The sequence below is a fragment of the Drosophila erecta genome, unplaced genomic scaffold, assembly GCF_003286155.1.
Source record: "Drosophila erecta strain 14021-0224.00,06,07 unplaced genomic scaffold, DereRS2 tig00000055-arrow-pilon, whole genome shotgun sequence".
Lineage (NCBI taxonomy): Eukaryota > Metazoa > Arthropoda > Insecta > Diptera > Drosophilidae > Drosophila > Drosophila erecta.
Genome location: NW_020825200.1, coordinates 9032255 through 9152617, shown reverse-complemented (window position 1 = coordinate 9152617; position 120363 = coordinate 9032255). Strand labels below are relative to the sequence as shown.

Below are 120363 nucleotides of genomic sequence, written 5' to 3'. Positions count from 1 at the left end.
AAGAGGCATACCTCTAAATGTTTCTGGCGCAATTCTCTACAAATCTGCATTCAAATTTACAAACATTTTTTTTTAAATATTTTTGTAATTTTTTTGATGTTGTGATGTTTTAGAAACTCAAAAAAACTAAGAAATGCCCAAAGGCTGAAGATCTAAATTCCATAACTCAACTTATCTTAATCGGATTTTGAAGTGGCATACCTCTAAATGTTTCTATTATTGCATTACATTGCAATACTACAAGCGTATATAAACTTCGCCTTGTCGAAACTAGCTTCCCTTCTTTTTATGTATCAAATGTATCTCACAAATACCCACGTCTACAGATCTGACTTACGAGCTTGACTGCTGTCTTCAGCTGCTCAAGTTCTGAGTTAGCAATCAAACATATGAAATGATTCAACGGATTAAGGGGACATTTTTAATTAAAAGGGCTGGCTCATTACCATAATAACACGTTTTGGACGTCAGGGATCGTCGCCCACTCAATTAGGTCCTGCAAGTAATCCCGTCATTAAACACGGCCAGGTGTCGTTTGTTCTGGCTGCAAAACAATTATTAAACCATTAGGAGGTATTCGTGGGGGTGCTATATAAGGAAACGGTTCTGTAAGCGGGTGCAATCATGTATCCGCGATTTCTGGACCCTAACTATCCGCTGGCAAAGCATTTGTTCTTCGTCACCAGATACTCTTTTGGCCTGCTGGGCCTGAGATTTGGCAAAGAGCTATCGTGGCTTCATCTCTCGTGGCTGGTGTTCAATTTCGTGAACCTGGCGCACTGCTGCCAGGCGGAGTTCGTCTTCGGCTGGCTTCACTTGCGCACCAGTCCCGTGGACGCCATGGATGCCTTCTGTCCGCTGGCCTGCAGTTTCACCACGCTCTTCAAGCTGGGCTGGATGTGGTGGCGTCGCCATGAAGTAGCTGACCTGATGGAGCGCATCCGCTTGCTCATCGGGAAGCAGGAGAAGAGGGAGGATTCCCGGAGAAATGTGGCTCAGCGGAGTTACTATCTTATGGTCACCAGGTGTGGTATGCTGGTCTTCACCCTGGGCAGCATTACCACTGGAGCCTTCGTCCTGCGATCCCTTTGGGAAATGTGGGTGCGTCGGCATCAGGAGTTCAAATTCGATATGCCTTTTCGCATGCTGTGTGTGATGCTGTGAGTATGTCAGTGAGGAGCCATATCTGATTAGATGATCCGCAGGTTCCACGACTTTGCGCATCGCATGCCTTGGTTTCCAGTTTTCTACCTCTACTCCACTTGGAGTGGTCAGGTCACCGTATATGCCTTTGTTGGAACCGATGGGTTTTTCTTTGGCTTCACCCTCTACATTGCCTTCTTGCTCCAGGCCTTAAGATACGATATTCAGGATGCCCTTAAGCCTGTAAAAGGTGGGTGCTACGCTATGTACATACGAGTATATGGTAAACAATAAATTTACTTTTTAGATCCCTCGGTTAGGGAATCGAATATCTGCTGTCAGCGATTGGAGGACATCGTGGATCGCCATAATGAAATTGAGCAGATTGTCAAGGAATTTTCAGGAATCATGGCTGCTCCCACCTTTGTTCACTTTGTATCAGCCAGCTTAGTGATAGCCACCAGCGTCATTGATATACTATTGGTAATAGCCGTCCTTTCAGTGTTACCAATCAGTGCTACAAATCATTCTTTTAGTATTCCGGCTATAACATCATCCGCTACGTGGTGTACACCTTCACGGTTTCCTCGGCCATATTCCTCTATTGCTATGGAGGCACAGAAATGTCAACCGAGGTGCGTTCGCCGAATCCCTTGAGTGACCTTTGATTTTCCCCTCCCACTTCTAGAGTCTATCCTTGGGAGAAACCGCCTACAGCTGTGCCTGGTATACTTGGGATCGGGAGGTCCGCAGGCGGGTCTTCCTCATCATCCTGCGAGCTCAGCGACCCATGACAGTAAGGGTGCCTTTTTTTGCACCTTCGTTACCAGTCTTCACATCGGTGGGCTGCAATCTGCTTTGCTGAGTGCACTTCATTAACGAAAACCCTATTTTAGGTCATCAAGTTTACAGGTTCCATTGTGGCACTGGCTAAGACTATATTGTGAAAGGAATGCTCAATTAAAAAAACATCATGCACTTAAGTTCAATGGCTACTCTTTAAATAAGTTTGTGGTTGCAGCCTAGCCCGAAAGTATGCAATTCACACAATACAAGTCATTTGCTAGCCGGGGTCAAGGGTTCAAGTGTGGCATTAAAGCGCTTGTGGTGAAGTTCGGACCATAAAGTTGCCCAGTAGCAATGAAGCCATTTATTCTTCATCGTTGAACAAAGCTACTGGCTAGTTAACAATGGTTAGTTAACAATGTTCAAAGATTGAGGGAAACAGGATTGTCCGGCTTCAGATTGATTACGTATCTAGGTCGTATACGCAATCGGTTACTCACAGCCATATAGAGCTTGGAACTTAGGCACGTGAGTGTGATTTGGCATCGGTTTTGGCCTGGCCTACGACTTCTGTCAACTTATTCGTGGCCAGCCATAAACGATGATTTGATTGAACCGTCTAGATTAGTTTCCTTTGATTAGATTTATTCTGATACTGAGCGATAGCTCCGAGGCAGTGTCCAATTCCTTGGTCGCCAATCGGTTCAGTCTTTAACAAAGGTCTGACCTCCACACAAGTTACCAAGTTAACTTGGATTAGCCGAAAATGGCCAGGAGATACATTCTTTTGCTCGTCGTAGCTGTCTGCCTGAGCGGAATCGCCAGCGGACAAAGAGGTAAGTGCTCTGATCCTGGATTTTGGAATTTTAGGAATATTTGGAAAACGTTGGGGTATTTTATTTATTTAGTTTGGCACACCAGTTCAGGAAATTGCTTCTTGAAGGAGTGCAACTAGTTCTCGTAATTAAAACTAATTGCTATACAGATGACTATAATTAATTAACCAAAGTGATTGAAACCATAGGACCAAGTCCCAAAGGATTTTGTCGTTATTTTAGCAACTAACTTATATTAGCGATAGTAAGTTTCAGCGTGTAGGACCAGGTACTTTAAGATTAAGTTCTATAAAAAAATTCCTATCGCCCATGTTTACTGGTAAAACATGTGTGGAGATAAGACTCAATTAATCCCAAAATCAAAATTATTTATGATCTTTCCATTTCTTACCAATGGCTTACCATTTTTTTTTAGTAATAATATCGCTTATTAATTAGAATTCAAAAAGTATTTTAACCATTTTACGTACTCAATATGAAGAACTGGGTTGGTATGTAATGCTCAGCACTTCCTTTTTAACTGTCTTTTGTTATCGGTGTAGACCACCCTCGAGGGCGTTCCTTTGATGCCGAATCGCATCCCATCAAGCATGCGGAGGAGCAGCAGACCCAGTATTGGGTGGATAAGGCCCAGGCGAAGCTGCTATCGAAACTGGCCGAGGAGCAGTCGGCGACCACCAACAAGGCAAAGAATGTGATTATGTTCCTGGGCGATGGGATGTCCGTTCACACGGTCACGGCCACCCGGAATCTGCTGGGCGACAGTGCGGAGCAGGTGTACTTCGAGGGATTTCCGTACACTGGCTTGTCCAAGACGTACTGCGTGAACCGCCAGGTGGCCGATTCCGCCTGCACGGCCACTGCCTACTTGGGTGGTGTGAAGGCGAACTATGGAACCATTGGCGTGAACGCCAATGTGTCCAGGTACAGCTGTGATGGCGCCGCAAACGAGGAGGATAGGGTGCTCAGCATCGCGCAGTGGGCACAGGCGGCTGGCAAGGACGCGGGACTGGTCACCACAGCCAGGGTGACACACGCATCGCCGGCTGGCGTTTATGCCCACATCGCAGATCGCAATTGGGAGAACGACTGGGAGGTGGCCAACGGGAATTGCGATCCCGAGCAGACCATAGATATTGCCCGCCAGCTCGTGGAGCAGCCTGTGGGTCAGCAGCTGAAGGTAATCCTTGGCGGTGGCCGCAAGAACTTCATCAGCACTACGGTGAACGATGAGGAGGGATATCCCGGCAAGCGTACCGACGGTCGCCACTTAATCCGCAGCTGGTTGGATCAGAAGAAGGAGGCCAATGTGTCAGCCAAATATGTCTGGAGTCGCAAGGGACTCAGTCAGGTGGATCTCGAGAATACGGACTACCTCCTGGGTCTCTTTGCCAACGACCACCTGCCGTACAATGGTGATCGGGACAGGAAACGTAGTCAGTTGGCGGATCCCTCGCTGAGTGAGCTCACGGAGGCTGCCATCAAGGTTTTGAGCCGCAATGACAAGGGATTCTTCCTCTTCGTCGAGGGTGCTCGTATCGACATGGCCCACCACGACACCTTCGCCAGGAGATCCCTCGAGGACACCGCCGAGTTTGCGAGGGCGGTCCAAATGGCACGCGAACTTACCTCCGAGGATGACACACTGATCGTAGTGACTGCCGATCATGCTCATGTTATGTCCATCAATGGTTATCCTGTGAGTAGCTGGAGGTTTCCCTTTTCAAAACAACATAGGTATTTGACTTGTGAATTGTTTATTCCGGCAGTATCGTGACCAGGAGATCACCGGATTGGCTCAGCTGGCGGATGATAATCTGCCCTATACGATTTTGTCCTATGCCAACGGACCTGGCTACTACTCTGGATACAATCGTGCCGAGGGACGCGCCCTTCTAAAGGAGAAGTTGGTAGCGGACTCGGACTATCGGTATCCCACGCTGGCGCCCCTGGATGCCGAAACCCACGGCGGAGACGATGTGGCGGTGTACGCCTCGGGACCCTATGCCCAGTACTTCAGTGGCAACTACGAGCAGAGCAATATTCCGGCTATGATGGCGAGAGCAGCGGGTATCGGTCCCTTTGCCTAGGATCAGACTGCTTTTCTTGGCATATGTAAAAGTCGTCTCGGTGAAATGGAATAATTAAAATGCATCATTGCCAAACGAATCTTGCATGGAAAACTGTTTCGGGTATGGGCAAATCGAATTCCGTCTAATTGAACTGACAAGCTGTGCAATTTCCTGTGGAGCAGGGGAGCTGCCCCCCAATAAATGCCACCTGACGGCAAATTCAATTAACTGGCAATGGCAACTGGCATCTGACAACCTGCAGGCAGCCCCAATCAGTCAGCTGCAATCACTTTGGGGCTGAGCCAATTGACCAGGTGGTTTCTGGCCAAATGAAGAGAAAATCGCGGCCCAAATGAACGGCCGCCATCAGCCGTTTCATGTTTCATCATAAATCCGAGAAAATGTGACATTCAAATGGAATTCATCGAGAATCCGTGCATTTCCTGAGTGAAGGGTGGCTATGAATATCTAAGGGGATATAATTGTCATGGGCTTTGATAACACCACCCAAGCGATATTTAAAAGTTGATAGTACCAGGAGAGCACAAAAAACCTACGCAAATACATTTTTGTACATTATTGCAATGGAAGGAGCTCAGAACATGTTCTTCTAGACCATTTGAATATATATCAACAATATTTCATGTATCAACTTAGAATTTAATTCATTTTATATTCATGTAAGATAATCAGGGACCCTAGAGTATCTAAAGACATAAAGTCCATTTTATATCATTTTGATGCTTTAAGCCTATTTCCAAATAATTTCCCATGGCAACCCCGTTCGAATGATTGAATTAGGATTCCCATTTGGTGTTAACATGCGGGAAGAATTGGAAATGGTATGTGTTCCATTTCCGATTTAACTTGATCTGTGACAGAATTTTATTTTCTGGCAATTTCCGCTACAATTTCAGCTGAAGAGGAGCCTCTATGCTCACTGAGTCTCGATTTGTGCGGTCAAGAAGAGCCCAGTTGCAACTGGAATGGGCCTAAACACAGGGTTTTGGTCAAAGCGGCGGTGCAACGGGCCTAGAGAAACAGAAACTGGGTCATCAAGAGTGCTGGCAAATAGGGGGCAAATAGCTCCAAAGAAATGCAGCTGCGGTCTGGTTCTTGGATTTTCAACCGCAAAGCGAGGGGGAAGGAAGGTGGGGGGTTCTACCAATTATGTATATCTGTATCTGCAGGGACAGAAGAAGAGAAGAGAAAAAACTAATGGCAGCATACACAAAAGTTGCTCACAACTAATGGTGCTGCTTTTTAGCTGACTCAGCCAAGAAGCTTGCCGCAAAGATACAAAGATACGCCGTCACAGATACAAAAAACACGTGACTGTGTTGGAGCAACTGGACTGAACTGGCGAGCTTTTTAACGAAACTCCATATCCGGCTCTCTCGCACGGCGCGCGCACACTTCTAAGCCGATTTAAATGGCCATGTAGAGCCACAAAGCTGCAGCGCCTCTCTTTCGCTTTTTGTATCTTTCGGATACATGCGACGCGGATTGGGGGCCACATAATGTACGGCCAGGGCAGTAGGGGAATTTTTTGCTTTTGCGCAGCGACGTCGGCAGAGCGCTAAGTGTGCCACATTCTGTTTCCAAGCGCTCTCACAGATACGCCACACACACACGCTTAGGCAGCTCGGTGGGCATTTTTTTGTACTCTACACTATACACTCGACAAAAATTCGCCTCGTCATGTGAATCTTGGCTGCCAAAGAAAAATGCCATTTACTTTAAGCCTAGCTGAAAGTAATATTAATTAGGTGTATTTTTAGTTGCGAAATACAGAAGAAACGAAAAGTAACAGGGCTGGAAAGGGAACATTTTGTTTCTGGGCTACTTTTTTGAAGAGTGCACTCTACACCAGTGTCGTTTATCAGCCTTATGACAAATTCATGTGAATTGGCAACGAAAGCAAGCGGCGGCGGGAACACTGCGATGACTGCAGCATTTCAATTAATGCTGAATTCGTGTCGCACAATAGATACATAGATACAGCCGCACATTTGGGCTTTCCAAGCTGCGGCCGCTCCCTCCGCATTTATCGACGTTTGTGTTTTTGTGTTTACTTAACCCAAATGCGCCCCAACAACCCAACGAGCCAGAGAGGGGGGGGGGGGGGTTATGTAAGCCAGGGTGCGGAAGTGGGCTACATATGTACTAAGTATGTACGAGTATGTGGGGGCCGCCTTTGCTCCAATGAAACGAGCTTTTTTAAGTGTTTGCCCCCCCACACACACACATTCCGTATGGAACACAAGGGAACAAAGTAGTAGCTCAAATGCAGGGCTTTTTTAAAATTTTGCCATTTATACATTTAATATTTGTTTTGTATACATATTAATTTTTATATATATATATTGTTTTCTTAATGCATACCGTTACTTATATCGATTTTAATGGATTATTATTTATCAATGTAGATTTGTTGTGGGTTTCTTGTGTCGCAGCTTTCGTTAATGAATGTGTCGGTCGATCGGTGAACGAATGTCTGTACATCCATCATATACATACTTCTAGCCATTGCAAAACGGAATTAGTCTATAAATGAGTTGGGCCTTTGGCTAAAAAGCTAGCCCCTTCCTCCTTCCACCATCGTCTACTCTCTACTCTCTTCTACACCCATCGCTTTCTACATGTGCACTTTGCTTCACTCAGCTTCAGGCTTCAATTCAGTTTAATTCAAAATAGATTTGACTTGCGTTAATACATACGTTAATGAATGTTCATTTGCGGTAGTGACTACTAACTAATAGATTTGCTTTGCTGCAGGCTGCCGAGTGTCGAGTGGGAGAGGGACTGAATAACACGTACATACATAACTCGCAAATTGCCTAACGTAGGATAATGAATTTAGAATTGATCTCGCTTCGCTGCCCTTCACCCTTCCACCTACCACCTACCACCTGACACCCACTGCGCATCAATCGAATTCGATTTACGTTACGTATTTATATTAAGAAATACATATTTTATATATTTATATAAAGATCTGATCTATATAGATAATGGCTTCGACTCAGCGCCGCGCTCTCTCTACATCTTTCTGATTCTAACAGCGTTTATCTTTACATGGATGATCGATTATACGTTTAACAAGCTAGAGGTGTTCAATGTATTTCCATTTCAGTTAATAATCAGTTCATAAAATTATGTAGGTTAAAACAAAACGTATCGCTTACATTGCGTATAAGAAGATCAAACATTGGTTGGTTCTGGTTAATGTTGCAGTGGCTGCTCTTGTTGTGCGGAAACATTTTAAAAAGTTAACGTATACGAGTAGACTAACTGAGGGACTCTTAGAGGTTACGAATTTGCAAATGATACATCATTGAGTTGGGCTGGGAGGTAAGCTACTTTGACAACTCGAATTATTATTGACTTGAGGATCTTTTTTTTAACTTTCTGCTTCTGCTCTTCCATTCACGTCTATAAATATCGCTCTCAGCGGCGTTGAGAGTAGGTTTACTCGGTCTCTGTTTCCTGGTTCCATCGCTTTTCAATATGTGTACACAAATTTCATATGTGACCGTTCGCATTTGTTAGTTTTTTCGCATTTTCATCGTACATTTTGCCATTTTTTTTGTAGAAAATATTTTTCCTTTTTCGATTTTCATTTTTTTTTTCTTTTGTTTTTCGCTTTTCTGTTTTAATCTGATTTGATTGATTTCTTTACACAGTATCTGTCATCAACACTTTAACGCCTTCATCTACCATTTATAATACAACTCAATTAAAAATTTGTAACATTCCCCGGCAAAGGGGGAGGCATTTAAAATATCGCTTCCGTTCGTTTAAATACATGTCGATTTTCGGTTTCCAGCACAGCAGTTGGCCTGGCCTGCTGTTTCCCTATTCTTATTGTTGCGGTTGTTTTGTAAATGTTTGTGTGTGCTGTTTGTTTGCTGATTTCACTGTCTCCTTAAAACGATTTGCTACGAACTAAACACAGTAATGGTTAGTAGAATTCAATGAATGCTGTACTGTGTGGTGTGGTGTTGTGGTGGTGTGCTGCCCAGGCAGCTACTGCCTGCGTCTGGGTCTCGCGCAGACCTCCAGGCAGAAGCGTCGGACGGTGGCGTTTTCTCAGTTGATGTTGGCTACCTCCTGGGCCTCGCCATCGACGACTGGCATGTTCAACTGCTGGGTGACGTTCGACTTGGCCAGACAGGACCGGGCCACCGATTCAAAGAGCCTACGGAATATGAAAAACACGTTGCGGTTTAATATGAAGTCGTTTCGCTTAGTGGAACGTAGAGATTTGCTTACTAAAAAGTTATATTTTCATTGATTAATGCTAAATTGTATAAAATAGGAGTTTACAAACAAATACAAAGAAAGGTAACATGCAAAATGAGTGGAATGGGGCTGGTTGATTCGCTTTAAGATCGAACTTGATTTCTTGCTACGATGCACACTGAATGCCAATTGAATTCTCAAGTCGCTTAACTACAATCAAACATTCACCGAAATATCTGAAAACAGAAGGGGTGATAGAATGTAAGTTAGGTAAGAATTTGGGTTAGAAATGGTAAAAGCCGTGTTCGTTATTTGCGTGCAATGCAAATCTACTACAAACTACATATAATGGGCCTAGCGGGTATTCGGTGTGGATCAATTTGATTAACATTAAAGATAAAAAAAAACCATCTATCAGGCGAACTCACTTGGTAATCTCTGGCGCACAGTGCACAAAGTCATGGTCCCAGAACTTGTAGATGGGATTTTTGATCAGCTCAATAAAAGTGATCAGCAGTCCCCAAGGATGCGGGCGATTAACGATCAAACGTTCCAGAAGCACGCGAGTGATCTGCTCCTGAATTGCCTCCGAGTTGGCCTCGGCAAACAGATGCAACACGGCACAGCTGAAGTAGTGTGTGTGGCTGTTGGGATAGCGCAACTGGTTCGCAATAGCATTCAAGAACAAATAGCGACCCTCCGTATCCAAATCAACAGCCAGATTCTGAAAGATATCCATGTGAGCGCTGTGTGCTATGTTGGAGGTGTTGGGCACAAAGTTTTTGTTTCTGAAAGTTTTCATCTCGATTAGCAAACAATTTCGCTGAGTAGCTTAACATTTAGAACTCACCTGATTAAAGCAATCGCTTGGGTTCCCACATACATGACCAGAGCATTCATCAGAGCCATATTGTAACGAGTTCCTGGCTCGCTGGTCACCTGCAAGTGACCACGTAACTCCGAGAGGAAAGTAACCGGCGCCCGAGCCTTGAGGTACGAGTCCAAATCCTTCTTGAAGTTTGCCGGCTGGATGTTCATAATGTAGCTGCTGAGCACCTTAGGTGCATTACTACTGTCCGACAGCATATCCACCTTTAGGTTGGGCGTGAAGGGATCGGGCAAGCGCATGTTGCGCGGAAACGCCGACAGGATGATGTTACGCATCTGGACGCAGTTGGGCGGGATGGTGTCACAGAAGCCAAAATGATAGTCGCACAAGAACTCAGGGAAGTCGTGAAGTAGAACGAGTAAAACACGTAGCGTCCCCTTGTATAAAAGTTGGACTGGTTTGCCGAGCTCAGTGTTCCGTAAGAAGGGCGCAAGATATTTAAAGAGGTCTTGCAACAATTGAGCGTAAAGTGGCCAGCCCTTTTGCCCGGGAATTTGGACGAGGATGCGACCCAGAAAGACGCGATGCGAAATGAGCTCCAACCAAGCAAAGCAGAAGCCCGGAGCCACGCTGGGATTCAACAAGTGATATGTGTAGGCGAAGGCCGACACAATGCTGTGCATCAGAGACTCGAGTATCGCATCGGCCGAGCACAGCTCCATGAACAGCATCATGAAGAAGCGATGGTAGCCAACCTGCTGGAAGCTCACGCCGCGCATCTCATGGTCCTTAAGCAGCGTTCCCAGCACAATGCCCAACACTTTGTTTAACAGGTTGATCTTGGTAGTTGGATTACCTGCTTCACCTGAGTGTCGCACGAGCATTGCGATCAGATGGACGAACGCATCAATCCACTGGAATATCTTGTTCTTGGCCTGGTTGATTGGTAAACTTGGCTCGGCGAACATTCTGTACACAACATCCGTGCAAATGTGTGTGGCCTGGCGGAAAAAACGGGTAATCAAGTCGTCCGTCTTCAGAATGCCATATGTGTTCATTTTTTGGACAAATGCCCCGAAGTTGCGTGCATCGCGTGTAGACTGCTGGTTTTGTTGTGTATACAGTGCAACCCAATCCTTAAGCAGAAACTCTGTCTTCTCTTGCAAGCCCGGCGGATCATCTGTATCGCATGACTAATAAAAGCGTTTCGTTAGCAATTTGCTATGAAATTTTTTAAAACAAAATTATATTTTCGTCCTTACCCTGACGTGATGCATGCCGGAGTGGATGTAGTGTGAGGCTCCAGACAAGTAACGCTCACTGCCGTTGAACGGGCTGTAGTCGCTGCTTGAGTTGAAGTTTCCGCTCCACAGCGTATCAATAGCATTCACAATGCATTCTGGATACCGATGGCGATGCTGAGTGAGCCTACCTAACAGCTCAACAGTGGCCATGAATTCGTTGTCCGAAACAATGTTAATCACTCGATCGTCCATGATAAGACGCTCCAGCAGTGCGATACCAAACGATATGGCCACATAATTGTTGCCGTTGTCCATGCAGTCGCGTAGCATTACGTCAAACTGATTGAGATTGACAAAGTGCGACGTTATCAGTGCGCGAGCTGCCTCTACGTTATATCGCACCTCCTCTCGGATGTCGAAGAAACACTTTGTCACCGCTCGCTCTGTGTTCGGAGCACCAAAACTGTTGTGCAGCAAGCCAATGATACGGAGATGGATGTTTTGATACAGCTTCATTTGTTCCATGTTTTCATGCATGTTAACTAATCCTTCGGTCAAACCCTCGACCGCACGAGTCACCAGATTGAAGGCGGACTCCTGGTCACGCAGTCGACGCGTCGCCATCAGTGCGTTGAGTAGCATGTGCATCTTGCTAGCCTGGATCTGGAGTGATGGCACACCCATTACCGTGTTCATGAAGGTCTCCATTTTGCTTGCTAGTTCCGCGTATACCATGCTGCTCTCATCATTAGCAAACACATTTGGCTGAGACAAATCCGTCGGCTTGGGCACAAATAGGGCAATATCCCGATCGCTCATCTGCTGGAAGCCAGGTATGCTCCTGGCGAATTCCGAGTACACAGCATAAAGTGTAGCTGGAGCCGGGCCAACCTTGATGCGCACTGCTTCTGGAAGACGCTCCTGTTGATAGCTGAGAATTTGGGCGTCCACAAAACGGTTGCCTTCTTCACGAGCAATTTTTCTGGTCTCGAAATCGGTGCTTAGACGCCTATCAATCTCAGCCGCTGCCTTTTCAGCCGATGTTTTCTGAATGAAGGCGCAAACCAGCTCAACATTTTCGCTGGCCAGCTGCATAGCAGCAGCTTGAATCTCCGCCATGCTGGGCATCCCATTTAGAGCCGACAGCAAGGCCTTGTGCAGATTTTGGCTAATAGCACGCGCTATCTCATCCTTACCGGTAATCATAGCCATGCCGGCGGCCAGGTTTCGTACCATCTGATGAGCGGCAGTGCGCATTCGGTTCTCGTCAGCATCTAAGGCGAAGTCCTTGCGGATGATCTGCTCGGTGGTGGCACAGGCAATGCGGATGCTTCGGTCCACAATAGGCTGCAACCAGTCGGTTATCGTGCGCTCCACGGCGTTGACCACAATATGTTTGATTCCGGGATTGGCGTGCAGGAACGGTGTATTGGGTGGCAGTACCAACTGCTGACCAATAAGCTGGAAGTTGCTCACATTTACATCCACGTACGAATAGCGCGGCTCTGGTGGCGGTAGTACCACTTGGCTGGGATCGGTTGGTAAATTGGGCGAAGATACTGATCCAGGAGTACTATTAGCTCCCCCTGCTACCATCATCATAGCGGCAGCATTTTGAGCGTCCACGTCCGCAGAGGATGGCGGTGGAGGTGCCTGCTGCGGCGGCGGCTGCGGTTGTTGTTGCTGTTGTGGTGGCGGCGGCGGTTGTGCCGGGGATGGCTGTTCACGCGGTAGAGTGGGTGCAGGAGCCACTGCCTCAAGTTGTTTCGGTTTCGGTTGCGACATCTGCTGTTCAATAAGAAGAGCTCGACTGGGATCCTTCAGGTAGATCACTGGTCGCAACTTCGCCAACTCCAGATTAAGCGTTTTGCACAGTACTTCGATTTCAAACTTGAGGTTCAGTTTGAGGTCTGGCTCCTGGTGAAGCTCACCAAGCACGTACATGATACCCATTGTCCATGGATTGGGCGATCGGAAGATGCGAGACTTGGCGGATGACTCAAGGATCTTGGCTACGAAAGGAACCACAAATAGCAGTTCCTGCTGGCCCTTATGGTAAGCTTCAGCCAAGAGGGATTTAAGATCTAGGTCCAACTGCAGGATGGGGCGATTGCGACCTAAGGTCATCATGCCCAACCAGTGTCCGAGGTTCTTCAACAGACTCCGATCGGAAAAATTAATAACTCCCTTATCGGAGCGCAAGAGTACCTTGATGTTGCGTAGGGTCTCTTTGGTAACGAATCGGTTGATCTCGCCGTTCTTAAGGGCATCCAAAAAGTTGTAATAGAGTGTGTGGAAGTTAAACTCCATTGATGCGCGTTTGAGGACCAAATATTGCGCTAGCCACGGCCAATACTCCTTGGTCATAATCTCCTTTATCTCATCGCACTTCTGCGGTATGTTCAGCTGGCTCAGGTTGTTGAAAATAAAGGCAGTTTTGTCCTGTACAGGTTCGGGAGGCACAGTCACTTTCTCTTCCTGATTGGCCACTAAAAGTGTGTCGATATTGGTGGCATTGGCGATGGACTTCATTCTCGTGGCATGCGACATAGCAGAGCTTGATTTCGGCCCTGATCCCGGTGTGCTGGCGGGCATATTACCTAAAAAAGAATAATTGGAATAATGTCGTATATCGATTTAGTTATATAGATTAAGATTTAGTTTAACATCAATGTTTTGTATAATACTACGAAAACCTAATTTATGCAAATTACTCATAATTACCTAACATGGAGCTGTTCCTGTAAATTGGTTCCGTTACTGGACCGGTGGATATCGCAGAAGGAATCGTATTGCTGAGGCCAATCAACTTCTGCGGCGGCGGCTCCTGGCCATGCATTCCGTATTCCACATACTGAATAAGGTGCGGCGGGAAGTCTGAGAAGTGAGGAATGGAGCGGATATGCTCGCAGTATTTGTTGTAGGTGTGCAATCGAGTTCTGAACCTGTCTAGTGCGGTCACACCGAAATAGTAAAGCTTGGATCCATCGGGCTTCCGGAGAGCGTCCAAAACACAGCGCAGAGAAAGGCCCAGAGCTACAAAAGTGGGCACCAGGTTTCGGTCAATAATGCCACCAAATAGCTGCGCAGTAATCTGCAGCTCTTTCTCTGGATATTGACAGAAAAAGCGATATTCCTCGAAAAGATTGCGCAGCATACACAAAAAGACTTCCTGCTCTCGCCGGTTACTTGACTCTTTAAATCGTTGCAAAATGTCCAGCACTTCATCGATGGACAGCGTTGGATTCGGCTGGTGGTTGTAGATGCGTTGAAAGTAAGAGTTGACCTCGTCTTCAACTTCCTTCGACACAGGTATCTGGAGATCGGCCATCACAGGGTTGTTTGGATTGGGGGCCGTTGGAGTTGGCGTTGGAGTCTGCTGTTGTGGACCCCCTGGCAGCATGCGGCCAAGGTTTCCTACATTGGGTGGTGGTGGAGCTTGCGGCATCTGCATGAGGTTTAGCGGATAGGGATTGGCTCCCGGAGTCATCAGACGCGATGGAGAGGCTAAAATTGCAACGAAGAATTTATGATTAAATAACATCTGGAATAGATTATGCATTCTTTGAATATGAATTTCAAATGAATGCCACTTACTCAGCATGTTGCCAAAATTAAATGCTCCGTTCGGGCCGCTCAAGTTCAGGCCGGCTATGTTGTTGGACATATTTGTCAGCGGATCCATTCCAGGTCCGAACATCTGCGCGTTGAGGTTTCCGGAGAACGGTTGCTGCGGTGGCGGGGGGACAATTCCTCCAGGCAGATCCATACCACGATGGCCGCGCAGAATTGTTGGTGGTGGCGGCGGAACCAATCCTGGCTGCTGCTGTTGGGCACGCGCCTTGTTAGCCATAATGGCCACGTTCGCGGTCATTTGCATGATGACTTCGACCATCTCCGGCTGCATGCAGTTATTGATGCACGTTTGCAGACAGTTGATCATGGTGGTAACTGTCTCGGGCAAGAGCTGTGTCTGCTTGGGAGGCAGCTGGTCTTCTGGCACTTTGGCGTTGATAACCTGCGGGCAGCGGCGGTGCAGAACCTTGATTATAGCCTGCATAAAAGGCTCCCCGTGTTCGCGAATTTTATCGGTAAGCCACTTTTCCAGCTTCAGGTACTCGCGCCGAGAGGCAAGGCAAGCCAGGTCGATAATGAATAAAAAGGAGCGGGCGTTGAGCAGCGCGGATAGCGCTTTTAAATCCTGGGCAAGATCCAAGATGCGCGACAGTTTCACCTGATCGAACTCATTGCCTCGCAGATACCACTCGGACATAGCATTCATGATATTGGAACGAAGTTGGAAGTTATTCGAGCTCCAGGCGCTGGCCAAGATCACGTTCGAGTTGGGGTGGTTGCCAAGGAACGTTGGTATCAGTTGGTTAAATAGATCCTGACGCAGTGGCGTCATCGGCGGATTTGTGTTCAATAAGGCCAAAAACAGAACATCTGGACAGTTCTGCGCTGGGAACTTGAATAGCTCATGGACCTGCGTATAGTATCCCTTGTCCGCAATGGAGAGTAACACCTCCAAAAGGTGAAGCGACTTCCAGGCCGAGATCTCCTTATTGTCCGCATCCGGAGCCGTCTTAAGCACATCCAACGCTGGTTGGCTAAATACAAAGTCAGCGAAGGAGAAGAGATCCGGGTTCTTCAGCATTGTCGCGATAAGCGAAAGCTGACCTTCCGTGTTTGCCCAGTGACGGTAAATGCATTCTGGATGTGGAAATATGTTAGAGCCAGTGGCTAGCCGAAGGATGGTGAGCAATAGCTCCAAACCGATGCGATCCTTCAGCACGAACTCGGGATGATCAAGTTCTATAAATTATGAATGATATTCATTTAGATTGGTCATTGCGAAGCAATTATCTATCTATTACCCATGCACACGTCCTTCCAGTTGAGCTGAGGCACCACCTCCTTGAGCGCCTGCACAAAGACATCTGGTTTCCAAGTTTGCGTGGCCTCCGTCGTCTCCTTCTTGTCCTTCTTATCACTGGACGAATTGCCATCGCTGCCATCGTTGTTGTTACTGCTGCCCGGGGTCTGTTGCTGCGGAGTGATTTGTGTCTGCGAAGAGCCACTGCTGTTGCTGCCAGCGCCCTGCCCCTGACCAGGCCAGAAGTTTGCCGGCGTCGGTAGATTCACATTACAATCGAGGAGGGACGAGTGCCTGCGGCACATAAGACCCACGATCTTGGCAACATCTTTGGACTGGAGCTCAGCGCGTTCTCGCTCACGGGAACACAAATGATTTTTACACTCTTCAACGCTCGATGTAAATTCATAACCGATTTCAAGGATTAGATTAATCCAAGATGTGTCCATAATATTATTTTTGCCCTGTAACATAAGATTTAATAAACAAATTTTCTTTTAAATATAATATAAGTTGCTTACGCACCTGGTTGGTGAATATTATCTCGCTTAAATGGTCATAAATATCCTCGATTCCCACCTCGTTCAGAGCATCTGCCTCGGAACTGGAGCTGTTGCTGCTAGTCGTCGCTTCGGCCTCCGCATCCGTTTCGCTGGCACCTGCTCCCGCAATCGTCGCCGTCGTCGAGCTGTACAGAAACGGCGCTAGAACCAGCGGTACCGCCTGGCGAGGAAACTCCTCCCGAAGCTTTTCCAAAAACTGTGCTTCCAGCTGCGGTTTTACGTACTCGCTAAGGCAGCACAATAAATACTGCAGTAGATCGAAGGAGATCTCCTGAAGACCGCTGCTAGCAGGACTGCTACTGTTTTTACCCAAATAAGAGTCGATCAGTTCGCTGAGGCTACCTGTTAGATTGTTCCTGGCCGAATGTCTGAGTTCTGTGTACGAGGAGTGGGTCACGGCCAAGGCGAAGACGCACTCACAAACCTTGTTGATGCCGGTCAGTCGGGCGACTTGGCCAACGATATCCGCTACCGTAGCGGGCTTTAAGGACTGCTCAGGAATGAGAATCCATAAGTAATTAAATCAGTTTTGACGTTATACAGAACTCACCTTCTGGTTGCTGGCGAAGTACTGGTCAAAAGCGTAGCAGATGTTGGATACAAACGAAGAACTCTGCAGCTGCCGCTGCAACTGGGCGCCCAGAAGCTTCGCCTGCAGCTGAACGGTAAATGATGGCGCAGGATCGCTGAAGCTAATCACGGAGAACAGGTGGCGCAGGCTGCTGCGATCCGCTTCCAGGCCGTGCTCTTTAACGAACTGCAAGATGTCGGAGAAGCTATCAGTATCGGCTGGTTTAGTATCGAAGAAAGGCATTGCACAGGGTTTTGAAATCAGTAGAAGTGCCTTGACAGCGACTGCCCGCAATCTGGGACACATATCACTGTATAACGGACAGTGAATGTATCAAATGATTCCTCAGATTCTGCAGTGACCGGGATTTTTTTATGTGATTTTCATCGCAAACTTGGAAATTTTGACAGTTTCTATTATGTTCTGTGAGTGTCTCAATTTTTCTCTGTTCGGCTGGAAATGTGTACTCGGTTACAAGGCGAGATCTAAAGTAACATTTTGGATGGGGTATTTTTAATTCAAGGCAACTGCTTTCAAAAATAAAATCATTTTGCCATTATTTCCTTGCCCGCCAAAAAATAATATCACTCTTTAGATAATTGGCTTTTAAAACGCGGAATCTAAAGTTAAACGAATGAATTTTATTACTGGAAATTCAACTTTAGGTTCCTGAGAATATCTTGAATGTTATAACTCTATGGAAACACAAATTGGGATATCGTTAGGATGTGTTAATTTATTTTCTAACTGGTAATTGCTAAGTACTTGATTTTTTTAGACTAATTGTCGTCTTCATATAATGCAACAAACTCCACTGTTCTTAATAAAAATCCAGTGTACCACTGTATTATTCTAGTACTTCACCACACGCAGATTTCCAATAGTAAATAACAGTGGAAAAATAAGGTAATCCCTGTTTGCGTTCGCATAACTTTGCAACTCATCAGGCTGTTTAAAATGAAAACATTGATTATGTGAGTCTCGTTTTGTTATAATCATCTATTAAATTGAATTATTGAGGTCTGACAGATACTATGCATATACAAATAACAATTACTTGTAGGAGATTGTTGGGTAAATGGGGCCATTCTAAATCGAGTATTTGTTATGATACTAATTTGAATGCGAAAACTTTGCGAGGTTGCCAGATATCCCCTGTCCCTCATCCGGGACCCAAAACTGTTGAAATATGTGATCCGGAGTTCGGAGTCCGGACTCAAGGCCTCTTCGAGCGGGGGAGCGAGACAACAGCTGTGGTTCCGCCGTCGCAGCTGCTCCACAACAAATTACCCTCGCGCCCTCTCGCTCGTACGCGCTGGCAAAACGTTACATGGATGAGGAGAGGAGAGAACATGACGGTGCGAGAAAGGAAGGGGGTCACAGGAAAAAGTGCGACATATTGCAACTCTAGCGAAAAGAAAGCGGCCGCAATTGATATTCCCACGAAATTTATACCACGAACTTACTATTTAAGTTGGTCTCTCGATTGGCAATGGAAAAATTGAAGTTTCGGGGCCGAAAAGCCCTTCGCTTGGCTTGGTCTTCCCAATTCGATTTTTGCAACTCGATTTCGCACTACTCCGCTGCGAATTTCACACTGCCGACCACTCACGAAACACGTGCGTGGCTAAGCGCACACAATTAGCCTGGTTTTACACATTCTAGAAGACTTTTAGCTTAAACAAAACGCTCACAAAACGCGCAACGCCGTGCAGTTAAATTTTTTCAGCTGCCTTTACCAAAAACTGTAATGGCGTCGGCAAAAATGCACGAGCGAGTGAAATGGCAATAGTGCTCTCGGCAATGCTCTAGCCAACTCGTGAGTGCGAACAATTGGCAACTCTGGTTGGCCAGGTGCGATATGTTTTCGATTTGGCAACACTACCCCCCACCACCTTGTTGTTGTTATTGTTGACAAAATAAATTGAAAATGGTTCATGGAAACGTTAGTAGAATAACTTGGGGCACCCACCTGCTTTATTTGTTCGCTGCTCTCATTAAAATTTCGCTTGTTCACGTGCTTGACCAGATTTCGTATGTGCGTTAGCGGTGTCTTCAGTTGGCTCTCTACGTTCATAATTCTACGTATCAGTTGTCAATTCCTCAGCGGATGTTTCTTGTTGCTGTTGTTTTTGTTTGGGGGCCACTAGAATTTTTTGTTGAGCACACACGTTTAGTGTGCACTGGTATTGGAGATTAGAGATATTTGACGTATTCGCTGTTGCGTCTTCTGCTTCTTGGCGCTTTTCTTTTCACCTACGGCGTAATTTGTTTTTGTCTCTGCCTTCCTCGTTTTTTTTTTTTTTTTTTTTGTTCTTTTTTTGGGCTGTAGATTCATTGGCCGCGGCCCCCGTATAAAAGGGGCCATCAGCAGCTCTACATCGGACGCGGCATCTATTTACGCATAAATCGAATAAACAATAAGCTCGTGTTCATGGTCCGGGAGAAATCCGATTGGCTTTGTCCTCGTCCCAATATGTACAATATTGCAATAGCTCACGTAATGAAACAATATGAATCAATCCGCACGTACAGCGAAAACAGAAATGAAAAAAATACTACTACTACCGCACACACGCACGCATACACGGGCAAGGGGACAGAATATATGGTTGCTCTTCGTCGGCCTCCTCTTCCACTTCCTTCCGGTCCTTTTGTGGTTCCGGGTCGTGTTTTGGTCTCGTTTGTATTTGTTTGCTGGGAAAATAACTTCAGATTTGTTTGCACTCGTGGATTTCTTAATTATTGCCGAAAATGAAAATTATGCATTCGCTTGGAAGCGTGTTCAAAACCCGATAGTTCAGTCACGACTGCTTGGCACTCACAACGAATATTAACAAATCTCGATTTCGTGATTGAAATCCCTAACGCCTTAAATAAATTATACCAGAAAAGCAGTAGTATTTTTTTGTAACTACCATAGCTGCAAGTTTGCCGATTAGTATCGGATAAATATTCGATATATTTCCGTTACTATTTAAACTCATAAATAACCCATAAGCCCATTAAAATAAATCAGCATAACAAAATTGTTTCATATTGTAGATTTAACCCTTTTTTATTTTAATGTTTTTGGTAATTCCTGACTGAAAAGTTTTGAATTTTAAAACGTTTAGTTAATGAATTTGTATACTCATATGACCACAGTAAATCAAACCGCAAGTCAGTATTTTTGGGGGGCCTCTGTGCGGTCACATCCCACCCCATCCACATGCAACCCACTCCGCCCCCACAGTGTACATAACAAACGGGCTTAATTGGCAATTTAGTAACCAGTTAAATGTGCGCGGCAGGCAGTCCCATCGTCAGCGCGCTCCTCCGGCACAATGTGCTCCTGCGAGCTGGTGGGGTCCTCCGGAGCTGGTACTCCATCTCCAGCCTGTGCGCCTCGCCGTGCAATCTGAACTATAGATCGGAGGCGCGCACTTTCGCGACGGACGGGGGAGCCTCCGCTCCAGCTGCGTCCACCCAGATCTCGCACCCAAAAACAGTGAGTGATTTCCAAAAGCTTCACGAAGCCACCAAAAAGAAGTTCCAATGTAAGCCTCAACCATTCGAAGGCATATGCATATATGCGTAGTATGTGCACGATCTATAAATACCCAGCCGCCAAGTGGTCCCATTAGTGACACCCCCCGTTTCGCACCACTTGACATTTTCAGCCAAGAAGCTGCCCTCTGATGTGCATCCAGATGCGGTATTCGCCTGCAACGAGCTCGATCTTAGCGAGGTGCAGGTGTATGGATTCGATTACGACTACACCCTGGCCTGCTATAAGCCCATCCTGGAGGACCTGCTGTACAATCTGGCCCGCGAGATGCTGGTGAAGAGGTTTCGCTACCCGGAGGACATCCTCCAGCTGGAATACGAGCCGAACTTTGCGGTGCGCGGCCTGCACTACGACGTGGAGAAGGGGCTGCTGGTGAAACTGGACAGCTTTCTGCAGCTGCAGTTGGGCTCGGTATACAGGGGTCGAACCAAAGTGGAGGCGGATGAGGTGCTGAAGCTCTACCACAACCGCCTGCTGCCCATTGCCTACGTGGAAGGGCCCAATAATAGCTACAGGGTACGTACATATCTATATCTTATCACCTAGCTTGCGATTGGGCTTTGTGTTTATCAATCAGTGATTGGGATCAGTGATTTACAATCTTCTTCCGAACAGCATAACACCAACTCCAAAATGGTGCAACTGGCCGACCTTTTTTCTGTACCTGAAATGTGCCTGCTGTGCAATGTAATCGAATATTTTGAGCGCAATCGCATCGACTATAATCCGGAGATTGTTTTCCATGACACCAGGACCGCCATGGGTTCCTGCCATCCCATAATGCACGGAAAGGTTATGCGGAACACCGAGAAGTACATAGAACGAAACCCGAAGCTGGTCAAGTTCTTCGAGAAGCTGCAGCAGGCGGGCAAGAATCTCTTTCTGGTCACCAACAGCCCGTACTCGTTTGTGTAAGGCAATTGTAGATCTTTAATTTTACCAATATCACAATTTCTCATATCATAATGTCTGCATCTGTAGAAACTGTGGCATGTCCTTTCTAGTGGGCTCCAACTGGCGTGATTTCTTTGATGTGGTCATCGTGCAGGCTCGCAAACCAAAGTTCTTCACAGATGAATCTCGACCTATAAGGCTGTTCGACGAGCGAACGCAGTCGCACTTGTGGGATCGGGTATTCAAGCTGGAGAAGGGAAAAATCTACTACGAGGTAAGACTGTCCCATTCCAAATTTGTGTAACCAAGACTGCAGTCTAATTTTCTACCCAGGGTTCGGTGAGACAGCTGCAAGAGCTCAAGGGCTGGCGTGGTCACTCTGTCCTCTATTTCGGAGATCATCCGTACAGCGATCTAGCAGATGTTACTCTAAAGCACAGCTGGAGGACGGGAGCCATCATCAGTGAACTTGCTGTGGGTGTTTTATATAAAACAATTAACGCATTGCCTCTAAGGGTGTTTCCATATTGCAGCACGAAATTAAAACCCTCAATCGTGAGGACTTTAAAATGAGCGCTAACTGGCTGCAAATGCTGACGCAGCTCATCGAGGAGACCCAGGATGATGATAGCGAGGCAGCCCAGATTTGCCTGAAGGAGTGGATGGAAGAGCGGGATCAATTGCGGTATGCAAATATACATTTGTCCAAAAGCGTACGATAATACCTCATTTACTTCCAACCTTTAACAGCAACAAAACGAAGAACGTGTTCAACGAGCAGTTTGGCAGCGTTTTCCGCACCTATCATAACCCCACGTACTTCTCAAGACGCCTCTTCCGCTTTGCCGACATTTACACCAGCGATATAACCAACCTGCTCAAGTTCTCCACCACCCACACCTTCTATCCCCGACGGGGAGTAATGCCTCACGAATATGCCTCCCACTTCATCTAGAGAAAGTGGAAACGAATGCCCGTTAGGATGCTCAGATTAGTTGTAGGTGAAAAGAAGTGCCAGTGCTCACTGCTTGTAGCTCGAAACTAGTGAATTTAATGCGTGTATATCGTTAGTTACATTGTTGCTCAATAAAATCGTTGTAATAGTTCAAGAAAACCTCGCGATGCTCGCTAGCCAGATATTCCACCTTACCTTTCATCTCTAAAAGTTCCTTTTTGCTGGTGCGGCATTTCTTCTGGGCTATGATATCCCACAAATAGGTCATGCGGGCAATGTATTCCATGGAGGTATCGCCACACTGCGCAGCAGTGCCTTCCAGCTGTTTTCGTATAATCCTCGCAAGATCTTCATATGCCAACTCATCCAGGGAAGTACCCTCTGTTTGATGATGATAGTTCATGAATTACGTAATTACAAAAGCCAGCTATAGCGTACCATCTATCTCCACAAAACAGGCGTTCACCAGTTCCTCGGCCAGTAATCTTTTTAAACTGTGGTAATCCACAAGCCATTGGTCTAGATCATCGAATGCCTTGAAGAGCGCCTGCCTTTTTGACGAATCGGCACAGCTCCAGATGAGTTCAAGGAACTCCTTGTACCAGGCGAAATGTTGACGCTCCTGGCAGACCGTGCAAATAATCGGGTTCTCTATATTGGATGCCAGCCACCAGATGAGATTATTCCGTTGAACTTTGGCGTCTGGGAGGAACTCTTGTCGGCAGTTGGGGTTTTCGCAGCGATAACGATGGAAAGAAAGCTAAAAGTTTAAGAAGCACATTTACAAATGGCTGTGCATGAATTAAAAAACATACATAGTTTTGGTCGGGATCAGTTTGTGTGCACTTAGTGCATGCGCACTCAAATTTGTAGACGTCCTTTAGGGGTTCGCATCGCTGAAGCTTTAAGCTGTTCATGTAATCCCTTGTATAGCAATTGAAGATCTCCTCGCCGTGTAAAATGTCCTTTGCAGCGTAGTTCACCACAGAACACCCATCGAACTTGGTGCGAATCGAGGGTTCGCATGCGTGGTTGCACAAGCTCAAGTTAGGCAGATTGATGGCTGTAATAAGCTCCGAGTGGGATAGATTGTGCAGCTGCCCGCGTTTCAGGTGTCGAGGCTTTTGCCACAAATCCGGCTGCAGCGCGACAAACTCATTTGGCTCCATGCCAACTACGAGCAACGCATCGCCCACATGCCCATTCGCCAGCAGCTGACCGGCGAATCGAAGAATCAGTGCTGATATAATCAGTTGCCAATCTTCAGTGCTGGCCGACATTGAGCGGAACTGATCGAAGAAATCGGTGTGCCCTTTCAGATAAAGTTGAAGAAAGTTGGCACAGAGGATGTGGTAAGTTAACTCCGCCTTGGAAGCCTGATCTAATAGACTGACCATGCGCAGACTTCGCAAATACTCTGGAGCGTGCTCACATACTTCCGGTTTCCGGGCGAGATTCATAATTTCATCCCAAATACTCTGTGCACTGGTCCTCTCCTGCAAATGAGGCATTATGTGGGGAATGTAAGCCAGGACCAATCGCAAGGCCAAATGCGAAACACCCAACAGTTTGAGCAGATCCTTTCTGTAGGCGGCGCACTCGTACTTATGGATGGCCGAGTGTGCTTCCCGACATTTCCTAGAACAGTAGACCACCCGTTGATGGCACTTGGGGCAGGGTATGGGGGCGCTCATTAAGCTAGCGGCGCATTGCTGGCAAATAAGCAGTTGTTGCAGTGGAACAAAACAGGAAGCTCGCTCGGAAAAGATTACATTGCCTTTGCTAATGTTTTCCTTAGCCACCATATATCGTCCACGCTGACCAGGATCTGTAAGGCTGAATAGTAAAGGTCAAGAAACCAAGAATTCTCCAGTGTATCAAATTGGAAACTTACATTTCCCCTAAAGCTTTATCCTCCACTTTCTCTTGTGTTTCCTGCTCGTTGGCTTGGTTCTTGAGTAGCTCCAGTTTCTGCTTCAGGTTGTCCAGCTGCTGTTGGAAGCTCTCGTTAAGCTTCAGCTTCTCCAGACAATCCAAGTGCTCCTCCAGCAAAGCAATCTTTTCCAGCTTCCAGGCGCAGTAGGCCTGCCGCATGATCACCTTGTGCCGCACCTTTTCCGGATATCCACACTCCAGCGCATTGGCGCAGTCGTCGTAGGCTTCTCTGTAGTATCCGTACTCCTGCAAAGCCATTCCTCGGTTGGCGAACGCCAGCGACAGCTCATCCACGGCATCCTCAGCCTCGAATACGGCTGCCGTATAAAGCCTGCAGGCATTCAGAACCGCATCCTCGGAGGAACCTCTGAACACAAGGTTGCCTTCCTCGCGCAGATTTCGCGATCGTTCTGCGCACTTTTTCGTGTCGTGTGGTTGCTCGAAATCCTGTAGCAATTTGATCGCCAGCTGCTGAAATCTCTGCCGCTTGTCCACTGGCAGTGCGGCCAGTGACTTGAAGGTTTCGAACTCATCCTTGTAGTCCTCATCCAGAGTTATCAGTTCGTCCTGCTTGGAGAAAACTCTGGCCAAACGTTCCATGTTCGCCAGCTAAATAATCTGTTTACAAAAATTAAATCAGGCGCTTGGTAATTTTTAGGATATTTTTGGGTAGCCGCTATTGAATGAATCGATTATTTTTCAAATAGCACTTCAGTTCTAGTCTATAATTATTTAAAATTTTTTTAAAATTGAAAATGTGGTACATACATGTTAAATTATAAAGACTGTTGAAACCCTTTTAACTGGTTGAAATTAAATTTTTTACGAACGCGGGGTATATCAGAATCTGTAGTATCTTCACCAGAACTCGAAACAGCATATCCTTTCAAAGAAAACGAATTAACTTTTCATTAGTCGGAACAATGATTTCTGAATAATTAAGCCCTAATGAAAACCTGTCAAAATTTCCTAATTATCGATCTGCCGGCGGCTATCGGATTTCTCCCACCACCAAGGGGAAACGTAAACAAAGTCCGGCAGAACGCACACTCATGCAGGATTGCAGAATTCCGTCACGGATTTCAGCAAATTTACGGGTTTCATCAGTGGAAATAACTTCGGTAGCTCTCTACAAACCTTTTGACTGCCAATAGTCACTATGAAAGACGCAAAGGTGAGTTTCCCAGCAGATCGAAATGGCCCCCACAGTTACATCATGTCGGTTGGACTTCGCTTGTTGGGTCTCTGTATTTTCCTGTTGAAAAACGTGAAAACTGACCAAATTGGATTTGAGTTTCAGCCTTTTCCCGTGCTCAAGAATGATAACCTGCTGCGGGCCGCACGTGGCGAAGTGGTGGACCGTGTGCCCGTGTGGGTGATGCGCCAGGCGGGGCGCTACCTCCCGGAGTTCCAGGAGCTGCGAAAGCTGCACGACTTTTTCACCGTCTGCCGCACCCCAGAACTGGCTTGCGAAGTGACCATGCAGCCATTACGCCGCTTCGATCTAGACGCCTCCATCATCTTTTCGGACATCCTTGTCATTCCGCAAGCGCTCGGCCTCACCGTGGAGATGCACGCGGGCGTGGGTCCTGTCCTGCCTCAACCCATTGTGGTGCCGGAGGATCTCAAGCGCCTTACGCCGGACGGAGCCTTGTCCCGGCTTAGCTACGTGGGCGACGCAATCACCATGATGCGCCACAAGCTGGAAGGTCGAGTGCCGCTCATTGGCTTTACAGGAGCGCCGTGGACACTGATGGGATATATGATCGAGGGTGGCGGCAGCAAGACCATGTCAAAAGCTAAAGCTTGGCTCAACGAACATCCTGAGGACTCCAAGCTTTTCCTTAACCTGCTGACCGACGCTATTGTGGACTATCTGGAGATGCAGGTGAAAGCTGGCGCCCAAATGCTGCAGGTATTCGAATCCTCCGCCGAGCATCTCTCAAAGGAGCAGTTCCTAGAGTGGGGAGTGCCCTACCTGAAAAGAATACGTGACGAGCTGGTGGACCGTCTTACAAAGAAGGCCATCCCCGTGGTTCCAATGGTAAATCTAAATTCAAAGATCTTATCGTGCTTACTAAATGGAATTTCTTTGCAGACGCTTTTCGCTAAGGGCGCTGGGCACTCGCTGAAGGAGCAGAGCGAACTAGGCTACGACGTCATTGGCTTAGATTGGACTGTGGATCCTCTGGAGGCACGCAACTTGGTTGGACCGAACATTACGTTGCAGGGCAACTTGGATCCCCAGGACATGTACCGCGATCCTGAGGAACTGCGCAACCTGACCACCGAAATGGTGCACAAGTTCGGCAAGTCGCGTTACATCGCCAATCTGGGACATGGAATCACTCCCCAGACTCCGATTACGAGCATGGAAGTGCTGGTGGAGGCGGTGCATAAGGCTCTGTAAGGTGCGCCTTACTCTAACCTTTAATTTTATGATGCTTTTATCGAATGCAATAAAGACAATTGGCCTTGGGTTTAGGGTAACCTTATTGGAATGTTATATTTAGCTGGTGTTGAGCCTGTTCTTGCTGAATCTTATCGTAAATCATCAGGATACTGCCACAACAGACGAGCAGGGTGCCCAGGATGACTTCTGCGGAAGCATATAGTATACAATGTGCAATAAGTTATACATAAACATTTAGCTTACTCCTTCCGGGCAGCTTTTCACCCAGCGCATATCCAGCTATTGCCGTAAATGCGAAGCTCAGGGAATTGGCCACTGGCACCGCCACTGTAATGCTGGTTCGCTGGAGCGTCCATACGTACAGAGCACTGCCGCACTGGTTGAGTCCAAAGGGTATCCAATAGCGCCACCGGGAGCCGATTGTGCGTGCTTCCTGGACAAAGTTGCGCCACTTGGAGCCGGTATCTCTCACCGACTCGATTCCCTGGCTGCCGAGCCGAATGAACGGATTGGTAACGCCCCACAGGAGGCCCACGGCAACAAGTTGTGCTAGAAGCAGATTTTGAGAGTTGAGCACGATTATATTTTGGATTATTTACCTGCAATCTCCAGCATACTAATTTGTTTACATCTGATCAGCTGTTTCGTGGTACCTCATCGGTTTAGAATCTAAATTTCAGAGCAACAATTTGGGGCATTCCATTTATAGCTATTTTATATTTATCATTTAATTTATTTATAATTTAATTAAACAAAATACACATGAATTAAAATATACATTAATAAAATATACACTTTGAGATTCTTATTTAGAAAACATAAATGTTAATGGATTTGAATTTTGCAAATTTAAAAGTATTACAGATGCTAAATAAATTTGTTTTTTTTGAAGTTTGCATTTTGGTATGTCCTAACTTTTGGAAAACTAATTTGATTTCTTTCCAACAGGTACATTACTCTATTTGCATAAAAATCATTTGAAAAAAAAAGTCATTTCAATTGACAACTAGTGAAACCAGAAGCATAAACGATTTGAAAATGAAAATTGTTAAGTAAGCTTTTGGGGTCAATGGGTCAATCAATTCTAAAATTCAAGAAGTTATTTCCGTAATATTACTCTTTATGGAATACCCTCTTTGCGGAATACCGTCAAGCTAGTTTATCTGGCAACACGATAGTCACGATAGCGCAGCCACACTATTTTCTGCTCACCTCTAGCATCTCTTCTTCTATCCTTTTCTTTTCGCTGCGTTTCCGGAAGAGGTTCGTAATTTGCGATTTTATATTTAAATCGAAAAACATCGCATGTTTCCACGAAGTAAATGCAATGAAACTGAGTGCACAATGTACCGAATCGAAAAACCGATCACGGCGTATGTTCATTTTCCCTGTGCATCAATTTCACAGTCATTACTTGGCGGATGGAATATTCCTTTGAAGTTTTGTTTATGTTGTGGCAATGACTAAATTTGATTGTTACACACTTGCAGGATATTGAGTAGCACCGTTTCGGGCTAAACAGCACAATGACCAAGACCAAGGGCGAGAAAATCAACAAATCCGCGATCAATGAAGTCGTGACCCGCGAGTGCACCATTCACTTGGCCAAGCGTGTCCACAACATCGGCTTCAAGAAGCGCGCGCCCCGCGCCATCAAGGAGATCCGCAAGTTCGCCGAGCGGGAGATGGGCACCACCGATGTGAGGATTGACACCCGTCTGAACAAGCACATCTGGTCCAAGGGTATCAGGTGCGTAGTCCCTACACAGCTTGGAACTAGCATCCTCTCTAATACGCCGTTAATTCCTTCCAGGTCCACGCCATTCCGCATTCGCGTGCGCCTGGCGCGTCGTCGCAACGACGATGAGGACTCCCCCAACAAGCTATACACCTACGTGACCTATGTGCCGGTGTCCACGTTCAAGAACTTGCAGACCGAGAACGTCGAGTCCAGCGACGACTAAGCAACGTAACTGACGGCCAACAAAACACGGTTAATAAAAAGTAATTTTTATTTAGAAAAAACAAACAAAACAAGTGAATTAAAGTGTGGTAAACTGCGGCTGCACCAAGTAGACTGCCTCCTGCGTGGCCATGGACAGCAGTCGAAGCTTGGGGCTGGGCAGCTGGAGCACTTCCAAGGCATGAACCCTGGGCAAGGCACTGTCGCCCAGGATCTGCTGGAATCCCGCTGCTCCGCGGTGCTGGTAGATGCTAAGCTGCTGCTGCGGCAGTACGTTGGATACGCAGAGCAGTAGATCATCGGACTCTGGCAGATGCATAAAGCGCATTATCCGTGACTGCTGAGCGTCCTGGAGTTCGAGAACTTGGTCCAGTTGGAAACCGCTTGTGTCTAGGCTACCGAAGCTGCGAAGCGATTAAAGCCTTTGTAAATGCCAAATTAGTAAAGTGCTCATGTATCTACCTGTAAATTCGAATCTCTGCTGCTGGCGATGAAGCCATTAGTGCCACATATCCGCTTTCCATGCCAGCACATCGTTGACTAAGCGCCATTTGCTCCACCTGCCCATCCATCAGTCTGCTCGATAGGGAGTAATTGCCATTACTCCATTTCCATAGCTCCACCGCTCTGGCGGAACTAACTAGAATGGGCATCTCATCTGTATCAGCGACCGCCAGCAACTGTTTTACAGCCCGCCTGGGCAAGATTGCTTCCCTGCTGTTGTTCTCCATATCTAGGCATCGGATTACTATCTGCTTTTCTTCCTGTAGTGCCCGGCACTCAAATCCATGTGATCTGAACTGCAGTTTGTTTGGGGTTTCTGCATTCTCAGTGATTTGATCCAAGATTCGCTTCTTTAGCTGTGCCAGTGCGAATAAGCCTACAAAAATAAAGCATTCAGTTAGATTCATGTGGACTTTGGAATACCCTTTCTATATATGTAATTTGCGCTGTTGATATTAATTGGCGTTAGGCTTTTTTTTTAAATGATAACTTGGGTTTATATCTTAATCTACGTTGAAAGATTTTAATTTTTTTAGAATTTGTTTGGACCCAATTGAAAATGCTTAGGACTCTTTTAAAGGGTATATCAAAACAACAGATATGCGAGCAAGCCAGTGAGGTTAGACTGCTAGCATTTAAAAGCAGAAATCGACCACTTTTCCGGCAGAACCAGAGCAGATTGCGATAGACCAACGACACCTCGTAAAGACCATTACAATTTACCATGAAAAGGCACTTGGGGACATGTCTTTGGGTCCTGTGCTTGGCCTCCACGGCGTTTTCCAGCCTTGCGGTGACTACTTCGCCCAAACCAACGCTAGCTTCGGCGTTTAGGTGAGCAACGCGTACAGTGCATTCTTTGTTTGCTTAGATCCGCCCCTTTGCAGTGGAAAATCCAAAACAACCGCTGGTACCACTGCCGTGAAAGCGAATAAGACGACGGTTGAGCTGCTGCCCATGGTCATCAACACTTGGAAATTCACGGCTGCCAATGTGCTGGCCTGGCGGATTCTCAAGCAGAGCAAGGGTGGACTCCGGCAGACGCGGAACGCGGTAGTAGAGGGCTGTTCGAAGTGTGAGAAACTGCAGTGTGACCGAACGGTGGGCTATGGCGGATCTCCGGACGAGTTGGGCGAAACCACGCTGGATGCAATGGTTATGGACGGAGCCACCATGGATGTGGGGGCAGTTGCCGGGCTGCGACGCATTAAGGATGCCATCAAGGTGGCCCGGCACGTTCTGGAACACACGCAGCACACCATGCTGGTGGGTGATGCGGCGTCCGCTTTCGCCAATGCTATGGGATTTGAGTCAGAATCGCTAATTACGCCAGAGTCGAAGGACATGTGGTTGCAGTGGACGGCGGAGAACTGTCAGCCAAACTTCTGGAAGAACGTTCACCCGGATCCCAAGGTCTCCTGCGGTCCGTACAAACCGCGGCCGACTCCCCTGACCCGCTGGAAGGAGGACCGTGCCCGGAATGAGTACGAGATCGGACGCAAGAACCACGACACCATTGGCATGATCGCTATCGATGTGGAAAGCAATATACACGCCGGCACCTCCACCAACGGGGCGCGTCACAAGATTCCCGGACGGGTTGGAGACTCCCCCATTCCGGGTGCCGGTGCTTATGCAGACAACGAGGTGGGTGCTGCCGTAGCCACCGGTGACGGAGATGTGATGATGCGCTTCCTGCCCTCACTGCTCGCTGTAGAGGCCATGCGGGCAGGAAAACCGCCTGCTGAGGCAGCTCAAGAGGGCCTTCGCCGCATTCTCAAGTACCACAAGGACTTTATGGGTGCCCTCATCGCCGTGGATCGGCTGGGAAATTATGCCGCCGCATGCTACGGACTGGACGAATTCCCCTTTATGGTGAGCAGTCCAGCCGGAACAGATGGGCCCACGCGCTTGGAAACGGTCAAATGTATAGCTGGTCAAGACAAAGTAAATGTCGTGTCGTTGTGAGGTGGCGGAAACTATAAATTATTTCAATAAAATGTATAATTCGTTGGGTATCCTTGTCATTAAACATTGTGGTATTCAAAAGGCGGTATTTGTTTGGGCCTATCGGCAGAGCGATAGGCGAGTGCTTATACCGTAAAGTAGTAGTAAACAAATTATCGATATGTAGGGATTCTAACATTATGGTCACTCTTAAGTACAGTGGTAAGTGTAGTTGGTATCCGTATTAACACATCACGAGCTGTGATAAACATATTAACAATAAAGTATTAGAATAGATTGGAAAACGAGATTTTAAATATTTGATAATATCTGGTTATAATAAAAGTACGGAGCACAACGGAAATACTTGATTCAGTTGTAAATACTTTTAAAACTTAGCACTAAGTCCGAAATGTTTAATATTGGAAATCAATATTTTTTTGCCGGGTATTAATTTATAATTGAAAATACTGGAAGTATGAATATTTATTTGTATATAAATAATATATATTAAAATTAAAATATTTGTGTTGAAACATTGCATCGTGAGAGTACTGTGCCACTTATATGTTGCAAAATTTGGCTCATCCCTAAGTTACTGTACCAAAAAGCGGCATTTCTGGTATTTGCATGACGCACGGTCACATTTTCCGCCAATTTACCGACGCCAAATACAGAAGAGGAAAAGAGAAGCGAACGGTGCGAAAGCGGAGAGAAAAAGAAGCGAATCTAAGTTATATATATTAATTAGTGTGTCGCGTGTAAACAAAACAGCCTCCAAAATTATCAGGAACGCGCAACCAGCGGGCCGCAAGTCGCTGACTAAGATGGCAATCCAACTGGACAAGATTCTGCAGGACATCGCTAAAGAAAAGGTACTGCATCCAAACAATGGCGGCGCCAGCAAGCAGGAGCAGGAGGAGGCGTGGGCCAGGATCGGGCGTCTCAACAAGCTTTCCGTGCACGAATCGCGCTCCATCTTCATAGTGCTGCAGAAGAAGTACGAGCAGGAGAAGCAAAAGGGCAATTCGGCGTGGAAGCTCTTCAGCTTGATGCATCAGATTCACCAGGAGCCCAAGATCTCAATCAAGGAGGAAAAGTAAGTGGCGTATATAGCCATCTGGGAATGAAAAACTAACAATAATTCGAACTTCCTGCAGTGATCAAGTTCCCATGGACGAGGTGGAGGAGTACGAAATGCTGGAGGTGCAGGAGCCTGAGGACGAGGATGACGCCCATCAGTACGGACAGCACGCCAACTCTACCGGCTCGGCGTCCTCCGACGGTGAAAGTCCCACAAAGTCCCACAGCACCGGCTCGCCGGAAAAGGACGAGCGGGTGTACGCCAAACCCAACGTAGACACTCCTCGTCCAGCCATCGAGGAGAAAAAGCTGCTCAACACACTGGCTAATAACACACCGCGAAGTAGCTCGCTGTCCGCCGCCGCAGCAGTACTCCAGAAAAAGGGAATCACTGTGAAGAAGACGCCCAGCTCAGTATCTGGGCTTGTATCCAAACCGACAATTGGGCAACAGGCGCCAGTCAGTGGGCAGAGATCAAGCTCCTCGCGCACCACCATTCAGCTGCCAGATTCTTTAAAGCGCAAACTCTCGGAGGAGTACACCTCGTCATCGGCGCCAAAAAAGCCGTCCAAGGCAACGAGCCCGAAACAAGCAGCTTCGTCTGCAGCCGCCACTTTAGCGCCCACCATCGTTCCAGATCAACTGCCGGCGGGAAGTAATGTGGTGCATACAACAACTGCACAGCTGATGCAAGTAAAGAAGGAGCGTGAAGACAACCAGACACCGCCGCCGGGCATCAACATCATCACCATTCCAGCGGCGCAACAGATTAATGGTGGCGGTGGAGGACCGAACTCGTCGACAGCCGCCACCATTGCTTCCACCTCAGTGGCTTCCACAAACGGTTTTTCGCCACACATTGAGGAGCTGGACTTCAAGAATGACATTATCTTCGACCCGAAGATCAACGCTGCCTCCTCCAATACACCTGAGATTATCAACCTTGGCAACTTTGACAACTCGCTGCCGCCGACCTTTTTCAAGAATCTGTGCAACTCGTCGCGACACGAGTCTCTCGGGCTGTACGTGGCCAATGTGATGAACAGACTCTCTTCGCGTGCCTCCGCCAAGCTTGAGCTGGCAATCTTGCGCGCCATCCTTGATGTGCAGAGCGACGAACTGGAGCAGTAGCCCGACTGATACTCGCAAATTAAATGATTACTCAGCTTACTTATTAGACAAACTCGAAGGTAGTTATGTAGGCCTGCCTGAACCCTTTCTCGTATTTATCGTATAATTTTATTCGTGTTTAAACGTCTGCGTTGTGTGCTGCCCAATTGTATGATGTATTTACCCACAGTTCTGGTATGTGTATTCGTACCAGTTGAGAAAAGATTTTAAAGCTAAATTTAAAATGTACTTCTAATATTTGAGATTTTGAATTTGTCCCTATTTAAGGTTCAATATGCTACTTGATTTTAAAATACGTTTATATGCAAATAAATCTACATAACTTACTTGAATTTTGGCCAAACAGATGCTTATCCGGTTGCCAGGTATACGGGACTACTTCGTTAGACATATGCTCCCAGATGGCCAGTACATCATCGTTGTCCAAGGAGATGATCTTCAAATGCGAGGCTTTATGAGGAAATTGCTGCAGCACAGCAAATCCTTCCAGCACTTTAGGTGGCTCTGTTGGTTGAGTTAAAGATACATAACTAAAGGGGAATTTGTATTAATATGTTTATAACATACTGGCCAATCTGTTCTTAATAGCTGCAACATTTTCCTGAAGCTGCTGCCAATCCTGAATGTTATTCGCTTGGACACCCCTTTTATTTTTGTAATAATTATCCAGGTACCCATTTTCGTTGCCCGAATCATAGTGTCCCACAATTAGTGGCTTGGTGAAGATCAGTTGGTTCTCCACGTGAAGATTGGGACGGTTTTCTGCCTTGCTGACCAGCAACTCGTTTACTGGCAGACCATTGACGTAATCCACCCAGAGATTCTTCACATTATTGCTCATAACTCGCTGCTGCTCGGGAAGACTGTTCGCCACCAGCAAGGAGCCCGGCACATCCTGCTCCTTGTCCATCAAAAGAAGCTTGTCCTCGTGCCAGGGGACACCATTCACAGTCCCCTTCACGGTAAGATCATTGTAGAGATTAACATTATTCAGCTGGGTAGTGCCAGCAATGCTGTGGTTCCCGTATAGGTAGGCTGCATCATTGATCCACTTGGCCAAAGGCACCTCCGCCACTTGGCTTTCAGGGGTAGTATGGAGGCGATTTATAATGCAGCTAGGGACGGTTTTCAGTGCGTCGACTGACGAGGGAGAATTGCTACTGTCATTATTATGAGGTATTCTCACGATATCATTAGTTAGGTTTAAGTGATTTATCATGACGTGGTTCAAATTTCCCGAAATAAGAGCCTCTGGCAGTTCCCATTTTCCACTTATAGAGTGAGATCCGGCTGTTTTCAACGAGTGAGCTACAAAATCATCAAAATCTAGAGAGAAGTTGCTAGGAAAAGATAAAGATAGATTTTAATATAGTATACAACATTTAGAAGCACCGAAATCTTTACACATTCCAGAAAAAAATAATTGGTAAAGTATAAAATTTAAAAATGGTTAATATAGTTTAGAGTAGGACTTATATATATGAGCCGAAAATTAATTGTATTTAAAATACATAAATTCCTCTAATATTTAAATTCAACGATAGCTGGTTGGATCGATAATAGTTTTGAAACCATCGATAGACCGATGCTTTTGCCATCTCTAGCTGTCAGGCGCTTGGGATTCTAGCGAAGACGTTTTTGTTGTTTCAAATCACAAACCTCTGCTCTGCCGAAACTGCCCGACCGTAAAAAGTGCATTTAACCAAACCCAATCAGCGACCAATTGACGAGGTAATTAAGCACACCTACCACTATTCGAAACAAGTGCAACCCCCGCACCGCGCTTTTTGTAAACGTGTACAGAAATTTCACCTGCCAAGCGGAATGCACAGCTGACTTCTGCTGATGCAGTGCCTCTAAAACTGTTAGCGCGTAAACAATTGCGAAAGTGAAACGTGATACCAACAATACACCTGTCAACTGCCCCTTGCCCCATGATCATTTGGTCAATTTCACTTACCTACTGGAGCCCTCCATTAAAACGTCGCTGCTGCCACGTCGTAGTTTTACGTATTTGGCGACAGGAGGCTGTGCGAACGTGACGTCATGCTGGAAGCTCAGGGGATTTTTCAGCAGATTGCTACGCGTCCGGCTGAAGTAGTTGCGCCTGATGTGTTCCACTTGGTGCCCGTTGATGGGTCCCTACGGCAAAAGGCATTCTTGTACACACCATAGGTTTCTGATGTAGAAAATACACACACCTGGAATTCCAGCAGGCCTTCAAATTGTCCAGATTCCAGTTTTAATTCCCTCAACGCAATCTGCTCGTTGTCCAGCCACACTTGATCTAGGAGGTTTCCAAGATTGTGTCCATTCAGGAGGTGATAAGAGGGTTCTCCACCAAACCTTACATTCTCCGCCACAAAGGTGTCCACATTTTTTCCAGTTAAATACAGCTCCAATGCCTCCAGAGGATAACCATTCAGGCTGGCTATGTTAGACAATTCTGCGGCCTCTAGGTTACCCTCTATGCTAACTGGAGAAGAGATGTAACCTCCACCGTTATGGTAAATAATGTCCTCTGGGACGCGGAGTAAATTCAAGTGATCCAACTGTAGCTCCGATTGCAACACAATGGGATTCGCTGAGAGGTAATGTTCTTATAGTTGATGACGTTGTAGTAGTCCGTATGCTACTCACCAAATCGCACCATTTGCAGGTGCTCCGATGCGTTGAGTCTATAGCTGCGGTTCTCCAGATCTTCAATGGTGTGGTTGTTGAGTTGCCCTCTCAGCCAGAGGCCTTGCTGGCTGTCCAGGGAAGACAGCTGCTGGGGGGCTGTGAAATTCTGGTCCCCGTCGGTCTCCAACCAGCAGCTACCAAATGTATTAGCTTCGATTCCATTTAGAGAGTTTACAAAGCTGAGGGAACTGATGTTTACATCATGCTCAAAAGTAAAGTCGCCAACGTATTTGATGTTGCCCGCTAGTTGCTGCAACTGCTGCTCCAATCGGACCACCTTCACTTTATTGATACTGTCACTAAGCCACAGATTCTGGGCGTGAAGGGTGCCATTAAAATCGGTTGGCATATGCCAGCTGTCCAGGGCCTTGCTTCCATGCTCGTAGATTGAGGACAGTGTTTGGCCAAAGAGATGGCCATTTAGGTGCAGATCATCCACGGTCATTTTCCCCACATCCAGGTTGTCAATATACAGTGTTCCATTTGACTTTTGATCCTGACCTGTTTGAAGGTAATCCTCAACTCCCAACCCATTCAATAACACCTGTGATGAAGTGACCTGGTCCATTTCCACGCCTTGTAATTGAATTGTAGTCGAAATAGTTTGGTTGCCACTCTTGCTGAGCAGCATTTCCGTGAGTCTTTCCGTATCTATGCCATTTAGCCATTTGATCTCACCGAACCCATCGATAATCTCTACATTCTGGGGAAATATCTTACTTGCCTGCACCAACTGCACTTCAGCAACGTTCAGTTTAACCAGATGTTGCAGATCTCTTGTATTGAGGAAGCTCAGCTCGGTTGTGTTGGCAATAAGGGGCTCCGCAAAGTTCAGACTCACATCCTCCAAAGGTTGATCCAGTCGCAGGCTCCGACTCAATGCTTCTGCTGCAGATTTCTGCGTAGACTCGTCCACAAAATCTTTCATTTGTAACAGCCGTCCAATGGTCACATCGCCGTCAACAACGAAATCACCATTAAGTGGCAACGATTTGTGGGTAACTTTTGCCGGTGACATCGCTCTCAATTCAGCACCCATCATTTGACCCTGGAGAAATATAGGTTTATAATCTACAATTTTCCAAGAATAAAATATCTGTGGTTACTTACCGCTATGGTTATGGGTTCCATTACTCGAACATTCTCGAATCGCACGGAACCCTCGATGATCTGAGTGTGATTTGCCTGCTTGGTCAGGACATCAAAGCGCTGACGATCGACGTGGATGTGATTAAGCCGCTGGTTGATAAGCAGCCGATTCACCTGAATTGGTTGAGAAAACTGAACATCGTTTTGGACAATGAAGTCCCCACCATCCACTGGAATCAGCTGACCCAACGGGCGATCGTTAATCTCGTTGTTATTGACTTGGACAGCGTCGGATTCAAGATGATCCAAGTCTACAGCTGCCTTGATAAACTGCACATCCATGTTGCTGCGTTTTAGAGTCAGATCAAAGAGTTCTGCCCATTTGAAGCCATTTAGTCGCCCGTCAATTTGCAGATCCTTCACTGTTAGCTCCTCCAGCAGAGGTTTTCTTTCTTTTCCGGCGGATTCGGTGTATTTCGCGCTTACATAAACCTTATTGGCAGACACGGAATCGTAAACAGGGTTCCTCATATCAACTCCATTGATATGGTCTGCTCTAACTGTGCCGTGCACCACCAGAGTGTCCACGGTGACTTCATCGAAGTTGAGTTCCTCATTTGTTTGATCAATGGATCTCTTATTGGGATGTCTGGAAGCTGCTGAAGTCGCTTTCTGTTCGATCTTATCCAGGGCGTGCTTGGTTAGCTTTAAAGCCTTCCAGTAATTAGGTGTGAGCTTCATGTGCTTATCCTCGAACTGAAAATACATGTTTTTTTAATCAAAATAATTTGATATTCGTGCTACTTACCGATTTGGCGTTGACTTTTTTGATAACCGACCATTTTAGTTTCTCCTCACGGTGCTTTAACTTGTCCTATATGTATATACATGAATTGCTTAATTATTGAATCTGATAAAACACAATACTCACTTCCAGTCTTTTTAATAGATGCTCCAAATTTACTTGCTCCAAACGCTTTCTTTGCTCCCGTGCCCAGTCAATGATTTGCTGGCGAAGAATGTTGGCATGCTCATCTTGTTTGTAGAGTGGCTGAAAGATGTTTGTCTCGTTGGCCGCCATATTCTCATTCGCAATCACTGTGTATTGGACAATCTTAGTTTAGGTTGTAAAGAAGCCCACAGATTCCTACCCAAATAGCTATGACCACCCTCCTCATAACTTCTCATACGTGCCACTCCACGACTCAGAGCTCCCTCAGTGAACTGCACCTTAGACTCCTCAAATCGCCAGTCGTTGAGGTTGTAGATCTTGACATCCTGTTTACTACAAGCAACCAGGAGTAGAAACTTCTCCGATATTGAGTGCTAAAGGATACAACATTTTATGTTGGCCATTGAAAGTTTGATCCGAAATTACCTGAACTGGCAAAACCCTCTCCAATGCATAGAAACTCAATCGCTGGTAGGGCACAAACTGCCCCTTTTCAAAGACATAAATCACGGTGTCCGCTTCGCCCACCTCGGCGCCAGTTCCTCCAAATGTGTTGCCCAGAATGAGAAAGTGCCTGCGGCTGACCTCGTTTACTGGGAGGCTGAAGTACTTTACGTCCACGGCTCCATTGCTGCGCAGTCGCTGGAAGAGCTGAAATCTCTGGGACTTGGCATCCCATCTAAAGATCGCTGAGTGGGTGGCAGTTCGTCCCTCCGCATCTGCGTAGTTGGCTACGGCCACATAGTCGGTGTAATCGATGCCGAAGGCTTCCATTCTACGAGCATTGCTGCAGTGAATCGCGCCCATTCTCTGGAAACTCTTGCCCATCCACTTGAAATAGGGACACTGCGCTTCCGATTCGAAGGCATGCAGTAGAGTAAGTTCTTGGCTGCTGATCCGAAGGTACATTCCCCGCAGATGCGTTCCCGAAAAATATTGCACTGTCCGTATCCCCGTTTCCGGGGAAATCTCATAGATGGGTGATCCTTCGCGGGCCTGACTTACGGGTTCTGTAAGATTGTAACTTACTGCAACGTAGCCACGTCCAGCGAAGGCCAGGCAATCCAGAGCCACCGCTTTGGGTGTTTCCAACTCCATGAGCAGCTGGTAGTCCTGCTCAGCTGGACGCCAGCTGTAGACGGCAAAGTGACGCAGTCCTGCGGCATTTTTATGCAAAGCCGTTGCGTACTTGACCGTGGGCAGTTGGAGGATGCATATGTCGAGGGGAAAGGACACTGGCACGGAGGCCACTCGCGTTAGTCCATCGAAACTGAAGCTAGCTGGGAGAGGAGGCACAAGATATTTAGACAATAAGCTTTATAAAAACTAATCACATACGATTCTTCTTCAGCTCTTTGTACTTTAAGTCGCCTACATCCCTAGGTTAGGGTCGTACGTAATGCGTCGCCGCTGACTAAACCAAACAATTCTTTCTAACTCTTCGTTAGCCATGGCCGAGGAGGAGCTGCAAACCTACCGCCGCTGCATTGGCCAGCAGCTGGAGGAGCTGGAGCTGTTGAGCTCCATATATTGCGCGCCCGGAGAGCTGCATATGCTCGATGCCGGCGTAGTGGCTGATTTCAATGAGTTTCTCGAGGAAGATAAGACCAAACCGGCAACTAGTCTACTCTCCCATTTGGAGTATGTGGTGAAGCTAACACTGCCGGGCAAACAGTGCGTGGAAGTCCGAGTGGAGCTGCCGCATTTATATCCGCTTTTGGAACAGGCACGCGTCAGTGTATACACTGCGCTACTGGGAAAATCCAAGGAGCAGTGTTTGAAGAATGATTTAGAGAAGTATCAGAGTGAAAGGCGCGCGGAGGACGCAGAGCCGTACATCTTCCAGCTGTTGAGCTGGCTGCAGGAGCACCTCGAGGATCTGTTCAAACGACCAGCTTCCGAGTTTGAGGTGCAGCTAGTAGCATCACCAGATCCACAACAGCCACCAGTCAGTCAGCTTGAGAGAATTTGGATTTATTCCCATCACATAAAATCCACCGCCAAGCGGCAGGAGCTGATTCGACAGGCCCGTCAGTTGGAACTCACGGGATTCAGTCGACCCGGAAAACCGGGCATCATATGCGTGGAAGGTGAGGCCGCGAATGTTCAGCAATTTTGGCGCACAATCAAGGCCCTTCGGTGGCAAAAGATCTCTGTGGTGCGGAATGAGCCTCGGCAGCGCAAGCGGGGATTCGAGGATTTCAGCGAGCAGCTTTTCAATGCCGAAGAGGGCGTCATGAACATGGGCCAGTTCATTCGGTTCCTCGAGGCCCACGGATTTGGCTACATGAAGTCTGAATTGTTTGGTTTAGCCTGAGCGGAACGCCCAGCCAAATTTAAAGTGTAAATAAAGTTTGTTATATCATTGCAAACCTTGGTCGAAGAACTGAGGCACCTCAGTCGCCCTTTTGTGGAGCAGCGATGTGTGATCCGAGTTCAGGAAGTGTGTGGGATAGGTTTCCTGGAAGTTTACTGCGAAACTGATCGCGCGGGCGATCGCAGCCGCAAAGATCAATATAAACAAATTGCGACACATTTGATACATATATTTATTTTTTTGTAAACTATACAAAACGTAACATTCAAACTGTACCACGTGCACTGGTTGCAAAGTAACTTTTACTACCAGTCATCATAGTTTACGGTTCTTAAAGCTTCATTTAGAGATATAGTCAGATGTTTGGATACCCTGTTTCGTAGTGGGCGTATCAGAACTGAGAGAAGTTTATATGTTGGTATTTTTCCATTGGGCCTTTACAATGTATCAGAATATGAAAGACATAGTACTTGCTTCTCTTCAAGTTCTTTTATATAAACCCGTCTGCCTCGATTTCTGATACAAGCAAACCAGTCGGGTCATTTTCCATTATCTTGGTTGACTTGGCCGATTCCTTCTCCGAGGATATATCCTTGCTTACGTCCCCCTTTACAGTTCCCGCCTGTTGTGCTGCTTCTGGGCTCCGTTTGCCCTTCCTCATGAAGGCGCAGTAGCAGCAGTGATTTGATGTTTTAGAAACCTTCTTCATTTTCGCAGCCTCTCGCCAACGGCGAACCCAAGAGATTTGGTAGTAGGCCCTTCTGAAGTTCTCGTTGTTGAAGCCATAGATCAGCGGATTGACGGCGGCGTTCAGAAACATCAAGTACTGTGAGATGTACCAGAACAGCTGCATTCCACTGCTGACAGAGACATCCTCGCCGAAGTATTTTTCCCGCAGCACAACTAGAATGGTAAATGGCAGCCGTAGGGCTGCAAACACAACGACCACAATGAACAGTGTCTTGGCCACGCTGCGTTTGTAGCTCACTGTAAGCGGATTCTCGCGACTGAGGACCCGCTTTTCATACCGATCGAGCTGTGCTTGAGATGGCTTATTAGTTGTAAACCCAGATCCATGAGACCAATCGTTGCTTACCTTATAAAAGATGGCTATGTAGCAGATGAGCATGATGCCCAATGGCAGCCACACCAGAATGGTGATTAGAACATACCAGTACTTGGGCAAGATGGAGGTGTTCTCCTTGCAGTATCGCTCCGTAAAGTTCTTCCAGACGCGCACCTTGTAAGAGCGATAGAAAGCCAATGGTGATGCCAATAGGATGCCCGAGAGCCAGGTGCAGACGACCACTATCTGGACGCCCCTTGTGGTGAGGCGCGTCTCCATTGGGAGCACGATGGCCGTGAGACGATCGTAGCTGACTACCGAGAGATTGAGCACGGCTGTGATGAGGAAGAGCACCACCAAAAAGCCCTCCAGCTTGCAGCCCACGCATCCCAACTGGTAGTTCTGATAGAAGTCGTTCACCATAAACATGGCTGGGCAGATGGCCAGGGTCAGTAGATCGGCAACGGCCATATTTGCAATAATCAGATTGGTGGGCGATCGCAAGGAACGATTGGTGGCTATCAGATACAGCATGGTGAAGTTTCCATACAGACCAAAGGCAATCAGTGGCAGAAACGTGCAGATCTTCCAGATGATCTCCCCGCTGGACTTGTGCAGCCAGATGCGCTCGGCTGGGAAGTCCCACTTGCCGAAGTCGAACTAGGGGAAAAGGTTTAACTACTGTGCAATTGGAACCCTGCTCATACTAACTTCGTCGTTGCTTGAAAGCAAAGCCATTCCGTTGGATTCCTGCCTCGTCGCCAACCGCAGAGGAACTGGCTTAGCGTTCGCCCAATAAACATGACCAAAACTTGATCCCTCTGAATTTTGTTAGCTGATTGACAAAGCTGTTAGCAAGTGCCACAGATAGTGCTAGCTAAAAGCTAATGGCCCTGCGATTTGGCCATATGTCGCGTCACTCTCGGCGATTCTCATAAACTCCAGTTAGCCTTTTGGAGGATTGTTTTTGATTTTTATTGAGGTATTTTCCGTTTTCATATTTCTTCAAATACTAAGTGAAACATGTTACGGGTTTAATCGATGTCGAGTTTTCGGAAGGATCCCTCAGCACCGAAAATGGAATCCGCACTAACACGCTTTCCAGGTCGCAGATGCTCATCCACTCCGTACTGGGCATCCTCTGCAAAGTAGCTCCTATAGGACAGCAATTGCTTCTCCGCCTCCGCCTGAATGTCGGCTATACGTCCATTGGTGCCGCCATATTCTTCCGGCAGGTATTCGCGTGGTATCACCTCATTTAATTGCTCCAGATTTTTGTACACGTGAAACTGCAAGAGTAGAGCGCCATGTGTGTTGGATGAGTCAGGCAAATAGATTACTCTCTGCCAAACGTTTCAATGATAAGACGCCCCAGTGAGTGGTCAACTGACCTTAGGCAACGCTGTTCCACACACTGTGCATCACAGTAGGCGGGCACAGCTCCAAAGCTAGTTGCTTTGATTCGAGAATTATTAATTAATAGTTCAAGGGTGAGAGTCAGAGTGTCAGAGCTCTTCAACGCACATATCAGCTGCCTGCTAGACCAGCTGATAATCTCGGTGAAGTGTCCGATAAGGGAGCGAAAATAAATTAGCAAAAGTGGCAACGACTATTCAATTATTCTAGCCCACTTACCCGCTGCTGGAGCTTGCTGGGCATGAGGCTCTTGGCCAGATTCAGTAACGCCACTCCCTCCTTGGGGCAATTGATCAGGTGGACTCCCTTCAGGCGAGTGGGCTGTGCCTTCTCTGCGAATATGCCCATCCTTTTGATGAGCGTGAAATCCAGTTGGGCCAGAAAACTGAGGCTCAATTTGGCCATGTCAATGATCTCGACGTAGCCGCTGATGTTGCTGTGGTCATCCTCACGGATTGACTGTTCCGATAACATGGTTTGGTAGCGGAAGAGATCCAATAACTTGAACTGCTTCGGATCGAATTTCTCATAGTTCGTAAGCTGCAGGCGGGGTCCATCGACTCCCCAGGGTTTGGGCAATCGAACATAGGTTCTAAATCGAAATGTGAGTTTTTTAAGTATCCTTGATGAGCACGGCTAAACTCACCCAGATCGACACAAGATTAGGCTCTTTTCGTCCACCAATATTTTGCCAAAGAGCTCAGGCATCAGCGTCTTGATAGTGTAAAAGTGATCCAGCTTGGACTTGGTCTTCTCCAGGCTGAACTTGCAGCCACGCAAGAAGCCGACCAGGAACTGGTCATCCTGGCGGACCTTCAGATGGGGTTGCTTGGCCAACCAATCCCGCAGAGCTTTCAGATCCGCTGGCAATCGCTCCTCCACCTCGTTGAGTTCCGTTTCGGCAATGCGTCGAAGCTCGACGCTCAGGGGACGCAGATCGGCCATTTCTGGGTAGTCGCTTGCTTCGTGGCAGCTGGATGGCTACTAAACGCGCTTCCTAATCGCACGGCGGCCAAAATCCCAGGCCGAAACGGAACCGTTAAAAGCTAATCTGGTGCTTTTATGGCCACTCATTCTGCTGATAGCGCACACAACCATCAAATCCAGCCCATTTCTGTTGTGTGGGCGGTCGAAGTCTCTCGTCGGCGCAGATAAGATTACGGCTCGACTGCATCTGTGGCGGGTATGCGTGCAGCTGGTGAAGAAGCCGCTGAGTCTGCGGATAGAAACACGCCACGGTTCAAACGGCTGTGAGCATGCAGACGGTATCTTATCGCCGGGTCGGAAAAGCACAGTTGGCTGGAATTACCCAATTGGGCTTTAAAAGTTAATGCTATTTCAAGTGGATGTGTTTTCTAAAAATAGCTAAGTAAAATGAAAAAAAATTGTATTTTATCGAACAAGTGAGAATTCGTTTATGTATGCTTAAAACAACCAGAAACCACCATATTAGGGAGGGATTGCTTATGGAGTAAACTTAAAATATCCCAATAAATATCATAAGCTGAAAGACAAACAAACGGATCAAGATCAAGAATATATATACTATATATGGACGGAAGCACTTCCTTCTTCCTGTCAATGAAGCATCAATACATACGTCTACTTCGAATTCATTACCTTAACCGAAACTTAGGCTTAAATATATTTTCAAGTGTACTTATCATATCCACGAAACATTGCTATTTGTGCTTGCTCTATCGCCCACTGATATCGCATAATCTGAAGCTCAAATGGCTTGTGTTTTTGGGGTGCTTCTGCACCAGTGTGCTCGCTGTCCAATCCGGAGTATTCCCGATCCTATCAGAATCGGAACACAGTCCAAGCAGGCGGCCGCAAACTTTTCTGTTAGTCGTGCTCGCACCTGGCCGCAGAACACACACCCCTTAGCACACGCCAAAACTTCGGTATCGTATCTCAAAATTTAAGGCAAGTATCCATCGATTTGCAGATCCCCTGTGACCATGGCCAAGATACGATCGCTGGTGCCGGAGCTGGCCGAGGTGGCTCGAACGCAGCTCTGCGAGGATCCGTCCTCAATGGTGGCGAAGATCGAGGCCCTGCGGACCTGGATCTCCGAACAGAATTACCTGGAGGCGCGGACCGACGATCAGTTCTTGGTGGCCTTTCTGCGCTTCTGCCACTGGGACGTGGAGGAGGCCAAGAAGAGAGTACTCTTCTACTACACCTACAAATCCAAGGAGAGAGAATTGCTCAAGAGTCGCCTGGTTGACGATAAGCTGCTAGAACTGGCTCGTTCAGGGTAAGTCGGGGACTCCCCATTTTCTGCAGATGCCTGTTCTAGAAAAACGTTTCCATTTGCAGAATCTTCGCCACATTGCCCAAACCTATTGGCCCTGGGGGCCCCCGTATCCACTACACACGTATGGGCCACATTGAGCCTTCCAAGCACAGTGTCAGCGACATTTTCCGCTTTCACGCATTTCGCGCTGAGGTCGAGATCAACACGGACGACAATTGGAACATATCCGGCGTGGTGGAGATTATCGATTTTACCAAGATCCCCTACTCCCTGCTGCTGCAGTTCGATCCTGGTATGTTCAAGCGCATGAATGCATTCCTAGAGCATGGTATCCCAGCGAATTTGGTGGCCACCCACATTGTTAATGCCTCGAGGGAGACGCAGTTTGTCCTGGGACTGGTTCGGAATGTCATGAAGCAAAAGGAGCTGGTGAGTCTAACAGGGAACATACGCGATCTCGAACTACTAACCCTTTGCTACGCATCCTGCAGTTACACATCCACTCTAACGTCGAGTCTCTGCAAAAGGCCATTGGCAAGGAGTATTTGCCCGTGGAGATGGGCGGCGAGAATGGCTCTTTGGCGGATGCGATGACGCGGTACGAGACCCAGTTGACCAGTTTTTCCACGTACTTCAAGGAAGACGAGCGATATGGCGTGGATGAGAAATTGCGGGCGGCCAGTGAGAGGGAGCAGGATAGGGCCGCTCCGTTAGTGACCGTCGTTCCGAACGACGGAACCTTCCGGAAGCTAAACTTCGATTGAGGCAATGATCGGGCAGGAAGTTTTACATTCTGATGCACATCCTATAAGTACGCCCTCTTAACACACAGCCCGATATATGCACACTGAAATGTATAGACACAACAGCGATCTTTGGTCATAGCAGAACCTGATATTTTATAAATGAAACCATAGAGGAGGAACATCGAAACTAAAAGCAAATTGAACAATTTGATAGACAAGTTCACACTAAATCGAAATAAGAAGCAAATGGATCGCCATCAAATGGCACAAAAACCTCACAAGTTTGTCGATTTTAATTTATTGTTGTCCTTATCAACGCACACACTTATACACATTCTAACGTCCGGTCGGTGGGAGTTTTAACTATCCCCGAGCGATTGATTCATTCTACCATGATCCCACAATGCATTTTCATGACGAAATCCTCAACGTCTTCTACTTGCGTGCTAAGTTGTTGTTGGCTTTTATTTTATCGCATACTTTTATAAATACGGTACATGAGTATATATATTTTCGATATTTTTTCAGTTGTCGTTTTAAGTGTCGTTTCTACTAATTTTTGATACTAGTTTACACATATACATGCATCTCTATATTTATGGATAATACATACATAGTTAAATGACTATATTTAAAAGTGACAATGTACTGTAGACCCCATGTTGAGTGCGTTAATAAATTAAAGCGAATTTGTTTAAATGTCGGTAAAACTAACACGCAAATTCTATCATTTGGGGGGTTCTATTTTTTGTATATGGGGGTAATGTGTTTTATCTGGTCGAGATAAACGCGATGGTGGTTGATGTCTGCTTGACATATCGCTGTTTGAACTAAGGTTCTGATAAGTAATATCAATAAGCTTCGGGTTATGTGAAAAAGCATTTCATTTTTTGGTTTATTACCCACATACATACTTTTTACCTGACCATTTTGAACTTTTATTTTTGCCCGCCCTTTCGGGATTTCACATAGAAAGGGACGGCTATATCATTTAAAGTCCAGTGTTGAAGAGCGACCAATTTGAACTTTGGACCGGTATAATGCTTGTTGCTTCGAGCTTTTTGACATTTCATTAGAAACTACAAATGTACATACATATGTATATTGTTTTCGTGTTTACCGGCTTTGCTTAAGTTAGCTGAAAATATTTGGCCAAGATGTCGAAGGCAATTAAGTACTATTACGATTTCCTATCGCAGCCATCCCGCGCCCTTTGGATTGCCATGAAACTGGGCAAGACCCCTTTTGAAGACTGCCCAGTTGCCCTGCGAAAGCGTAAGAATAAATAGAAAGTTACTAACATATAGAACATATCTGCTAACTTTGGGATGGTTATGTTCCAGAGGAGCAATTGACCGACGAGTACCGCAGCATCAATCGATTCCAAAAGGTGCCGGCCATCGTGGATGGTAAATTTCAGTTGGGCGAGAGTGTCTCCATAGTGCGGTAAGTTCAAGTTTGCAGACACCTCGGATAATAAGGGTACCACCACTATATATGTACATGGCATATTTCAGATATCTCGCGGACAAAGGAGCCTTCAGTGAACAGCTGTACCCCAAGGCCTTGGAGGATCGGGCCCGAGTGGACGAGTTCCTCGAGTGGCAGCACTTAAATGTCCGCCTGGTCTGCACCCTGTTTTTCCGGCAGGTGTGGTTTCTTCCGGCAAAGGGACTGGCGCCGGCTCCAAAGCCTGAGGTTGTCAAGAAGCTTATCAAGGATGTGGAGGGCAATTTGGGTCTACTGGAACGCCTCTGGCTGGAAAAGGACTTTTTGGTCGGAGACAAACTAACCGTGGCAGACATCTTCGGCGCTTCAGAAATCAACCAGATGAGTAAGGCTGAGGTTACTGCAGCATCTTAAGTGCATGCAATTGATTATTATTTATCATTTAGAGCTCTGCCAGTACAACGTCAATGAGAAGCAATTCCCCAAGGTGGCCAAGTGGATGGAGCGCGTTCGAGACGCTACCAATCCCTACTATGATGAGGCCCACAGCTTCATCTACAAGACCTCTCAGCAGGCAGCCAAGGCCAAGAACTGATTTTCCTACGATTTTGGCTGCTTTCTTGTTTATTTTATTTGTTTGCATTTATTAGGATTATAAGACCCTTTTGTGCCTTATACGATGTTCATTGTGTTCAGTTCTGCGCTGTCAAACCACTAAATGTTAAAATTAGACACTTTTACATGCTAGTAACTACTGTGTTATCAAATGACAGATAAATAATTTGGTTATTTGGGCCTTTTAATTGGTATTTGAAGTATTTGAAGTTAGGAGCCACATTTGAATTTGCCCCCAAGAGCGAGACAACCATAATAGCCCAACCAGTGCTGCAAGGTGTCACTAATGATCTTTGGACTGGAGCTTTGTTTAATTTCTATTTTTCCAGCTGGTGAGATTCGTGTTTACCGGCTGTTCCTCAGTTGGGATTGAGTAACGAGGGGCAATTGAGCACCATGTCCAAGTCAATTAAATTCTATTACGATTTGCTGTCCCCGATCTCCCGTGGTCTATGGTTAGGTTTAAAATTGGGCAACTCGCCCATTGAGTATTGCCCCATTGCCCTGCGAAAATGTGAGTGAAAGTAATCATCTACACCGCCCCAACTCATTTATGATTTACGAGTATTAGTTGAGCAATTGACCGACGAGTACAAGAAGATCAATCGATTCCAGAAGCTGCCGGCCATCGTGGATGGTGACTTCCACTTGTCCGAGACCATAACGATTATAAGGTAGGTCATTGGGATTACTTCTCTCTTTTGGCTCGTACACTGCCCCTTGCAGATATCTCTCAGACAAGGGTAAGTTCGATGAGAAGCTCTATCCGAAGTCGGTGGAGGCTCGTGCTCGAGTGGATGAGTTCCTTGAGTGGCAGCACCTGACCATTCGACTGGCCTGTTCCCTGTACTTCCGAGACGGCTGGCTGTTTCCCATTAATGGAATAGCACCGAAGCCCAAGCCAGAGAAGATTCAAGCACTGATTGAGGAAGTGGAAACCAATCTGGGTCTCATGGAGCTCCTGTGGCTGGAAGATGACTTTTTGGTGGGGAAAAACCTGACAATCGCTGACATCCTTGGCTCTTCCCAAATCAACCAGCTGAGTGCGTTAAGCTAGAGTGGAGATAAGTTAACGAAACTAATTTGCATTTTTATTGCATTTAAGGGCTCTGCCAATACAGAGTGGACGAGGTGAAGTTTCCAAAGGTGGCCAAATGGTTGGAACGCGTTAGGGATACCACAAATCCCTACCATGACGAGGCACTGACTTTCATTAACAGAAAGTCTAAACAGGCGGCAGCGGCAAAGTTGTAAGGACTGAAGTACTTACCAGTTTCCAGACAATCAAATTTACTTAATTAGCTTTTAGTTGTTTAGTTTTGATTTGTCTGCGTTTGTACATAGATTAAAATTACTGTGTTTGATATGTTATGCTCTAGACTAGTCGATGTCTAGTTTTCTGAAGGATCCTTCGATTCCAAAAAGTGATTCGGCATTGACGGGCTGTCCCCGTCTTAGTTTTTCGTTCGTGCCATAAGAAGCCTCCTCCTCGAAGAACGGCTTGTAGGCCAGGAGCTTGGTCCTCCATGTACTGACGACGTCCTGGACGGTTCCATTGCTGCCCCCATACTCAGCTGGCAAGCATTCCCTGGGCACATACTTGTAGAGGCTGTCCAGCTTGGAGTGGATGTGAAACTGGTTGGGTAGACAATGTTCATTAGTTGCTACACGTTCACGATATGCATGATAAACTCACCCGCTTCCGAATCTTTTCGCTCATCAGACTCTTGGCAATGGACATGAACCGCTCGGCACTGGAGGGCGCATTTACGAAGTGGAAGCCCTTGGGCCTATAGGGATACGCTTTATCGCCCAAGACGGCCAGTTTCTTGACCAGCACCGCATCGAACTGGAAGAGGTGGCCTGCCCCAACGCCCTTCATGTCGATGATCTCCACAAAGCCGGATATCATAGCATTATCGTCCTCCCTTATCTGAATCTCACCGAGCATCGTGTTTACCTGGACAACCTCGGCAATGGAGTACTTCTTGGAGTCGTATTGGCCGTATCGTGAGATGTGGATGCGTGGACCATCAGCCTGCAATGGCTGTGGCAGTCGGAGAAGGCAACTGCAATTGGACAAAATGATTAGTGGACATCTTAGTTAATATCTCTAGTTGATCTCACCCTGTGTCCAGAATGCTTAGCTGCTTCTCACCCACAATGCGATTCTTGTAGAGCTCTGGCACGGCTCCCCTCATCGCATAGAAGTTGTCCAGCTTGAGTTTGGTTTTCTCCAAGCTGTATTTGCAGCCCCGCAGGAAGGCCACCAGAAACTGGGCATCCTGGCGAGCCTTGAGATGAGGTTGCTTGGAGATCCAAGTGCGCAGCGTTTCGATGTCCTCATCGATTCTCTCGGGAACCTCTCCCAGCTCGTCGTTCGCCTTTTTCGCCAGCTCTGGACTCAGGCTGCGTATGGAATTCGAATAGGCCTCCGACATGGCTACTTTTGGGTACTACTGGGTTTCCCTTATCACCACCTGTTCGATGCAAAGCATTGGTTTGATTTATTGAAATTTTTCCAGGTGCGATTAGTCAAACGGTCGCTTTTGGCCCTGATTTCAGCCTAGTTATGACAGTAACTGGTGTCTCTTGGGGGACGATTAGATAGTACCCATGCCATATGGCCACCATTTCTTCGTCACTGAAGTTCGACATGGTCCGATTCGATTAATATAGCTGCTACTTAGGTAGAGATATAAATCTCTGTGGAATTTTCGGTGTGTCGCAGTGTTAAAACGATTAGTAAATGCGTTGACCAATAAGAGCAGTATTAAGTAGAAGTCAGGAACACGAGGACAATCAACTTGCTTGCCCTGTCTAATCAATGTCTAATCAACTGCCTAAGCAGAATCAAAATATTTGTGTAATAACCGGTAAATTGAGGTCATAAATGTTAAGGGGCAAACTAGGATAAGGAAACAATAGGTGCATACAATAGCAATTTCTGGAGCTTGTAAGCTCTCGATTAGCATGTAATTTAAACTTTCCGGATTGTTAACAGCCGTATGTATATAACCGGGTAATTAGTATGGGCGCTCAGGCGCTATCCGAAATCAAGAACACGCCGCTCCCGGGGGCAACAAAAGATACCGCTTATCGGCAGGGATCACCAATCAGTTTTCAAGTGCTCGTAAACCCACATATCAGGTTGTCTTTGCACCGGGATCAAAAGCAACCGGTCGGTTGTAGCTTTGTGCTGTCGCGACCTCTACTCACAATTGTCTTTAATTTAATACGAGCTGGCCTATATGCATATATGCATATATATGAATGTATATAATAGATATCGTATACTTGATAAGTGCCGCCTCCTCGCCAAAATCGAGTGTTGTACCGCTGGGCTTGACTGTGGGCGCGCGACTGTCACCGAGTCGCCGTGGAATCGCCTACTTTGGGTATGGTTCTGGGGACGGGACTACATGGAGAACGCTGGAACTGTGGAACTGTGTGGACGTCACGGCTGCGAGGTGGGGTGACGCATAGCCTAATGACAGTCGAGCGATATATGTACGCCGGTAGAATCGAGCGAAAGATCTCGCATGTTGTTGCCATTAGCCGACCCAAACAGCTGGTGACTGTTACACTAAATTAACACCTTGTGTCAAACGGCAGCTAATTCCCGGCGATAAGATAAGGTCATCGGAGGCCATTAACAGCGGAGTTATCATTACAATGCAATGCCATTACGATCGCCAGGGATCTACAGTGCTCCAGATAGCGGTGTCACAAAGATGAGCCGACCGGAAGTCTCCATTGCAGCGGATGTGCTTTTTAAATTTTCCAAAAATTGCATATTCTGCATATCCTGCAGAGCGCCAAACATTTTCTGGTTGCTTTGCCCGGTCATTGTTATAGGCACACTAACTTTACAGGAGATAACGATATTATCGCTTATGATATATTCGTTATTTTCAGTTTGATACGATGATACGTATATGATAGATAATATTGTATCGAGGTGAGCTTCCATTTCGGTTTTTTAGCTCCGTCATCATGGCTATATCAAATTTTTGTGCCCACCAGGGCCGTTTTTTTACAAGCCCTACAATCTATTACTGGTTTATGTCTCTTATATGACAAGCTGGTAACACACTAACTAAAAACTTACCTTTTAAAACCTTCAATGGAGTAGTGATAAATCACAATCACTCACTTCGTGACGAAATTTTGCATTATACATATATTTCTTTATTTATATAGTTTTGTTTGGGTAAAAAACGTGTAGAAAATTATAGTTCGCAGCTTAAGTATCTTATGTAAATATAACTAAAAACTAACCAAAAGGTAAGGTTATTGTTTTGTTCAGTTTACATTTTGTTAACAATCGTTCAGAATTTATGATAATATCACATTTATATATAAATAATTAGAAAGGTTCGTCGAAACAAGAAAAGCGGAATATACCGTCCAACTTTCTTCAATAAAAGTCATTGCTATTACTTATTCATAAGGCAGTAGTGGTCTCGAATTTCGATGCTTTCTGTATACAAATAGAAACATTTATTTTTACGTTTAAGTAGACTATAGTCTTGTGCATTTTCTTATATGTATGTACGGGTGTATAGATCTGGTAAAACAGCCCTGCTATTTGTCCAATAGATGGCGCCACTGTGCCCAATTGGCAAGTGTCCATAAATAAATCGAATAAGTTGGCGCAGATTAGTCATCTATGTGCGACTATGTGGTCTACTGATTTATTTGCCTTAAATCTAAGAAAAGGCCGCTCGGTGTCGTCTTTATATTTGAGTTTCACTTTTTTTTAGCTTAAGTATTTTGCAGCAGCTGTTTAATCGAGACGTTGAATACTAGCTTTACCTGCTTTTATTTCGAAAACCATAATTTTTTGTGAAAAATTTGAGGCGAACCATTGTTCTTAATTCTAGGCATTTTTTAAGCTACCATCCATATTTAATCTTAACTCCGCCAAGTCGCGATGGCTAGCAAAAGGATCGAAATAAGGATGAGGTTGATCCTTAGCTCCCTGGAGCCGCTTCTCCCCGTTTCCCCATCTTCGTTCTCCGCGGATACCAAGGGAGCCGTCCAGCGCAGCTCGTCGTCCACCTCGTTAGAGCCCCGAGCGCACTGCATCCACTTTGGCGCCGACAGCTTAGGCCTGGCATGGGCCACCTTCATGCGATCGTCGTCGAACTCCCAGTAGCCCAGATTCTTAAAGAAGTACGTCTTGCCATCCTTGTACTGGAATGCCGCATCGATTTTGTAGCCCACTCCCGACCAGAGGCTCATGTCCCGCGGATAACTAGGCTCCACCTCCCCCGTATTGTCGTCGATGCGCCAGTACAGTGTGTCGCTGGTCAAGAAGGTGTGGTTGTTGTGGCCCCAAACGAAGGCGGCATCGATGTGGGTCAAAGTGGGCGGCAGACCCATACTGACAAGTGGTTTTGGGTAGCCAGGTTCCAGGTTTACCGAGTTGAATACATAATACTGGCGACCTGGGGCACAAAAAAGCAGAGTAATGGTTATTTATTTCAAGAAGCTTTTATCATTTATATTGTTTTTTTCTTTTTAAATCATTGAATTTCCAGATCTAACTCACCTATGAAGAACACAATATGTCCTTGTTGGTTCTCGTAAACAGCATCCACCTGGGTGAGATTCACGGGCAGAGCGGACCACTGTCTCCTGATCTCCGTGGGATAGCCAGGATACAGACCCGATTTTCCAATGCGCCACAGGTACTGTCAAACGAGATTTCATAGGTAATCGTTGGTAATATACTCGTACAAGTACACCCATGTACATAGGGTTTTGAATTGCAAACTTACCGGTCCCCGGAAGATGAACAGTTCGCTGCGGATCATCGAGATGGCATCGTAGCTAGTCATACAGGTGTCCGGCTTGAGTTTCCGCTGCTTTTTATGGTGGTGGTTCTGCTGGTGAACAATGGTGTAATATGGCTTGCGGGTGGGTCTCATGGTGGTCGTGCTTGGAGGAGTAACTGGTGCCCGGACTCCATACCGCTCCCTATTCTTACGTTCCCGGTTCAACCGCTCCTGTCGCTCGTGCCGCTCTCTTTGCTCTTTCTCATATTGGCGGTCACGTTCTCTTTCGCGTCGGCGATTATCCTGCTCTTCTCGGTCCTGTTCCTGACGCCTCCGCTCCTGTCGCACCTTCTCTTCTCGCTCCTGTTTCTGACGCTCCTGCTTCTTTCGCTCCTTCTCTTCTCGCTCCTCCTCTTCTCGCTCCTGCTCTTCTCGCTCCTTCTTTTCTCGCTCCTGTTCTTCTCGCTCCCGCTCTTCTCGCTCCTGTTCCTGACGCCTCCACTCCTGTTCCTTACGCCTCCGCTCCTCCTCCTGGCGCTCCCTGGCCCAATTACGTTCCTTGTTGGGATTCTTGCTGGGATCGTACCAGGGGCGGTAGGGCGGATTATCTGCCCGGTAAACCATCGTGCGCATGGTCGTCGTGGTTGTTGTGGTTGGTGTGGTTTGTGGTCTGTAGGGTCCCCAGGTCTTCTCCCTGGAGCCGTACAACTCCTGGATGCCGTTGCGATCGTCGTCGGGCAGTTTTCCCTCCACGTCAATGTCCTGGTACCACGCAAACATGACCGCCTTCGGGTCCGAGGAGTGGCCCAGTCCCAGAGAATGACCCAGTTCGTGCAGGGCCACGTTCAGAAAATTGGTTCCTGCAACGACACGACACGGAATGCAACATAAATACGCTGACTGGTTAATGGCGGGCGAGAAAAAAGGGCCAAGTACGGGCGGAACGGGGTGGGGCAAGACGGGCTCGTCGCCTTGACGACTTTGTAAGTGGCATAAAAATGGCGACGCTTGCAACATTTTAAAATGGCTGCCAACGTCACGCGTCATGCTGACAATTTTTTATTGGCATTAAAAACCATTAAAAATGCCGAAGCGCAATTCGGAGTCCTCGGTGTTTCAGGGGTCTTTGGGGTCTGTCCTGACGATTTATTGTGCTAAATTACAAAACGCAAGCGGCAGGCGGCAGGCTGCAGGCAACGCGTCGCCAGTCATGGTCTTCTCATCCACCGCCTCCTGCCCTCCGGTGTGGGCCATCTTCCCGACCTATTCCTTATTCGCTGCCGCAGCAGCGTATGCAGCTTTTATTGATTTTGCCCGCGTGTGGTTACTGCACTTGCCAAAAAACATAGCTCAATTATGCCAAAAAATGCATGCTACAACTCAATTAGTTAGTCGTGCTTGACTACTATTTTATACTATTTATACTATTATATTTATGACTACTATATTATAGTAGTAACAATCAATTTTCAAATTAATTATAATGAATTGTAGTGCACAATGATATTTAGGAGTCGATTTGGCAAACGTTGTTGTACAACTAAGGATATCAATTCAAGCATTTTTTCCAGTGTAAACCCAAAAAAACCACAGACCAGACAGCACAGCCCAAACACTATTGCTCTCTAATGCAATTAGTTAACGTCACAAGGAGCACATTATTATGTGGCATGGCCAGAACGCAAATGGACTTGATGGACTGCACTCACCGCGCCTATTATGGGTTCCGCTGTCAAAGTTCCAGGTCTCGTCGGCATCGAAGTGGGCATCTCCGCCACGCCCCTCGGAGGGATAGAAGGCGTGGGCCAGCACCTGACCAGGTCCATCGAATTGATAGCCATCGCCGTGCTGGCGCCTGCAAAGCGTTAGGAAAAGGTCCAACAAGGATGTACAGGATTAGTTCGGTGGAATTCAAGGGAATTACGAGCACGGCCAGGGGGAAATCATATTCACAGCTTATCTAAGAACAAGCAGCTGCCACATAAACTCTTTGATTCAGACACGGCAGAGCTGCCCTGGCTCCTCGCTCCTCGCAACTCGCATCTCGGCCATCGACTTTGTCATCGGTGGCATTTCATCATCGACGTCGTTCCATGGATTTAATACTTGGCTTATTTATCGTTCGCCTGCTTTTAAGTGCAATTTTATGTGCGTTTGTTTATGGCACTAAAGACTCGCATTTTTTATGATCTCCCCCACCTACCAGTGCTCGTATCCATGCCATCCCCAATCCGCAAACTCGCAATCCCCGTAGATTTTGCGAGTACTCACCGTGCAAAGAGTATCTGGATGTCGGCCTGGTCGCTGTAGACCTCGCGGAATGTCAGCTTCGAGTGGTATTCCCAAACGCTCAGGGCACGAGTCACCAACATCCGGGCTTTGTAGGCGTCGGGCATCGACTGGTTGACCATGCTGCAAGTGAGGAGGGGGAAACATGATATCAGCATGCTAAGATATTCCACTTTGTAAGGGTTCCTCCTTTGCATAATGCGAAACTCCAGGGAAAGTTTTGCACACACAGAGAATAAATGCGTAAGGCAAACGAGTATATTTCATGAGCTTATACATATTTCAACGTGCCCCTATTATATCAATTGTATATTTATGTATATACTTTGTATATACTTGTGGAAGCATTGAGTGCCTGGATATTGATAAGCAAACAAAATACTATAAACCTTTAAATATAGATATAGTTAGCATTTCTTTCGCAGTGCATGCCTTGTAGGCAGCTAGCCTCTGTCTTATCTTGGAATATTCTGCAAACCGCTAATATGGTGGCCAGTGCCAACTTTCGCCGCCCACACACTCCACTTTCACTTTGTCATGCAAAAGTTTCCGCTCACCTAAAGACTTGGGCGTTGCGGAGTTTGCTGGCCCGCACTTAGTTTTGTATTTTGTGAATTCTGGCTAAAAGAGTCTGGCAAACACACACATACGAAGGCGAAGGTGTGTACCTGAGAAGGCGAAACCTGGCTCAAAACCGCTGGCTCGCAGCTGGTTTGCCTTTTGGCGTCAACTCTCCACTGGCCATTTTGCCCCATTTCCGTCAACAAAGTTTCCGTATTTCCACTCCCTCCGCGCCGGACAAACTGAGATATCTGTGTGCTGCTGCCGTGTTTCCGCATTTTATGCAAATTAGTTATGTTTCTTTTATGCCGGCCCCAGTCTGCCGCTGGTGCTCACTAACGTTGAAAAAATAGGGCCAAAAGTTGATCCTTTTTGCGGTTCACCCAGTACCTTGTTTGTATCTCTGCCGTATGCTTGCTCCCTGCCAATTTGCCGTACTTTTTTCTCCTTTACCTAGTTTGACTTTCTGCCATTGTCTTTTGGCCAGGATTCTCTAGGTGCGTGCTGTGCCCCAATATGCATTGTGGCATTCAGCCACTTGCAGCCCGAGTGATCGCCCACTTAGTGGGACAGCCCTGCTGAACTGCCTCGTTTCCAATTACGATTTTTCGATCCATTAAGCCAGGTCATGCAGATGGACTGGCCTCAAACATAGCTTCTTCATACTGGTTAGGTAACAGGAACTTTGAAAAAGCCCACCCTTTTTTTCGACTTGCACTTGGAAGCCATTTGGTTTTGAATTAGCATTGAAGTGTGTTTTATTTACAACCTATATGAATTTCTGTATGTTCAGAGTGCCACAAGTGCAGTCTTCCTATATTATTTGATTTTCCATAAGGAATGCGCACAAGAACCCAGCGCGGAGCAGTACAGTGTGCTTAGTCGGAGGCACTCATGTCCTGCGAAAACATCATGGGGCGCACGTCCTGTCAGCTGCCGCATGCCACTTGACCTGCCACATGAACTGGGCAGCATGGACGGGCTAAAACTTAGGCCCGAACTTTGACTGCGACTTCCATTTGCAGCTCTTGGCGCTGGCCAAACTGAATCACCGTGTCGCAGTTCATTTCCATTGCTCGACAAAAACGTGCTCAATTGCAACGCCATTTGTTTGCTCGGCAGTTGATCTGAAGGGCCCAAGCCTTTCGGACTCGGACTCGGACTCGGATCCAGATGCTGGCTGGGAATGGGACTTGGACTCAGGGGTGGTCATGGGTGGTCATGGTGGCAGAACTGTAGACCGTTTGTCGTTTGGTGTTTGCGCAGAGCTTGTTGCTTGCCAGGGTAAATTAACTCAAGCCGGTTCCGCTCACTCCGGAATGCCAAATCCCCCGGTTGTTAGGACACTGCGACTGGCAACCCTTTGTCGTGCTAATTCTGGTGCTGCCGCTTTTGGATTTAAATGCATGCCGCTGCAGTGCATCCGGTCACGTAGCCATTTGCAGTTGCTTCTGCTGCAACGGTCCCACTGACGCAGCTTGACCTCTGTTTGTCTTTGCCATGTCACTCTGTGTGCCCAGCATTTAAATTATTATGAACCCGACAGGCGGCAGGCGGCAGGCGGCAGGACCTTTTGGCTCCTTTTTCGGCGGGTGGGGGTGGCACGGGAAAGCGGAACGTGCACTCGGTGTTTTCACTACGGGCACCACGGATACTACGCCACTGACTAGCTGTCTGGGGAAACGTGTGCTTCGGCCAATTTGTAGCCTTACACGTAAAACAAACTGAACAATTAGCCAAATGGATGGAGCCCACTCTCTATGGCCTGTGAATAACAAAAGGAGATTGCTGGGCTGACAAATAGTCCAAGGACTGCACTCGTGATGTTGTTCCACCGAGTTTCCAAAGTGCTTTCCCAAGAAAAGAAATAGTTAGGCTTAAACTATATCCCAATTCCATTTAAATTTGTTCTTAGGAACTCATTGCCTTTGCAATTCAATAAATCGAGGCGTTGTAGCTTCAAGAACCTTACATTTCTGCAAGACTATGTAGACCAAGGAGATCTTAGGTTGCGTTGCAGAGGAAATTTGAATGTTTTGGATTGATGGCAGGTTGCTTTCGTCGAGTTAAGAATGGTCTTAATGCGCAACGTGGCCAAATATCAAGTGGGCTAACAAAGGCTTGAGCCGCAAGCAAATCCCCGATATCCGTGTTCATCCTGTGCGATGTCGCCATTACGCCAACCTGCGACAACTAAAGGCAGCCGCCTTCGCACACATGCGAATTTTGATTAAAATTGCACCGGGGCTGGCGGTCGACAGGATGTGAGGTATCCTTGCAGACTGCCGTCTGTCGATGGCAATTGATTGAATTGAGCACACCGAGCCATGAAATGTTTGTCCGCAGGCTAACAACTAAATCACCGTCGGCGGGGGGAGAGCTTTGCATGAAGTCGACACTAAGTCATGGCCAAAATGCGCAGGCGGTCAGGTGGCGGGGGGCGTGGCATGTGCCGTAGCCGGAATGAAGATGCCGTAATGGAAAAAGCCGGAGGCTCAGACTACGGCGGGCATTGAATTTTGCAATTTCTCCTCAATCGCATAGATTTTTCTTCCGCGCAGAGACAATTTCGTGCACATTTTACTCGAGTTTTCCTGCCATCAACTTCCGCTGAAAGTTTTTCCAGCTTTTTACTTCGTTTTTTTTCTTTCTTTTTTTTTTAGATTTTTCGCTTTGTTGTCAGACAGCTATCGAAAAAGTTTCGCCATGTTTGTGATGCTGCTGCTGCTGCAGCTGGCAAAATGAGTTTATTTTTTGCTTAATTTCGCACAAATTAAAACGCTCGGAAAATGAGAAATCTTCATTTTTTCGCCAATTTTTCCTTGTCGTCACGCGAAACTTTGCTGCTGTTTAAATTTCCAAATGCTCCGAGGGCATTTCGAGTCAATTACATAACTCTTGTTGCTCAGCTGGACGCACTTCGACACGAGCGGCAAAAGTGCTGGCGGCCAAAATTTTCGCTAAAGTGCAAAGTGGCAGGAACATGTCTCATAAGTGTCGAGCTCAAGTTGGTTTACTCTGGATATTACGGCCCAAGAGCCACCGAAACGGGGTTAATTTAAAGCCAGCGGATAAACTTTGCCGAGCTCTTAAAGCCAGCTTAAAATGCCGGAGCTGTATTATTTTACCTTTGTGCACCTGTTCGGGGTCGAAAATCTGAACTCCGCCCCATCGACAAACATAATTATGCTTAACCGTCTGCTCGGCATTAAAAATGAAAGCCTTTGTTGTGCGATGTGTGTGGGTGGGTGGCCCAAAAAGGGTTTGAAAAGGGACGGATGTGCGTGGAAAACTCAATAAAATAGCTTAAGAGCAGGACAGCCAACCGGCTGAGTCTTATAATATAGCCCGGACTGTCCGCTTGTATTTTACGTGGTTTTCTCGGGCTTTCTGGCCCGAAAGCCACAGAAACCCACAGAAACCCACACGCAGCGAGGCAAACAAATGACTTTGCATCTTGTGTTGTCATAACAAATTTAATTAATAAATAATCGCAATTTAGCCACAAGAGTAATAACGAAAAAGTACTGGAAATTTGCCATTAGCCAGAGATGCGGGGTATTGATATGGGTATATCCGTGCTGATATATGCATATACAGATATCCAGCCACCTCACCCAGTGACTCATGTCTCAAGTGCTTTAAATTGCAAATGTTATTTTCTCATAGAGAGCACACAGCCATGCGGGATGCCAAAGGCCCCAAAAGGTAAATATTTGCCACAAGAAGCTGCCCGGAGTATGCCATCCATATGACATCCATATCATGGCCCCATCCGCTTGTCCCCGGGGGCACGGCATCCAGGAGTGGGGGGCAGCAGTTCCGGAAGCTGGCGGTATCAGATGACATTCCTTTCCTGCGAGTGCCACATGCACTTATACATTTATTGCCCGAAATGATTCGTGCCATTAGGCGTTATTAAATTGACATGCTTTTGAATTTCGCCCGCGGCCTCTAAATTCCAGATGCTTTAAGTCATTTGTTTTCGTTTCAAATCTTACATATGATTTGATTACTTTAATGAAATATAGTCAGGAAAGAAAATGTAAAAAACAAACGAGGCTTTTAGGTAATCATTTTATTATCTTACTGGCATTTCATTCAAAGTTTACTCACTTAGGTTAAATGGCAATCAAAAGATATAGAAATGCATCCGTACATGTAAATGAAGTTGCTGCTTCTAATTGCCATTCCTACAGTGTGATTGTGTACGTATCTCTTCACTTTTTGTGATATTTTGTAGTTAGTTTCGTGGATACTCTGTCCTGCTATCGCTCACTCAAGGAGGTTGTGATGGATACCATATCGAAATAACATCACACCCAGGTTGAGTGAGTCAAAGCAAGACAAAATGCTGCTAACTTTGCATCGGCTTCACTTTTTTGTCTAGACAAGCAACTTTTGGCACTTCATTTGCCAACTTTATGCCGGGGCTTAGGTAACAAAAACACAACACCAACACCAACATCAACACTAACAGCAACAGCAACAGATTCATTTTGAAGTGAAAGGACCAAGTCCGCATCCTGGGGACCCAAGAAGGGACCACATTACGCACGACTTTTGGCAAACAAATTGCATGTTTTATACATTTTTTGATTTGTTGGTCCTGGCTGGGCATTCGGACCAGGGTCTGAATCCCAATCCGAATCCGAATCCGAATCCGAAACGGACCGGACTTACGCCCTAATTGAGTGGCAGCCCGAATATTTTATTTATGAAGGGTGTAGTAGGTAGGGTGAAAGAACAGGGACTTGACGTGGAATGGCTGCTTAAATTAAGAATCCCCACTAATTTGACACTTGATTGAATGACAATTTTTAAATGCTTCTGCTGCGGAACAGGAATTGCTGCACAGCCTGACCGATTTGCAAGTGCTAACAATGGGTAGCAGATAAATGTGAATCCTCGGACAGCATACACAATAAGTATACGCAATAAATCATAAAATAAATCGCTTACATTCATCGCCGCCAGGACACAATGCTCCATTCAGTTCGAGCCATTGCTGTTCCGGTTCTTCTTGCAACTGCCAGGATACGTCTAACAAGCTGTCACAAAAACCCATGCCACATAGACGTGTCGGTGGAAAATGGCAAAAAAAAAAAAATGGAAATAGTGGGTGGTGGTTGGCTGTTCCGTGGAAATGGGAAACTATGGGGGGAAATCTATACAAAACCATTTGACAAGCACCGGCGCACCACATCTCGTGGCAAAGTAAGCAGTCGAGCCGGGGTGCCAAATGATGCGCTACGTTATCTAAACTTCGACAAATGTGGGTGTGGTCGGGATTTGGCGGGTAAGAAGGTGGGTCCCATTGCCTCCATCCCCCATCAGGTAAAAGGATCGAAGCGCTGTCACACGCTTTTCAATCAAATTCAAATTTACTCAGCGCGCACACACAGACGCAAATTCAACTGTGAAAATTTAACACATTACCGAGCGGAGAAAAGTGTAGCGCACAAATTGGGGCCGCATGGGCAGGGCGTATCCTGGTATCCTTGTATCCTGCGGATATGCGGTGGTTAGCAAGAAGCAGGGAAAGGCACAAAGTGAACTGCGGTTAATGCATATTTAATATGCAATCTGTGCGCCAGGCAGTGGCAAATGTTTAAATGAATTTGCATAACTTCGGGCCATCCATACATGCAATTAAAATGTCTCGAGTCGCAGGCATCTCAATAAACTTGAGAATGAAACTTTAATCAATCTGGAAAATATCTTGAAGCGTCATAATAACCGTGTGCGTTCTTATATTCCACTCAGTGGCTTGTCTGCTTGAATTGCATTTTAATAAAATATATTATATTGTATACTCTAATATGACAAAAGGCAATTAAATGGGAATTCGCAAGGAACACCAAACTTATTTGGTGAAATGCAATTAATAAAATATTATACTTTTTAAATCCGCATTAACTTGTTCACATCATAATACATACATACAGAATACTCATATATGTAACAATTTTAATAGTAATCTATTTCACGTGCTTATAAAAGTTTCTGCTGTTTACTGCAAATATTTGCGACAACTCATTAAAAAGTTTGTGATATTGCATTATTACTGCAACTGGCTGACTTTCGCTTCGCTTTCGATGTGGTAACCAAAAAATTAAACCCATTCACTGCCAACTTCCAACAAGTGAGCCACTTAATTACGTTATTACGGCTCGTCCCAAAAGGGCCGAAATATCAGGCATATATCATGTGTTCCATAACTTTTTTCCTTCCCCCTCCCCCTTAAAAAAACTTCAGACTGCAAACTGTTGCTAAATATTTAAGCCCAGAGAGCCGCAGGGATTGGGCCAAAAAGAGATTCCATCAGCTGGACAGCTGGACAGCTGGACAGCCGGACGAGCTGGTCTCGCTTTTGGACATTTTCAAGCGAGCTTTTGTCGGCTTTTCATTTGGCTTGCCTTTCCCTGCTTTGCTTTTGGCCCCAAAAAGCTGCTTTTTGCCGGTATTTACACTAGCCACTGTCCAATGTCCACTGTCCACTCAGTGGACGCTTACTGCTTTTGCGGTGTTTAATCTACTTTGCTTATGCTGCAGCTTCCCCCTTCGTTTGCCATTCGCTTTTCCGCGGCATTTCCCTCGGCAGAGCCTGCGAGCCCTGAATACTCGACCCTTGACCCCCAATCCCAATCCCAAAGCCAAACCCACTTCGAACCTGCAACCCATCATCATCCGCCGGCATCTGTGTTGTACATGTGTGTTTATCCCGATTTTGTGCGCCCCTCTTTGTGTGTTTTGTTGGCTGTGTAAAAAACAGCTTAAGCTGCGTTTCACTGACTTTGAATTTTTTATGCGCTAAGTCGACCCGGCAAGCGGTCTCCTCCGGTTCAGAGGCAGGCTAAGCTGCTTTCTGCGCTGCTTTTCTGGTTAACAACATGCCGAATCCGTGCCCTCGGTTTGCCCCCCAAAAAGCACAGCAAGAAAATGATCTCGATTTGGAAATGAGCTCCAGAAGTTGGAATAGCTCTAGGAGAAGTTCAATCCGTAGCGGCATATACCTAGTTCACTTACAGCAGATGGAGTTCGGTTATAAGATACAAGATAGTATCTAATCTGTGCCTAAGCATCTATGAAGTTGTTGTGGCATAAGGCATAGAATTGGATTCTTTGGCTGGAGATATTTCTTGCAGTGCACTGCTCTGGCTGTACTGCCTTGTTTGTTTGGATGGAGTTTCCCAAATTGAATTGCACATTTGAGCGCATTCACCTAAATGCAAATCGGATAACGCAGGATACCTTTTCCTGCCGGGGCGTCGAAACTGCACTAAATTGTTTGGCATTAGGAGTGCGTTTCCTTGAAGGGAGTTCACACCCAGGGCTATCATAACAACTGCATATGCAGATGCAGATGCAGATGCAGTTGGCCATAACGCTTGGCATTATCGAAGCGCTTTGCATGGCATTCGCTGCAGGAGCATCCAGTTCCGCAGTCCTTGTGGCCCAAGGTAAAGTCAAAGTCATGGCTTTGGTGAAACGCTTAGCGTTTCATGGTGAATGCTGGGTGGCAGTGGGAAGATAAAGACATATTGTAAACATTAAACAGCTATCAGCCGGATACGTTCGACTTTATTGATTTCAGGCACCGGCTTCGCCACTTTTCCACTTTTTCATTGTGCTCTTTGGGGTGGGAGTGTGGGAGGTGTCAGCCGAAGTACGTACTTTGATTTTACAACCCGCCGGGCAATGGCAAAGGAAAAGCCAATGGCAAAGGCGAAGGCGATGGAAAATTGTCTCAGAAAGCAAAGCAACTCACCTGCAACGAAACCAGAGAAAGAAATTGAAATTTTAGTCAATTGTATATGGCTCCCTGCTCTTATAAATATGTGTATATAAGTTTTACACCCCTCCATATACATATTTATGTTTGTTTTGCTGACAACGTAAGCTCGCGAAAACTGGTTGCTGGGGACAACTGAGAAGTGGGGTCCTGTATCCTTTTCCTCGCTCACATATCGATTACCAAGTGACGTAGACGGGGCCAAAAAACAAAACAATTTGTCAAACAAATGTGCCAAAAGTTGATGCCAGCCAATGGGTAACTTATGGCGAGCAAACAAACAAACAAACAGGGCAAGGCAAACAGAAACAGAAACAGAAACAACAGCAACGAGGGCAAACAGGGTACAGTTGAGAATCCTTAATGCAATGACGCAAGGACTTACGTCAGCCAGTCGAAGGAAGCTTATACTTTCACCTCAAAGGCTGCGTACTAATTGGAAGACCTGGCGGGCCATTAAATGTTATGAAACCGATGGTAAAATGTCAAAAGAACTGTCCACTGAAAGAAACTCTCTCTCTCAATGGGTTTCTTCGTGCCAAAACGTAACACTTCCGAATGTTCTCCGTTCTAAACGCGATACAAAACCCATCAAAATATTAGTCCATTGTACATAGTGGGGTCATAAAACTATGGGCACACCAAATGCACCACCAAAAACATTGTTCGATGAGTAATATGTGGTTAATAGCAATGCGGAGCAGTTGGCCAAGGCACTGAACGGACCGCCATCCATATGCTACATCCATAAAATCGAAGTGTCTCGATGCTGGGGAGCCCATCAACTTAATGATGCATAATGATATGGGACGCGGGACGCGTCCCATTACCCACACGCAGGGAACTGGGCTCAGGACAACTAGAGCTCGAGAGCTAAGTCCTGGCCATTATACATAATATATATGTATATGTATATGTATATGTATATGTATATGTATATGTATATGTATATGTATATGTATATGTATATGTATATGTATATGTATATGTATATGTATATGTATATGTATATGTATATGTATATGTATATGTATATGTATATGTATATGTATAAGCCGCCCAACAGTAAAGACCACCCACTGCTAACCACTTTGACGTTTCTGCTTAGCCAAATGGCCAGTGTCATCGCCGCACAGTTTGCCGACTTGTCAATTATTTATTTTTATTGGCATCATTATGATTTCTGGCTGCGATAATGATGATGGAAATATAGCTGGCTGAAGCCCTGCTCAAGGGCACTTTGTTTATTTTAATTTCATTCAATCCAAATATTTAAGCAGCTGCAGGAAGCGCTGAAAATGGATAAGACCACTGACCAGCTAAATGATGCTTGCACTTAAAATCCACACCATCAACACCATTTTCTTTGAACGCATTGTAATAATGTAGCTTTCTAACTATTCATATAAAACCAGATACTCAAGAGCACAGCTTCAGTTTGGGGTTTTCTGGTCCTTCGGCGAGCGTATCTTTGTTTAAACTATCCAATATCACCTAAATGTTTTTGTGAGCTTGTTTATCTGTTCGAATGGTTGCTTGATGAGTTGAGTGGCTTCTGAAGTGCATTTCCCGGGACTTGGCCAAATGTAATGCTGTGTGTAGCCCAGCATGGGTGTGTGTGGGTGTGAGGGTGTGCTTGTCATGTACACACTTAATGCTGAAAGAGTGTCACTAACAATATCATACTCTGTTTGGCCACCGCCCCCCGAGGGCCGCCCCTTTGGCGTATTTGTTTAGTGCAGGTGACATTTAAATTAAGCTGCTGCCGTTGCCATTCCGTCCTTGTTGTTGGTGGGGTGGTGGAGTTGGTGTTGCCCCATCATCGCTAAAAGTCCTTTCGTGTAAACACTGATACTGTCACACAGACAGCGGGCCACGCACACAGATGCATTCAAGAGCGACTGAGTGCAGACGGCGCTCGTTAAACTCAATAAACGTTTGCACTTTTTATTTTTGTACCCCTGCAATTGTTCGTCGCTTGATTAAATTTCTTTGTTGTCTTTATTGGGTAGTGTGTGTGTGTGTGTGTACTTGCCAGTCCCTCTGACAATTAAACTAGCCAATTAAACTTTAGCCCCTGAAACCCCAGGAACATCAGTCCAATGGCCAACTGGCCACTGTCTGTTTGTGTTAACCCGACTCCCGATCCTGCTCCACCGGATCCCGAGTCCTGCGTCCAGAGCCCTGGAGCCTGGAGCCTGGATCCTTCGACTCCCTCGCAAAGTGTTAATACACAAATACCCAAATGTGTAGTTAACACGAGTTTGCGCTGCCTGCCTCATTCTGCTCGGCTTTATCCTTTGGCTGTTTGGGTTTTCGGTTCGTTTGCCTTGCAGTTGGTTGAGGTGAAAAGAAACGAGAGAAAACTAAACCAAAGCCGGGGGGAATAAATAACTGGTGGGCAAAAGCCAATGCCAAAGAAAGCGGATAGCATTTGTCCTGCCACAGGATACTGAAATTGGTATAAGGCACGATAAGACGTATTTAAGAAAAAAAAAACTGGGTAAAAACGAAGTTCGATTGAACTGGCATTTAAATTTAATAGTTATTGCTCAAAATATAAATGTGAAGATTTCCAATTACTCGATGAGTAAAAGGGTATACTAGATTCGTGAAAAGTTTTTTTTTTTAATTTTTTGATGTGATGTTGTAGAAATTCAAGAAAACTAAGAAATGGTCCAAGGCTGAAGTTCTTAACTCCATAACTCAATTTATATTAATCGGATTTTGAAGTGGCATACCTCTAAATGTTTCTGGCGCAATTCTCTAAAAATCTGCATTCAAATTTAGAAATTTAATTTTTTTCTATTTTTTTGTCATTTTTCTGATGTTATGATGTAGAAATTGAGCAAAGTTAAGAAATGTCCTAAGGCTGAAGTTCAAAACTCCATAACTCAACTTATATTAATCGGATTTTGAAGTGGCATACCTCTAAATGTTTCTGGCGCAATTCTCTAAAAATCTGCATTCAAATTTAGAAATTTTTTTTTTTTTAATTTTTTTGTAATTTTTCTGATGTTGAAATTGAACAAAGTTAAGAAATGTAATATGGCTGAAGTTCAAAACTCCATAACTCAATTTATATAAATCGGATTTTGAAGTGGCATACCTCTAAATGTTTCTGGCGCAATTCTCTAAAAATCTGCATTCAAATTTAGAAATTTATTTTTTTTCAATTTTTTTGTAATTTTTTGATGTTATGATTTTGTAGAAACTCAAAAAAACTGAGAAATGCCCCAAGGCTGAAGTTCTAAGTTCCATAACTCAACTTATATTAATCGGATTTTGAAGTGGCATACCTCTAAATGTTTCTGGCGCAATTCTCTAAAAATCTGCATTCAAATTTAGAAATTTTTTTTTTTTTAATTTTTTTGTAATTTTTCTGATGTTGAAATTGAACAAAGTTAAGAAATGTCCTAAGGCTGAAGTTCTAAGTTCCATAACTCAACTTATATCAATCGGATTTTGAAGTGGCATACCTCTAAATGTTTCTGGCGCAATTCTCTAAAAATCTGCATTCAAATTTAGAAATTTATTTTTTTTTCAATTTTTTTGTAATTTTTTGATGTTATGATTTTGTAGAAACTCAAAAAAACTGAGAAATGCCCCAAGGCTGAAGTTCTAAGTTCCATAACTCAACTTATATTAATCGGATTTTGAAGTGGCATACCTCTAAATGTTTCTGGCGCAATTCTCTAAAAATCTGCATTCAAATTTAGAAATTTATTTTTTTTTAATTTTTTTGTAATTTTTCTGATGTTGAAATTGAACAAAGTTAAGAAATGTCCTAAGGCTGAAGTTCTAAGTTCCATAACTCAACTTATATTAATCGGATTTTGAAGTGGCATACCTCTAAATGTTTCTGGCGCAATTCTCTAAAAATCTGCATTCAAATTTAGAAATTTATTTTTTTTTCAATTTTTTTGTAATTTTTTGATGTTATGATTTTGTAGAAACTCAAAAAAACTGAGAAATGCCCCAAGGCTGAAGTTCTAAGTTCCATAACTCAACTTATATTAATCGGATTTTGAAGTGGCATACCTCTAAATGTTTCTGGCGCAATTCTCTAAAAATCTGCATTCAAATTTAGAAATTTATTTTTTTTTCAATTTTTTTGTAATTTTTTGATGTTATGATTTTGTAGAAACTCAAAAAAACTGAGAAATGCCCCAAGGCTGAAGTTCTAAGTTCCATAACTCAACTTATATTAATCGGATTTTGAAGTGGCATACATATAAATGTTTCTGGCGCAATTCTCTAAAAATCTGCATTCAAATTTAGAAATTTATTTTTTTTCAATTTTTTTGTAATTTTTTGATGTTATGATTTTGTAGAAACTCAAAAAAACTGAGAAATGCCCCAAGGCTGAAGTTCTAAGTTCCATAACTCAACTTATATTAATCGGATTTTGAAGTGGCATACCTCTAAATGTTTCTGGCGCAATTCTCTAAAAATCTGCATTCAAATTTAGAAATTTATTTTTTTTTCAATTTTTTTGTAATTTTTTGATGTTATGATTTTGTAGAAACTCAAAAAAACTGAGAAATGCCCCAAGGCTGAAGTTCTAAGTTCCATAACTCAACTTATATTAATCGGATTTTGAAGTGGCATACATATAAATGTTTCTGGCGCAATTCTCTAAAAATCTGCATTCAAATTTAGAAATTTATTTTTTTTCAATTTTTTTGTAATTTTTTGATGTTATGATTTTGTAGAAACTCAAAAAAACTGAGAAATGCCCCAAGGCTGAAGTTCTAAGTTCCATAACTCAACTTATATTAATCGGATTTTGAAGTGGCATACCTCTAAATGTTTCTGGCGCAATTCTCTAAAAATCTGCATTCAAATTTAGAAATTTATTTTTTTTTCAATTTTTTTTGTAATTTTTTGATGTTATGATTTTGTAGAAACTCAAAAAAACTGAGAAATGCCCCAAGGCTGAAGTTCTAAGTTCCATAACTCAACTTATATTAATCGGATTTTGAAGTGGCATACCTCTAAATGTTTCTGGCGCAATTCTCTAAAAATCTGCATTCAAATTTAGAAATTTATTTTTTTTCAATTTTTTTGTAATTTTTTGATGTTCTGATTTTGTAGAAACTCAAAAAACTGAGAAATGCCCCAAGGCTGAAATTCTAAGTTCCATAACTCAACTTATATTAATCGGATTTTGAAGTGGCATACCTCTAAATGTTTCTGGCGCAATTCTCTAAAAATCTGCATTCAAATTTAGAAATTTTTTTTTTTTAATTTTTTTGTAATTTTTCTGATGTTATGATGTTGTAGAAATTGAACAATGTTAAGAAATGTCCTAAGGCTGAAGTTCAAAACTCCATAACTCAATTTATATAAATCGGATTTTGAAGTGGCATACCTCTAAATGTTTCTGGCGCAATTCTCTAAAAATCTGCATTCAAATTTAGAAAATTTTTTTTTTTAATTTTTTTGTAATTTTTCTGATGTTGAAATTGAACAAAGTTAAGAAATGTCCTAAGGCTGAAGTTCAAAACTCCATAACTCAATTTATATTAATCGGATTTTGATGTGGCATACCTCTAAATGTTTCTGGCACAATTCTCTAAAAATCTGCATTCAAATTTAAAAAAAAATTTTTTTTCAATTTTTTTGTAATTTTTTGATGTTATGATTTTGTAGAAACTCAAAAAAACTGAGAAATGCCCCAAGGCTGAAGTTCTAAGTTCCATAACTCAACTTATATTAATCGGATTTTGAAGTGGCATACCTCTAAATGTTTCTGGCGCAATTCTCTAAAAATCTGCATTCAAATTTAGAAATTTATTTTTTTTTCAATTTTTTTTGTAATTTTTTGATGTTATGATTTTGTAGAAACTCAAAAAAACTGAGAAATGCCCCAAGGCTGAAGTTCTAAGTTCCATAACTCAACTTATATTAATCGGATTTTGAAGTGGCATACCTCTAAATGTTTCTGGCGCAATTCTCTAAAAATCTGCATTCAAATTTAGAAATTTATTTTTTTTCAATTTTTTTGTAATTTTTTGATGTTCTGATTTTGTAGAAACTCAAAAAACTGAGAAATGCCCCAAGGCTGAAATTCTAAGTTCCATAACTCAACTTATATTAATCGGATTTTGAAGTGGCATACCTCTAAATGTTTCTGGCGCAATTCTCTAAAAATCTGCATTCAAATTTAGAAATTTTTTTTTTTTAATTTTTTTGTAATTTTTCTGATGTTATGATGTTGTAGAAATTGAACAATGTTAAGAAATGTCCTAAGGCTGAAGTTCAAAACTCCATAACTCAATTTATATAAATCGGATTTTGAAGTGGCATACCTCTAAATGTTTCTGGCGCAATTCTCTAAAAATCTGCATTCAAATTTAGAAAATTTTTTTTTTTAATTTTTTTGTAATTTTTCTGATGTTGAAATTGAACAAAGTTAAGAAATGTCCTAAGGCTGAAGTTCAAAACTCCATAACTCAATTTATATTAATCGGATTTTGATGTGGCATACCTCTAAATGTTTCTGGCACAATTCTCTAAAAATCTGCATTCAAATTTAAAAAAAAATTTTTTTTCAATTTTTTTGTAATTTTTTGATGTTATGATTTTGTAGAAACTCAAAAAAACTAAGAAATGTCCCAAGGCTGAAGTTCTAAACTTCATAACTCCACTTATCTTAATCGGATTTTGAAGTGGCATACCTCTAAATGTTTCTGGCGCAATTCTCTAAAAATATGCATTCAAATTTAGAAATTTATTTTTTTTCAATTTTTTTGTAATTTTTTGATGTTATGATTTTGTAGAAACTCAAAAAAACTGAGAAATGCCCCAAGGCTGAAGTTCTAAGTTCCATAACTCAACTTATATTAATCGGATTTTGAAGTGGCATACCTCTAAATGTTTCTGGCGCAATTCTCTAAAAATCTGCATTCAAATTTAGAAATTTATTTTTTTTCAATTTTTTTGTAATTTTTTGATGTTATGATTTTGTAGAAACTCAAAAAAACTGAGAAATGCCCCAAGGCTGAAGTCCTAAGTTCCATAACTCAACTTATATTAATCGGATTTTGAAGTGGCATACCTCTAAATGTTTCTGGCGCAATTCTCTAAAAATCTGCATTCAAATTTAGAAATTTATTTTTTTTCAATTTTTTTTGTAATTTTTTGATGTTATGATTTTGTAGAAACTCAAAAAAACTGAGAAATGCCCCAAGGCTGAAGTTCTAAGTTCCATAACTCAACTTATATTAATCGGATTTTGAAGTGGCATACCTCTAAATGTTTCTGGCGCAATTCTCTAAAAATCTGCATTCAAATTTAGAACGGGTATCTGATAGTCGGAAACCCGACTATAACATTCCATCTTGTTTAAAGTGTATTTTAAAGCATTTATTCGGTCTTTTCTTCAGTTGTCCTCTTTAAATTTTCTATTTGCCAATTTGTTCGCAGGGGATTGGCATTGTGTGTTCATATTTACTTTGCATTTTTATTTCTGGTGTTGATTTTTCTATTTTCTCCAACAAGAAGTTTTGCCAAAAGTTTGGTCACAAAGTCGAATGGCTTTGAGTGCAGTTTTTGGCGCAAGCCAAAGCCAAGTTTTAGCCTTGTGGGGAGATAAGCGAACTCAAATGAATTCCAATCTCACTGTGAATTAAACATGAATTCCCGTGGAGCTGAAAATCCTTGTAGAATGTGTGATGAACGCTTGTTAAGCTGAAACTGAGCTGAAGCTGATGAATTAATATCCCCTCATTTATTAGCCATTTTGGCTCGAGGCTTAACGGCTTATTGAGCACTTAACAGTCAATTCAATTTCACTCAAACCGATTCTTAGAATGCCAATATCCATTCCTTCTTCGTCATTTTCCGTTGTATAAATCAGAACAAAGTGAAATTATCCTTTGAAAGGCAAACGAATTGCTGCGCATATTACGTATACGCCGCATGTTGCGAGGTTGCTACTTCAAATGGGCACAAATCCATTGGTTATTTATACGAGTATATGGCATGCGAAAGGTGTGCAGGGCGTTGTTTGACAGATTCAATTGTATATATATCCGATCGAAAATGTAGCCACTGCGTGCGAGTGTTTGTGAGTTATTTCCGTTTTATATTGAGTCGAAAATGTCAAATGCATAACGAGAGAAATTCACAATTTTGATGTAATTGACAGCCAAGGAGAAGGCTGCACGGTTCACAGGATGGGGTTTTTGGGGGGTTTGCCTGCCAGTGTGGTCATATCATAAAATGTCAAACTTGTTTGCCGAACCAGTTGTTCGTGTGCTGGCAACGGCAACGGCAACATTTGGACAAAATGACTTCTTATTTGACAGGCCATTTGGCAGTGACACGCCGTTACAACGAACAGCTGCGACCACAGACGGGGCCACAATTATAGTCGCAGGCCACGCCTGATTTATTATGCAAAGCGCTTTAATTAGAGTTCGGACAGAGCTCCACTGGAGCCATCTGGCTGCAAACACCGCACTAACAATGAACTCCACTAAATGCAGCACACAGTAAATGGCGCACTGAGAACAATTGGGTCTGCTTTTAATGTTTTCGTTAAACTAACTATCTAGATCCAAACTAAAAGAAAGAGGGTAAGCTTTTCTGTTAACTTTTGGAAGAATTCCATTTTTTCAGATGCCTTTAACTATATTATTTTATATTGTATTCATATTATTTAGAGAGTGCAGCACTATTTCTTACGCGTGCACTGCATATACACACATAATAATTAAACAATGAACCGCAAAACAATTAGCAGACTGGGCAGGATACGCAGGAGCCACGCCGCAGCTGTTCGGGTTCTTTTGGCTGGGAAAGTACGGGTACGGTATCACGCCAAGGTTTTTCCATCGAGCTATAGGTATTGCAGTAGACACGTATATGCATATATGTTTGGAGCTCCCAGTGCTGTCGCATATGCAAAAATCAAGCTGACATCTGCTTAAGTGGCCCGGGGTTTTGGGCCATGGCAGTGTACCTGGCCTTTAGTAGATTCCGATGCTTCGGTGCCACCCAGAAAATGAAGAGTGGGCCGGTGTGGCGTGTCCTGTCTGCCAGGTTGATTGGACATGAAATTGATAGCTCACCCACATGTGCATTTTGGAGTATGTGTGTGGTTTGTATGTGTCTGTGCTTAAGCAAGTTAATTGAATTTTGCACTCAAGTCGCCGCCGCTGCTCGTGTTGCAAGTGCCACCAGTCGCTGGTGGGGTGTTGCAGTTGCATATGCAGCTGCAGCTGCAACTTTTGCTGCTGGTGCCATATTCAAACATTGACGAGACATCTCTGAAGTTTTAAGTGCATTAAGTGTCAGCTTGTGTAAGAGGCGGCAACTATTCTGCATTCGTGGGCGACTGTTGCGAAAAGTTTCGGACTTCTTATCTAGTGGTCAGTTAATCATGTAAATGACTTTCGCATTAAAAACATAAAGGCAGTTTTATTTAAAAATCAATCAATACACTTAGCTGAAACTGCAACTCACTTTACTGCTTTGTTATAGGCATAACTGACGAGAATTCCTTTTCAATTCTTAAGTAACTGCGGCTGCTAATCAATTTTATATTTGCGCAAAGAGTTGCAACTGAATTGCGAAGTAGCTTGCCTGGCAATTTAAACAATACCCGAAATGGAAAATATGCATTCTAGAGGATCGAAATGGAATATTTATTGAGGGTCCAACCCACAAGGAAGGAGCTGAAAATTAATTTTCACCAATACCTTTCACCGCCACCAACTCCCGGCTCGAGAGATTTCCCGAAACATTTTTCGAGTGCCGAAAGAAGTGCAACTGTGAGCAAATACGAGTGAAGGGGGGCCCAAGAAAACAGGGCAAAAAGTGGGAGAACTGCTGTCTGCCATTCCATTGCATAGATAAGCACATGCTATAAGTTTCCTGCATAACTGGCAGAGGAACAAAACCCAGAACCACTGTGCTATTACCATCCGCGCATCCATAAATACAGCAGCGCGCTTTCCCTCGCTTTCCGCGTTGAAAATGCGCGCCAACTAAAGCAATTTACAGTTCTTAAACCAGCCAAAGCGGCGAGGCATGCCACTGAAACTGAACCGAAACTGACCTGCCACCAGCAAGCAGCAAGCAGCAAACAGCACGCGGAATGAGTCCCGAAACGGAGCAGGACCTCTGAAAAGGAGCAGCAGCCAGCCAGGCAAATGGGAAAAATTCAAATTATCTGAAAGCGGTGAAATGGGTGAAAATGCAGCGAAATAATGCTGTACACGGTGAGAAAAGAGGTACAGGATCAAGAGTCAGATCTAAAATATGAAGAATAATGTGGCAAGCATTTATAGTAATTTTGAATTAGTTATCTTGATGTAGCTTATTATTGTGCAACATAAGATCAAATATCTATAAAATTAATTTTAGTAATCTAATAAACACAGAATATTGAATACTTTCTAATTAAACACTGATTAAATTCTACTAGATTTAATGACCCTGAGCTTTATCGGTCTCATTTTTCAAAGAAATCAGTTTGATAAAATCAAAACGATTGCAATCAAATGCTTTGGGTTATTAGAGAAATCATATTTCAAGAACTACAACTCTTTCAAGGACTCTTTCCATACTGTGAAACAGTAGCGAGTGCAATAAAGGCCTCTATTGTATTTGGGAATCAGTTTTCCACTCTGTACGGACTGCTGAAGATGCAAACGGACTTGCAGCCGGACAAGGCAGGAGTTTGAAGTTGGTTTCCTTGGTCCTTGCTGGCATGTCCTGCCTCGCGTTTGTGTGCGGCCAACTTGAGTTCTTTGCACACATTCTGGCACTTGAACATTTTTCTTATTGTTCCGCGAGCGGCGGGACGCAAGAAGAGTGCTGCTGGCAAATTGTGCGCGCTGTGTTCTCTAACGTGTTGGGCTTAACTTGGCTTGGTTTTTGGTCTCGGTTTCGGGTTGCCTTGCCCGATGTATTTGCATGCCAAAAGGCAGCACACAAGGACCCTAAGTGAAAAAGTAACTCGCCATGTGGCAGAATGTGTGTGTGTGTGTGCGTATCTGTGTGAGCACTGGAGGCAACTCACTTCGCTGCCTAATGCATGAGTACCAGATGAAAAATGAACTTAATACAGTTGCTAGCTACATGGTCCAAAAGGCAAATTTGCGGGAGGGCAGGCGGCTCAACAAATCAGCCTCAGCTCGGGTAATTTGCACGCTGATTTGCCAAAATTGGATATTGGAGTGGCCGGCAGTTAAGGCCCACGAACAGCTTAAAGTCGAATCAAAGTGGCCACCGAATGGTTGGATTCGGTCTTGTTTTATGGCAAATATTTTCCGTTTGTCCCTTTTGCGATCTGGCCGAGCGGCAAAAGTTCAGTTTCAAAACAAAAACCACGCACAAGAAGTTGACAGTTGGCATTTGCTACCGTTTAGAAGGGCTGCCGGAAATGTTAAGAGTGCGAAAGTATTGAAATGTAGGGCCAGGCCAGACTCTCCCTTTTTGGGATTTGCAACTTTGGAGGGCTTTATCTCCAAAGAAACGTTCTTGTGGCTGCCTCCTCTGTCAAGCAATCCGACAAATTTATTCATTGTACAGCTTGGCTTAATCCATTAACGACCCCTTTTAGCCGTCACTTTTCTTGGGCAAAGTTTACGGACATTTTGGACAAATTACAAAGCAGCCGCATCATAAAGAAGAGTCCAAAGGGAAAATACAATAAATATGACCGATTTGTTTGCTTAACACTGATTGAATTGGATTCGGAATCCGAGAAGCAAACTTTTGAATAAATGTAGTTGGCAAAAGCAAGAGGTTAATATTTAAAAGATAAACAGTGCTGTGCACATTGTTCTGTATACTTTAAAGTATCAATCTTTACTTTTGCAACTAGGTTTTTTATTGAACTTTTTTAAATATTGCCTCGCAATGCCCCGCAGCCTCGGAAGTGTTTCTATTTTCCCATTTGATTATTCTGCTGAATATACAAATCTACGTGTTACCAGCTCTGTATTTACTTTTTGCTGAACTGGAACACCGAGCCGAGGCACTGAATTTGAATACATTTTTTCAATTACGGCAAAAGTGGCAAAACAGTTGTCAACATTTCCAGCCAAGACAAAACAGCAAGAGCAGCAGCAGAAACAGCGGCATCAGCTTCTACGGTATCAGCAGCCATGAAACGAAGGCAACAAAAGCAGCCAACTGACAGCTGCAGAAAGAAAGATGTCAGTTGTCAACAACAATGCCCCAAGTTGCAACAATAAAATTCTGACACATTGAAAAATGTCATTGTGTAACTTAAGTAGCCGGCATGCGAATGGGGAAATGGGAAATCGGGTGTGCGGACTGCTCCACAAAAAAGGGGAGGCTTGTGTAAAGTCTCGCACACACACACACATGCAGATTCACAGGATGTACCGCCTTCGCCTTCATCTTTATGCGTCCTGCCTGTTAATTTACTTGCAGTTCCGTTCCATTTTTATGGACTGCCGCCATTCCCCTCCCCTTCTAAGCATGTTGTGCCCCAAGTGCGAGTGTGTGGGTGGAGCGGCGTCAGAGTGTGTGTGTGTGTGTGTGTCGACCATTTGTTATGCAGTGATATGGCATCAGGCTAGCCTAGCAGCTTTTTGTGTGCTTTACATAACAATCCCATTAGAGATGGGTGCGTGATAAGCCAGAACAGGATGACAGATTGGATTGGCCAAAGAAAGGAGAAATGTGCCTCATTTGATAATAAAGATGTGCCGATAAACATAATTTACAATGCCTACATATTTGGCTTGGTTTATCACTTTGAAAATTTGAATTCAACAAATTACAATAAATTAAACGCATATCTCATGCACCTTTGTTAATAATTATTGAATGTTGAACTACAGCAGAATTCATGAGTAATGGTCTTCATAAATGGCCTGTGCTGTTCTGACTGCTTTCGCTCACGCACACACCTCTGGAAAATATGGACGCACGGCTCGCATCCGTCAGGACACTCACACAGCACACACGCGCAAACAAAACACACACACTCGTACACATACACACCCACACCCACACAGACGCTTGCATGTCGAGTGTGTTGCTTATGCAAGCGGGAAATTTGTTATAATGTGCAGGCCATAGAAATGGAGTGTGGAGCAGACGAATCGGATAATGCCGGAGTGGAGCAGAAAATACGTACAAAATATGGCACACATTATTCAGTATACACATGCATACAAAGGACGAAGGACACTGAACACAGGACACAGGGCGAACGGGTCTGATAAACGCATACAAAGCCACCGAGGCGTACTTTTAGCCCGGCCTAAATGGGCGAATAACGGGGTGTTCGAAAGCCAAAGCTAAAGCCATTTTCGCCGTCGATCAAGTGCACTGAGCCGGTTTATGGCTACATTCAACAAACCTCGACGGCGAGATTGCCGCCAGCACTTATTGTTGTGCGAATTTTTGCACCACCTCTTTTTTGTAATATTTTTTGTTTACTTTTGTAATGCCATTTTTATTATTTTTCCTTTTTTTGCCAGCAACACGGCCGTGGTAAGTGTTGTCTGCGCCTGCGGCATCAGCCTCAGAAGTCGGGGGAAAAATAAAGTCCAGCGCATAATTTAATTCACTCCCCCTCACTTTTCCAGCGCTGTTATCGTTGGGCTGCATCATTATTACGTTGAATGGAAAATAATTGCTTTTGGATCAGGCAAAGTGAAAGAAATAACGAAAAAATTAAGCCGTCACGAAGCGAAAAGTGTCCTGTGCGAAGAAAGTCAGCAGGAAATGGCGAGAAAGGCCGTGGAAAAGCCGAAGGAAAATGCTCCGCCCTTGTTTTCGCCGCCTTAAGTGATTTGCGTAAGCGAATGGAATGGGCAGATGTTGATCTCATTAGCTTACGTTACGGCATTTCGTTTCGAAATCGGATAGGAAAAACACTTCGAGCTGCCAAGTTATGCAACGTGATTAAACACCAGTGCAGCCGTAGAGATGCCTTGATGCTTGGCTTTCCAAATGAATAAATCGAGACTTGCCGGCAAGAGTCAAAATTTTCCTCACACAGTGGGTAATTAAATCGAGACGTCAATTTAAGTGGCAGCCTCTCCATTTGGTCTGTGCTAATTGAATAAATTGGCCAAATTGTAATTAGTTTCGCACTTTATGCTGTCAAAAAACACACGAATACAGGCATAAATCGCTTTAAACGTATACGGCTGGATAAATTTGCATGTGGCTCATATGGGCTCATATGCATATGGGCCAGGACGAGGCGACAAGGACGAGGCGTCTGCAAGACGAAGACGCTTACGCAGACAGTAATTGCTTTAGTCTATGCGAGTGCGTGCTGCATTTGTCGAGGACTTACGAGCTTTTCCAGCTCCTCGATGTTTTTCACCCCGCCCACCATTCCCCTCACCCCTGACTAATGAGCAAAAATGTTCACACTGCCTGCCGGCACATAACCCACTTAAATATGTCATGTGCACACCACGACACGCCGACGACACCCCGCCTAATCACACGGCTCAGCATTTGAATATCCAATGCCGGCTCACGCCCCTCCAAGTGTGCAATGAAATATGTAGCGCATGAATGTCACAAACAGCAGCGCCATCCAGCTAAATGTCAGCCAGGATGTGGATGTGGATGCTCGGGATCTGCACGCGAAGAAAAAACCAAACTAAGAACTGTCATTATGCGCTTGAAGCCCGCCCTAAGATGTTAAAAAGTGTGTTAAATTTGTACACTTTTAACGGCACAGTGTAGTGGACCTAGAACTTTCTGCCAGTGTAGCCTGGCCAAGCATCTGGAGTTGGGGTCCTGCGAACTGGGAACTGGGAACTGGTGTTGCTGTCAAAGCACTTTATGTCACAATAATTTGCAGCCTCGTTGCTAGAGACCGTGTCTATCTATTCATTTCACGTAGCTGCAGCCAGCAGCAGCATCTTCAGGTTGCGAACTGAGTTACGGCTTTCTGAGTTGGCCAATATGCATATGTAAAATATTTATGAGCGCGTGCAAATTCATTTCATTGCTTCAGCGCTCTTTGCCCTTTGCACTGCTTCCTTTGCGAGCAGCAAAGTGAAGCGGGATGCGAAGGGGTTATGCGAATAGCAGAAATATGCATATAATTTGTGAGCACATTTCCTCAGTTGACGGCTCACATTTGCACATCAAAAGCGTGAAGACAATTCGGCTGTTTTAGTTGAAGCCTACTTTATCATGCGTTCACTGGGAGAAGCAAAAAGTCGGCGATTGAATACATCTGTACTAATAGCCAAAAATTTAGGAAAATTTTAAATAAAAGCACAAAAATATGCCAGCTGCTGGAGGTAAATATTCCTGCTTCTATTTGCTTAAATATCTAAATCTAAATCAGCCAACGGGACCTGCCCACATAATACACCCTAGGCTTGTTTGTCCCATTCGCCAGATAGTTTATAGTGCCATTTTATTATTGTTTCCAGAGTTTTTGGCCCGTGCTCACGGGCTTAATGCAGCGCGCGACAAATTTTCACAGCACATTTGCAAACATTTTCCAGCGAGGTCGTTGTTCTGCCCAGCTTATGTGGCCCTAACTTGGCTAAATGGGTGGCTGACAAATTGTTAACGCGGCCAGCCAGTTAAAGAGCCAAACAGCAAAACAGCAGAACAGCAAAACAGCCAGGCGGGCAACCAAAGAGCCAACATTTGTTGCCATTTCTGTGCTGTTGATTCGGGCTCTCTTGCTGGTTGCCATTGCTGTTGGCGTGTAAATAAATACAACATTGTAGATTGTACAATATGCACGACACGCGTTTATTTGTATTGTATTTATATTTCATGCTGGGCCGCCGCACCAGGATTCAGTATGCAGGATTCAGGATTCAGGATTCAGCAGGATCCCGTCGATGGCCGTGCGGAAATCGCAAAAATATGTTTCGCCCGTTGCGGAAATGAGAAAATATTTCAGCCCGAAGGACGATGGGTGGTGGGTGGTGGGTGGTGGCATGCCGCTTATGCCATGCAATTTTAATGCCGAATATTATTTGTAAATGAATGAGGGGCACTGTTTGCTGCTATTTTTTTTTTTGTCTTTTCTGGCTTTTAACTGATTTCGCCCGCCAGTTAGCGCTGGTAATCTTATTATGCAACACTTTTGCATAAAATTGAATGTTATTTCGCTGTCTAGTTTGTTTATGAGTGGCTGCATACACGCCGTATGCGTAATATTCATACGTCCCCGGGGGCAGCAATCCCCCCAACAATCCGCATCACTCATGCACATGCGAGTGCTGCGTGGCAATTTCAAAGGATTAAGCGCTTCAGTGCGCAAGGACATGACAGTACTGCGATGCCTCTACGTGGGTCTATGTGGCATGACCCCCTCCCCCTCGTACCCACTGATTTCCCCCTCATTCGCATTGACTTTGCATACAAATTAAAGTTTCCGAACACTGTCTGCTCTTTGGGTTCGGTTTATGTAATTGAATTAGGCGACTAGAGACAACGACCCGTTCTCGATTGCAGGGTGTGTTTGGGGCAACATGCGTTGCCTCATCGATGCGATGCGTTGCACTTGATTTGAGACCTAAACCGATTTCATGAACCACCATTAATCGAAGCTGCAGGGGTTTTGGGATTTAGCTCCGATTAGCTTTGAATTTAAAGTCATCCACGGTTGCAAGCTGATTGCATTAAATTGTATGTACTTATTGAATTAGTGGATATGCATTTACCGATCAGTAAGGATATGTGCTTACACTGAGCAAACACTTTTGTAATCTAAATAAATAAAGCTACTTCTAATCACGCGTCAGATTTAATCATAGATTTTTCTTTAAACTGGCTTTTAAGCATGATTTGAATTGGTAAGGGTGTGGATTTCGGACTGGATTTTCCCGCATGTTTCAATTTTCCAGTCTTGTGCAAAAAATCGATTACTTTGATCTTGCTTTTGGGTTTTGACCTATGCGAGGGGCAACGTGCATTGAACTGGTCGCGTGTCAGATTGCGTTCAATCGCCATGCCCCTACGACCCCCACACCCCCTACACCCCCTTCATACTCACTCGCCCCCCTTTTCGATGGGGCTCTGAGCCCCTGGGGTGCCATAGCGATTGATTGGCTCTGGGGCGGCGCGACGCGTCGCATTTGTCCTTTTGTTTATTGGCCCTGCCAGGCGAGAGGAGAGTCCGTGCGAATGTGTGTCTGTCGCTGGAAGTTTTTCATTGTATTTAGCGGAGGAGCAGCTCTATGGATTGCGGATTGGGTTTCCACGCTCTTCACCAGCAGCAGTAGCAGCAGCTGCATTAATCCGATTTTCGAGCCATTGTGCTGGCAGTTGTGTAGCTGCTGGAGCAGCGAAGTGCACTTTAAGTTATATAATGCTATTGTTTGTTGCATATTTACTTTTTGACGGTTGGCTGTCAGTGCTCGCCAGTGTTCCAGCGCCTTTTGTGTTGCGATTCTGTCACGTACTCTACTAGCATGTCGTTTATGTCGTTTTCCAGCTCCCCACACAGAGCTCCATACTCCATCTGTCGTCTCCAACAGCCACTGCAGCCACTGCAGCCACTCGAAGGCAATCCATTCAGCATTTTTCGATTTTATTCGAAGGCAAGCTGTTGCCAAGCGTAACTAATATTGGCAGTTGCATTTGGGTTATTGTCTTTCTACTCCAGTTGCATTCGGAATGGAAAATGCATGCGAATTCGGCCCAAGGGTGCAGCAATCTTTGCTGCCTGCCGTGTCATCTGCCACCGGCATCGAATGTTGCACGTTGCACGTTGCATGTGGATATCTGTCCATGGCCAATTGACTCCGCCCACACAATGTTTACCGAATTTGACTATTTGGCATTAGCCTGGGATTTCAGTATGCAATATACATTCGAATGCTTCTGGCGACTGCCTCCGCCTCCAAGCACCTGAAGATAATTTGGTTTTATGAATGTGCTTTTGTGCGACTGACACAAAAGGGTATTAAGCACCGATTGATTGATTAATTGCTCATCACATATGGGGTTTTGTGAAGCCATTTATTAAATGCTCTATATGGATATGCTCACTGTGGGATATGCATTTCAAGTTTCGAGATGACAGATTGAAGCTTAGTCTTTGACTTATTACCAGAGCTAGTTGTTGATACTTTGATTTCGGATTTCAAAGTTTGCAAAGTTAGCTTCCCCGAATGCTAATTACTGAACTCTTTCTTGAGTTCAATGGAGAAAGCGAGCTTCGTTGGATTTTGTTAAATTGAGAAACTATTTTCCCGGAGCTGCGTTTACTCAGCCATTAAACGGGAGTAGCTGCAATGGAAACTTTAACGCAATCTCGGTTCACTGCCAATGGAAAATTAAATATTTTCAGCTCGGGCACCTGAGCCACCTCTTTTCCCCAACCCTATCCCAATCCCAATGCCAATGCCAAACCCAATGTCCTGCTATCCGGCACTCTGTGTTCGCACTCGAGCTCACCAAATTTAAACTTGATTTTCGTATTTGCTCCGGCAATTTCTTCTCCTGCCTCAGTGTTTTTTCGGTTGCCCATTTCGGGTGGCTACCTACATTTATGGTTAAAAGTTTCAATTTTTTCCCCTTTTTTTTCAACCCACTATCCTCTGCCCCGCCACCCCATTTCCCCGATGCATTTGAGCATTGTGTGATGGAAACTGGCCACCGAACAGGGGGAACCTGCAAACATGGAAGCCCGTAGGGAACATTTGTCCGTGGGTCTTGCGGTTGGTCCAATGTGCGTGCCGTTGGCCATTATTACACCTCTCACTCGATCGGGGAAAGTGGGTGGGAGTCGAGTGGGTTGAGGGCGCGGCGTTGAGTGGCACGTGGAGTTGTTCCCTTGTTCCCTTGTAGTTTCGCATAAAGTGCATTTTGTTGCCATTTTTCCACGGCGCTTGGCTTATTTCGTTTGATTTTATGCGGTTACGTGAATTCATTCGAGTGCTGCTGCTTTCCGGCAACACCAAAAACCCCTCCCCGCCTCCCTTTGTTTTCTCGCTTCCCGATTTCCCGATTTTCCGACCAACCGCCCTCACCGTATCTCTTGTATGAGCTTTTAACGTAAGCGATTTTTTATGTTCGTTTGTGGTTTTAATTTCAATCATTTGGATGGTGGCTCGTTCACTTGGTTAGTTTGTCGGTTGGTTAGTTGGTTTCTGCCAAAGGGTCCGGAAGTGGGAGATATGCGGGGGTATTAAATTGGAATCGCACTTAAAAATCAACGTTAATAATTATGCAAATACCATCACGATGTGCGTTGAAATGCGATTAGCGTGAAACGGATTCCCTGTTTGTCTTTGCCATTTAACACTGAGCGCAAGACTATAGTAGGTATTTAATGTATACGAAAATGTATTGATTATTATTCACAATATAACATTTGTTGCCTTTCTCTGCTAAATGTAACGTACCTTTTTTTCGAAGTACTTACACACGTGCACCCGGCTAATTGCTGTATCAACATTGGCCATGGCTTTAATGCTTTAATGGCCACTTGAGCCGCAAAAGTTGAGGTTGGTTCCGGGCACTTTTTCATCCCGCCTCCTGCCTACACATATGCTACAAATTAGTTATAATTAAGTCGGAGCACACGTTGCTCCAGAGTCCGGAGCACTCTACGTGCCGCCTCCAAGTGTTTTAATAAGCCGACTGTAACCCACTCCGACGCCCACTCCTTCTGGCCCAAAGTAACACAATTCGCGCTGCCAAGTTGCTTACTAGACACATTAAATGTAATTAGCTGCGCTAAGGTTAACACAGAACTACAGTTAAGTCAGCGGGCTCTGGTCGCAGCTCCCTAATTAGTTATCTAAAGTTAGTTGGCGACACTAATGGCAGTGGCACTACCACTACTACAGCATTAGCCTCGCCGACTGGATTGTGTAGCATACTTTCCTGCATAAGCATTTCGCCTTTGCCGCGGCGTCGCAAATCATTTGCTCAAGTGCAGAAACAAAGGGGCAGAGGAGATGGCTTAGTTTTTATTTGCCATATTTTCGCCTCTCATTGTTTCAACCCCTCGATGCCCAGCCACCCCCATCAGCGACCGTAAATCACTCAAAACATAATGCGCTGTAGTTAAAATATGCGCACAAAATGCGGGGAAATTTGTTGAAAGTTTTTCTTGTTGCTCGCAATTTTTATGTATATTTTTTTTTGTGTTTTGCAGCGATTTTTCATCGCTGTTATTTCTTGCTCTGTTTTTCGAGCAAGTTGTGGCCTGGCTTATTGAGTTCCCAGTGCTGCTAAGGACACGTCCATAAATGTATGACTAGCAAAGAAGCCAGACTGCAGCTGAACTGACTTTGTACTCGAAGCAGTCTCTGAAAAATTGTTTGATATATGTTCTGCGCTGCGCAACTTTTGGGTATATATTTTACCACGGATTTGGCCATAGATAGATACACAGAAATTTACATTTTATACCCGACCAACATGAGCAATGAGCTCATTTATTGTTATGGCTGCAGTTCCTTGAAGCGAAATGGGAATAATAAGAGTTGTGTGATGAACCCAAACCGAGATGCTATTCATGCAATCAACATTATTGTGTGACCAATGTTTGCTTAGTTTCCATTGTTTTCCTTTTTTGGGCTCTCCCACATTCGTTGGCCCCGAGGACAGTTTAAATATTTTTATTAATTTCTGTTCAACTTTACCCTATTCATTGCCGTTGTTAAACAAGGGAGCAAATGTTTTCACAGGGGCCCAGGAAAATGGGAGAAAAGCGCCCGAGGGCACAGTTTTTGCCAATTTGTAAATTTTTTTTGCCGACTCCGCACGAAATGGAAAATCATAATAAATAAATACAGTTTTTATTATTATATATTGCGGCAGCAAACAGCGTGATGTGTGCGGGTCCCATGTTGTGAGCGAGCCTTTTTATTTACTTTTTCAGGGCGGAAAGTCGAACACCCAGCCAGTCAGCCTGCCATCCCGCAGTTCCAATTTACTTTCAATGTTTCAAATAATTGTGAAAAAAAACAAGGAGAAGCACACGTAAATTGAGCATTTTAGCGGGCTTTTAAGCCATGTTCAAGGTGGCAGTGGCACTCAACCCACCTGACAGAAACAACAACCTCATTGCACTTAGAACTTCCGCACGATAAAATTAAATGACGGCTGCTGCCGCACATCCCAGTGCTTCCCTGCTCTGAACAATCTATATCAAAGTGGGAACAACAAAATATACTTGATGGTAAAAAATGGCATGGAATGGTGCGAGTGCGTGGATGCTTGGGTGCTTGGGTGGTTGGAATCACTTATGGCAAAGTTGTTGCCCTGAAATTATGTTACCGGTAACAAGGTGAAAGCGCAAAATGAAAAATCACTTAAACAATTTGATATTTGATTTGCCTGACTCTCGACTCTCGGCAGCACTCCTGCTTAAAGATTTATAGAGTTTTTGCGCTCCGCAGTTCATAAATACACGCATAAAAGTCGCTTGATTTTGGATTTTCCCACACTCTCGCCTCTGTGTTATTCCTGTGTTTTGGCCTGAACTGAATTATGGCTATAACAAATCTTCGCCCCAGTTACGGCCAACGTCACGTAGCAACAGCCGGGCGGAAAGTTCGGAAAGTGGGTAAAACGCGGCGGGCGCGAGGATCGGGAACCTAGACTTTATTGATAAAGGCATAATTTATTTGAACAATCGACAAAACGCTTTTGTCAATAAAGCCAGATAAATATCTGGCATTGTAGCAGCTTTATGGTCCTTTTTTCGTCATTCCCATTTTTTCCGCTCATTGTTTTGCGGTTGCGTGACAATGGCAATGGCCAAAGGAGTGGGAGAGCGTCAAGTGGGCCGGAGATAGGTCGGCCTGGCACTCGGAAACGGTTTATGGCCGCTACAGTGAACTATAAATATAACGCACTCTGCATGCCAACAGTTCTATCAGCTGGGATCGTGTGTGCTTTATTAGTACGGCATTATGCAGAGATTTATTTATTACTGTGTGACTCAGAGGTCTGTCATATAAAGTCCTTCAAATCCTTTAACGCTTATGGCCCTGTATCTAGCAATTTGTATGAACGCACTGAACTGCGTTGTAATTTTGGGCAGTGTGTGTCTGTGTGTTAATCATGACTGTAATTTAATTTTAACAGTTTAAGTAGATAATAAAATTTACTTGCCATTTTCCGGTATTTATGCTAGGAAGCCACTCGCAGCATTTCAGTTTTACGCATTTATTACTTTTTTTATATCTGCCGCCCTGGCTGCATAACATTGTCAATGGTTAATTGAAATGTTGAGTCATTTATAAATAAAAGGTCAGTTTTAACGAACAAATTGGTTTAATTACTTTTGGGGAAAGTGCACTGCAAGTCAATGAATAAATAGCTTTGCTTGTCTGCCAACGAGCGGTGTGAAAAATGCAACTTTCCTGGCTTTGGCATATAAAATGGTGACACCATGGAAATTTATATATACACATATATAATACCTATGGGGATATGTTTGTTCCTGCATATGTTAAACAAGAGGATTTATGCGAGAATAACAAAAACACGGAAAGCACAGCAACACACGTCGCACTATTTTGCCATTTTTTGCCTCGGCTTTAACGTGACGTGTCAGCCTGGGGGCGTCTGACTTGCCCAAAGGATCTGGAATCATGGAATCCTGCCGCACCCCCCTCCTCGCAAGAAACCAACTCACTTGGCAGGCAAACATTATCGCCTACGTGAGCTGGAAGCCCAAGTGAAGCAGCCAGCTGGCGTCGCAGCTTGCCACGTGTGGCGGCCAGTGTATGAAGAAAGTATCTGTGGCTGTGAATGTGTCTGCATCTGTATCTGAACCGAGGGCCTTGGCTTTCGTCAATTTGTTAAGCATTCACACGTTGCACTGATAATTTTATTTGATTTTTATTTGATGCTACAAATTAGATGTTGATAAGGCTGCCATGCTCCACTTAAATTATAATTCTATTTGGTTCCTTTTTCGGGCTGCCACCCTTATCTACACTGCCTCTGTTCTCTTCCCCTTCTGCTTTTGCTGGCAGCTTCAAATGATTATTTTATCGCTGTTGGCAAACATTTGTAAGCATTTTAATTACATTAGAAAGCGAATACTTGAAACTTTGTCAACCGGCAACCGGCAAGCGGCAAGCGCAAAAACTTACCGCAGAGTAGCACAAAAATAAACGCCAAGAAATTACAGCGAGTCGAGTGGCAAAGACTAAAGACCAAGTGCAGCCGAAATGGAGCAAGTCTGCTGCAGCGGAAAACTGTCGCCTTGGCCATAACGACAGCATGTTGTTAGCCCCTCGCTTGCCCCGCGCTTTTCCGCTGCCAAATGGCAGGACGAGACCCGCTGCGGCAGCGGAAAATGGCGCCCTTTTCCTATTTGACGTTTGCCCACTTTATGTGCTCCCATCGATAGATACATACCTGCAATGAGACGGAACGAGAGGAAATATTATTAATAAAGGCTGTGCGACTACCAGTTTCAGTCAACTGACGCCCCCTGGCCGTTCGAACAAGATAGGCCATGTACTTGGTTAATTGGCGTTGGCCTAAAAGATATTTGGCCAAGATACAGCCATGACCTGAACGTGCTGTCGTAATATTATATGCGAAGTGAGGGTAGAATTAAGGAACTGTGCTTATATCTATACATACTTCACTTGAATCAATGTTAAAACGTTTTGTGATGCATGCGTACTTAGTTTTGAGTTGGCTTACAATGTGCGATCAATCTGATTACCAGTTCTTGAGCTGAAGGCATTTCTAAAAGTGTAAGGACTTGTTTATCGCCACTCTACTCTTTATGTGCATGCAAGCTAGGCAGCAATGAAGTTATGTATGTAGTTTCATAAAATTTAGACAGTTTATTTTGGAAACACGAGATGCCAACAAAGTGGAATCGCCAAACACGAAATGTAATTTGAAAACTTTTTGCTGCCGCTTTGTTTCTGGCAAACAACACTTGGTCAGCGGCGTCCTTTTTTTTCCCGACGGCCCCGCCCCCTTTCCACTTTCCGCCCACACTGATCAAACTGTGCGTGTTTCATCAGTCAGCCATTCTTGGGAGGGGTCAGTGTACATAGGCGTGCATGTGGACGTGTGAGGGGGTCAACGGTGACACCGCGACAGCAAACAAAACGCCCCTTTTGCTGGCAAAATTGTCAGACAACCACGCCCAGGGGCTGGTTGGGTTAACTGCTGTTATCCTGCTGCCCCAGGACTCCCCTGGTCGGGTTGTTTGCGTGTCCAAGTTTTTCCACACAGACCTACGACCATATTGATCCGGACGGGCTCAATCTGCGTCAATCTAATTCAATACGATTTCCGGGGAAACAGCAAATTGTGCAACTCATTACATATGAATAATTACGTTTCAATTGCCATAGCTCATACATCAATATTAATGGTATTACTGCGAGTAATAATTAATAACTTTCGGTTCATTTTGGTGGGTCATAGAGAACAAAAGCTGAATGGTAACTTTGACAAAATGAAATTTAAGTAAAAGGATTATATTGCCCAAAATATAAGGATAGGCTTTTAAGGCTTGTGTCATTGAAGGAAAAGCCAATATCCTTGGACCTCAATCTATTGTTTTATGTTGATGTTGCAAATGCAGATCAAGAGAAAATTGCGACAGTTTGTATCTTTTTGTGCGGAAGAAATCCAAGCCATTTATAAATTTATGCAGACTAAACACGATTCCCAGCGGATGACGCTCTCCCCGGCCAATTTCCCCAGCCAAATAGCCAAGTCGGGAGTCAAGTGCAATTATAATAACTAACTGCAGACGGTCGGGATCTAAAGCTCAATGAATGCGAATGCGAGTCCAGAAACACAGCTACATACATATACAGATACATATACAGATACAGATACAAAGATGGAGCTGCAGATGGAGATGTGCGACCGAAACTTGTGTGCAATTGTGTTGTCTTAATTGCTGGCTCGGACTGACATGGACTGCGACAAAAGCGGGCCAACAATCCGCAATCCAGATCCTAGACAAATGGAACAGGAAATAATGGTTGGCGAGAAATGGGAGCTGAACGGAATGGTACGAAACGAAAACTAAATCTAACGCTGCATCTGAAGTTGCGCAGGAGATGGCTGACTGGCTGGCTGACTGGATGGCTGGCTGGCTGCGAAAATAAAATTAATTTAAAAGTTTTAAACAAGTTTTCCATTATATGGCAGCACGTCGAGCACGGGGCATTGGGATCGGGATCGGGATCCGGATCGGAAAAGGCAACTTTGCTTGCCGAGCAGTTAGAAACATTAAAAGTTATGCCCGCCGTTGTTTCGCACCGCCTCTGTTCGCATTTCTGATTTAAGAGTATGATTTTTTGGATTTCATCGCCGAGCTTTTAGCGATTCCTCAACTGCCTTCGACATTTTGGCCATTTAATTATGCTTATTGAATTTGAAATGTCGCAAAAAGGGGGTTGCTCTGCGCACATTTAGCGTCACATTTTACCTGCTTTAAAGCCATATGCTGCTTTCTCTTTTCTTTAGCTATTTGCGTAATAAATAAATTATCAGGTTCACTCCCGCTGTTCTCTAATTAAATTGCAGTCTTTATGGAGGGACTAATGGACGAGGACACCGGGCTCCAAATATTGTTGCGCAATAAACCAAGCCAAAATATGTTGACATAAAAGCCCATTGGAAGTGAGGCAAAAAATGCAAACAGCACTAAGCCAATAGCAAATCCATTTACAAATACATGCCAACGAACTTAATGAATATTCGCTAATAAAACAAATTTATGACCAAAATAAAGTGAACAAAATGCTATGCTCGCCACCACGTGAGTATTTAAAAATGATTGGTGGTCAATATGAATTTAAATGATGTGGCAGATTAAATACGCGTAGTTCTGTGAAAAGCGAACTCTAACATATTCAACTAATTATGGGAATTCTAGTTGGTTCATAAATGCCATTTGAAAACGGTATAGTTGTTTAGAAGTCGATTCTATTTATCAACTACACATTTAACAGATTGTTGCAATCAGGTAATGATTGATTGTGAACTGGGATTAAAGCACTTTCTAAAAGTTCCCTTGAAAATCCGCTAGTCTGAAACAAGCGAGAAAGGAGTTCTGGTAATTTTCTTGAATCCATTTGTTCGAGGATTTGAGACTTAACATTATTGTTTTGTTTTACAACGATGGTGGTAGCGATTTCGCCTCATCCGACAAGATTGTTAAGCCGCCAGCAGAATGCCGTCACTTAACTTCATTACGGCTGATGCCCAAGTCCATGAAAAGCTGGGGGTGGGAAAATGGGTAATGGCAAAATGGCAAAGCTAGGAAAAGCGGGCGTGGAAAAAGGCTAAGCATTATGGCGTGCGTAATGCCAAAGTAGAAATGAGCGCACGTTAGCCCAAAACGTGCTAAAATTTAATGTTTCAGGTTCCGTTCGAATAATGTAAGCGAGCGCAAAATGAATGATAAACGAGCACACGTCAAATTCTTTGCCAACCCGAAGACGGCATCGTTGGGTTAAGGGCAAGGACTAAGGACTAAGGACCAAGGACCACGGACCACGGACCGAGTGCCCAGGAACCCCCGAACCGAGAAGCCGTCTCAGCTGCCAGAGCAGCCAACACTGGTTATATAAATGGAGCATGAAAAAGCCAAAATAACAAAACGAAGAAGAAGTGAGTTGCACGTTTACTGTGGGATGTGGGATGTGGGATGTGGCATGCCCCAGTCCCTTTTTATTCTCCTCATTTTATCCCCTGTCTGTGGGCATTGTTTGCGTTCAGTAAACATTTCCAGCGTTTTCAGCCAGCCGCCGTGTTTTTCTTGCTAAATTAGAATTATTGAAATTTCGTTTAAGCCATAGCTTCAGTTTGGATTGACATCGGAGTCAGCTGTTTTAATGGGGCTTACGCTTGAATAATGAATTGCACGCTCCTTGGAACCATTAAATACGCATAATATATATGTACCTATACATTTGGCCAAAAAGGTGTGAAAAAGGCTTCTTCGACCAGCTGGCTGGAATAAGCCGAACGGAGTGTACGTTGGCTTGATTATTCGCCACATATGTCAGTCTCAGCCAGGAATTTGAAAACGGAATCGCGTATAGGTTGGTCGTCCTTCTAGCCAGGATTTTTTGGCCTTTTTGTTTTCGTTGGTCCTGCATTGTTTGCTGCCTGCATATTTGACTGTTGACAGCTGTCTGGCCGAGGCTCATGACTCGGTGCGAGTTTTCCTGGCCCTCAAAATGATGGTAAAAACTTTTTGGCATGTCTACGCTTTTTTCCACGCGCCAGCATCGCGACTTTTGCCTTTCGCACCGCATATGTTTGCATAAAATCCAACTGTGGTATCAGCATAAATGCGTCAAAACGAAAGATAAATTTCGCACACGCGCGGAAATCACTGAATAAGAAAGTTGCAATCAAAAATGGGATTTCATATAGAGATACAGATACATATGGTGAAACATATAGACAACAACTTGCGAGTTTTTGGGAGGCTTGTTGATAACATAAGCATTAATATTAACTAAGTGTTTTGTAAAGGCACAAATTAATTTTGCATTATACGCATATCATGTTGCAATTACCCTTTTAAATCACATAGCTTTAAGTATTAACAACCAAATATAATTGCAGACATATTCGGAGTTCCGTGACATCGACAAATTAATTGATATAAAGCACTGGCACATGCTGCCCGATAAATCAACATTGTTAATAACCAGTTGTAATAGTTTTGGAAAGTCATAAATATAATTCGGACCATTTTCGTTATGTAACGTATTAATGTATATACTTGCAACTATGCGGCGATGATTTATAACGCCTGTGGCCTATAGTCTCCGCAATAAAGTTCATCATTCACGTATTCGTATGTATATGCGAATGTAATCGATCAATTAAGGCTGGTGTTTCATTTCATTAAGCCCAGCACTGTGGCGCTATATAACAATTAAGCCACCAGCAGCAGCCAATCAACGGTTAACTCTTGTTTTAACCAAACCAAACCCAACCAAACTCAACCCAATCCAAACCAATCCGAACAGAATCGTCAGGTTGGCCAGACATCGATCATCCCATCAGCAGCTCCATGGTGGCCACCCGGCAATGAAGACAAAACATTGCTGCTATCATATCTGCCCAGTCGGCAGACTGACCACCCAAAGTGCCCATTCCTCGGGGGGGATAATTTTTCATTTTCATCCCGACACCTTTTTCAATTTCAGCAATACAAATGTTTGAATTTGTGCCGCTTGACTGACTTGACTGGCGACCCAAAAGTCTGGCTCTGGTATCAAGCCTCCTCATCGTCCTCCAGTTGCCAGCCCCATCGGGCTGAATGCAATAAAATTTCAATATGCAGCTGGTAAAAGTCATTTGGGCATCTGACCAGGTGGGTCAGGGTTCAGATTTTTGTTACACTCAGCAAACCGAGTGGAATTGATTGGGTAGTGTAAAAGAAGCATACTTTTTAGCCTCATTTTACTTACATACTCGTATGTATTGAAGACTTGAAGACCTTTACAGAATCAATTAATATACAAATAAAGTGTTATTCAGTGCACTTTATTTCAGGAGCACTTTGCATTAAATATAGGATAGATTGAAAAGCTTTTCTCCGAGTGCGCACCTGTTTTTCGGAACTCATTTGCTGTGCTGGCTGGAGTGTGACATCCAACGAAAGTGCAAAGTGGGGTGCAGGGTATGGCCGACTCGAGTCGAGTGCAGCCTGGAGCGTTGGCTCAGCAATCAATGTGGAGCAGCCACTTGTTTGGCTTTCTTAGCCCGGCCAAGACTTGAGGCAAAGTAGCTTCGCTTCGACCAGCTTTCTGACGGAGCCGGAGGTGCCCTCCAGTGACCCCGTCCCCCGAGTGCGACGGCACTTTTTCCATATCTCGTTTGTGTTTTTTGAGACTAGACTGGCTTTCCTTTTCCTTTTCCATGTTTTTTTTTTTTGTTTTCGAAGGAGCACGAAAGAAAAGCTATATTGCAGTTTTTGGCTCAAGTTGCCGCTTCCCGCTTCCCGCTTCCTCTTGCTATTTATAAGTTTTCCCTTGCGCGTTCAGAAATATCAATTGAACACGTTTCCACACACACACAATACAGACCGAATACCGCCTCAAGTTGTCGAGCTTAGAGTGCACTTGAGTTGAAAGTACAGGCAGATACAGGAGATACAGGAGGTACACGGGGTTCTGAAACGGCGTTGACAGCGGAAGTTTTTTGTTTCTGCGATTTTTTCAGCTCCTGACTGGCGACTGGTGACTGGTCGTGGTCCCCCATTTCGTATTTAGTTACAACGCCCGGTCATGCCTTTTGTTACAGCTTGCTTAATTGCAACGTTTTGTAACATAATTGCGGCACCGCTGTATCCGCCAGATACATTCTGCTGCAGCTTCCTTTTGTCCGCCGCCTCAAGTGGCATTTTAACCATCCCTACTCCGGCGATTGTAGATTGCGCACATTTTCAGTTCAGTTCGAAATTCGAATCCAACAATGGCCCACTGATTGGCCGGCGAACACGTACGACAGGTTCATTAAAATCACGCCGCCTGCAAGTAGGCAGTGCGAAACACTTTCGGGGCTTACAAATCATAATTAGCGCTGCGGACCCTGCATAATTAACGCTATCAGTGTGCAAACACATTATAATGTACGATTATTATCAATGGGGGCAAATGGGGTTTTTTGGCGGGCACTTCCCTCCCCACTCTTCCCGGCGGTGGCAAGAGCCCACTTAGTATGCCAGACAGGCAGACGCAGTCTCCGGCCTTAGGCAGCTGCCAATAAAAATACAGCTCAAACAGCACATCCCACATCCCACATCCCCACATCCTTCGGATCTCAGCACGGAGCGCGATGTGCCCGCTTGTTTGCCGTTTTTTGGTTAGGTTGGCATATGCAAATGACTTTGGCGCCTGGTGCGTCATTATGCGTGTCTGCCGCCCACGCTCCGAGCACATGGATTCCTCAGCCACTGATGGTGCACTGCACAAAATGCTGTGCCCCCATGCAAATCATTTGATATTGCTTAGCCTATATGTGGTATAGATACAACTACACCTTCAAGGGATTTCCATCAAATCTAATCAATGTGTTATGTGAGCTACGAGTACAACTTCATTTCCTTCGCGCAAGCAGCAATGAACTGGGTGATTTTCGCTCACTGCACGTGACTGTGGCCAAATGAAGGTAATGGCGTCAAATTCAAATCGCGTCTCATATGTTTTACTTTTGTGCGCTAATTTTATGATCATTTTGGCCCGGCAACCGGGGCAGGACGTGTGCCTCTGTCAACCCAGGAGCATCTTCCTGCCCCATTCCAATCCCCAACCATTTAGCATGTCACGTGTAATTTGCAGCGACCTTTTCCACCCACACACCACACACACCACCCACTGCCAATGTGCTAACGACCAATTTGGGCCCTAAAATATCTTCTGCCGAGCCATTGTTGTTTTTTATGCTGCTGTATCACTGTATTCTGAATATTAAATTAAATGTATTTTAAAGTGAGTTCAGGTTTCTCATGCTGATTAAAAATACCGTGTACTTGATGCTGAAATTCCATGGTCAATTCCATGGAAATTTTCATTTGTACATATTTGATATTCTTGCAGCAACGCCAGGAATTTTGCTCATTTTTCAGCTGCAGAAACAAACACCCATAATGATTGATCATAGATACCGAAAAAAACACAGGCGTAATGGCAAAAACCATCCAAGTTGAATAAACTGCATTGTTGGTTAGTAAAGTGGTTGGCATTTTTCGCATCCAATCAATTTCGGACTGCCAATGAACCTATGCATAGCTTTGATGCGAGTCTCCTGGGCAGCCGGCCAAGTTCATTGTGCAACATCTCCTTTGTTGCACAATATTTCCCTGGTGGTGTTGGCTTTATTAGTTATGTAAACGCTCGTGTGTACGAAAAAATTAATTATTGAGCCCGCATGCAAAACGAAATGCGGCCTCGCGCATGTGGTTTGCTTTAAATAGCGCGACAGTTTCTCGAAACAAAAGCCAGGCAGGCACTCGAGGTCCTGGAACTTAGACAGGGCCGAAAACACTCGACAAAAGCGCTGCAATTGCCGACTAAAAGATGAAATTCTACATTTTTAATTTTTTTGTTGTATTTTTTATTTTTATGCGCCTCACCTGACACGCCAGTCGCCTGTGTCAAGTCGGGCCAGCCACTTCAGCAGGACGACACATATAAGGACGAGTGTGTGTGTATGTGTATGTATATGTAAAATATGTATATATGCATGCGCAAAACAATGCAGAAAGGATTCCGTTGATGAGGTGAGTTTTCCGCGGTGGGAAATGGGATGGAGAAGGACTCTGCGCGGCTTGTTAATTTCAAGTGGCATGTTAACTTTCTGACATTAAGTTGGCATTTCATGTCAACTATGCAGCCGTTGTTGAGTGCCACCCCGTAGCCCCAAATCCCCGACTCCTGCGCCGTATCCTTGCCACTCAACCTATCTCTTTGGCCGTGTGTGTTACATGCGGAAAACGGTGTTTAGCAAAATGCCATCATTATGTTAATTATAAATGCAACCGACTATGGCTTGGCCTAAAAGGAGGGGAGTGGTCGGAGGGCGGGACAAAGGGCAGTGCATGCGCCTCTGCGGCAGTTACACTTCCGTTTCCGGCGCCAAAGCGGAAGTGCTAAAACGCTGCGTTTTTGCCAACTCCGCCCTTTCCTTAATAGCCAGGCATTATCTTTTATTCTGCAGATGTGTGCAATTATCGGGTAGTGATATTTGGCCGCCCGTAAACTACTTACATATATACGAGTATTGGTATTCTGCAGATACAAGTTCTACGTTCTTTCACTCGATTTGCGTATGTCATGACTTGACACTTTCAGTTGATCTCAATTAAGTGCGCGCATAAACAACCTCGATGACTCGCATCGCTCCCTCTGCTCTAACAGTCTTCCTCTCCCTGTCGCTCTAGATTTTCTCGTGGTCGTGATGCAAATTGTATTTGATTGCTGTCAGCTAGAAAATATTCAATTTGTTTTCGGTCCTGCTTCTATTTTTATTCCGAGCTCTTAATTACTCTAGGAATATGCCATATTCTGTATATTTCTTTCAGTGCACGCCACGCAGAATCAGATTGCACGAATCCAATGGGTCTTGGATAAGGTCTTTCCCAAATTTATGTTACATTTTCGTGATCAAACAACAACAGCGCAGAAATCTCTAAATCAAAACATTAAAAAATGAGCAGGAACATAAATTCTCTCCGTTTGATTTATCCCACTTAACCAAAACAAATTCAGTTGATAAATGAGCTAATTATGTTGTCATTGCTCCGGCGAGAGAAAAGATGGCTATTGCGATGAAAATTCTCACCACTTCACCGAACGCAAATTTACTGAAAACAAGGGAAACTTTTGTGGCCCAGCGGGAAACGAAGACGCAGCAAATTATGTATACTTTCATCATCCGTTGGGAAACCTAAGTTTGCGTCCGTCCACACAGCCCCATCCTGGCCATGGAACTCATCATCTAGTCCAATTCCATTGCACTAGGAGCAGCTGCTTAACCGCACCAACTTTTTGGCATATCTCTCATAATCTGTGTCTGTCAACGCCTCGGACTCCACTTGCTCGTCCACTTCCCACTTCCCCACTTCCCATTATCCTTCTCGGACTATCCAAGCGAAATCTCATTAAAAACGTCCTTGCAGCCATGGGCATAAATCTGAAAATTAAAGCCTCACAAATCGGCGGGAATTCAAGAAGAAAAGCGAATCCCGATTCGTGTCGAGAAAAACTTCACCCCAGGGCCAGTTGTGCGGCTATAAGGTGGCGATTCCTTGAATTTATGACCCTCCGCCATGTCCAGGGTCCAGCCACTGTTCTCTCACCCGGTGCCGGCATAAAAACCCATTTAAAAAGCAATTATTTTGCGTTGATTCAATATGGCGGTGTTTGATGGATGCCAGGCGAGCAGCATCATCAGTGGCAGAACGGCAGGACCGGATTCGGTGGCATCCAGCTGGTTGGCCAGGTAAAAATTGCCAACTGGCCTCCCACTCATTTTTCTGCGGTTGCCCAAAGACTCTTTCATTCAGAAAAATATGTTGAAAAATCAAGAGCACACCGCTAACAAATCTGAAGTGACACATTTACCAAAGCTTCTTAAAAATGGGGAACATGAATACGTTCGCTGCCATAGTATTTGTACTATCTTAACTCGAATTTTAGCCATACTTCTTCTATGAAGAAGTGAAGAACTACACTTTTTCCTTGAATTCGTTATTGGGTATCTACATAGAATACAAATTAACCGGCAAGCTGAAAGTCAGTGTGGTTTAACATAAAGAAAATGCATTTCAACATGTTCTTTAGACATGAGTTTTGAAATTTTATGGCTGCCTTTCGGTGCGCGCACCCACTGTACTTGCCACTGCAGTTGGCTCCGGCTCTGGCTCAGCTTTCAGTTTTCCTCTTTATGACGGGGCCAGCTGCAGGATGCTTCGAGTCCTGCCACTGGAGCCCCCTGCAGCCTCAGCAGAAATCTGCATCTGTCTGTGTCACAGTCGCTGTGCTGGAGAGTAAGTGGGGTATGGGGCAGGGTATGGGGTGGGTATGCTCTATCAACACTTTGCGCCTTAGTGCATGCACTGCATAAAACAGTGTGTCCTAGCTGCGTGTCCTGGCTTGGCTATTGGGCCCTGAATCTTTGGTAGTCATGTAACTGGAGTCCAGAGTAGGGAGCACAGAGTCCGGAGCCCGGAGTCCGTGCCTATCTGGAAATTGTGCTGACAGGCAACAGGCAACATGTTGGCCAGCCGCCAACTCGGTCAACAGTTCGATGACGTATGCAGACTGCAGCCGAAAGTGTCCTGCAGTGCGCCCTGTCCGCATCCTGTCCGCATCCTGCTGCTTGGCCAAGGAAAAACTACGTGCGCAACATAAAAATAGAAATAACTGAGAGGAATTGTCGCATATGACCGGGCTGGAATTTTTGACCGCACATCAAAATTTAAATTAAAAAGCATGCCGGATTAAAGGTTCAACTGTTAAATAAATGAAAATATTTGGAAAGTTTGTGGAGAATTATCATAAGCTCGGCTTGTCATTCGACTAATTGGGGCTTAGTTGTTAATTGGCAACATTCAAAGTTAATAATTTAATTACACAAAGCCTTTAATGCGCTAAACGTCTTAAGATAATTGGTACCGTTGGGATCGTTGCCATTTTCTTTCACAATTAACGCCACATTACTTGCGCGGTCCCTTCCAGAGACAAGGGCATCCCAAATCCAGAATCCCCCTTAACATTCCCTTGCTAAAGCGAATCTATTTCACTTTGGCAATTTGTGTTTCCCCCAACTTGTTCGCTGTCGATAACAATGGATCATCTCGAACCTGGAGCCATAATCTTTACAGCACTTCCCCGCCCCATAATCCTTCATTAGGAGCCTGTACTTTACACTCCAGTTCACACAGCATCCTTCCAACCCATTTGTAGGCCGAACATATTTCAATTTCCTTGGGCTACTGCCTCCTGCCAATTTATTGCCCCTTCATTGTTTTCCTGCCGCCTGCGACAAACCCAAAATGTCTAAAAACATTTAGGCCGCATTTCATTTCATTACGTTTTTATCTTTTTTCGGCTCTAATTTCATTTTGTGCATATTTTGGTCCTGGTCCTGGTCTTGGTCCTTTCTTTTTGGTTCGGCCCGTGCAAGGGCTTAATTAATTCCCCCGAAAATATTTATAACTTTGGGCCCAATACGGCTGCTGCTGACTGCTGAAACATATTTTAATTTCCATTTCTTGGAGTGTGTGCGGCTTGTCAATGGCTGGGAATCTATGAAATTTATGCATGACTGCAACAGGGTCAAGTTGCAAAGCCCTTAGCCTTTAATGCCACGCAGCTGCCGGGAGCGCTGGAAAAGCTGGGAAAACAAAACTGACTCCAACTGAAGCTGAAACTGAAAGAACTTTTAGTCCTACAAGTATTCCAGGGGTTTGCGGATGGATCCGACTCCCCAGATAAGCAGATTTATGAGCTAAACACCGAAACTCAAATAACTGGAGACACAATTCGGTTTTTCGGTTTTCGTATTGGATCCGGGTTCGCCAGCTCCAAGGATTGGGGGTAATGGCAGAGCGCCCGGAAGCGTGAAAGCCAGATAAAAGCAAACACACACCCAGAAATATGCGAGCCGAAGATTTATGAGCGGACAGGACGGGGCAGGACAGGACACACAAGGATGTGAGTGGCGTGGCCCGATGATGGGCAGCAGAATGTCACAGGAAGTGCGAAGCGGGCAACTATTGACATGTCCTTTCCCCCGGAACGAAACAACAAAAAAGCAGAACCGCCCTACCATGTACCATGTACTGCAGCACAAGTATGCTGGGTATAACTTTACAGTTGTGGTCAGGATCGGAGGACGAGGTCGAAGGAACCGAAGGAGCTGCACAGACATTCTCATACCCAGGTAGGTAGGTGTCAATTTCGTTTTCATTAAGTTGCTTCTGCTTGACTTGCTCCTGACCAGGGGTTCTCTTAATTTGCGTCACTTTGCTTGGACGGCGGGTATCAAATTACAAAAAAAAAGAAAAAACAAAAAAGGCAGCAAAAAATCAAGCTACAACTAAAATTGAGGGAACAACTGCAAAACGGCTGCTCTTTTGTAAAAGAAGAAGCGAGAGCAAAAGCGACAGAAGCCCTACTTACGTTTCGTCTTCATTTTGCATTAATTAATACTTATTACAAAAAATATATATATGTATAAATAGTCGAGCCAGCAAAGGTAAAAGGGAGCAAATGGGAGCGAAAGGGAGCAAAAGGGCAGCGAGATGCCTTTGGTCTTCATTTTTGGGTTTTGGGTCTGGTGCCCGAGTTTCGGGCTTTGGGGCTAGGTAAAATTTTAATCACTTCCTTCGGCGGCTACATTTTGGTTTCAGTTTGTTGCTTAACTTGGTTGAGTCCTCCTTCTTTTTTCTTATGGGATTTCTGGGGCTGGGAGGTGGTAATTTGAGTCTGTTAACATTTTTCTGGCCAGGATGGGAATTCGGTTTGTGGCTTCGCCTAACCTAGCTAGGGACTTAATTAAAACTAATTCCATTTAAATATAATAGGGAACATTTTGTGCCAGCGACAAACGATTTTCACTTCCTTTCTGTTTAATTGAATTTTAAGGCAGTCTTTGTCTTTCACGCAAATCTACAAAAGATTCTATGTCTCGGGGCGAATGGCCAAAAGGCAGGGGAGGGTTGACTTTTTGGCTTAAAATCTTTTGGTTTTGTTTGTGGCGAATTGCCATAAACAAAGCCGGAGGTTTTCTAAGGAACGGGGGACTTGAAAGCAAAGTTTGTTAGCTAATTTCTCATATTCCTAGGATACTGTATATTTCGAGAGTGATCTACATACATACATCATAATGCAGTTGCACTTCAATGATAAGCTAGAAACCAGCCTTAATGTCAGATATTTCAAATATCTCTACTTTTTATAAATTTATTAATTGCATAGTTAACATCTTGATTGATTGCTACATGAACAAAGCGTGATAGTTTTTTATTTATTTTCTTTATTTAGGTATTTGAATTAGATAAAAATCCGCATTAATAGAGTAATTTTAATTAAATTCTCTTACCTTTTGCAAATCGCTTTGACACAACAATTACCATATATTTCTATTAAGTATCAAGAGCGTATTATGAGTGCAAATCAGCCGTATGGAATAATTACTTTATAAAAAAGCCAAATAAATAGTATAAATTTCACCGAACAATCCAGAGTATCAGCAAAAAACAAAAATCAATTGAGCCAAATTCAAAACCCCAAACAGAACGGCAAACAAAAAATGACAATCGTTAGAATTGGGAATTCAAAAAAAAAAAACGTCAGTAATCAACTAGAAAATGTTTGACAATTGATGGTTGATTGCAGGCAGACAAATCAGCAAACCCATTTGCATTTTAGTGCCATATATATGTAGGCATATATATACCCTAATTGGCAGGCTGACAGCGGCAGTGGCGGCGATGAGAAATTGTGGCGTATAATTTCAAATTGATTGCTGGCATATGCCAACAGGGCTAATGGCCTTAGCCGGAAAAGCGGGTGAAAATTGTGTAATTTATGAAGAGATTCGCACGACACTCAATTAACATGGAGCCGGGAATCACTGGAAATAGGAGAACCAGAGGGTATCAAGGCTAATTTAGACCAGAATATATAGCCCGCCCGATGGTCGAGGTTGCAATCTAATATTAATGCCTTGCGACCGCCTGCATTTATTGGCGCATAAATCACTGGCACAGGCAAAATCACAGCACTCGAAGGAGTTTTGCTTGGTTGGTTGGTTGGCTGCTTTGGTTGGTTGGTTGGTTGGTTGGGTTGGTTGGTTGGTAGGGGGTAAAGTCGTCTTAGCCAAAGGCACTTACCCATCAAGAAGGCTCCGCTTTGTCGTGCACTCATTAGGAGGCGCACATCCTTTTCTGTTGGCTGCACTCGGTGGTCCTTTTCTTTTAGCATTTTTATTTTTTATTTTTCGTGACTCTTTCATGTCAATTAATGCGACGCACTCTTCAAATATTAGCAGACATTATGTGCCCGCACTAAGCCCTCGGCTGGCGGGGCTCTTAAAGCGTTTCCGGCGCAGGAACCAGGAACAAGGACCCGGGATCTGTTTGCACAATGAGCACACAAATGACTTGCAGCACTTCAGCCTGGCTTTTTGTTCTTTAATCGGGGGCATTATTATGATGCCTCCACCTCGACGCAGATGATGAGAACGACGAGAAGGAGTCCTTGCGGGGATTACGTGTTGACGTTGAATGCGCCGCTGATTCACGATTCATGTCTAGAGTGGCTTACTTCCTCTGCCATCTCCATCTCCATCATCAATCCATCCACTTCCACCTCCACTTCCATTTCCATGCCGAGATGATCTTGATGCTCTGACTGGAGGGCACATTCTCCGGCTGAGGCCTTCCTTTCCATTCACCAGAAGGCTCGTCCTGCCCTGGGAGCACCACTCACACTGACCACTTGGCAGTAACTGAGCTCCGTGCCAAGTGTGCCGCCGTATTTCAACGAAAAGTGTCACCAAGCTCGGCTCGATCTCGGAGCTTTTTCGCAGAGCTTTCGGGGGAGTATAAGAGATTGCTGCGCAGGCGCATCCTTAAATGCCGCTCGGCTTCTTAATGAGTTCGGCCGGCGGACTCGGGCTCGTTCGTCACGGTTCGTGTTTGGCTCACCTCGAGTTCGCACATGTGAAAATTAAAAGCGCTTAACCACAATTAACAATTGGCTTCCCTCACATTCCTTTTCCGGCCGTAACAAACAAACAAATTCTGCTGGACCAAACATTAATCAAGACGGTTGTGACACTAAAGCGCCCATCTATTAATCAACTAGGGCTCAGGAAACAAAAAAAAAATAAATATAAATAGAAATAGAAATAGAAGAAGCAAAGTAGTAAACCATGCCGCACCGGCTGCATTAACTGATTGTTGTTGGTCTGGCCACGAAAACTTGTCAGTTTGAATAAAAGTTTGGACACCGGCCAGTTGCTGTATCGAATCAAATCAAAGTTTGATTTGACAGCCAGACAAACAGACGACGAACCGAAAAGGATACCCGGAATTGATGTTGTTCTTTCCGATTCGCCCAAACTTCAGCTTTGAGTGGAAACTTTGCGGCCAGAAGGCCAGTGCAGTGTAACAACACGGAGTCCATGAATTCATTTCGCCCGATCCCCACCCTCCCCTCCCCCACCGTCCACTTTCGCCCCAAAGCCAATATCAATTTATCAATTAATGCGGCTAATGAGAGGGCGAACTGTGACTCGTTGCTGTGTCACTTAATGCAAGGCTCCAGCAAACACACGTATGTACATAGATACAAACATACGCATGTGCTATATGTATGTATTACAAAATTAATTAGGATTCGCTCGTCATCAACTCTGCCACATAGCGCCATAAATATGTGTGGGCACAAAGTATATAGATTGTCTGCCTGGGCGACTTGGCGGCCATATAAACGTAACGAGATTCCACCGCACGGCAAATTGTTGTTGGGCTTTAATTGACAATCAAAGCCAGTAATCAAATTTGCCTCCTGACATTTTTCATTAGAATTATTATGTAGTTACAGCGAGTATAACCCACTTGCGATTGCAGTGCCCCCCCTCGTTCCGCTCCGACCCTTCCTGCCGAGGACTATATCAACAGCATTATATCGTGGCCACATCAAAGGCGTAAAATTGTGAGGACAAGAGACCTTTAATCAAAAGTTCCCTGGGTTTATGCGTAGTGCAGAGTTCACAGGAATGTCGCGAGGGCAGAGGGCGGAAAATTATAGGGAAAATCGGAATAAGGACAGTCTCCGCTTTCATGAGTACATCTTCTTACTTACTTCTTACGTAACATTAGAAAGCGATGCAGCACACATTTTATTTATTCCTTTTTTATGAACTGACCTTCCTCACTTGTAATTACTATAATTGCCATGTGCATGAGAAAAGGCGGATGGAACCATAAAGGGTTCCTTAGGTATACATATATGTACATATGTACCCCTGTAGTATGTTATTTCATATACAAAAATCTTGTCATTTCTTCCTAGAAAAGCCCTGTTTATTACATCCCATGTTTACTGCAAATCATCATGCTACCATCAAAAGAGCGGTTCTAGTCGGGAAAGAATGACGGAAAATTAGAGAGCTCATTTTTTGCATTTTCAGTTCGATTTGATTCTGGCGCTTGTCATTTAATATCCGCAATTAAAGTGGTCATCAATCAAAGCGAAACCTAAATGAATTAAAAGTAAACGAAAGAACAAAGCAAAGGATGAATGCACGGGGCACAACAGTAAACAGAAGAACCAAACGGACAGGGATAAGCGGAATGGAGCAAATGAACGGGAAACGAAAGGAAAGAAGCGACTAAAAAGGAAACCGAAAAACGGCGGCAACAACCGAAGGATGAAACCCAACACAAGCAGCGGTCGCTTACGCACACAGTCACACCGACGATGACCGTTATCGCTGTCCAGTCCTGCACTGAGAAAAACGTTAGCCTGCATTATAATTTAAATATGAAGTCCTACTTAATAACGTTTTTTTGTTAAATTATTTTAAGCACTTTACTGTAAGTGCTTATTTTGTTTTCACAATTAACCTGAATTTTTAAACGTTTGTATTTTCTATTTAATTTTTAAGCAGAACTTTTCTCCGTGTACCCTTATTCCTGCCCTGCGAGGGTCTCCGCTCATCCAGGACAGCGATAAACAAGTGCTATACAAACAAAGACGGCGCTGTACGCTGAACCATTGATGATTGAACAGGACATTAATCTAACAAAATGCAGACAGCCTGCAGGAGGGGTGGCGGAGTGGTTCCGGGGTCGAGTAAATCAACTGACCAACTGTGAAAGTGTCAAATTTCAAGCCACACATTGTTGGCTCCACCTCCTCCTCCACCTCCTCCGCATCCTGACCATCCGCATCCTTGTGGTTGCCGCTGCTCCTGGCCACGGAGGCAAACATAATTACGCGGATGCCAATGCCATACAGACGTGTATAATAATACAGCAGGATCATATGTATGCTCACATACGTTTATATAAATAGTGAGCTTGGGTTCCTGGTCAGCGTCATTGGCGTTTGCGTCATGGCATAAGGTGAACTCCTGGCAATATTGTGTGTCATTGCAAATTTATGTCAATTTTCCGATACATTTTAAGTGGAGCAGCCTTGGGAGCTGCATTTTCAGGTAGCTATTAATTTGTCCTGCATATTTAAGTATATTTCTCTATTTACTATTAGTTCAAGTGGAATTGTAAATCATTACCAATCACTGTTAGATTTATCAAACTACAACCTGTTGTTTCGTATTATCTGCTCGTATAGGATCCAGTTCTGATATCACTGCTTATCATACATTCACGCCAACCTTTAGTTTGGTCAGTATGAAATCTGGTTTTTCTATGCTAATTTTCAGAGTGTCGCCCTGATATTGCGAAATCTATACTATCCATACCATGTGAGCAGAGTGGCGCAGTGGAAGCGTGCTGGGCCCATAACCCAGAGGTCCGAGGATCGAAACCTTGCTCTGCTAGGGTGATAATATTTTGTTTTCTAATTTGTATGTATTTTTTATTGTGTATATAAATAAGTACTGCACTGCAAGTATGTGAGCGATGATAGGTCGCTCTACATTCTGTCAGCTACTAATGAAGTTTTGTTGGGCGAATTTCAGTGTCAAATCACAAAAGTGACAAAATGCAATCGCTTTCGTGGCTTCAATTGCTGCGTCATCTCGTTTTGATGGTTTTGACACAGCAGAGGAACAAAGGCACCCGAAAATCGCCAGTTGAAGCTGCTCATTTGCTGTCCATGGAAAATTAGACGTTAAATTAGCACACAAAATTGATGCACCAACGGCTTCTGTGAGGCAAGTTGGGTGTTTTGGGTGCTTTTGGGTGGCAACTATGGCCAAGCGACAGCCTGCAAGTGTTAAGTTGCCCAAAAAGGACGTCCTGCAACGGCGGGTGTGTTTGTGCTGCTCCTGATGTTTCTGTGGCGCAGTGACTGATGTGGCACAAAAACCAAATGCCCAGCCTGACTGACTAGTAGCCAGCGGAAAAACACAGACCCAGCCCATTACACTGAGCAAAATGAATCGGATGCTTCCTAGAGCTGTTATAATACATATCTTTGAATGAAGAAATGAAAAACGTTGAACAGCAATAACAGTATATTATTTAGTTTAATAATAGTTAGCACTCTTCGTTCATAGGAATTATTTGAGTTCTTCATTTTTTCTCCAAGTTACCAATTTTGACTGCAGAGGGTAGCGAAACATTTGGACATGCTAACATATTTTTTGTGTGTGCAAAAACCAGTCCTTGGCCCCCGAATTGACACGTACAAAGAAGCGGACCGCTCGTCCATCCGCTCCTCCCTCCCCCTGCCGTTCCCCCCTCCCCGCACCAGTGCCCCTTCTTAGCCACCACCAGCCAGCTGCTGTTGTTGCGGCTGTGTCAGCGGGCGGTTGGCAAATGGGTTTTCAATGGATTCCGTCCCTCGGAAGCCCAATCCTCCAGCCGAGGATTCGATGGCTCGAATTTGCTTCGCCCGCAGCTCGAACAGGAAGCGAGGGACTTGTAGGCATTTGTTCGGTGGCAATCCTGCAGCCCACTTGGTTATTAAATTTTGAAATGCTACACCTTTTGCGGTATCGGATTGCCTACTCAAGGAGTAATCGCTAAGACAAAGGATATACTGCACGTAGATACATACATATATGTGTGTGTGTGCGCTGAACGAAAGGAAACCCTTAGCTATATGCTATCAAAGTTCATGCAAAATTCAAAGGCCCCAGCCAGCATAAGAAAATATGCCACATCATAAATTTGGATATATCACGGGGTGTGTGGGGGTGTGTGCTGGTGTGTGTTGGTGTGTGCTGGTGTGTGTTGGTGTGTCTTAGTCTGTGTTGGTGTGCGAGTGCAATCCTTTCACAGACACTGCCCGCACACAGACAGATGTTGACACAGTTTCCTTGAGCTCCGTCTGAGCTCAGCACAAAATGTCTATTTTAATATGAACCCAAATTGAGGATTTTATTTATGCACGAGCTTAGTTTACAATACTTGCTAGATTTACCTCAAGCAGCTTTTGTTCCCTACTGTACGCGCACTTTTGTTTCTTTGGTGCCCTGTGTTTTCGATTTTATTCACCCTTTTGCCCCATAAAGACGCCCAGACAAGTGGCGAATGACTTAAAAAATACACAGATACGAAATTTTATGAAAAAAATATCATAATAAAAATCTCCAGCAGTTAAAATAATTGTCACAGTAATAAAGCAATGTACGAAATTATAACTGACCCGCCAAAGGGCAGATCGTAAAGTTATTCCTATGGCATACACACATTTCTTCCATTAAATGAGAACTTTAAAAGACTGTGCATAAGCCGCTTTCGATTTCCTGCCATGCCACTCAATTTACCATCACGTGCCCTGAAATTCACCTGCTAAAAGAGCCTTTTCATTGTGCAATTCCATTTAGCCCGAATAGCTTAGGTCGTACTTATATAGTAATATTCCATCGGGAAGTTCCTTAAAGCTGCCCTCTGCCAGTCGCCTACTGCCAGCAGTTACTGGGTACAGTCCGGATCGCTGTTGCAGTGCCGTTCTGGCTGCACTTGCTCCGTTTTATAGCTGGCAAACATTATGGCCATGATTAATGGCAGATAATAATTTCGAGTGCCGAGCACTTGACAGCATACGAAAAGTCAGAAAACTATGGCCAATGGACGCCCATTAGCCCGCGCCGCCCCCCGAAAAAATGCACAGCGAACCGACGGCGGGACGGAGGAATGCCAGGATAGATGAGGGGGGAGGGGGTTGGAGGTCACAGGCGGAGGACGCGCAGGATGAGACGGATAAAGGACAAAGTGCAGTAAAGGCAACTCTGCAAATGACTGCTGCAAAATAAACAGCAACAGCAACAGGAACAGAAGCAGAAGCTGAAGCTGAAGCAGCATAAAACTATTGCCATGTTCTGTTTGCGGCATTAAACGCCCTTTCCCTCTCGCTCGCTCCTCGCAGCCTTCTCTTTCGCACGCCGCAGCTGCCATCTCTTTCGGCCAAGTGCGTGTGATTTACTCTGGCTGGCGAATAAATTATGATGAGAAAAACGCACGCTGTTGTTGATCAGCAAATTATTTTATGCAAATTAAAAATCATAAAAAATGGGTTATAAATAAAGGCGATATAAGAGGGATGAATGTTGCACCAGTTGAGGCAGTTAGTATCTTCCATTTGAAAGTCAGCGCACCACAATTTAGTTGCCATTGTGCGGTCATCCAAAACTGATTTTGCCAAACTCTCTTTTTTGGCTGATTTGTACATGCCACAGCTGTTGCAAATGACTATTATATGCGGTTTTTTGGCTTATAAGCGTATTGTTAAAGAATTAATAAAACTAAAAATTTTTTAAACTGTGTTGTGCACATTAACGCTTTAAACTCTGGTCCAACGAAGATTTGGGGTTTGGCTGGGAGCTTCGGTTAAAAGCTTTCCCATAAGGAGCAAGGACACCAAACTGGCCAAGGACACAATGTTCCGAAACCAAGTAATGCAGTTTGAGATGGAGCTGCATTCTGTTCCAAGGATCCGGTCCTTTTCTTTTGTGGGCGTGCGAGTGGTCGTCATAAAATTACTTTTTATCATTGTAACATGGGCAGCAGGATGGCGCATTTGGGAAAGTCCTTGTCTGGTCGATATTTTGCCGAGTGGCTCATAGTTTTTATGACATTTGCCCGAAGACATCCGTTCACGTCTCCGCTTTATACAGCTGCCGCTAAAAGGTCGCCCCACGTGCTAGTCCCTCCCTTCTTTTTCTCTCAGTGCACCGTATTAATGGCTCGCATGCACGCTAATAAGCATAAACGCAAACGCAAGAATGTGCGTGTTAAGGACTCTCGGCACATTGGTCCTTTGACTTCGCCGTGCACTTTATTAATGTTGTTAAAAATCTAACAAATGCCCAGTAAGTGCGCAATGCACATTCACTGCTGTTTATTAATGCCACAAAAAGCGGCAATTAATGGCCAGCTCTTGACCACATTGTTACTGCTAATAGAGAGAAGGCTTGGAAACAAGCGAGTACTGGTCAAAACGAAACACCCTCCCCTCAAATAGAAAAAACTCTCTGCAGCTCGTGCAAACTTTCCTTTCGCAATATTTAAAGAATTTTTCCAACAATTTTTCTAGTACTCCAAAAAAAGAGCAAGAATTACGAACGGTTAAGCTAGAACAAAAGGTAAATGGGAAAGAGCAACAGGTGCGAAGACCAGTTTTCCTTTTATTGACACTTTTCCTGGCTGGACAATTGTTTGCCGATGCATTAAGAGAGAAATGGAAAATGGGAAATGAAAAATGAAAAATTGAAACTTAAGCGAAGTGAGTGAAGGAAAAGCATTTTTTTTATTCTCCCCTCAATAGCCATTTGACAAGTTGACTCTGGAGCTCGACTCTCGAGCTCGACTGCATAACTGACTTAATTAAGGCAGATTTAAGTTGAAGGAAAAGTGAGTAAACACTCCACAATGGCCGAAGCTTCATTTGCAGCCAAGTAAATGCCACATTACGACTATTGCAACTGCCAAACAAGGATTCTCCCCCTATTCTCTTGCAGGACAATTGCCAATTTAGTTTAAACATTTGAGCAAAGTGCAAGTTTTTGGTCACTTCCGCTGAAGCTGCTGCTGTCACTTGATTTGTGGCTGCACTGCAACCGAAATGTATTAATAAATAATTTTAGTTTGAAATAAGTTAAGGAACTGTCTCAAAGTTTATACTTTTCCTCTTTAAGTTCTTAATTGGGAAATAATATAATAGAAACAGCGGTAAACAACGCAGTTTTGCAAATGTATTTCTCTCGGTGCAGCCAAGAGCAATTCCAACAGTTAATATCCCAAAGAATTCTGAGATGGCGACAACTTTGTGGCAGGATGTTGTCATTGTGTGTTTTCGCGAGAACGCGGTGAAAACAAAATGAGTACAAAACTGCTAAGAACGACTTCCGTCCCACAATTTCCATGCTGAGCGGAAATGGAAAAACACTTGCCAGCACACAATCAGCCAAACTGAAGCCACTGCCACCCTGCTTTCATTTCGTCTCCTCGCTTTCGTTCGCTTTGTGCTGCAATTAAGGAGAACACATGCAGCTAGGCGAAAAGCAGGTCAATACATATTGATATGCCATCGCCAACCTCATCGGTATATGTATATTTCATGTAAAGTCAATTTGATGCGAGCAACCACCGCTGTGATCCGATATGCCGGGATGCTGGGATGTCGGGAAGGCTGGGAATCCAGGGATCCTGGATCCTGGATCCTGGATGCTGCGTAATGCTTTAATTTAGTCGCAATATTGTCCTGCCGTTTCTGCCCCTTTTGGTCGCTTGCCACTTAATGGCCAATTAAGGGTAGACGACACAAGAAATAATTAAATAGCTATCGCTGCATGAACCCCAATGAACCGAACGGGGAGAGAACAGCAGCTTTAAGGGCCACCACGGCGTATGTGCAATGTGGCGATGAGCTTTTGCACTTTAGCCAGCTCAGCCCGAAAGTATGCAACGCTCGCCGACTCGCCGGCGAAAGACCAGCCAACTCCTCGAAGCTATGCAAATTTAATTGGAAATTTTCCTAATGAGATAGACTCCTCCGGCGCACTGTCCTGTTTAATATTTCAAGCGCAATTATGCAGCTGCACATTAAAAATCAAACACAGCACTAAAAGTGACAGCTGCAATCAGAGCGCCTCCGTTTCGGCTCATCGTAAAATTCAATTTGGCGCAAAGTGTTTAATGAAAGGCAACCCCAGCCACCATCCGGCATTCGAGTTCCTCCTGCCCAGAGGGTCATCTTGGCCAACAGCCGGGAAACAGCAGCCAACTAAGCTTCCGCAGCGCACTGAATTGTTTTGCATAAAAATAAAAATAAAAACAATGCTCTCGGGCACCAAAATTATGCAATCCCATTCTGGGGGCCAGTGCAATGGCCGTAATAAAAATTAACAAGCTACGCAACGTTTGAGTTTTGAATTAATTGACAGCCCGCATGCACAGGACAACCGAGCAAAAACAGGATTCTCGGGAGCAAGAAGCCCCGTCCGCCTGGCAGCTCCTTGTAAATTATAAATTCGCATCTAAATGAACGCTGCAAAATTAATGAACTGCATGCAGTTTAATTGAAATGAACATCCGCAGGAGGGAAAGTAAAGCCAGTCGATGGGGGGTTGCCAACGGAGGTGCATAATGATGGGTGGCCAGGTTAAGAAGGAGCAAGGTTAAGAAACCTATTTCATTTGAGAAACTTCATCAGATGATCCGAATAACTTAGGGATACAAGACTTTTTGTACTATAGTGAAGCTACTTAATAGTTATGCTATAATGATAAGTTATAATATCTGGTCTATTAAAAGACCATACATTATGCCGCACAAATTCCCATTTCCCTTCCTATTGCGCTGCTAAAAAATCATTTTATAATAATTTAATTTAACTTACCTCCACGTAAGATCCGTTTTGTGCCACTTGGCTCCCTGCAGGACGTAGCGCCGCACTCGCACATGGGGGCCGATGTCGTGATATAGGTTATCCGCCGAGAAGCTGTTCGCGGACTTGTGGTCGCCCACGCCGCACCGAGGTTTCTGTATTAGCCGGGCCGTTGCCGAGTCGATTTGGCCAGTAACTGGAATGTTGCCAAAAGACTGCAGACGGTAATGTTAGTTGTGAAATTGTGCATAATAGATGCGAGGGTGGATGGCATTGCATGGCATTGGATGGCATTGGATGGCATGGAATGGCTGTGAGGGAATGGCTCTTACCTGGAGACTCCGGATTGCATCCTTCAGCTGCTCCTCGGTGCGCAGAGCACCCGTTTCCAGGTCCGACTTGGGCAGATAATCAAACTGCATGAGGTAATTGTACTGCAAGGAGAGATGGATAGATACATTAGGGAAGTGTGCCAAAGGAACGGGTATCTCAACAATGGCCCTGTCTGCCATATGGCCAGTTCGGTGAGCCAAACTATTTGTCGTTTTGCAAATGATGCTGCCTGCCAGCATCAACAAAAAACGTAAAAAAAAAATAAATAAAAAATACCCATCGTCCCGAAAAAGGACCGACCAGGACGAAAACTTTTTGCATAAAGTTAATGATAAAAGCAACGCCAGATAGGGCGGCATACAACAACAACCGAACATAAACAGCAACAACAACTTTAACATTAATAACCAAAAAAGTATGCCACAGAAAAAGTGTAAGGAATCGCTGATGGAGAAGTGCTCGAAGGAAGAAAGCTTGGCAGGGATGTTAGCCATTTCCATATCTCCTGGCCAAAATCATAAAGCTGCCTTCTCGGGCCACCCAGTGCTTAAAGGCATTGCCACATATTTATGCATATTTTTACGGCAATCAGCTAGGTTGGTTATGTATTTTTTTTTTGGTAAGCGAATTGCGTATGGCCTAAACGGTCTATGATGAACTAAGCCTAAATCTATTTGTGGTATTTTGATAAATGTGTTATTTGCCAATATTAAAGAGTTTGAAATGCTATAACATCACTTGCCGTGTTACACAAATAATGATAGGATATGCCCCCGAATTGCTTTCCTTAAGTCATCGAGAACGCTTTGAAGTTTATCTTTGGGATTGTGCTATGTTGAACAGTATTCTCCGCTGAATGGCAGTATTCCCTAGGGAATTCCGCACAGATCCAAAACACGAATGAATACTGGGTCATAACTGTAAAGTGCGAAAACAGAAAACAAATATAACCCAGCTCGAATATCGAATCGATTCCAGTGGCCATATGTGCGTTGCCTGTGGATTTACATATTTTTACATCGCGTGCGCGCATATTTATTAACTAACGCACACAGTGGCACGCAGAGCAAACTTGACACATACACCAGCAAATTACGTGACCTGAAAATTTAATTTTCTCTTTCGTTTTCCCCACATGAGAAAATTGTCACACTCGCACCACGCTTTCCATCCCCCGCGCGAGCAACTTCGCCTTTCTTGTTATTGTCAGTCGCTTAAAAAATTGCACACACAGAGGGGGAGTTAGCAACTTTTGAATGGCCAAACGATTTGCAATTTCATGCAAAGAATCGTTAGCCAAAAGTTCCAGCCAGGTAGTGGCATTCTTATAGAGGCAACGTGATGTGTGGCGATTAGTTGGGATTTATTTCGAATGATGAATGGCCTATCCGCATCGTGTTTAGGTGCTGAAAAGTATCTATGTGCGCTGCATATCAATGCACCAATTACTAACTGGTCTCGAATAAAGCCGAACTTGTGGCGGTTAAAAGTTGTTTGTTTAACTACTTTCAGTTGGTCCTAAATAAACCAGATTGGCTTTGACTACGAGAAACCCTTCCGCATTTAATTGTTTCCTCTCAAAGGAGCATAAAAACAAACAGGGGTTGATTGCTAAGTGAATCCGCAGATTTGATTCCACTTTTGTGACTTTTCGCCCGAATGCGACATTTAAAAGACCACAAAACCAACACTAAAGAAACCACATGTAGTTTAAACCAATGGAAACTTTCTTGGCCGGAATAGCATTTCGCATGCTTCTGCCATTTTATTTATTATTATACCCATTACTCGTAGAGTAAAAGGATGTACCAGATATGTTGAAAGGTATGTAACAGGATCAATAGCCGAATTGATCTCAGTAACTATACAAGCTAGAAAGTTGAGATTAAGCATGCAGATTCCAAAGTTTGCTTTCACCATTTAAAAAAAATGATTTGATTTTCTTGTTTGTTGACATTTCTATCGATAGGGCAAAAAGAATGTTCAACGTTCGCACTCCCGCTAGCGGAGTAATGGGTATCTGATAACCGAGGAACTTGGCTCTAGCGTTACCTCTTGTTTTTTACTTAACTCACGCAGCGCTGCAAGTGCATCAAGTCCGTAATAAAGGACGAAGGCGGAGCAATGAAAATAAACCCGACACTAGAACCGGGCGGGTGGAGCATTAACCAGCTCCCGACCCCGGCAAAGCACAGATTCCCCATCCGAATGTGCGCAACAAAAAGTTGGCTTGGACCCACCACCTCCCTTCGATGGCTCCCACCTGTCACGTTGTTGGAAATGCGTCACCAACGCAGCACCGGCCGTCATACGTAACGCCAATAAATGTAAGAAAGCCCACACTAGCGAATTGAAATTCACATAACGATCCCCGTAGCAATGTGACGCTCTCTGTCGCCGCCACTGTCTTTATGCCCCATCTATATCCCCCACCACGCCACCACTCCTCTTCGGCTACACGAAAACAATACCAATTAATAAATGTATGTTGCTTGAAATGCAAAGGCGAAATCCAAGTACTGTGGAAACTCCGTAAGACAACTCGCAAGTAGCTCAGAATAAATACATTCCAGGTTGTGATATTGAATATATAAATTAGTAAGCAACAATGTAAATAAGTATCTCTTGTTCTACTCTTTGCTCATAATGTTAGGTTTAGCCAATAAAACGTATTCAATGGGTTAATGTTTTGGCTGAGTTCTCCATAGGCAGAGCTGCCTGTTTAATCTGTGGGTGGGGATAAGACTAATGTGGCACACAGCGGAAGCCGAATGTCTGGCCAGCGGAGACACCGGCAGACGCCTCAAGTTTCTTAATGAATGGAACAGGAGCTGGATAATGGAGGGAATCGATCGAAGCCTTGGTTCCTTTCCAGCGGACGCAACTAGTCAATTTGGCTAATCGAAGGCTTTGCGGGCTGTAAACAGTACTTAGAAAAGGTGTGCCATATGACAGAGAAGCGAGCATTTTACGACGACAATAAACTATAATTCGTAGTTATGAATGGATGGGTATGTGAATGAATTGCTCGTCTTCAAGCGCTTTTAAACTGCGTTCCCCCACCCTCAACCCCATCACCATCCCCATCCCCACTCCACTTTGGTATCAATCATTTATGCGTTGGCCTTTTGCGTTTTTAATGGAAATTTGTGGCCCGGTCTACGTGTTTGAAAGTCGAGGGGGGAGCAGCGGGGGTAAAGTGGCAGTGGGGGTCTACGTACGTGGCCAAGCCATGATTCTGACTAATAGAAAAGCGCCAGTGGAGCGGAAAAAGTCGAGGAACAGAGGTGAGCATCGTATCAGAATCAGAAACAATAACAGTAAAACATTGCTACGTGAGTATTTGTCGTGTAAACAAAATCATGTTATCAAAATATAATAACGAACAGCAATAACGAAAAACAATTGAGAAAAGTGCGAATGGCTGGGCGGGGGGCAAGGGGCAAGGGGCACAGGGCAAGGGGCGAGTGGTTATTGGTATATGTGTGTGGAAATCCACACTGCCATCCAATAATTGTGGGGCTTAATTTAGTTAAGTTGGCGTGTCTCAAGGAAAACTTCTCGCCACCGTCAGCTGGTGAAAGTGTGAAAGTAAATTGAACGATGGACGAGGCGATATGTTTATTATTTTATTGGATTATAAATATAAGAGCGCGGGTCGCAGAGAAATAAAAATAAAGGCGTTATCCGGGCGCCTAATTCAATTAATTCCGAGGCGAGTCTGTGTGCTCTTCATTAATGGGGAAAGGGCATGGCTGTAGAATGTGTTGTGGGGTCAAGGCAATAAACAAAAAGTAATTAAAATCATAAGGTAAGAAATTGGGTTAGATATACAAGGGAAAACTTCCGGAAAGGGTATTTCAAGTTATTAAGAATGTAATTAAGAACGAATATGTAGAACACCACGCATACACGAAATCACTTTAAATATGTGTGGTAAGCTTTATTAAAAAACAATCATAAGTTTAGAAACCGCAAAAACAAATCATAATGGCTCGAATATGGTGGCCATATCTCAGTGCTCCACATGCGACAGTGGCCAATAAAAACCACCTACAAATGTCGTCGGATTGGCAGGCAAACAAACCAATAAAAATGACAGGCAACTGCAACAAACGAGCGCATCCATCTGAGCCCTCCTTGCTCCATCGAAACACATGCATTCTGTGCCTGCCAAGAAGGACATAGCCTCAGATCCTGCCACAAATTCTGTGAAATGCGCAAAGGAGCAAGAGCGAAAGCAGATGGAGCAGGAATCTAGAGCTGGAGAGACCACAAAGAGCATAAACTCGAGGCCAAATTGCCAGGATATGGACCCAAATGTGTCGCCAGAACAACAGGTCCTTGCCACAAACAAATTTACTGCAATCGAGTGTGTGAAATGGTTCACAAATCAATAATATTAATGGCTTTATTGAGTTCGCACTGAAAATAATATTGAATCCGGTTCTAGTCATACAACATTTATTGAGAGCTTTTCAAAGCATGGAAAGATGCTCTTTGAAGCTTATTGTGCACATCTGTTCTAGATTGATCCTAAAACGTATATAGTATTCTCAGTTTTAATATTTAAATTCTAATACTTTAACCAGCAGGCGTTTCTATACCAAGGTTGAGTAACTTTATCAAATCATATGCCAGGTTTCAGAAGCATTCTTCAGACATGTACAGACAACTCTTCGGTTGACCTGCTCCATTTGGAGAAACACACGTTCCCCTTTTTGGCGGCCCAGCCCATACCATTTCCATGCATTTCCTGTTGCTGTCTCATAAAAGTCTTGGATACACACACGTCTTTTGAAACATGTGCACCAGTCATACCCCATTTCCTCCTCTCCTCGAATCCCACGACCGTCCATCCCACATGGGCTGCTTAGCAATTTATAGACTGCGAATTTTAATAAAAAGGATGTGCCAGCTAGCGGCTCGAGTGATGACCACGCCCACCACCGGCAAACATTTAATAAAACAACACAGACACAAACACAGACACAGACATTGACACAGACCCGCCCACCCACGCACTCCTTCAAAGGCTGGACAATGTGAAGAGATGGTTAAATTAATTGAAATCAACATTGATTAATGTGGGATAAGAAAAGCAACGAAGCCAAAGGAAAGAGCAGAGAGATAGGGTTGGATACTATATTATTGAAAGTTGCTTTGTTGGCCCCATCGTCGCCAGTACAGAGGGAGAAAGCGGTAGCCAATTAGGATGGACTGAGACAATTTACTATTTCTACTTCCTACATTTACGCATACATCTCGAAATACAGCCATCTTAGACGTACATATTTCTGCTGGAACTTTTAGGTCAGGCGACTACATTTTCTCGCCGTGTATTCCATCAAATGAACCCACCGCAAAGCTGCAAACACGCAACGTTCAATGCGCCTGGCGAATAGCTCGTGGTCCGTTCGTCTTTCAACCTGCCACAAGTTGAGTTGGCAGTTGGCCGTTGGTGCTTGTGTTTGTGTTTGTGTTTGTGTTAGTGCTTGCACTTTAATTAGACCACAGGACGTAAATTGCAATATTCCCGCCCACGGCCCCACTGGCAGCCCCATCTGGGGCCCAGAGTTTATGGGAAAGTGATGAGATACTCGCCACTTGCCACTTGCCAGCCGCCAGGTTCTCGAGGCCCAAGCGTTTACTTTGTCGCCGCGTCCGAGCAACAAGTCATCAAAGGCGTCGCAAGCCAATCCCAGTCCCAGTCCCACCTCACGAAACCTCAACCTCAATCATTCCGTTCCCAATCAGTCTATACCCGCCGCCCTCAATCGCCCCAGACAATAGGTCCAATCCGCAGCAGAGGCGGCGTAAATAGCAAAGATTGGTAGATAAAAATGTAAATGGAAATGGCAAATGGCAAGGCGAACTGCACTCTTGATTAACTGCGCTTTGTGTCCGAGAGCCAATTGCAATAAACAAATAAATCATTATTTATATCAACGCACTCTGGCGCTCTGTTCCACTCAAAAACAAAGCATCCGAGTTTGCGTTCAATGACTCGGCGTGACAGTTAAATAAACAGGAATCGATGTGCGGACATGCAACGCCTTGAGATCCGAGACCTGGAATAGCTGCAGCATATAGGCAGCCATATGGCTGGCCAATTACAGTCCGCATACCAGCCTGGCTAAAAGGTTTTAACTTGTGACATTAAGACCATTTGCAGACGAAGCAACTCGATATGGTCGGTGATATATGGTCGGAATCCTCCGCGCCCCGTCGTTTTGAGTCAGCTTGCTGCATTCGGGGGACAGTGCATAAATTCGCTTAATAATTCAATTGAGGGTGCCATGTTTTAGCCAACTTTATTTCCTTGGTCGGCGGCAGCAGCTCAAACAACCGTCTTACTATAGGTTGGGGCATACAAAAGATGCGGATATTGTTGTTCAAGGAGAATAATTGTAATAAACATATTGTTTATATTGTTAAGTATTAAATTATCCATCCCATGGCCAATGAAACATTTCAATACAGGTACAACTAATTTTGATTTATAGCTCTTTTTATACTTCAAATCAGGCAAAATTGTTCCTTTGTAAAGTATGATTTTGATCGGATTCAATTTCTTGCTCTCCCACTGGAATGCAAAGTCCATTTACAATTTTTTTACATGAACTGAGACGAGATATTATCTTCCGCAGAGCTACTGGTTGCTTGGCGCCAATTGTGTAGTTAGTCTTACATAAATAAGGCCAGAAACCTGCTGCAAACTGCTATTATTTTAACCAGCCTCGCTGGATAACCATCGTCCAGTATCTTTTGCTGCATATGTACGGCGCCGTGGAAACCCGTTTTGGCCATATCACGACTACCGTTTGATGAAATTAGCTGAGTAGCTGATGAGAGTGGCAAAATTAGGTGGCAAGCGGAAAAACAAAACCCCCGAACGGCCAAATGAGTTGGTCAATATTTGTGCACTTTGAAGCGCAGATGAGTCTGGGATGAGAAAGAGCTTCGAGGGAATGTCGCTGACTCAGAGAAACGGGCTTAAATGATTGGTGGCCAACAGGTAAGCAGTCAGTTCACACGGCCAAAAAGAAGGCATGACTCAAAAGAAGCAGTTAAGTGAGAGCAGGTTTTTTAAATTACAATTACGAATACCTCGCTTAACTTCTATCAATGCTTGTGGCAACTTATAATAGATAAATAAATTATTTAATAAATTATTCACTAAATTGTATTGAATATTTCGATACATATTTTTGGACTTTTCCCACTGTGCACGTATGACTGACACACGCGTTGCAACACCTACATGTGTGTTATGTTGTTCCTTTCGTACCTCTTTGGCTTTTGAGGCTTTGAGCCGCGTTGAGTTGCAGTTGTAAGTGCAGCTGGATCTCGAGTTGCAGCTAAAGCCTCGGATCGGCAACATGCCGCATAATTGATGGCACATTCAGAGCTTAAAAGGAAACCTGCTCGCTGCACAAATGTCGCCCAAAAAAGGCGTTGTCATTGCCATTGTTGCTTGGGGCTGCCTGCTGGTTGCTGCCTGCTGGATGTCAGTGGTTGGATGTTTCTCCGGAAAAGGCCAGGCAGCCAAGCAGCTGCGGCATCTTGTGCATCATTAAATTCAAGTCAAGGAATCAAGACTTCGCCGATCTGCCTTCTGCCTTCAGCCAAAATATCAAAGATTTTTCATTACGAGGCAGCTCGATTCGGTTCTTGGGTAGATTCTTTTGGGGCATACGTACACATACTCGTACGCGTCACTGGGGCTTAACAACTCCCGTTAGCTCGCGTGCTCCTCGGCATTTTGATTCCCCCAAATCAAGGCAAGCCAAAATAAATAAATCGAAAATAAATGCTTTTTATATGCTCCCCCGATTGTTGGTGTTTTTTTTTGGTTTTGTGCTGCTGCAATCAAAAGCGCGCGTCGTGGTCCAAAAATGTGATAATTAATACAAGCACAGAACCCAAAAACAAATAAAACAAAAAAAGGGGGCAGAGAACAGGCAGCGGCAATGAATCTGGGTCAATCCAATTGTTTTATATTCTGTTTATGTTTTTCTTCTATGTGCAGCTTTTCGTGGCGCTCTTAGAACTACACCAACGATTTTCTGGCTTTGGCTATACATATGTACATATACATTTATTTATGCATTTCCACCTTTGCCAGCGCCAACCACTTGGATTTATTGCGCTTTTATTCTTCCTGCCATTATAGACCGTTGGAAACAAATCTGCATACGGGTTTTTGGAGTGTGAATGCATGTGTTTCTGCTAATGGCTGGATGTCCGGGTCGGTTTTTCAGCTCCTTTCAGCAATTCACCCCGAGTATATCTTTTAGTCTTCCTCGGGCTCTGCGTAAGTGAAATGCAAAACAGATAAAGCTGAAACTTTTCGCAATGATTGTGCAATTCCAATAATGCATTATTCGCTTTTCAGTACTTATTTCAGTAATACGCTCGAGTGGCAAAAGCATAAATTCACGACTGTTTAGAAAATCATTGATTGCTCTGCTTTAAAGCTCAAGAACGCATAAAGTTGTAACTTTTCTCC

The 120363-nt window shown here is 44.5% G+C and overlaps 19 protein-coding genes and 1 non-coding gene across 27 annotated transcripts; 12 read left to right on the top strand and 8 right to left on the bottom strand.

Moving 5' to 3' along the window:
• Positions 1–215: 215 nt before the first annotated feature.
• Positions 216–2114, top strand: LOC6543179 (odorant receptor 45b). The gene is made up of 6 exons (XM_001969151.3): positions 216–1148; positions 1206–1393; positions 1451–1626; positions 1680–1778; positions 1832–1984; positions 2040–2114. Exons 1-6 carry the CDS (start codon positions 625–627, stop codon positions 2088–2090), a joined length of 1191 nt encoding a protein of 396 aa, XP_001969187.2. The 5' UTR covers positions 216–624; the 3' UTR covers positions 2091–2114.
• A 360-nt stretch (positions 2115–2474) lies between these two features.
• On the top strand, positions 2475–4928 carry LOC6543302 (membrane-bound alkaline phosphatase). Its single transcript, XM_001969150.3, has 3 exons — positions 2475–2765; positions 3308–4464; positions 4535–4928. Exons 1-3 carry the CDS (start codon positions 2696–2698, stop codon positions 4853–4855), a joined length of 1548 nt encoding a protein of 515 aa, XP_001969186.1. The 5' UTR covers positions 2475–2695; the 3' UTR covers positions 4856–4928.
• A 2787-nt stretch (positions 4929–7715) lies between these two features.
• LOC6543345 (CCR4-NOT transcription complex subunit 1) lies at positions 7716–20027 on the bottom strand. Of its 5 annotated transcripts, none has more exons than XM_015159919.2 (10): positions 19138–20027; positions 17145–17351; positions 16557–17084; positions 16033–16495; positions 14753–15970; positions 13880–14662; positions 11174–13755; positions 9933–11104; positions 9511–9870; positions 7716–9038 (listed from the first exon to the last, which is right to left on the bottom strand). In XM_015159919.2, the coding sequence occupies exons 1-10, from the start codon at positions 19240–19242 to the stop codon at positions 8930–8932; spliced, it is 7527 nt and encodes a 2508-aa protein (XP_015015405.1). In that variant the 5' UTR covers positions 19243–20027; the 3' UTR covers positions 7716–8929. The 5 variants fall into 5 exon arrangements, 4 of the variants coding, with proteins under 4 accessions (XP_015015405.1, XP_001969185.2, XP_015015406.1 ...); XM_015159920.2 differs by lacking the exon at positions 7716–9038 and adding an exon at positions 9091–9318; XM_001969149.3 differs by lacking the exon at positions 19138–20027 and having other exon boundaries at positions 17145–17471.
• Positions 20028–20313: 286 nt separating this feature from the next.
• LOC6541301 (5'-nucleotidase domain-containing protein 3) lies at positions 20314–22723 on the top strand. Of its 2 annotated transcripts, none has more exons than XM_015159546.2 (7): positions 20314–20655; positions 20828–21231; positions 21331–21626; positions 21697–21883; positions 21943–22083; positions 22143–22294; positions 22360–22723. In XM_015159546.2, exons 2-7 carry the CDS (start codon positions 20983–20985, stop codon positions 22562–22564), a joined length of 1230 nt encoding a protein of 409 aa, XP_015015032.1. In that variant the 5' UTR covers positions 20314–20655; positions 20828–20982; the 3' UTR covers positions 22565–22723. The 2 variants fall into 2 exon arrangements, with proteins under 2 accessions (XP_015015032.1, XP_001969183.1); XM_001969147.3 differs by having other exon boundaries at positions 20314–20704.
• On the bottom strand, positions 22635–25245 carry LOC6541287 (SET and MYND domain-containing protein 4). Its single transcript, XM_001969146.3, has 4 exons — positions 24459–25245; positions 23380–24400; positions 23003–23324; positions 22635–22945 (listed from the first exon to the last, which is right to left on the bottom strand). The coding sequence occupies exons 1-4, from the start codon at positions 25097–25099 to the stop codon at positions 22677–22679; spliced, it is 2253 nt and encodes a 750-aa protein (XP_001969182.1). The 5' UTR covers positions 25100–25245; the 3' UTR covers positions 22635–22676.
• A 227-nt stretch (positions 25246–25472) lies between these two features.
• LOC6543324 (uroporphyrinogen decarboxylase) lies at positions 25473–27005 on the top strand. 2 transcript variants are annotated; one of them, XM_001969145.3, is made up of 3 exons: positions 25473–25673; positions 25800–26543; positions 26598–27005. In XM_001969145.3, the coding sequence occupies exons 1-3, from the start codon at positions 25659–25661 to the stop codon at positions 26907–26909; spliced, it is 1071 nt and encodes a 356-aa protein (XP_001969181.1). In that variant the 5' UTR covers positions 25473–25658; the 3' UTR covers positions 26910–27005. The 2 variants fall into 2 exon arrangements, with proteins under 2 accessions (XP_001969181.1, XP_015015033.1); XM_015159547.2 differs by lacking the exon at positions 25473–25673 and having other exon boundaries at positions 25716–26543.
• LOC6542195 (transmembrane protein 234 homolog) lies at positions 26974–27614 on the bottom strand. The gene is made up of 3 exons (XM_001969144.3): positions 27512–27614; positions 27156–27461; positions 26974–27098 (listed from the first exon to the last, which is right to left on the bottom strand). The coding sequence occupies exons 1-3, from the start codon at positions 27525–27527 to the stop codon at positions 26992–26994; spliced, it is 429 nt and encodes a 142-aa protein (XP_001969180.1). The 5' UTR covers positions 27528–27614; the 3' UTR covers positions 26974–26991.
• Positions 27615–28071: 457 nt separating this feature from the next.
• Positions 28072–28944, top strand: LOC6541272 (60S ribosomal protein L31). The gene is made up of 3 exons (XM_001969143.3): positions 28072–28175; positions 28403–28662; positions 28726–28944. The coding sequence occupies exons 2-3, from the start codon at positions 28439–28441 to the stop codon at positions 28874–28876; spliced, it is 375 nt and encodes a 124-aa protein (XP_001969179.1). The 5' UTR covers positions 28072–28175; positions 28403–28438; the 3' UTR covers positions 28877–28944.
• LOC6541760 lies at positions 28903–41035 on the bottom strand. Its single transcript, XM_001969139.3, has 13 exons — positions 40637–41035; positions 38690–39543; positions 38463–38637; positions 38243–38409; positions 38120–38185; positions 37333–38067; positions 36181–37270; positions 35742–36124; positions 35501–35682; positions 34108–34880; positions 33868–34044; positions 29338–29755; positions 28903–29279 (listed from the first exon to the last, which is right to left on the bottom strand). The coding sequence occupies exons 1-13, from the start codon at positions 40806–40808 to the stop codon at positions 28955–28957; spliced, it is 5517 nt and encodes a 1838-aa protein (XP_001969175.2). The 5' UTR covers positions 40809–41035; the 3' UTR covers positions 28903–28954.
• LOC6541640 (putative N(4)-(beta-N-acetylglucosaminyl)-L-asparaginase GG24090) lies at positions 29960–32092 on the top strand. The gene is made up of 2 exons (XM_001969141.3): positions 29960–30213; positions 30267–32092. The coding sequence occupies exons 1-2, from the start codon at positions 30104–30106 to the stop codon at positions 31345–31347; spliced, it is 1191 nt and encodes a 396-aa protein (XP_001969177.1). The 5' UTR covers positions 29960–30103; the 3' UTR covers positions 31348–32092.
• On the top strand, positions 31945–33619 carry LOC6541951. The gene is made up of 2 exons (XM_001969140.3): positions 31945–32425; positions 32487–33619. The coding sequence occupies exons 1-2, from the start codon at positions 32154–32156 to the stop codon at positions 33538–33540; spliced, it is 1326 nt and encodes a 441-aa protein (XP_001969176.1). The 5' UTR covers positions 31945–32153; the 3' UTR covers positions 33541–33619.
• LOC6542758 lies at positions 35103–46785 on the top strand. The gene is made up of 4 exons (XM_015159548.2): positions 35103–35271; positions 45014–45325; positions 45388–45754; positions 45817–46785. The coding sequence occupies exons 2-4, from the start codon at positions 45027–45029 to the stop codon at positions 46087–46089; spliced, it is 939 nt and encodes a 312-aa protein (XP_015015034.1). The 5' UTR covers positions 35103–35271; positions 45014–45026; the 3' UTR covers positions 46090–46785.
• LOC6542060 (RWD domain-containing protein 2B) lies at positions 39682–40685 on the top strand. The gene has a single exon (XM_026979338.1). The coding sequence runs from the start codon at positions 39714–39716 to the stop codon at positions 40578–40580; it is 867 nt and encodes a 288-aa protein (XP_026835139.1). The 5' UTR covers positions 39682–39713; the 3' UTR covers positions 40581–40685.
• On the bottom strand, positions 41039–42384 carry LOC6543381 (neuropeptide Y receptor type 2). The gene is made up of 3 exons (XM_001969137.2): positions 42358–42384; positions 41677–42306; positions 41039–41616 (listed from the first exon to the last, which is right to left on the bottom strand). The coding sequence occupies exons 1-3, from the start codon at positions 42382–42384 to the stop codon at positions 41071–41073; spliced, it is 1203 nt and encodes a 400-aa protein (XP_001969173.1). The 3' UTR covers positions 41039–41070.
• Positions 42539–44236, bottom strand: LOC6543160 (alpha-tocopherol transfer protein-like). Its single transcript, XM_026979337.1, has 3 exons — positions 43709–44236; positions 43282–43654; positions 42539–42935 (listed from the first exon to the last, which is right to left on the bottom strand). The coding sequence occupies exons 1-3, from the start codon at positions 44005–44007 to the stop codon at positions 42681–42683; spliced, it is 927 nt and encodes a 308-aa protein (XP_026835138.1). The 5' UTR covers positions 44008–44236; the 3' UTR covers positions 42539–42680.
• Positions 46786–47071: 286 nt separating the features above from the next.
• LOC6541208 (glutathione S-transferase theta-3) lies at positions 47072–48267 on the top strand. The gene is made up of 4 exons (XM_001969134.3): positions 47072–47346; positions 47415–47517; positions 47589–47905; positions 47967–48267. The coding sequence occupies exons 1-4, from the start codon at positions 47229–47231 to the stop codon at positions 48113–48115; spliced, it is 687 nt and encodes a 228-aa protein (XP_001969170.1). The 5' UTR covers positions 47072–47228; the 3' UTR covers positions 48116–48267.
• A 140-nt stretch (positions 48268–48407) lies between these two features.
• Positions 48408–49515, top strand: LOC6542654 (glutathione S-transferase theta-1). The gene is made up of 4 exons (XM_001969133.3): positions 48408–48649; positions 48707–48809; positions 48862–49178; positions 49241–49515. The coding sequence occupies exons 1-4, from the start codon at positions 48532–48534 to the stop codon at positions 49387–49389; spliced, it is 687 nt and encodes a 228-aa protein (XP_001969169.1). The 5' UTR covers positions 48408–48531; the 3' UTR covers positions 49390–49515.
• On the bottom strand, positions 49434–51531 carry LOC6542384 (alpha-tocopherol transfer protein-like). Of its 2 annotated transcripts, none has more exons than XM_001969132.3 (4): positions 51355–51531; positions 50263–50615; positions 49832–50204; positions 49434–49770 (listed from the first exon to the last, which is right to left on the bottom strand). In XM_001969132.3, the coding sequence occupies exons 2-4, from the start codon at positions 50574–50576 to the stop codon at positions 49516–49518; spliced, it is 942 nt and encodes a 313-aa protein (XP_001969168.1). In that variant the 5' UTR covers positions 50577–50615; positions 51355–51531; the 3' UTR covers positions 49434–49515. The 2 variants fall into 2 exon arrangements, with proteins under 2 accessions (XP_001969168.1, XP_026835110.1); XM_026979309.1 differs by having other exon boundaries at positions 51433–51531.
• Positions 51532–52317: 786 nt separating this feature from the next.
• Positions 52318–102520, bottom strand: LOC6541189 (matrix metalloproteinase-2). The gene is made up of 6 exons (XM_026978547.1): positions 101882–102520; positions 56190–56330; positions 55628–55773; positions 53922–54778; positions 53693–53834; positions 52318–53588 (listed from the first exon to the last, which is right to left on the bottom strand). The coding sequence occupies exons 1-6, from the start codon at positions 102001–102003 to the stop codon at positions 53053–53055; spliced, it is 1944 nt and encodes a 647-aa protein (XP_026834348.1). The 5' UTR covers positions 102004–102520; the 3' UTR covers positions 52318–53052.
• A 2969-nt stretch (positions 102521–105489) lies between these two features.
• On the top strand, positions 105490–105561 carry Trnam-cau. The gene has a single exon. It is a non-coding gene; the product is annotated as a tRNA-Met (tRNA).
• The last annotated feature ends 14802 nt before the right edge of the window (positions 105562–120363 follow it).

Coding starts and splice junctions, on each gene's coding strand:
- LOC6543179 (XM_001969151.3), top strand. CDS start 625: ATGTATCCGCGATTTCTGGACCCTAACTATCCGCTGGCAAAGCATTTG. Junction 1,149..1,205: donor GATATGCCTTTTCGCATGCT/GTGTGTGATGCT, acceptor GATGATCCGCAG/GTTCCACGACTTTGCGCATC. Junction 1,779..1,831: donor GCACAGAAATGTCAACCGAG/GTGCGTTCGCCG, acceptor TCCCACTTCTAG/AGTCTATCCTTGGGAGAAAC.
- LOC6543302 (XM_001969150.3), top strand. CDS start 2,696: ATGGCCAGGAGATACATTCTTTTGCTCGTCGTAGCTGTCTGCCTGAGC. Junction 2,766..3,307: donor AATCGCCAGCGGACAAAGAG/GTAAGTGCTCTG, acceptor TTATCGGTGTAG/ACCACCCTCGAGGGCGTTCC. Junction 4,465..4,534: donor TGTCCATCAATGGTTATCCT/GTGAGTAGCTGG, acceptor TTATTCCGGCAG/TATCGTGACCAGGAGATCAC.
- LOC6543345 (XM_001969149.3), bottom strand. CDS start 17,471: ATGTGTCCCAGATTGCGGGCAGTCGCTGTCAAGGCACTTCTACTGATT. Junction 16,496..16,556: donor AGATAATATTCACCAACCAG/GTGCGTAAGCAA, acceptor CTTATGTTACAG/GGCAAAAATAATATTATGGA. Junction 11,105..11,173: donor CCGGCATGCATCACGTCAGG/GTAAGGACGAAA, acceptor CGCTTTTATTAG/TCATGCGATACAGATGATCC.
- LOC6541301 (XM_001969147.3), top strand. CDS start 20,446: ATGTGCGCGGCAGGCAGTCCCATCGTCAGCGCGCTCCTCCGGCACAAT. Junction 20,705..20,827: donor CACCAAAAAGAAGTTCCAAT/GTAAGCCTCAAC, acceptor TGACATTTTCAG/CCAAGAAGCTGCCCTCTGAT. Junction 21,232..21,330: donor GGCCCAATAATAGCTACAGG/GTACGTACATAT, acceptor TCTTCCGAACAG/CATAACACCAACTCCAAAAT.
- LOC6541287 (XM_001969146.3), bottom strand. CDS start 25,099: ATGGAACGTTTGGCCAGAGTTTTCTCCAAGCAGGACGAACTGATAACT. Junction 23,325..23,379: donor CTGATCCCGACCAAAACTAT/GTATGTTTTTTA, acceptor TTAAACTTTTAG/CTTTCTTTCCATCGTTATCG. Junction 22,946..23,002: donor CTGTTTTGTGGAGATAGATG/GTACGCTATAGC, acceptor ATCATCAAACAG/AGGGTACTTCCCTGGATGAG.
- LOC6543324 (XM_015159547.2), top strand. CDS start 25,716: ATGTCGGTTGGACTTCGCTTGTTGGGTCTCTGTATTTTCCTGTTGAAA. Junction 26,544..26,597: donor CCATCCCCGTGGTTCCAATG/GTAAATCTAAAT, acceptor ATTTCTTTGCAG/ACGCTTTTCGCTAAGGGCGC.
- LOC6542195 (XM_001969144.3), bottom strand. Junction 27,099..27,155: donor TGAAAAGCTGCCCGGAAGGA/GTAAGCTAAATG, acceptor ATGCTTCCGCAG/AAGTCATCCTGGGCACCCTG.
- LOC6541272 (XM_001969143.3), top strand. CDS start 28,439: ATGACCAAGACCAAGGGCGAGAAAATCAACAAATCCGCGATCAATGAA. Junction 28,663..28,725: donor ATCTGGTCCAAGGGTATCAG/GTGCGTAGTCCC, acceptor AATTCCTTCCAG/GTCCACGCCATTCCGCATTC.
- LOC6541640 (XM_001969141.3), top strand. CDS start 30,104: ATGAAAAGGCACTTGGGGACATGTCTTTGGGTCCTGTGCTTGGCCTCC. Junction 30,214..30,266: donor ACGCTAGCTTCGGCGTTTAG/GTGAGCAACGCG, acceptor GCCCCTTTGCAG/TGGAAAATCCAAAACAACCG.
- LOC6541951 (XM_001969140.3), top strand. CDS start 32,154: ATGGCAATCCAACTGGACAAGATTCTGCAGGACATCGCTAAAGAAAAG. Junction 32,426..32,486: donor ATCTCAATCAAGGAGGAAAA/GTAAGTGGCGTA, acceptor AACTTCCTGCAG/TGATCAAGTTCCCATGGACG.
- LOC6542060 (XM_026979338.1), top strand. CDS start 39,714: ATGGCCGAGGAGGAGCTGCAAACCTACCGCCGCTGCATTGGCCAGCAG.
- LOC6541760 (XM_001969139.3), bottom strand. CDS start 40,808: ATGTATCAAATGTGTCGCAATTTGTTTATATTGATCTTTGCGGCTGCG. Junction 34,881..35,500: donor TTAATGGAGGGCTCCAGTAG/GTAAGTGAAATT, acceptor ATCTTTTCCTAG/CAACTTCTCTCTAGATTTTG. Junction 34,045..34,107: donor TATTAAGAACAGATTGGCCA/GTATGTTATAAA, acceptor CTCAACCAACAG/AGCCACCTAAAGTGCTGGAA.
- LOC6543381 (XM_001969137.2), bottom strand. CDS start 42,384: ATGGCTTTGCTTTCAAGCAACGACGAA. Junction 42,307..42,357: donor TGCTTTCAAGCAACGACGAA/GTTAGTATGAGC, acceptor CTTTTCCCCTAG/TTCGACTTCGGCAAGTGGGA. Junction 41,617..41,676: donor ACATAGCCATCTTTTATAAG/GTAAGCAACGAT, acceptor TCTCAAGCACAG/CTCGATCGGTATGAAAAGCG.
- LOC6543160 (XM_026979337.1), bottom strand. CDS start 44,007: ATGGCCGATCTGCGTCCCCTGAGCGTCGAGCTTCGACGCATTGCCGAA. Junction 43,655..43,708: donor CTAATCTTGTGTCGATCTGG/GTGAGTTTAGCC, acceptor ATTTCGATTTAG/AACCTATGTTCGATTGCCCA. Junction 42,936..43,281: donor CCAGCAAGCTCCAGCAGCGG/GTAAGTGGGCTA, acceptor CTACTCTTGCAG/TTTCACGTGTACAAAAATCT.
- LOC6542758 (XM_015159548.2), top strand. CDS start 45,027: ATGGCCAAGATACGATCGCTGGTGCCGGAGCTGGCCGAGGTGGCTCGA. Junction 45,326..45,387: donor CTAGAACTGGCTCGTTCAGG/GTAAGTCGGGGA, acceptor TTCCATTTGCAG/AATCTTCGCCACATTGCCCA. Junction 45,755..45,816: donor TCATGAAGCAAAAGGAGCTG/GTGAGTCTAACA, acceptor CGCATCCTGCAG/TTACACATCCACTCTAACGT.
- LOC6541208 (XM_001969134.3), top strand. CDS start 47,229: ATGTCGAAGGCAATTAAGTACTATTACGATTTCCTATCGCAGCCATCC. Junction 47,347..47,414: donor CCCAGTTGCCCTGCGAAAGC/GTAAGAATAAAT, acceptor GTTATGTTCCAG/AGGAGCAATTGACCGACGAG. Junction 47,518..47,588: donor GAGAGTGTCTCCATAGTGCG/GTAAGTTCAAGT, acceptor GGCATATTTCAG/ATATCTCGCGGACAAAGGAG.
- LOC6542654 (XM_001969133.3), top strand. CDS start 48,532: ATGTCCAAGTCAATTAAATTCTATTACGATTTGCTGTCCCCGATCTCC. Junction 48,650..48,706: donor CCCCATTGCCCTGCGAAAAT/GTGAGTGAAAGT, acceptor TACGAGTATTAG/TTGAGCAATTGACCGACGAG. Junction 49,179..49,240: donor TTCCCAAATCAACCAGCTGA/GTGCGTTAAGCT, acceptor ATTGCATTTAAG/GGCTCTGCCAATACAGAGTG.
- LOC6542384 (XM_001969132.3), bottom strand. CDS start 50,576: ATGTCGGAGGCCTATTCGAATTCCATACGCAGCCTGAGTCCAGAGCTG. Junction 50,205..50,262: donor CTAAGCATTCTGGACACAGG/GTGAGATCAACT, acceptor GTCCAATTGCAG/TTGCCTTCTCCGACTGCCAC. Junction 49,771..49,831: donor GCGAAAAGATTCGGAAGCGG/GTGAGTTTATCA, acceptor CTACCCAACCAG/TTTCACATCCACTCCAAGCT.
- LOC6541189 (XM_026978547.1), bottom strand. CDS start 102,003: ATGAAAGAGTCACGAAAAATAAAAAATAAAAATGCTAAAAGAAAAGGA. Junction 56,331..101,881: donor AAGCGGAGCCTTCTTGATGG/GTAAGTGCCTTT, acceptor CCTCACTTGCAG/CATGGTCAACCAGTCGATGC. Junction 53,589..53,692: donor ACATATTGTGTTCTTCATAG/GTGAGTTAGATC, acceptor TTTGTGCCCCAG/GTCGCCAGTATTATGTATTC.